General features: G+C 56.9%; 6 protein-coding genes across 19 annotated transcripts in view; 4 read left to right on the plus strand and 2 right to left on the minus strand.

Annotated features, from left to right (window-relative positions):
• Positions 1 to 469: 469 nt before the first annotated feature.
• LOC309854302 (mitochondrial import inner membrane translocase subunit TIM16) lies at positions 470 to 66,347 on the plus strand. 4 transcript variants are annotated; one of them, XM_082713202.1, is made up of 31 exons: positions 480 to 649; positions 2,898 to 2,994; positions 4,077 to 4,151; positions 7,833 to 7,903; positions 8,296 to 8,479; positions 11,235 to 11,311; positions 22,315 to 22,365; positions 27,876 to 27,962; positions 28,429 to 28,511; positions 48,641 to 48,695; positions 49,163 to 49,220; positions 49,298 to 49,443; positions 49,523 to 49,615; positions 49,727 to 49,873; positions 50,377 to 50,503; positions 50,791 to 50,966; positions 51,450 to 51,558; positions 51,665 to 51,751; positions 51,827 to 51,969; positions 52,044 to 52,148; positions 52,228 to 52,313; positions 53,088 to 53,229; positions 53,328 to 53,417; positions 53,962 to 54,078; positions 54,345 to 54,480; positions 54,880 to 54,971; positions 55,498 to 55,584; positions 63,480 to 63,564; positions 64,512 to 64,648; positions 65,053 to 65,118; positions 65,566 to 65,725. In XM_082713202.1, exons 1-31 carry the CDS (start codon positions 590 to 592, stop codon positions 65,650 to 65,652), a joined length of 3,156 nt encoding a protein of 1,051 aa, XP_082569328.1. In that variant the 5' UTR covers positions 480 to 589; the 3' UTR covers positions 65,653 to 65,725. The 4 variants fall into 4 exon arrangements, 3 of the variants coding, with proteins under 3 accessions (XP_082569326.1, XP_082569328.1, XP_082569327.1); XM_082713200.1 differs by lacking the exons at positions 63,480 to 63,564; positions 64,512 to 64,648; positions 65,053 to 65,118; positions 65,566 to 65,725 and adding an exon at positions 55,700 to 56,315 and having other exon boundaries at positions 470 to 649; XR_014306143.1 differs by lacking the exons at positions 480 to 649; positions 2,898 to 2,994; positions 4,077 to 4,151; ... (22 more) ...; positions 54,880 to 54,971; positions 55,498 to 55,584 and adding exons at positions 58,289 to 58,428; positions 66,086 to 66,347 and having other exon boundaries at positions 65,566 to 65,704.
• On the minus strand, positions 32,967 to 44,041 carry VASN (vasorin). The gene is made up of 2 exons (XM_082713211.1): positions 43,894 to 44,041; positions 32,967 to 35,628 (listed from the first exon to the last, which is right to left on the minus strand). Exon 2 carries the CDS (start codon positions 35,616 to 35,618, stop codon positions 33,594 to 33,596), a length of 2,025 nt encoding a protein of 674 aa, XP_082569337.1. The 5' UTR covers positions 35,619 to 35,628; positions 43,894 to 44,041; the 3' UTR covers positions 32,967 to 33,593.
• On the minus strand, positions 66,282 to 72,512 carry GLIS2 (GLIS family zinc finger 2). 2 transcript variants are annotated; one of them, XM_082713208.1, is made up of 6 exons: positions 72,270 to 72,512; positions 71,277 to 71,449; positions 70,320 to 70,496; positions 70,103 to 70,236; positions 69,889 to 70,007; positions 66,282 to 69,020 (listed from the first exon to the last, which is right to left on the minus strand). In XM_082713208.1, the coding sequence occupies exons 1-6, from the start codon at positions 72,439 to 72,441 to the stop codon at positions 68,221 to 68,223; spliced, it is 1,575 nt and encodes a 524-aa protein (XP_082569334.1). In that variant the 5' UTR covers positions 72,442 to 72,512; the 3' UTR covers positions 66,282 to 68,220. The 2 variants fall into 2 exon arrangements, with proteins under 2 accessions (XP_082569334.1, XP_082569333.1); XM_082713207.1 differs by having other exon boundaries at positions 69,889 to 70,010.
• A 3,130-nt stretch (positions 72,513 to 75,642) lies between these two features.
• Positions 75,643 to 91,459, plus strand: LOC309854623 (uncharacterized protein; the record flags this gene model as incomplete). Its single annotated transcript, XM_082713979.1, has 3 exons — positions 75,643 to 75,867; positions 86,404 to 87,553; positions 91,369 to 91,459. The coding sequence occupies 3 exons, from the start codon at positions 75,643 to 75,645 to the stop codon at positions 91,377 to 91,379; spliced, it is 1,386 nt and encodes a 461-aa protein (XP_082570105.1). The 3' UTR covers positions 91,380 to 91,459.
• A 3,149-nt stretch (positions 91,460 to 94,608) lies between these two features.
• Positions 94,609 to 128,915, plus strand: TFAP4 (transcription factor AP-4). Of its 10 annotated transcripts, XM_082713215.1 has the most exons (10): positions 94,609 to 94,699; positions 98,079 to 98,182; positions 100,692 to 100,887; positions 112,527 to 112,652; positions 124,020 to 124,185; positions 124,302 to 124,400; positions 124,813 to 124,983; positions 125,982 to 126,122; positions 126,917 to 127,069; positions 127,829 to 128,915. In XM_082713215.1, the coding sequence occupies exons 4-10, from the start codon at positions 112,639 to 112,641 to the stop codon at positions 128,021 to 128,023; spliced, it is 939 nt and encodes a 312-aa protein (XP_082569341.1). In that variant the 5' UTR covers positions 94,609 to 94,699; positions 98,079 to 98,182; positions 100,692 to 100,887; positions 112,527 to 112,638; the 3' UTR covers positions 128,024 to 128,915. The 10 variants fall into 10 exon arrangements, with proteins under 10 accessions (XP_082569341.1, XP_082569343.1, XP_082569345.1 ...); XM_082713217.1 differs by lacking the exon at positions 100,692 to 100,887; XM_082713216.1 differs by lacking the exons at positions 94,609 to 94,699; positions 98,079 to 98,182 and adding an exon at positions 109,415 to 109,587 and having other exon boundaries at positions 100,727 to 100,887.
• Positions 128,916 to 131,632: 2,717 nt separating this feature from the next.
• SRL (sarcalumenin) overlaps positions 131,633 to 136,435 on the plus strand; it is a 43,956-nt gene continuing 39,153 nt past the window's right edge. The window contains exon 1 of the mRNA XM_082713205.1: positions 131,633 to 131,887. The gene's annotated coding sequence lies outside the window, so the exon portion shown is untranslated. The remainder of the gene's footprint in view (positions 131,888 to 136,435) is intronic.

The raw sequence follows: 136,435 nt of genomic DNA on the forward strand, positions 1-136,435 counted from the left end.
GGAGGCGCTGGAGTAAGCCCAGCGATAGGGATGTGCGTCAGACCTGAGCTCCCCTTCCTTTCCCCGCTGCCACCAGCTATCTGTGTGACCACGGCCAGCGGCTCCTCTGTCCTGAGCGTGGTCCCCGTGTTCGAAATGGAGCTAGTCTACTTCTGCCCCTTTTCTGCCCGGCGTAGGCGAGCCCAGGACGCTGGAGAGCCGCCCTCCGGAAAAATGCCCGACTACAAAACCGGGACTGTGCCCCCAGCCCCCGCGCGCGCCCCGCGAGGTCGGGGGCGGACAGCGCGCCGCACGTGACCTCCCCGCCCGCGCGGCCAGCCCGCCGGCATTGGGGCGTGGCCCCGCCTGGCGGCCTCGCGGCGATTGGTTGCGGGGCGGGGCCGGCGGCGCTCCCGCCGGGGGAGAAATGCCCGGGGCGGACCCCGGTGGGCCGGAGCGGGCTGGGATTGGCCGGGAGCGTGCCTGGGCGTGGCCGCGAGCGGCCGCGAGCGGGTGGGGCCGGAGGCGGCGGGAGTCGCGGCTGCTGTCCGTGCACCTGAGAGCCGACGCCCGGGTCCTCGAAGCTGCACCCGCCGCCGTCCTCGTCGCCATGAGCCGCTTCAAGGTGTCCAAGTTCCGACACACGGAGGCCCGGCCGTCCCGCCGCGAGGTAAGCCCTGCCCTCGGGTCCCTGCGCCCCTCCCCCTACCCCGGACCCCACTCGGGGACCCCTGAGCCCGTCTGCCCCGGGGCGCCCCCTTCAGGCCCGGGCCCGGCTATTCCGTAGCACTCGGAGGACAGAATCAGGCGATCCCTGGCCGGGTCCCTCTCTGACCGCTCCGTGAGCGCCGCGGTCCGCGGGCTCGCCTGCCTCGCCCTGGGACCCCCGAAGCGGTGTAGCCCGCCCAGCCACGCCGAGGCCTGAGGCCTGCAAGGCTGCCTGCCTTCTCGGCTTCCGGTCGGCCTCGCCGGGGACCGCGGCTCGGGCGCTGCTGGCACCAGCTCCTCCCTGCCGCCCCGGTCGGCCCTTCCCGGTGCTTGGGTACGGGAGAGATGCCGCTCTCTCCGCTGGCCTTGACGAGTCCGGGTGTGTCAGCCGAAGAGCGGGAGCCCCTCAGTCAGAGGCGCGCCCCTCCCTCGGGTTTCCGCCGGCGCTTCCTTCTCTCAGGGCTGGCGCAAGAGCAGCTCTTCTCTTACTGGGGTGATGCTGCCAGGGTTGGGTGGGGTCTGGGGAAGCCCGAGGAGGTTGAGCCCAGAGGAAGAGCTGAGCCAGGTGTTGGGGCGCCTCGGACCCCCCGGAACGGCAGCCGGCCTCATGAGGGTTGTGCTTCAGAGGTGATGATGCCAGTCCTGCTCTGCTGCTCCCAGTATTATTTGGAAGGCTTAGGAGCTGACCTCTAGTAACCCCATCAGGAGCAAACGCACAGCAGGGTACTGGGGCAGAAGCCCAGTTTTCATCCTCTGGACAGTATTTCCTCTGTACTTCCGTGTGCTCCTGGAACCACAACTGTGAACACCACAGCACTTGACTTCCTCTCTACTGCTAACAGTCTTGTGAGGGAGACATCCAGCAAGCAGACATGCCTGCAAGGGCGCTGCAAGTTTTAGTAAGTGCCCCAAAGAACACACAGGAAGGGCTGGGATGGAGATGGAGATGAATGGCCAAGTGGAGGTTAATCTCCATACAGTAGTCAGGGAAGGCTCCAGGGAAGAAGGTGACATTTAAGCTGAGGCCAGGAGGGTGAGAAGCAGCCAGCTGTGAGAAGAGTGGGGTGGGAAGGAGCCTGGAAAGTGGGCCAGGGTGGATGGAGGGCAGTGATGGGGAAGCAGGCTGTCAGATGGTCCAGAGCAGTCCTGTAGAGTTCGAGGGCCACAGGAAGAAGTTGGGTTGTTTCTGAATGCGGTGGGGAACCATTGTACTAAAAGGTTGAAAGCAAAGCAAGGGGTGGAGAGGTGCTCAGATTTGCATTAATATACTGTCCTTCTGAGTGCAGTAAGCACTCCTTTATGGGTCTGGAGTATACTCAGTGGGCTTTGGGGCTTGTCCCAGGTAGGCCATAGTCCAGCAAAGTAAACAGATGAGCATGGGACCAGGGATTACAGAGAAAGGTTTAAATAGTTTAGGGTAGGGAGATGGGAGGGCAGGTGATCTGTTCTCCTTTTAAAGGTATTTCCTATCACTCTGCTTGTACAGTAAACATGAAATAATGCAAGATGATAACCCAGGTAAAAATTGAAATAGAAACTTGCATGGGAGAGGCGGTTTCTGGTGCACTGTGGGTGGGTAGGTTGGAAAACAAGGGTGTTCAGTTTTCGGGTGGCCGAGATGAGTGTCATGCAGTGCTTTGATACCAACAGAGAAAACATTTGGACCTTGCTGATCTTTAGTTTCAGAACGAGTGCTCCTTTGCCTTCTGTATGTGGGGGTTTTAACATTATTGCCTTCTCTTGGGGGTGCAATGTTCACCTTTCTGTGAGACCTTGTGGAGAGGCCTTGATTCTTCCCCTTTCTGAGCTTGAGTGTTTTCTCCTGGGGCTTGCAAGGAGACCCCTGTGCTTGGGGGAGGCCTTCGGCCATGCCCTGGAGGAAGTTGAGTCTGTCTTCTGTTTTAGGTGCTCACTTCTGCTTTCTCTGCTTTTCTCTCTCCCTTTTAACAGGAATAACCCCTGGCCTCTTGACTACATTTATGCAGAGCTTCCCTTCTGACAGTCTTCTCCCCCTTATCAGAGAACTGATTTAATAGACCAAATTACTCCGCTATGATTGAGGTTATCATTTCAGTAATATTTTGCATATCCTAAGGAAGTATGTGAGTGGGCACAGGGTTAGATCCAAAGAAATGCATTTCTAATTGTGCAGCCCCTGCCTTAGTTATGAGCAGAGACCTGGCTGTCACAATTCTTTTCTTTATTTTCAGGCCTGGATCAGTGACATTCGAGCAGGAACCACACCCTCATGTGGGAACCAGATCAAATCCAGCTGTCACTTGATTGCATTTAACTCTGACCGTCCAGGTAGGGAGCTGGACATGGATGTGGATGGACATTTAGACATTGTCAGCCTAATAAGGATGGGGAGGAAGGGCAGGCTCATTTCAGACTGGAGGCTTGAAGACTCCTTGTGGGGGTCAGAGGTCAACACCCTGCAGGGCCTTAGACCCCTACAAAGTGGTCAGTGTGCAGAAATGGATTGATTTTGATGCAGTTATATACGCATATTTTGTATAAACTACAATGCCTGTGGTTTTTTTTTTTTTTTTTTTAATTTCTTTGAATGAGACAGACAGTATGAGTGGGAGGGGGAGAGGGAGAAGGAGAGAGAGAATGTCAAGCAGATTCCACTCTGAGCATGGTGTCCAACATGGAGCTCGATCCCAGGACCCTGAGATCATGACCAGAGCCGAAACCAAACGTCAGATGCTTAACTGACCGTGTTACCCAGGCGTCCCTGGTTATGGTTTTTAACAGATTGGCCGGGATGACAAGGAGAGGACTATCCTCTTTGTTTTCAGCTATCCCCATATGCTAGCCATTCCTTATCTGGGGGTCTGGGATTGTTTGGAGTCAATAGGAACACCAAGATTTGAAAAGCTCCCCTATGTTAGTTGGGACTTTTTGGTCACTAGTGATGACTTGGACATCAAACTGAGTTAAACAAAATTCAGATAGTTCTTTGGCTGCTGTAAATAAGACATGCAGGGGCTTTGGGCAGAGCCGTATCCAGAGGCTCACACATGCCATCGGCCCTGACCTGTGTCCTTTTCTTGAGCTCTGCTACCCTTGGATGATGGCTTCTTTCTCAAGTAAAGCTGGGGAAATTGGCCACTGGTGGCCCTAAGCTGATCCCATATGACCTACAATGTGAAAAAGAGACAATCTCTTCAATATGTTCTGAACATCTGATGTCACATGTTCTTTCATAGGAAAAGAAAATAATCTTGGATCAATCACTATGTCCAGGGGGATATTGTCTTATGATTGGTGGAGGCTCTGGGAAGGTCTAAGGCTGAGCTTTTGGGTCTCCTGTCCTCTGGGTGCCCTGGGCAGCAGACAGTTCCCATTAGGACTGAAGTTAGAAGCCCACATGTGTTTGACAGGTGTGCTGGGCATCGTGCCTTTGGAAGGCCAAGGAGAGGACAAGAGACATGTGACCTACCTCGGCTGCCATTCAGGTGAGTGGAGACTGGATCAAAAAAGTCTAGAACTTGCTTCTCCCTCCCTGGGTGCAGGGACTCATACTCACCTGAAGCCACAGTCCCATGATTGGAGAGGTCCCTCCTACTATACCTTGCTCTGCCTTTGTACAGTGTCCATATTAGAACGCTTGGTCCTGGTTGAGAATTCCACTTGGGCAGAGAGAGGGGAACCTGAGTGCTCCAGGTCGCCCACCTGAGAGGACGGGGACGGGCCTGGCCAGCACCAGGCTCCAGGCTGATGCCGTGGAGTGCACTGTGGCAGACTCAACCCTCTGGGGTTCTTAGCCCTGCGTCTTCTACTGGAGCCCAGCAGACCACCCCTCACCACCAGGCCTCCTCCTTAGCCAGGCTGCTCAACACCCTTCTAGGAGGGGGCCGTCTGTGCTTCAGGGCTGGAGATGGGGCCTCACAAAGAGAGCTTTTGTGAGCCACAGCTGCTTCTGGGGGCAACTGGCAGCCCACCTGGCAGCCCGCCCGCTCCGAGGGAACAGCTCGCTCTCCCTGGGCTGCGGCAGCCCTGGCCCAGCTGCCTCTTCGCTCCCTGTCCAGCTGCTGCTGCGGCTGCGGGCCAGCCCCTTTGGCTTGCGTTCCTGCCCCTGCTAGGCTGCCTGGGGGGAAGGAAGAGGGCTGGCCCTAGGTCCCCAGTCTGAGTGTGCGGCTCAGTGTCGGGGTCCAGCTGATGAGGACAGTGGCCAATTAAGTAACCGTGGTGAAGCCTGGTTGAGAGCCCTCGGTGTGCTAAACACGATATCTACACCTTCTCATCTCGTTCTTTCTGAAAGCCTTTCACGACTTTATTGAGGCATCGTTTACGTACCATTGATGTGACTTGTTTTGAGTGAGGAGCTCAATGACTCTTATGGAAGTGACAGAATTGGGCATCCAAAACCCAATTTTAGAACGATTCCCCAGAGGATCTTCCTGCCCCTTTGCGGTTAATCCGTTTCCACCTCCGGCTCCGAAGCCCTGGGCTCCAGCTGATCTACTTTCTGGCTCTGCGGCCAGGGTCTCTGAGTTACTGTCACGGCCAAGTCTGGCCAGCTGCCTGTCTTTGTAAATAGCGTTTTTGGGGACACAGCCACCCTCTTCATTGGCATTCAGCCTGTGACTGCTTTCTCCCAGCAACCACAGAGTTGAGGAGGTGTGACGGAGACCATATGGCCCCCAAGCCCTCAAGTATTCACTGCCTCACCCTTTGCAGCAAACGTTTGCCAGCTTTTGCTCTACGGCCCGGCCTTTTCTGGACGTTTCTCATAAATGGAATCATACTGTGTGGAGTCTCTCAAATCTGGCTTCTTTCATTTAGCATAACCTTCTGAGATTCATCTTTGTTGTAATGCATGGCAAGAATCTGCTTTCTCATCCATTCTTACACCTTCCTGAAGAAAGTTTTTGTTATTTTTTAAAGATTTATTTATTTGACAGAGAGAGAAAGCGAGAGTACAAGCATGGGAAGTGGCAAGCAGCCGAGAAGCAGACTTCCTGGGGAGCAGGGAGCCCAATGCGGGGCTCCATCCCAGGACCCTGGGATCATGAACTGAGTCGAAGGCAGACATCTAACAACTGAGCCACTCAGGCGGCCCTGAGCCCTGTATTCTTGATGCATGTTACCCCTCAGGGAGCTGCCCCAGGTTGCTGGTGCCTGCTGGGTAACGAGCCCCATTACTGGGGGGCCTTCGAGGAGAAGCTGGACCAGGCCTCTTTTGATCGGGTGTAGCTCCCTGTGGCCTCAGCTATTCACAGCCTTGCTGGAATGCTGCATGGGGGGCACCTCTAGTTCCTCAGAACCTGCCTTCAAAGCAGCAGGCACCAGTCTGCCCTCCAAGGTGCCACCAGTAGGGGGGAGAGTGCGGTGGGCTGGCCTCTTGTTGCTCCCCTGCCTTTCGGGGGTGCCTTCTGCCTCCTGGCTCAGGGCCAGGTGCCCTTCAGCCCAGCTGCCCAGGCAGCAGGAGGCTGGGAGGTGTTTCAGAGTGTTCCTGTGGTCTGGGCTGTGGGGTGGCTGGGGACTTGCTCCAACCTGGGAAGGGTAGTGTAGTGCTGTGCTGAGGGAATAGGTTCTGAAACCAGACTGACCGCCCAGCCTTGTCCTTTCTTAGCTGTGTGGCTCTGGGCAAGTTACTTAAACCCCTTCTGTGCTCACGTCCTCATCCCCCCTGTTGGGGATCACACCACAGTGCCATCCTGAGGGGTCGCTGTGAGGATTTGATGAGATAAATGCATGCAAAGGACACAGGCCTGCCAGCCAGCTGAGTACTCAGGTTGACCATGTCCCTGGTTCTTGTTCCCTCGGGGACGCCAGCTTGCTCATGCTGGCTGCGGCACCCAGCTGGGCCCTGCTCTGCCCTGTCCCGTGCAGACCCCACAGTCAGGGTGGCAGGGCTTCCAGGAATCCAGACCAGGGCTGTCCCAAGGGGTGCCTGTCTTCATCTGCCCCTTCTCTTTTCTGTTCTGGCTAGGATGCCTGGAGTCTGGCTGTGGCCCGAGAGGAACACAGACTTGCTTGACCCCCAGTGGAGGCAGGCCGCAGAGATAGTCACTCCGCTCCTTCCTCTGGTGACGCAAGCCTGGCCAGAATGCTCATAGTTCCCTGCCACCCCCCACACTGAGCCCTGACCTCCTCACCCTCCTCCTGAGATTCAGGAAATGGGGGTTTCCCCTCAGGGCTGTGGCTCACTCTGTGTGTCCCTGTCTCCCCCTCCTGGCCTTCCAGAGGTGAGCAGCTCTGGTTCTTGGGTTGCAAAGAACTGAGACCAACTCCAGCTTGCTTTGGCCAAAAAGGGATTTAGAGGAGAGCTTCCAGAGCTGAAGGCCTGGGGAATTTCCAAAACCGAAGGAGCAGCTGGACATGCAGGCCTGCGGAGGGTCCTGGCACGGGAGCCGAAGGCTCCCTCGCGGCTGGCTGCCCTCCACGCCACCCAGGCCAGTCCCTGAGGCACCCTGTCACGAGGCCTCCCAATTCCTGGTTTAATTCCCTTAAGAGAGAAGCTGGTCGCTCATCCTTGGATCAGATACACTGTGGCCCCCCACCCCCCCGGTGCAGTCTCGAGGGGCAGAGAACTCCAAGCTTGCACGTGTCACCCAGATGCTGGCTTCCCTGATGTCCCTGATGTTCTGACCTGTTCTAGTTCTGCATGTTCTTCAGGGCTCCCTGCATCTCCTCCATGAAGCTGCCCTGAGCCCTGACCTGAGAGGCCCCGCACTCAGCCCACCTCTTGCTCTGTTTGCAGAGACGCGTGTGTGTCTCGCTGGGGCGGTGCTGAGGGTCTGTCAGGGCTGGGTGGTGTCTGTCCATCTCGTGAATCCCTCGTGGGTTGACACTCGCATTCTTTCACACGTTTGCAGGCCGGGCCCTGCACTGGGTTCTGGATCTGGGGCAAATGCAGGTGCTTGGGGTTTTGAGGAGCTTCCTGCCTGTCATCGTGCTGACCTCCTGATGCCAGGGCCTCTTTGCCTATCCTGGGGGATGTGTATCACAGGTGGGAATTTCCAGTGTGACTTTCCTATTGGACTTTCAGCCTGCCACCATGTGGGCGGAGTTGTCCCCACCTCTGAAATCCCGGGCTGTGGTTCCTCACCTTGGGGAGATATCCTATTGGGCTGGAACCAAAGTTCTGGGAAGTTCTCGCCAGGCCTGTGTCAGTCATTGCTTTCTTACAGACCTGGTCACAGACTTGGACTTCTCTCCCTTTGATGACTTCCTCCTGGCCACGGGTTCAGCTGACAGGACGGTGAGTGGACCTGCTGGATGAGCTGCTTGATGTCTCTCCCAGTACCCTCCAGGGCCCTTGGCTCCTGCACAGGCCTCCAGAGCTGGGTTAGCCCAGAGCCTCAGTTCCTCAGCCTACACTGGCTCCAGCATGCTCCCATGACTTTGGCAGGAGCTGTGGCCCTGACTTGCTGTCCCGTTGCTAGGCTGCCTGAGGAGAGCAGGGCTGGGGTGGTGTGGGACACTGGAAAGGATGGACCAGAGCCCCTGCCCCGTGTCTCTGCCCCTCCCCGCACCCGCACCCCCGATGACATGCTGCAATCTTGGGCTGGATTACCTTGTCTTCTCATGGGATACACGGTCCCTGTGCCCAAGTACCACCGCCTGGGCTCACGGACTTCCTCCTTCCCGCAGGTGAAGCTGTGGCGCCTGCCTGCCACTGGCCAGGCGCTGCCCTCGGTGCCTGGGCTGGTGCTGGGCCCGGAGCCCATGCAGGTGGATGGGCTGCAGTTCCATCCCACTGCTGACGGCGTCCTGGTGAGTGCAGCGGGCACGGCCGTGAAGCTCTGGGACGTGGCCAAGCAGCAGCCCCTCACAGGTACGGGCCGCACTGGCCGCCCTCCCCGGGCAGCCCCCGTCCGGATGGCACGCTGTCGCCCTCTGTGTTCCTTAATGTGAATTCCAGGATACGTGTTAATGGCTCGTGTGTCAGTGATAGGAAAGGTGGTGAGAGTCTAGCAGACGTATCCCAAATGCTCCGTCCCACTTCCTGTAGGCATGTGTTTTTATTTCGTGAAATTGTTTTTCCTCCGTATGCCCAAGTACCTTTCTTAGTGTTGCTTCTTGAGTGGTATGTCAGTTCAGTTTTGAAAGCAAACTTCTGGCTGCTTCTCTGTCAGACGAGGGTTCTGCTGTCTTGCAGCCCCTTCCCCGAGGCTTCTCCACTGGTTTTCACGGCTGAGCCTGTCTTGGTGCGTTCCAAGTCTGGCTGCTCTAAGCCGCCCCCGCAGCTAGGGTGCCTTACAAACAAACAACAGGAATTCATTGCTCGTGGCTCTGGAGCCTGGAGGTCCAAGGTCAGGGTGCCAGCCAACTCGGTGTTTCGTGAGAACCTGCTTCCGGGTCACTGATGGCTGTTCCAGTGCTTTGTCCTCACCTGGCAGAAGGGACGAGGGGGCTCTCAGGACCTCTTATAAGGTCACTGATGTGGCTCAGGAGGCTCCACCCTCGTGACCCGGTCACCTCTCTGAGGCCCTGCCTCCAGACCCCGTCCCAGCGGGAGTTAGGCTTCAGTGTGGGGAGGACACAAACATTCAGACCAGCACAGATGATGACAGCTTTGGGTCAGATTCCTCAGCGAATGGTTGTGACCCCGTGACCCATGCAGAGGCCTGGCGTTCTGTGGTGATGCCCCGGTGTCATTTCTGCCGAGGCCCTGATACGCACATGCCCTGTTTAGGGCATCCGAGAGCTAAAGGACAGCCTTGCCTTATAGGGCTGTCTGGGGAGCATCCAGCATGGGTCAGGCTCACCGAGGTGAGATCCCTACCTCTGGGGCTGGGACCAAGGGGGCAGCTGAGGGCTGCCAGTACTGTGAATTACCCAGCTCCTGGTACCATCCAGGAGACCGGTCTGGCCTTTGAAGCAGAGGGGACGGTCACCAGGCAGTCTGTCAGTAGGAGGTCACCCAGCTGTAACTGCTGTGTCTCGAGCCCTCTCAGCCCTGGACAGTGCTGAGGCCTTCCTGCCAACAGTGGTTCCACAGGCCACCGCTGCCATTCCCATGTCGCAGATGAGGTTAAACAACGGGGTCCAGCCCATGGAGCAGGTGGGCAGCAGGGCCTGGGTTAGTCCCAGGGGGAGGAAGCCCGGGTAGAGCGGTTATCTGCTGCTGCGGAACCGATTATCCCAGAACATAGAGGCTTAGAATATTTATGAACATTTATTATCTCACAGTTTCTGAGGGTCAGAGATTCGGGAGCTGCTCAGCTGGGTGGTCCCAGCTCAGGGTCTCTTACAAGGTTGTGACTGAGACATTGGCTTCCTCATCAGGAGACTTGACTGAGGCAGGAGGCTCCGCTTCTCAGAGGGTTTGCAGACACAGTGCTGGCTGTGAGGAGAACATCTCAGTCCCCACCACCGGGCCCCTCCCTGGGCTGCCCCCACAGCCTGAGGCTGGCTGCCTCTGGTGGACCACCACGGGGCAGGGAGCAGGGAGGAAGCGGCAGTGCCTTCCATGGCCCAGCTTTGCAAGTCACACGCCTCCATGTGCTCTTGACTGTCTTCAGTAGAAACGAGTTACTAAGCCCGGCTCCACTCAAGGGGGAGGGAATGGGGCTCCACATTTGGAAGAGAGCGTGCTTTGGAGCCCGAGGGCTGCCGTAATGAAAGCACCACAACCTGGATGACTTCAAGTCACAGAGACTTCCTGTCTCACAGTCTGGAGAGTGGAAGTCTAGAACCCAGGGGTCCGGGCACGGTGGCACCTTCTGAGGGCAATGAGGGCGAGTCTGTCCCAGGCCCCCCAGGCATCCCTCGGTTTGTATGTGGTGTCTTCTCCCTGTCTTCTTCCCTGTGCACGTTTGTGCATCCATGTTTCCTTTTCCACGAGGACCAGTCCTACTGGACTAGGACCCATCCTGAACAATATCAGCTTAAGCTGATCTTCTAAAAAGACTGTTTTCAAAGAAAGGTACGGCATGGGTGCTGAGGGTTAGGATGTCAGCATCTTTTTTTTTTTTCCTTTTAAGTTTATTTATTTATTTATTTTTAAGTAATCTCTCTACCCAGTGTGGGGCTCGAACTCCCAACCCTGAGACCAAGAAGTCACATGCTCTTCCAACATTGCCAGCCAGGCATCCCAGCATCTTTTTGTGGGGAGACTGTGCAACCTCTAATAGAACGAGCATCCCATAATTCGTGGGCGTATTTTAAAACTGTCATGCTGGGGGAGGAGCAAGGATGGCCCAAGCAGAGGCCTGGGGTGGAAATGTGTGTGTCCTGGCCACGAGCTGGTGTGACTCAGTCGGGCTGTGTTGGTGAGAGACTGGACGTTAGTCTGGGTGGGACGTGAGAGCTGGGCTGAGTGAGGGTAGGGAGGCTCAGAAGGTTTTAGAGTAGAAGTGTGGCCCGATGTGGGCAGGGCTGAAGGAAGAAGTCTAGGCGCAGTGCAGGGAGATGGTGGAGGAAGATGCTGGCCTTGCTCCTCCCACTCAAGAGAGAGCTTGCAGCTGCTGCCTCCGCCCTGGGCACCTGACCTGGGCCCTCCTGTGCCCACTTACCTGGTGACCCCATTGCCTGGGACAGCGTGGGGAGACCTTGGACCCCCTCCTGACCTTGCTGCTTCTCTGCAGAGCTGGCGGCCCATGGGGACCTGGTGCAGGGTGTTGTCTGGAGCCGGGACGGAGCCCTGGTGGGCACGACATGCAAGGTAAGTCTTGGGGAAATGCCCGTGGTATGGACTGAGGCGTGCCGGCTCTGTGCGGGGATATCACGCTGGGAACCGCATGTCCTGGGCTGTCCCTGGCGGGCTTGGCGATATTTACCGGTCAGGAAAGCGCTTAGGCCAGGAGCATTTGTGAATCTCCTCTCCCCACCTTAGCTGCTCTCACTTTCAGCTTCACATCTGCATCTGGAAACCCTCACACCTCTTTGCTACTAGGATATGGGGTCCCTATCAGATCGGGGCTCAAATTAGGTCCCGTGCTAGCCCCACCCCCAACCCTGGTGTCTGTGTTTGGCTCCCCTCCACCCTCAGCCCACCTCATCGGACTGCTGTGTGCTTTGTCCACACCACTGTCCTTCCCAGAGGGTTGTGTCGAGCAGCAGCCATGCACAGGGCGTGGTGCCGGCCCCCACATGCTGTCAGCAGGCCTCTGGGTCCTCACTGATGCCAGGCCCTGTGCCCACCGGGTCCCCTGCTGGTGAGAGTAGCCAACATGGCCTAAGGCATCATACAGATGAAAAGATCAGTGTGAACTGTGACAGGGCTCTGAGAGAGGGACACGAGGAGCTCTGAGCTGATAGAGAGACCGGGGGCTTGGTCTCAGGCAGGGGCCTGAGAAGGGAGGGTTACTGGGGTTGGATGGGGAGAGTTGGGCAGAGTAGCGATAGATGTAGGCCTAGAAGGGGCTGGGGGCAGAGAGCAGTGGGCGAGGCTGGAGGCTTGTGCACAAGGTGACACTTGTTACCGTAGAAGCAGCAGGAGAACCTGGGATGTTTAAAGCCAGAGAGGGGCCGTGGCGTGAGGTGAGCAGATTGGTATTTTGAAAGCTTCCCAGTTGCAGTGTGGACAGAACATTGTAGGGATGGGCGGTACCTAAAAGGGTTGGTAGGCCACCTCCTGGGGGAGGCAGATGGGTTGATGCAGAGAGGTTTGGGGGACATGGAGGGGACATGGGCTGGTGCTGGCTGGGGTGAAGTTTGGGGGGGTCATGAGGCTGGTTCCAGGGTTGCAGTTTGGAAGGGAGGCCTGCCGTCCAGACAGGGAGCTTCTAGGGGTAATTCTCGGCCTATAGGCTAGTGGGGGCCTGGAATGTCATAGACTGGAGCTCTGGGCATCCATGTGAGCTGAGGGTGGGAGGACAGGTGGCATCTGCATTGCAGGACACCTACCAGGGGAAAGAGGGGTGTCCCCCAAGCAGGAGAGAGGAGGGTGAGAGGAGGGTGGTAGAGTGAGCCTGGAGAAAGGGTCAGAATCTGTGCAGCAGAAGCAAGGAGCCACCCTGTGGCAGGACAGAAGCCGAGACAGGCTGACAGTCTATGCCCCTAGGCCCAGGGCAACAGGGTCCCTGAGGGAGGTGGCTGGGGACCTCTGGAAGAGTCTGCTGGGGGTGAATAACGCTGATCTGTTGGATTTGGGGAGATGGGTGATCTTCGGGACTTCTGGGGATGTGCTGTGTCTTAGAGCCACTCATGAAGGATGGGAAGATGGCAGAGTCTGCAAAGGCTCCTCTGGCGGCTAGCTGTCGGGGGGAGGCGTGGGGGGCTTCTCTTACAGAGAAAATGTAGGGTCTCCATACTTGGGGATCCTGTTTACAAACTTCTGTGCTTTCTCAGAACACCCGTTTCCCAGGTTTTTTTTTTTTTTTTTAAGACTATCGACTGATTTTAGAGAGTGAGAGTACACAAGTGGAAGGGGGCAGAAGGAGAGAGAGAATGTCAAGCAGACTCCACGCTGAGCTGGGAGCCCGATGCAAGGCTCGGAGCCCAATGCAAGGCTCGATCTTCGGACCTTGAGATAATGACCTGAGCTGAAATCAAAAGTTGGATGCTGGGGTGCCTGGGTGGCTCAGTGGGTTAAGGCCTCTCTCTGCCTTCGGCTCAGATCATGATCCTAGGTTCCTGGGGTTGAGCCCTGCATCAGGCTCTCTGCCGGTGGGGAGCCTGCTTCCCCCGCTCTCTCTGCCTGCCTCTCTGCCTACTTGTGATCTGTCTGTCGAATAAATAAATAAAATCTTAAAAAAAAAAAACAAGTTGGATGCTCAAATCGACTGAGTCACCCAGGCACCATAAACCCCCCCACCCCAGTTTTTTTAATCAGCTTTTCCCCCCATTCAGTTCATCAGACAGTAGGTTCTAGACATTGGCCTATGCTCTGCGGTCCATGGGGCTGCCAGCCCCAAAGGAGCCCCTGCTGGAAGGCAGTGTGGTTCTCTTACTCAGTCTCCATACAGGAGAGCACGGCTTCCCAGAGACAATGAGGTTGGGCCTGCCCTCATTGAGGAGGAGGGGACAGGGTTGGGACCTCCCCCTCCCCCTCCAGTGAGAAGCCCTCCCTGCCCTGCATTTCCACACCCTTCGCTGGTGTGTGAGAGAGAGGCGCACAGAAGGAGACCTGGAGGGACGGAAGAAGATGGTCTCGTGAAATTCTTGCTTTATGGTGACCAAAGTGCAGTCGTTTGTACTTGTTTCACTAACTTGAGAGAGCAGTGGAAAAGTAAAGAAAAAACTATCACCTGTGATCCTCCCCCCAGGGGCCGTACCAGTCACCATTTTGACATCTCTCTCTCTGATCCCTTCTGAGGCATGTCTCTCTGTATGTGTGGAGGTCACGCCCCCAGGTTCTCCACCCTGCCCTTTCTGTTCTGCATAAAAATGCGTTCTTTGTTTCACCAGTAATTGAACAAACATACAAAATACCTTATCGTATAAGTTTACCAATTTACTCGTTTCATAGGTTGTAACGTCTAAATATATTTGTATATAGATTTTTGTTTCTTGGGGTGCCTATGGAGCAGTTGGAGAGGCACCTTCCTTTCACAGAGCTCACAGCCCAGCGTGGTTGATTCGGTTTTTGCTGTGGCTCCATAAAGATGGATTAGGACGCAGGGATGTCTCCCGGGGTTTCTGCTGCATTAGATGGCGGCCGGGTATGGAGTGTCCACAGGAGGAGCTGCAGGCAGCTACAGTCCATGGGAGGTGGGGTGGGCTGAGGGCAAGTACAAGGCCAGGTGAGAGCAGTGGGTGTGGTGTGTGGGGGATGCAGCATGAGGGGGTGGCGTGGTCAGATGGCACCGTGGAGGTGGGACAGGATGGGACATGGGGAAATGGTAAGGAGCATTGCAGCTCCCGGGAGAGGGGGCGGTGCTGGAGTCAGGCCTTGGTGGTTAGGTGACAGCGTTCGTGGGGAGGAGATAGGCGTGATTTCCCAGGAGGGTATGGTGGAGCGGGGAGGAGGACCCAGAGTGTGGGGAAGAGGCTGTCAGGTGTGGGGATTTCATGTGCAGGGTTGACTGAGGAAGTGTTCAGGAGCTGTCCAGCCCCTCTCCCCAGGGATCGGAGCCTCATTTACCACCTAGTTCGGAGGGTGAGGTGGGATGAAGAGCTACCCAGCTGAGAAAGCCCTGTTGTGTCCTGCCCCTTCCTATTGGTGTGATGACTCAGCTTCTTGCCTGCCGGTGTCCCTGGAGGAAGAATAAGTGTGGTGAGGCCACAGCTCAATGCAGAGGAACTCCTCGTCCCCTCTAGACCCAGGGAACCTAAAGTTGTAGGGAGGAACAACGCAGATTTCCCGAGAGGGTCCCTGGAGTGGAGCCCTCCCCCAGCACCCCCACTCTCCACACTGTTCCTGGACCTAGGGGCTTTCCCTGTGGAAACACAGTAACTTACGATGCCGTTGTCACGGTGCAGCATCCTGAAGGGGATGCTGGCCCAGCAGGGTGTGACTGCCACTCTCATGACCTGCCAGCGCTGTCTTGGGGCACCAGAGTCCTGCGTTCACTGCCACCCGCTTCTGTTTTAAGGGGTATCCTCAGGGTCCTGGATGGGTGTGTCAAATGCAAAAACCTATGGGGAATGGTGCAGAAGGGGAGGCCACCCCGTGACTGCAGATCAAAAGGAGGTGCCCATGGGCTCATCCTGAGCATTGAGGGAGCCAGTGAGGGGGCCCGCCCTCAGCAGGCAGGAGCCTGCGCCCTCTTTCGCCAGTGGTTGCAAACTAGCTCTGGGTTTACACACAGCGCTGCCTGAGTCAGGTGGGGTATGGGAAACACTCTGCTTCCTCCCAGAGCCTCCCGCTCTGCACACCGTTTCCCACCTGGCTGTCTGCTTCTGCCTCCCAGGACCCGTGATTCCCTCCACGTCCCACAGAAGCCCCTTCTGCTCCCTTCCCAGCTCTTCCCACTAAGGGAAAGGCAGGCAGCCGCTAGGGGGCGCGCTGGCCTCACGGATAGTCCAACCAGCTGTGCTCTCTGCGTGCTCTGGTCGTGCCTGTGAGCCCAGGGGTATGTGCCCCTCCATAGCCCAGTGCTATACCCCCCCTGCCGTGGCCCAGTCTCTGGCGCCAAGTGTGACCCCTGGTGTGGATCCAATGTCGAGCTCCGGCATTTGCTGGCCCTGCTGCCTTTGGGGAGTACCCAGTGTGGCAAGAATTGGGACTTTGACCCGTGAGAGGTGCTGCCATCAGTGATCCTCTTAAGCCTCAGGGGTTTGCCCACATCACCGAGCCTGTAGGTGGTGGAGCTGGTGTCCAAACCCAGGCCCTTGGGCTCTCCATGGGGCTCTGTTGCTTAGCTGGGAGTGAGTGGCCTTTGCTGCCAGGAGGCATCTGCTCTTTCTTTTTTCTTTTTTTCCTTTCTATATTTTCTTTCTTTTTTATCTATTTATTTAAAAGATTTTATTTATTTATTTGACAGACATCACAAGTACGCAGAGAGTCAGGCAGAGAGGGGGGGAAGCAGACTCCCTGCCGAGCAAAGAACCTGATGCAGGGCTCGATCCCAGGACCCTGAGACCATGACCTGAGCCAAATGCAGAGGTTTTAACCCACTGAGCCACCCAGGTTCCCCAATATATTTTCTTTCTTTCTTTCTATATTTTATTTCCACGTACTGTGTTACCCAGTGTGGGGCCCAAACTCACAGCCCTGAGCTCAAGAGTCGCATAGTCCACCGACTGAGCCAGCCCGGCACCACAAAGAGGCATTCTGTCTTGCCCACCATCTCTCAAGATCCTTTGTCTCTCACAGTCTCACTGTCTCTCCCTATTCTCTGCCTCTTGCTGTCCCGTCTCTGTTCTCCATCTCTAGTGGTCCTCTCTCTCTGTCTTGCTCCGTGTTTCATTGTTCTTTCTGCTTGTTTTGGTCCTGTGTGTCTCTCTGTCCTCTTCTGTCTGTCTCGACATCGCATCCTCCTGCAGAGCTGTGGAGTGGCATGGACTGGTGCTGCTGCACAGTCAGCTGGTTCCTGGCCTGGGCCTGCTTCCCACGTGGCACAGGGCAAGTGCTCAGTGAACGGCAGCTGTGAGGACTTTACCAGGAGTGACCCAAGAGCCCTGGGATCCCACCAGGTGCATCAGGGAGACCTGGGACTGGTCTGCTAGGGGAGGCCGGGCTTTCGAGGCCTCTGGGCTGGCCGCCCCCTTCTCCAGTTGTGCTCTCACCCACCGCCCCCTCCATTCCCATCACCTTGTCTTGGCCTTGTCTTCCCCTTCACATCACATGTCAGCAACTTCCTGCTTCCACATCTTCGTTCATGCATTTCTACTTCCTGTGAATACTTTCCCCTTCCCAGTGCAAGCTCTGCTTGTCCTTGGAGGTTCGTCTCAGGTCTGAGTTTCTCTCCGCAGTTCCCCGTGACCACGTGTGGGTTGCAGAGTCCAGTACTGGGCACGGACTGTTTGCAGCCCTGCCTCCCGGGACCTGGGCTGGAACCAGGCAGAAACCAAGCAGACAGTACTCCCATATCCGTCCCATATCCGTCCTCCTCCCATCTGGTCTCATGTTGGTTGGGATGCTGTGTCTGTTATGGTTAAACCAATTTTGCCACATTAACTAAAGGCCGGAGTTTACAAGAGGCTTCACTCTTGGTGTTGCATTGTAGGGGTTTCCACAAGTGCAGGACATCAGCCGTCCACATGACAACATTGTGCAGAATCGCTGCTCTGCCCTAAAAGTGCCCTGGGCTTCACCCCTATCCCTCCCTCTGTCTCCCGAACCACTGGCAACCACCAACTCCTTTGCTATCTTTGTGAGATTTGCCTTTTCCCTAATGTCATACTGCTGGAATCACACAACATACAGCCTCTCCAGATTGGTGTCTTTAACTTAGTAATGTACATTTATGGGCATTTCCTGTCTTTTGGTGGGCTGGCGGCTGTTTCTTTATGGTGGTAAAAAACACATCATAAAATTTACCGTCTTAACCCTTTTTTTTTTTTAAAGATTTTATTTATTCATTTGACAGACAGAGATCACAAGTAGGCAGAGAGGCAGGCAGAGAGAGAGAGGAGAAAGCAGGTTCCCTGCCGAGCAGAGAGCCCGATGTGAGGCTCAATCCCAGGACCCTGGGATCATGACCTGAGCCGAAGGCAGAGGCCTCAACCCAGTGAGCCACCCAGGCGCCCCTACCGTCTTAACCCTTTTTAAGTAGACAGTTAGGTGAAGTTTACTTACATTGCTGTGCAGCAGATCTCCTGAACTGAAACCCCATACCTACACCCATTAAACAACAGCTTCCCTTTGCCGCCCCCCCAGCCCCCGCCTTCAGTAAGCACCATTCTCCACTCCATATCTGTGATGTGGACCTGCTTAGACACCTCCCATAGGTGGACCCATATACTATTCGTCTTTTTGTGACTGGCTGGTGTCATTTACCAAAATGTCCTCCAGGTTCGTCTGTGTTGTGGCATGGGATGTGAACTTTTTCCCGGCTGTATAATATTCCCCTGTACATGTGTTTGCGCACTCCTCTGTCAGAGGACACTCGAGTGGCCCCGTCTGTCAGCCGTTGTGCAGAACGCTGCCGTGAGTGCTATGAATGATAACGTGACCCTCTTTTTACTTCCCTGGGGGAGGTACTCACAGTGGAATTGCCGGGTCATAAGGGAATTCTATTTTTACTTTCTTGAGGAACTCTCACATTGTTTTCCACAGTGGCTGTACCACGAGGGTTCCCACTTTTCCAGGTCCTCGCCAATGCTTGTTTCCTGAGTTTTTGACAGGGGCCATTCTAATGGGTGATCATCGCATTGTGGTTTTACTTTGCGTTCCTCTGATGATTAGTGATGGTAAACATCTTTTTGTATATTTCTTGGCCATTGGTCTACCTTTGGAGAATTATCTGTTCTAGTCCTTTGCCCGTTTTTTAAAGTGAGCTATTTAACTTTTTTGTGGCTGTACGAATTCTTTGAATTCTTCGTTTGTTCTGGATACTAATCCCTTATCAGAGACATGATCTGCTGACCTCTTCTCCATTCCCTTTGGATGACTCTTAACTCTGCTGATTGCATCCTTTGAGGAACAAAAGTTAAGTTTGTTGTAGTCCCACTTGTCTGTTTTTGCTTTTGTTCCCCGTGCTTTTAGTGTCCTGTGCAGGAAATCATTACCAAATCTGACATTGTGAAGCTCTTTACCTAGGCCTTCTTCTAGAAGTTTTATGGTTTGGCCTCTTAGTCCTTCTTTTTATCACTGCACAGTATTCCATTGTGTGAATGCACCACAGCTGATCTTTTCTGCTGTTGAGGGACATGCTGATGGCTTCCACTTCTTTGCAACTTTAAAAGTGTCCTAAACATTTATACGGGCATAAGTTCCTTTTAAAATATTTTGTTTGAGAGAGAGAGAGCACGCGTGTGCTCATACAAGCGCGGGGAAAAGGCAGAAGGAGAGAGGCAAGCGGACTCCCCACTGAGTGTGGAGCCTGAGGTGGGGCTTGACGAGGGGCTCAATGTGGGGCTCCATGCAGGACTGGATCCCAAGACCCTGAGATCATGAGCTGAGCTGAAGGCAGACGCTTAACCGACTGAGCCACCCAGGCGGCCCAAGAGTATTTCTGGCTTTATAAGAAGCTGCCAGGCTTCTAAAGTTTCTGTTCCATTTGTATTCCAATCAGCAAATAAGAGTTTCTGTTTCTCCGTAATCTTGCCAGCATCTGATGATACCATTTTTTTTTAAAGATTTTATTTATTTACTTGAGAGAGAGACAGTGAGAGAGAGCATTAACGAGGAGAAGGTCAGAGAGAGAAGCAGACTCCTCATGGAGCTGGGAGCCTGATGCGGGACTCAATCCCGGGACTCCAGGATCATGACCTGAGCCGAAGGCAGTCGTCCAACCAACTGAGCCACCCAGGCGTCCCCCGATGATACCATTTTAAAAAATTTTAGCCATTCTAATAGGTGTGGCGTGGTAATTCACTGTTGTTTAAGTTTATAATTCCCTATGAGATGTGATATTAAACATCTTTTCATGTGTTCACTTTTCATTTTGTGTGTCTTTTTTGGTGGGGTGTTCATTCAGGTCTTTTAACCACTTTTAAAAAAAAAAGTCTTTATTTATTTATTTGACAGAGAGAGAGAGATCACAAGTAGGCAGAGAGGCAGGCAGAGAGAGAAGGGGGAAACAGGCTCACCGCTGAGCAGAGAGCCCCATGCAGGGCTCGATCCCAGGACCCTGGGATCATGTCCTGAACCAAAAGCAGAGGCTTAATCCACTGAGCCACCCAGGCACCCCATTTTGCCCACCTTTTTAATTGGGTTGTTTTCTTATTTTTGAGTTTTAAATGTTCTTTGTATATTTGGGATACAAGTCTTCTCTCAGATACGTGCCTGCAAGTATTTTCTCCCAGTCTGTGGCTTGTCTTTTCATTGTTTTAACAGTGTCTCTGTGGTCCAGAAGTGTATGATTTTAATGAAATCCAGTTTTATCTTTCACAGGTCATACTTTCAGTGTTGTATCTAAAAAGTCCTTGCCAGGCGCCTGGGTGTCTCATTTGGTTAAGAGACTGCCTTCGGCTCAGGTCATGATCCTGGAGTCCCAGGATTGAGTCCCACATCAGGCTCTCTGCTCAGCAGGGAGTCTGCTTCTCCCTCATTCTCCTTTTCGTGCTCTCTCTCATTTTCAAATAAATAAATAAAATCTTTTAAAAAATTAAAAATTAAAAATATTGGAAGTTCTTGCCAGGGACACCTGGGTGGCTCCATTGGTTAAGTGTCCATTACTTGGTTTCGGTTCAGGTCATGATCTCAGGATTGGAAGACAGAGTCCCATGTCAGGTTCTACTCTGCTCAGTGCGGAGTCTGCCTGGGATTCATTATGCCTCCATGTTGGTCCCTTTCTGCCCCTACCCAGCTTGCAAGCACTCTTTCTTTCTCTCTCTCTCAAAAAAAAAAAAAAAAAAAAAAAAAAGCTTTAAAAAAAGAGAAAGGAAAGAAAGTGAATTAAAAGTAAATAGATAACCCTTGCCAAATCCAGGGTCACCCCGAGTTTCTCCTGTATTATCTCCTAGAGCTTTTATAGGTTTGTATTTTACAGGTAGGTCTGTGATCCCTTTCGAGTTGACTTCTGTAAAAGATGTAAAGTCTCTGTGTGGATTCATCCTTTTGGATGTGGACGTGGAGTTTTTCTAGTACCATTTGTTGAAAAGACCGTCCTTTCTCAAATGTATTGCTTTCACTTCTTTGTCAAATATTGGCTGATTGTATTTGTGGAGTTCTGGCTCTGGGCTGTCTGTTCTCTTCTTTTGATCTCTTGTCCTTACGCCAGCACTATACTGTCTTGGTTAGCATAGCTTTAGAATAAAGTCGGGCCCTGTCTGTCCTTTGACTTGGTCTTCTCCTTCAGGATTGTGTTGACTGCATTTTCTGCCTGTCCGTATACACTTTAGAATCCGTTCATCCATAACCACAAAATAACTTGGTGGAGTTTTCACTGGGATTTTGTTGAATCTGTAGATCAACTTGGGAAGAAGGGACGTTTTGACGTTACTGATTACTGATTATATTCCTATCCATGGACATGGACTTTCTTGTTTGTTTAGTTCTTTGACTCTTTTCATCAGAGGTTTGTAATATCCTTCCCATAGATCTTGTACGTATTTTGTTAGATTTATAGCTAAGCGTTTCGCATTTTTTCGTGCTGGTGTAAGTGGTACTGTGTTTTTCATTTCAAATTCCGATTGTTCCTTGCTGGGTCGTTATTTTTCAAAATATGAAAATATGAGTCCACGCTGAATGCAGCAAAGTGGAACTGTGCTAAGATGAAAAGAAGAAGAGCTGATCACCTCCCACCTTCCCCGTCCCCAGCACTAACACACAACCCATGCTGTTCAAGGCCTTTCTCCTTGCTCAGCAAACTTGCAAAAGCTATAGGAATGTGGTCAAATAGAGATCCTTGTTTACTTTTGCCGCAGCAGAATCACACCATCCGCGTTATTCTCCACCGTCCCTGTAGCACTTAACGATTGGTCATGGCCAAGCCTGTAAGTAGTCAGTGGATGTAAATTCTGTCCCCCTTCTCCCCCAGTCCTTTATGCGTGTACATTTCTGTACAGGCACACCCACTACTCCAAGGGAATAGAGTCCTTCTGCGTGGTATGGGCACTTCATTTGGTGTGTGTATATATATATATATATTTGTATGTGTATGTGTATATGTATATGTCTTACCTATTCCTGTCTCCAGCTTTAGGTAATCTGAGTCAGTAGCTGTATGACGAGTGATGGTTGGGATGTGTAAACTTGCTATCCTGGTTAGTCACCATGTTCTTTAGGTGTAGAAATGACATCATCTTTTGTGCTCCTCTGGGCTGAGCTGAACGCAGGGCCAGGCATCTACCAGCTGGTAGTCTAGAGTTTGGTTCTGGGCCTCATTTTCTCCATCTGTGACGGGGTCATGGTGATAGCACCACTTCATAAGGTGGCTGGAAAGATGGGGAGAGATCATGCGTGTAGTAGGCCTGGCGCATTGTAAGTGCTCAGCAAATGTGAACTCCTGTATCTGAGTTCTCTGGTGTGGGTGACTGGGGCAGGAAAGGGGGCCTGCCCCCTGCAGTGAGAAGTAGGAGCCAGCCTGGGGAGGGGTCACCTGGTGCATGATGGCAGCCCTGTGTACTAGGAGGTGGGGCCATCAGAGCCTGTGGGTAGGGGAGAGAGGCTGGCCTCTAAGGACCCTGCCTGTCCCAAGTACACTCTCTATTTACTCCTCTCTTCTTTTCCAGGACAAGCAGCTGCGGATCTTTGACCCCAGAACAAAGCCAGGGGCCTCCCAGGTGAGTTGTGTGGGCTGGGGGTTGGGCTGAGGCTCTAGTGGCTCCAGCAGGTATAGGTGGGGGTAGGCTCTGCCTCTTAGCAGAGATTCTGCCACACCCCATACCCCTGGCCCAGGCCTGATGGGTGTGTAGGGGTCACCTGGAGTGGGCTCCTGCTACCAAAAGTTCTTTCTGGGAAACATGTTTTGGGTCCTGGGAGGACCTGGCTTGGATCACAGGGAGGGGCGCATCCTGGCTGTCCACAGGCCTTAGTGGAGGCGTCCTGTGGCTTTAGGAAGCTAATCTGAGACTCCAGCTTCCTCTTCTTCCTTGAGACCCTCATGCCTCCCTGCTTATCCTGGCACAGTTGGCAGAGGCCAGCCTTGGAGGAACCAGAAAGACATAGCCGCCCACCCCGTACCCTTCCAGCCTCACAGCCAATGGACCTTCATTCTGTACTTGGGGTCTGGGGGACTCAGGCACTGAGCATGTTTGGTTTCTGTAGGTAATAGTGCTTGGGGTGCCTGGGGCCCTTTGAGTGCTGAGTGGGTGATGGGTTCTGGGTTCATGCTACAGCGACTGAGCCACTGGGGAATCATTCATTCATTCGACATCAGCTCAGTACCAGGCATGTGGTGAAGGGCCTGTCACTGGTGCTATGGGAAGCCGTTAAGAGAGTTTTAAGCAGAAAGTAAGATAAGCGGGTTTACAGTTTTGAAAAATTCTTCTTGAAGGTGAGGAGGCTTCTTTACTGAGGAAGGTAAAGATCAGGGGAAGAGCTCCCCAGCGAAACCCAGGCCCTTCCCAGACACCCTGTCTCCATCTCTAGGATTTGTTCCCTACCTGGGGTCAAGGGCCATTCACCAGCCTAAACCTGATCAGCAGTAGCGAGGGCTGTGGGGCCTTGTCCCCATACCTTTAGCATGTGCCTTCACACACGCACACACAGGATCCCCGTCGCATAGGCCACAGCGACTTTTTGCCCACGGTAGCCTAGTTGGTTCTGTTTCTGACGGGCCAAAGACCAAAAGGAGGTCCTGTATTGACCAAGCCTGCCAGGCGTGGTTTCAACACCCCCCACCCCCATTCCAGCCCACCGTGGCCCTGCTTCCCGGGGAGCTTGGCCCGGTGGCTGGGGGTGGCGCCTGTCCATGTCCCAGGACAGTGGGGTATGAGCAGTGCGCCCCACTAGAGTTTTCCGTGTTTGACCTCCAAGCCTCTGCTCGGAAGGGGGCATCCCAGGTTGCAGGAGGGAGGTTGAGGCCCTCCACCTCCAGCTTTCTCAGAGCCCCGGGGCACCACGCATGGTACCCCATTCTTGCCCCAGCTGGGCATTGTATGGGGCCAGCTCCCCTGGCCTGAACATTTTCTTCCTTTCTTGCCGCCTCTTCCAGCAAGTGGTGGTGGGGTAGACAGTGATGGTGCCGAGGTGGAGACCGAGTGGCTGCCGTCCAAAGGGCTCCAAGTTTCTAGAAGAAGGGGGAGAGGATCTGGTTCAGGAGGGAGCCCCCCTGAATGGGGCTTCTGGGCCAAGGAGACCTGGGAAGAGCGTGGGTGGCTCCTACCCCCTCCCAGCTGCTGGGATGCTGCCTGGGCTCTGCCGCTGGTGCTGGTGCGGGGGCAGCAGGGCCTGGAATGCTGCCCTCCTCGTGGCCCTGCCCCCCACTTCCGCCCAGGGCATCTGGCCCACACCTGGCTTCTATTAGGAAAACCGCTGCTGGCGGCCAGGGTCGGTGTGAGCTGAGGGGCCCGCTCAGGGGAGAGACCTTCTGGGAGTGCCTTCTTTTGAGATCCTTCTTCCCCACTAGAGAGGGGGGTGCAGCTGAGGGGGGTCAAGGGAGGATGCACTAGGGGCTGTCACTACAGCCTGGAAGCTGGGTGGGACACCCTGGGGAGTTCTCCCCCTGCTGTTGTTTTTGGGCCCCGGGTGACCTGAGCTTGGGTTGGGAGATGCTTGAGCAACTCCCTCCTGTTCCCCATCCCCCACCTTATATCTAGATTGCATTTATGACCATTTATTATATCCTGAGCCCTTGGCACACACAATCTTTTTCCACATTCACGATTGTCCTATAAATCTGGCCCTTTGGTCATTTCTGTCTTAGGGGCACAGCAGGGCAGCCTAGGCGGGCTCATCTGTTGGACACTGCAACCCCTTCACTGTCAGGAGCCTGGGTGGGGGTGGCCAAGGCCTGAAGCTATGGGTGTGCCAGGGATGGAGCAGCCTATGGCTGAAGGGGTGTCCAGGGAGCTGTGAGACTTCAGCACTGGCCTCGGGTCAGCCATCTGACCTCTGGCATGGGCTGGTAGACCTGAGCCTGGCCGAGGAGGGGCATGAGTGGGTGGCGGGGGTCTTACACCAGAGAAGGTCCTCGGGGCCCTGCGCTGCTCCTGCAGCTGCCCTGCCCCATACAGCAAGCGTTGCCTTGGCGACAGAGGGGGGACTTGGCTGTACCACAGCTGGAATGCCGGGTATGTGCCTGTTCCTGGCGCCCCTGTGCTGGGCAGTCGGCCCCTCCTGTTCTCTCCTTGGGGCCAGGTGTTGGGGAGACAGGAGGGGACTGAGGGACTTCTCCCTGGGCAGGGTGCTCTGCTGCTTGTTGGGACAAAGGCCACCCCTGTGAAGGGGGGAAAGCCCGAGGCCTGGCCTGCAGGCCTCGGGGATTACCACCAGCAGTTTCCCCTAGAGCCTCCTGTGACAGAGCTGGGATTTCGGGGTGGCAGACTGCCCGAGTTCCAGCCAAACCTCTCCTCTGCTCCGGAGAATGAGAATTTGGGCATCTGGCGAGAGGGCTCCTCCTCCCTGAGTCCTGCTCAGGTCAGGGAAGAAGAACTTGTCAGTTTTAAAATACAAATTAGGGGTGCCTGGGTGGCTCAGTGGGTTGAGCCGCTGCCTTCGGCTCGGGTCGTGATCTCAGGGTCCTGGGATTGAGTCCCACATGGGGCTCTCTGCTCAGCGTGGGGCCTGCTTCCCTTTTTCTGTCTGCCTGCCTCTCTGCCTACTTGTGATCTCTCTCTGTCAAATAAATAAATAAAATCTTAAAAAAAAAATAAAATAAAATACAAATCATTTTAATGATCTGGGGACAGAGGAAGGAGAAGGTGGTCAGTGGCCAACCCAGCCCCAGGCCAACCCAGCCCCATTCCATAGGGCCTCCTGTGGCTCCCGGGCACACTGAGCCAAGTGTGCTGACAGTGGGCATGCTGGGCCCAGGCTGAGCTCCTGCCTCATCTCAGCTTCCTTGGTGCCTTCAGTGTCCTCAGAGACCAATGCCCTGCCCATCACCACCCTGTGGGCAGCCTGGGTCCCCTGGTGTGAGCTCATCCAGGGGTGTGTGGTAGGAGGCAGTTGGGACCTGGGGCCCCTCCTGGTCCCAGCTCTGCTGGCTTTTACCTGCTGCTCAGTCTCCTCATCTGTTGTCACCTCAGGTCCCTGTCACACAAACACAGAACAATCACCCAGCCCACAGGGGGCAGGGGGCTCAGAGAGCTGACAGCTGTCTTACTAGGTGACTTGAGGCAGGTGTCTTCTTGAGCCTCTGGTTTCTCCATGTGTAAAATAGGAAGATGGGAGACCAAGGCCAAGGTCGATTCTGTCCCTGATCTGTGCTACTGAATGAAAAATGCTTCATTGCAGCCTGCATGCCCTGCAGGCTTGGGGGCAACTCCTCTCCCTTGCCTCCTGCCCCCTGCAGTGGCCCTGGCCTCTTTGCTCACTCAGGTCCCAGGTCCCCACTCATCACAGGTGCTGGCCCCCTTGCCTGGCTCACACCTGCTGATCCTTCCTGCCTTCGCTCACATGTCACCTTAATTTCCTTCCCTCTATTATACTTTCATTGTACTCCGTTATCAGGCTTTTTAAGAAAATGTATATGGGGTATGTGCCAGACAAGCCCTGGGCGTTCACCAGTGTTAACCCTTCCCACAGCAGCTCTCCGAGGGTGGTCCCGTTACATGGCTCCTTCTCCAGCTGAGGGAACAGGCACAGAGGCGTAGAGCTGTCCTGCTGGAGGGAGGCTGTCAGTCACCAGGCAGCTTTTCACCCAGAGCCGCGGCCCCTAACCTTCACTTCCTGGCACTTACAATAACGTGCAGGGACATAGGGATTTCTCTTTGGTTCAGCTCCGTCTCCCAGCTTGTGTGTTCAGTGAGGCGGGGGACCCTCTCTACTTTCACATATTCCCAGTGCCTAGCAGAGAACGCTGCTCGAACATTTGTATTATGATTGAGCAGCCCCGTGTCACCCACTGACGTGACCATCCATCAGAGAAGCATCCGAGAACCACCTGCCCCACCGTGGCCCCTAGCATGGGGCTTGGCCTGGGGAGACCTCGCAAGGTCTGGTGCACGAATGAGTGACACATGACGCTTTGCCAGCGGTCTGGTTTGCTCTGCGCCTGGGATATTTGCACGCCAGTGAAAGGGAGGGCCTGTGTGACACCACTGCCTCTAGGGTGTCAGGGCATGGCTGACCTAGCTCTGGCCCCACAGCCCCTTGTATGTAGAGAGGGGTGTGGGGCCCTGGTTCTCAGGCTGTAGCCTTGACTTCCTGTGCCGGCTGCCGAGTGGGGAGGGGAGCAGTGAGAAAAGCCCCTTGAACAACATGGGCCATTCCAGGGTCTCCCACGCTGGGGTCCGCCTCCGCGGGCTGGGGAGGGGACGCTGGGCCAGCTCCTCCCAGGCTACCTCCCTCCCTCATTCATTCCCAAGGAGATCGTGGGAAGCTTGGAGGAAGCTGGCCACAGTTTGGGGTGAGCTATTTTTGGTAACAGGGTCTTTGGTCTCAGGCTCCAGGGGCCGAGGTGACTGGGGAGGGAGCTGTTTGCATTTCCTCTGGGCCCCCTCTGCTCCTTGGGCTCTCCTCCCCACCCCTGGCCCTGGGGACGGGGCCGCCTATCGTATGAACTCGCCTCTTCTCCCTGGGCTCAGGAAGCCTTCGTGCTGGCAGCTCCCGTACTGGGGGAAAGCGAGGAGGGGCACTTATTTGCCCTCTCCGGGGACCATTCCCTAGAGCTTGGCACCAGGCCCTCTCCCCAGGCCCTGGCAGTCAGGAGGTGGCCGTGATGCTCACACTCCCGTGATCTGCAGTCAGCCGGTCCCTCTCGGGTGTAGTGTCAGTCGGTCCTTGGATAGCCCTGTGAACGTGATCCCCACTCACAAATGAGGGTCTCTTGAAAGCATGGGGATCCCCAGAACTTGGGGATACCGACTGGCCACTGAGTGCCTCCTCTGGGATTCCTGGAAGGACAAGGGTGTGCTGCCACCCTGAGCCCTGACCCTGTGACCAGGCAGTCCCTACTGTCTCCTTTGGAAGAGGGGCACTGAGCCTAAGCCTGGTGCCAGGTCAGCCCTCTGGGTGCGGTGCTGTCCTCAACCAAGGTGAGGCTGGGGTCCATCATGTCATGACACTAGGCCTCCCCTGTCCCCCAGCCGCTGGGGCTCACCACCCTGGCCCCTTCTGCCCTCCGTGGGGCTCTCTGGCAGGTGGCCCACCCCAGGAGGCCCGCAGCGCCATCTTTTGTCTCCTCCAGAGTACGGAGGCCCACAGGAACAGCAAGGATGGTCGGCTGGCGTGGACGGGCACCCAGGAGCAACTTGTGTCCACTGGCTTCAACCAGGTAGGGCTCCTCCCAGATGGGCTGGGCACCCACACCCAGAGGGTAGGAATGAGGCCCACTGGGAGGTGAGGGGTGTCCAGCCAGCTCTAGGCCTGTCCATATACGGCCCTGTGTGCGGCCGGGTCTCGGAGCCCCAGGGGACCTCCAGCTGCTGAAAACTGGCAGATTCCATTCGCAATAGCTAAGCCTGACCCTGGGAACTGTGGCAGCCTGCCCCCACCACTCCCAGGAGTCCATGGACAGAACCGCCCCCGTGTCCCTTGTCACCTAGGGGTCCTTAAAGGGGCAGGACATGAAAACTCAAACTCTCCCTCCCTGGCATGACTCATTTCCCCCCCATCCTCCAAGGGCTGCTCTGGGCCAAGTACCCTTGTGCCAGGCTGTGTCCTGAGATGCTGGCTTCCCAGGGAGCCCAGGGGGATGAGGGATGGGCCCTTCTGAGCCCCTCTTTGCCCCCTCCATGCAGATGCGGGAGCGGGAAGTGAAGCTCTGGGACACCCGGCACTTCTCCAGCGCCCTCACCTCCCTCAGCCTGGACACCTCGCCCGGGTAGGAGCAGCTGGCACACTGGGGCTGGGCTTGAGGGAGGGTCAAGGGCATTAATGATGTCTTGAAGCCTATAGTGGACACTTGGGGTGAGGGCCTCTGCTGTGCCATGGCAAGGCCACCTGTGGAGTGGAGGGGCCCAAGCGGGTGGCACTGCCTGGCCCGGCCCAGACCTTGTCAGTGAGGGGCTCATCACCCAAGTGGTCGGGGGCTCAAGCTCGTCTGCGAGGTCTTGCAGAAGAAACCCGGTCGTGGCCCTTCAAGGCTCCTCCAGCAGGCCTGTGGGGGCGAGGCCACTCTGCCCGAGCAGAGGAACTTCCTGACCCCATCCCACCCGGTCCCCAGCCACAGCAGGGGCCCTTGCTCATGCAGGCTTTCAGAGTGTCAGGGCAGGGACTGTGACCTGGCAGACACATGGGTGGGAAGTGTGGGAACGTATTTGATTTTGCTGGGGCCATTTTGGCGGTGCCGAGGGTCAAGGAGACCAAAGCTTCAGTAGATGGCAGGGTGGACATGGGGTGACATGGGGACAGACGGGCTGGCAAGCTTGCAGGCACAAGGGACAGAGGGAGGCAGGCCTTGGACTGACAGGCTTTATGGAACCTCCTCAGCCCTGGCCACACGCCTGTCTCTGGTGGTTGTGGGTGTGGTGGGGGGGTGGGTGTGCCCAAGTGGCTTGGGACTGCAAGTGCCTCTCAGTTTTCCATCCTCCTGGAAGTGTGTGCAGGGGGGTCTGTGATGGAGCCGTGGGGACTGGCCAAGCCAGCTCTGTGCAGGGGGCCTGGGCTCCCTGTGGCTTAGGCACAGGAGGCTGTCAGAGATGACTCCCCATATCACAGCTGAGGAAACAGGCGCTGGGAGTGAGGGACCATCCTGGCTGGGGTAGGAGGAGCCGGGGGCCTGGTTCCTTTTCAGAAGCCTCTGCCCTGCTCAGTCACAAGTGTTGGAGGGGCTTTCTGGGAACCCCACCTGCTCCCCAGGCAGGGACCTATGAAAGTTAGAACCAGGAGAGGGTTTTCATTCTTGGCTGTCTGTCCAGCCCTTTTCCCTTCCATTTCATGGCTGGAGAAACTGAGTCACAGAAGGCCTAGTGATCTGTCTAAGCTCTGGGAATCGCGTGGACCATGTTTGAGGGCACAGAAGCCTGACTGCCATAAGAATTCTTGCCAGGGCATCTGCCAGAGAAGGGCTAACGGTGGTAGTGACCCTCCACTCCCATCACTTCTTACAAACCCGAGAGAGGTTGGGGGGCTGGTGAGGCCCATTTTGCTGATGAGGAAAGCGAAGCTGAGTGAGATCCAGTGCTTTCAAACCACATAGTGCAAGGCCTCTGCTTACTCTGGGCCCTGGGGATTTGGAGGGGGCAGACACAAGGGGCCCCTTTGTTGAAAGAATAAGAGCCCCTGGGCCTGATGCTGCATTCGTATCTCATCCTCCACACCTCCCCAGGCCAGGCCATCTCTTCCCTACCCGGCTCCCCCGCAAACGGAGGGAGCTGGCCCAGCCTGGAGAGGGGACCCAGGGTTGGTCATCAAGTGCTCCTCCTCCCACCACTTCCTGCCTTCCAGGCTCCACCCCTGGCCCCTGATGGGTCCCCCTCCACCGCGGAGCAGCCCCTGCTCATCCCCAGCTTGGCCCCTGGAGGAGTTAACGATGCCCAGACCCCATGGTGCCACTGGCCAAGGCTGACCCTGTAATTACAGCAGTTAAGAATAGCTTCGCAGGGCCAGCAGGGCCTGGAATTTCTCAAATCACTCCCAGATGGGTGGCCAGACCCGTGTCCCACCCCCTCCATCCCCCAGGCCTGGCCCCTGCCCTGCCAGGCCACACCCTTGGCAGGGGAGTGGGGACTCTCCAGCCCTGTGTGGTGGTGGAACCCCTCGGGCTCCCCTGGGTGTCAGCTCTGCTCAGTGATCTGGACTGTAGATGGGAAGCATGCCGGGTGTCAGATGCAGGGACAGCCACGGAGTTCCACTGTACCCCTTCAATTTCTTCTCTGTTTTACAGATTTTCCCTCTTAATTTGAGCAGAACAGGGAGTGTTCTTTTAAAAGCTAGAGGGGGCCGAGGATCAGGCACACACCTCTCCCTGTTATCTCCCAGGGAACGCCCAGGGCCGACCCTCCCAGAGGCTTCTGTCATGGCTCCCACCTGGGGCCTCCTCCCTGCTCATCCCCATGGTCCGTGGAGCAAGGCTCCCTCAGAGGAGACATGGCATGGTTGGAAGAGCAAGGCATCAGGGGCCTGTCCGCGAAGCCAAACTCTGGGCAGGGTGGAGGTGGGAGGGTAAGTGGCAGGGCAGGCCTGGCACTGAAGGAGCAGCTCCTGCTGTAGACTGGGAGGCGCGGAAACACTGTCTCGGGGCGATGCTTCTGGGTGGGTGAAAGGTCAGCTGGACCCATCACGGGCGCCAGGCAAAGGGGGACACATCTCCTCGTGATCCACAAGAGGCGTCTGAGGCCAGAGAAGTTCATTATCTGCTGAGGTCACCACAGCAGCCAGTCCGCGCAGGGCGGAGGCTGGGGTTCAGTCTCTGGGGCTTCACACCAGAGAGCTTCTGCTCTTCATGGCGGCCCCACCCGTCTCCTGGAGGCCTGCATGGCTGGCAGCGCCGGGACTGGGCCAGGGTGCCTTTGTCGGGATCCTATCCCTGCCTGCCCTGAACAAGCTGCTGGCTCACCTCTCCCAGCCGGTGCTTCTCTCTGTAGGGCATTTGCTGGGCGTTAATGGGAGTCCATGTGGCACAGGGCCTGCGGCAGCAAGGACCCAAAATCCCACTGGCATCTCCCCACATCTGTCCCTGGACCCTGCCCTGGGGCCCTGGGATTGCCTTGGCTTGGTCTCCACTCTGCCCCTGGGCCTCCCTCCACTCCCCCAGCCCCTGATCTGATGTGATACCCTTTCTGGGAGAGCTGGAGTGATCTTCAGCCCATCTTTGGGTCCCGCCTCCCCACCCCACCCCCTACCATCCCACTAGGCCAGGTTTGGCTTTGCAATGAAAACATTTATGCAACAGCCAATGCTGTGTTCAGCAGCAGTCCACAGGCCCACAATGGCCCCTTTGACAGGGCTGCCGAGGGGGAGGGCAGGCCTTGCTATAGCTGCTTCCCTAATGGGACCCAGGCTCACAGGAAATCCACCTGGCCCACCGCTGCCTCAGGAAGAAGGGGCCCCACCCAGGCTCACTGCCACCATCCTCTGCCCGCCATGACCCACCGCCTACCTCCTCCCTTCCCATGCCAGAACCCTTAGCAGCCGCTAATTGAATCCAGAGCCTCGCGTGGCTGGGCCTGACTCGACGCTGACATCAATGCCCTGAGCCACAGGGCCTGCTCCCCAGGCCTGGCTGAGCAGCCGCCTTCCATGCAGGGCGAGGCTGATGGGGCCCAGGGGCCGTGACCCACAGAGGGGACCCAGGATGGGGCCTCGGGGAGGTTTGCTTAGTGCTCGCCACGCCTCTCTGTGGCCCCAGGGCCCCCTTTTCCTCCCGTCTCAGGGTCATGGGAGAAGGTGCTGTCCTAGCGCTCTTGTTTCCCAGCTCCCAGCACCCAGGCCAGGCCAGAGCTGCAGTCTTGCATCCCTGGCCCTGCCCCCATATAGTCTATGGCCTTCCTGGAAAACACTCCCACTTCCTGGGTTTCTGGAAAGCCTGGCACATCCCAAGTGCAGAGAGTAAAGGGGCATCACAGCGCCATCAGGCCTTTGCAAGCCAGCCTCAGACCTTTGGTCCTGTCCCTGGGCCATCTGCCCCTAACAGTCCTGGCTTGGCCCTTTCTCTCCACTCTGACAGAGGGTTTCTGTCATTCAGAATCTGTGCTGACCCTCCACTAAGACCCCTCTTTGCTGCTGGAGCAAGAGGCCGGGAGCAGGGTTTCCTAGCCTGAGCCCACGCAGAAGGTTGTCAGAACTGCAGGGAGGGCTGAGCTGTGTGCTCTGCCTGGCTCACCACCATCTGTGGGGGCCTGCAGGACACAGTTCTAGGTATACCCTTCACAGATGAAGGTAGACAGTGAAATGCCTATCAGGCCCTTCCCCAAGGAGGGCTGCTTGGGGACCCTCTTGGCCTTTTTCTGCCACGAGGCTTCTCCAGTTTCCCAGGAGCACTACAGTTCCTGCTGGCAGACCACTGGGCCTGGGTGGGGTGAGGCCGCCCCTGTGTCCCTCTTCTCCGAGGTTAGAAGCTGCTCAGCTCCCAGCTCTGCTCCCACCTGCATACCAGTCTCAGCTGAGAGGCTGCACCAGGCACTCTGATTGAGGCTGGGCAGACATAGCCCAGCGCAGGGTACCTGGAAGGGCCACCCTTCCTGGCATGGTCGGGAAGCCCTCCTAAGCCCAGGGGCTGCTGATCAGGGCCTAGTGCCCACTGGGGAGAGGGCACTTCCCCCAAAGAGAGTTATCCCTTTATGCCCACCCTCCCTCCACCCAGCCCAGGTACCCTGGGCTACGCTAGAGAAACAGACTCACTTTATCTTTTATTTTTCGTACAAAAGGCCTTCATATCATTGTTTGTCTTACAAAAACCAAAGTCCTTGTCTCTGAGTTTGAAAAACATTTTCCCAGAATAAATGGGAAAGAATCTCATAAATATATTTTTAAAAATCAAAGCAAAACATGTTCCTAAAGTGTCTGTCCTTCCAGTTTCTTTTGTTCCTTTGCTCCTTGGGGCTGAGGCTGACCCTACGCCCCATCCCCAGCCCCACTCTTCCTCTGCTGTCTTTCTGGGGGCTTCCTTCACTGGCCCCCAGAGTCTCCCTGGGAGGGGGGGCCCTGGCAGCCCTGGGCCTGTGTTACCAGCACACGGCAGGGCACGCCCCACCTTTCCCCAGGGGTTGTACGTTGCAGAGGACAGGGCAGACGCCCTCCTCATAGGCACGCAGGCTGGGGGCACCTTCGAGGTGGTCACCTGGGTCCCAGGATCTCATGGATGAGGAGACGGAGGGGCCGGGTCTTGCTGTGGTCACACAGTGCCCACCCTGCTGTGTCCCCCGGTAGGGATCTGAGAACTTCCTCGGTCTGGCCGCAGGAGGGCGCCGGCGGGTCCCAGCGGGGCTGAGAGCCCGGCCTTGCAGCTTCGTTGCTCCCAGGCTTAGATGTAGGGCTTGGCGGGGAGGGGCCCCTGGGGGCTGGGCCCGGCGTAGCCCATGAGTGGCACCTCACACTCGGGCCCGCTGGGTGGGGCCTCCCCACCGACCTCAGTCGCCTTGGGGCCCGGCTCCAAGGGGGCCTTCACGCCCTCCAGCTCCAGGGGCCCAGTGCCGGGTCCCAGCTGTGCTTTGCCGTGCGCAGCCGCCGCCGCCGCCCGCCCCCGCCGCACGCAGTAGGCCGCCCCCACGGCCGCCAGCCCGGCCAGGAGCACGGCCGCCAGGGCGGGCGCGATGAGGAGCGGCAGGTTGCCCTCCCGGGACTGGGTGACAGGCGCGTGGTTGGAGCGGCTGGCGGGGGGTGTGCGGGCCTCCCCACAGGCCTCTTCGCCCTCCGGCACTCGCCCAACGCCCAGAGGCCTGACGCAGATGGAGTAGGTGGCGTTGGGTCGCAGCTGGGTGACCGTGTACTCGGCAAGGGAAGCGGGCAGGCGGAGCGTCACGGGCCGCTTGTCGGGGCCCGACAGGTTGCGGTAGGTGAGGCGGAGGCTTCTGAGCTGCAGGGCACTGCCCTGCAGGTAGCGCCGCAGCCCCACGCGCAGGGAAGTGGGGCTGGCTGGCTCGATGCCCAGGGCCTGGGGCTGCGGCGGCTGCAGCGTGGCCGGGGCCGGGCTGGCCGGAAGCCCCTGCCGCACGCGGCTCTCGCAGTACAGGCCCACAAAGAGCTCAGGGCACAGGCACTCCAGGTGCCCCTGCACCCCCAGGTGGCAGGTGCCGCCATTGAGACAAATGGAGGCCGGGCAGTCCTGGGGCCGGGATGGAGGCCGCACCGTGGGCGGGGCTGCAGGGGGCAGGCTGGGGGCTTCGGTGACCAGCTCCGTTGGGCTGAGCCAGGTGGGGGCCGGACTGGAAGGGGAGAAGGTGGGCCCCCACACGGCGGGCTTTGTGGTGGGTGCCGTGGCTGTGGTGGTGGTGGCCGGGCAGCCAAAGTCCGCATACTCGAGGTCTAGGAGCAGTCGGCCAGCATTCTTGGGCGGGAAGTGGCAGCGTGTCTCCTCTGGACTGGCCAGTGCCACGTGGCTGTCCCGTAGCCAAGGCCCAAACCAGCTTAGGGGGCAGACGCAGTTGAAGGGGTTGCGGGCGGCTGCCAGGAGCCGCAGGCGGGGGAAGAGGCCCGACAGCTCGTGCGGGAGGGCCTGCAGGCTCAGGTTGCTCAGGTCCAGCTCCTGCAAGGCCACCAGGCCGGCCAGGCCCTCGGGCCGCAGCTGGGCAATGCGGGTGTTGCCCGCCAGCCGCAGGCGCGTCAGGCCCCGAAGGCCCCGGATGGCGGGTGGCACGCGCTCCAGCTGGTTGTCAGACACGTCCAGGTCATGGAGGTTGCGCAAGCGGCTGAAGAGCCCCTCATCCAGCCGCCGCAGCCCCAGGCCAGCCAGCCGCAGTGCCTCCACGTTGGCCGTGTCCAGGGTGCCAGGCTCCAGCGCCGGGAGGCTGTTGTGACTGAGGTCAAGCAGCAGCAGGCGCGGCAGGTGCAACGGGGGCAGGGCCCGCAAGTCGTTGTCCTGCAGCTTGAGCTCCAGGAGGCCATCGAGCGTGTCAAAGGCCCCGGGCTGGATGTGGCGGATGCGGTTCTTGCCCAGGTAGAGGCGCTCCAGGCGCCGCAGACCATGGAAGGTCTCGTTGGTGATCTCGCGAAGCCTGTTGGCCGTCAGGTCCAGGTTGCTAAGGTTGGCGAGCGGCTGAAAGACCCCGCTGGGCAGGCTGGCGATTTGGTTCTGCGACAGGTCCAGGAGCTGCAGCCCCGGCAGGCTGGCAAAGCTGCCTGCATCGAGCGTGGTGATGCCATTCTCGAAAACGTACAGGCCCGCTGTGTCAGGTGGCACGTCGCGGGGCACAGTGGTTCCCTGCCGGGCGGTGCAAAAGACCGTCTGTGGCTGGTTGCACTGGCAGCCAGATGGGCAGCCCCACACCCCAGGCTCTGGGGCCAGCAGCAGCAGCGGCAGCAGCAGGCGCAGGGGGATTCTGGAGCACATCTTCTGGTTCCTGGGAGCAGAGGGGAGAGAGAGAGAGAGGCAGGAGACCATGAGTCAGGGGCCCAGGGGACAGCCACGCTGGGGAAGGACCAAGAAGGGAATTCCCAGCCCCCTTCACCATTCCCTTCCTCCAAGTCCAAGAGTGCACAGTAGTTATGAGTCAGGTCCCCAGTGCCCCGGCCCTGTTCTTGTCCCAGCCCCATCGGCCCCTCACCGAGTGACTCTGAGCCCTCACATGACTTCGTTACGCTATCAGTTGCTACTTCCTGCGCTGTCACCAGGGCTCAGTGGGCTGATGTGTGCAGAGAGAGGCCGGCCCCCAAATACTCAGTGACCACAAAAGCTGCCATCTCCTTCACTCCAGCCCTCTTGTGTCTGCAGCTCAGAGAAAACACGTGGTCTGAAAGCATCAGGCTCTGTGCCCTCCCTTCAAGTCCCATCCCCCCCGCAAATCTCCACTGAGGTGGACAGGCGAGGAGGGAGCCCCGTGGGTCTTAGAGCAGCAGCCCCTCCCCGCAGCGTCTGCGAGAGAAGGGGCTGGCAGCCAGCGCGTAAGCAGAGAAGCTGGCTGCCCCGGGCCGCCGGCCCCTGCCGCCACGCTCTGTGTCCTCCGAGTGAGGAGACCGCAGCGGGAAGACTTCACATGGAAACTATGGGATCGGTGTTTTTCCACTTGTGAAGTCAGACCTGCCCAGTATGGGAGCTGAGGGCCCCTCCAGGATGTGGCTAGGGGGAATGTTCCAAGGGAGGGGGCAGAGGAGGGCCTGAGCCATTGGCAGGTGTCCTCCTGTGGGGTGGGGAGCAGGGAGGCAGGGAGCCCTGGTTTTAAGATCCCCATCTCTGAGGTGTGATGACAGATTCAGAGGTGGGGGGCTCCTGGCCTCCCTAGGCTTACCCAGGGAGCACACTGAGGGACACTGGGTATGGGGTGACCCCAGAGACAGTGCTGAGGCTAGAAACTTTCTGCGGACTGGTTTGTCTACCATTTTTTGGGGTCCACTCTGGCCTGAGTACTGAGAGGGGCAGCAGCTCCTCTCCCACGCAAGCTCCCTGCATTTCCAGTCCTCTCGTGGGGTGCCCCGCACAGCCATGGCAGGTGGAAACTATTCTCACTGCTCCCAGGTGACAGAAGAGAAGGGGGTTCCAGGAGGTGTAGTGACTTGCTGCCTTCCCACTGCAAGGAAATCCGAGCCGGAGCCTAGGTCCTTAACCATGTCCAGGTGCAGCTGGGCCCGAAGCCTGTGATGGTCCTGCCCTGCTGATGTGGGGGCAGCTCTCTCAGCTGCTCGGGACTCCAGCTTGTAGCTGGAACTGCTTAAGACAGAATGGGGCCACAGTATGAGGCCCCCTTTCAGGCTCCTGGGGGAGCCCAGGGGCCACCCTAGCAGCAGTCCCCACTCTCCAGGCGCCTAGAGTCCCCAAGAGGCCAGCACTCCTCTCCAGGCGCCTTCTGCTCACACAAGGGCCTTTTGTGCTGGGGCCCGGCCTCCCCTTCCCCCATGCCTGCCAGCCATCAGGCCATGGCAGGTAACACGGCCCCCTCAGCCGAGCCTGTGTTCCGCCCGGCTGCCATCCCTCAGGCTCCTCCCCCAGGAACACAAGCCCCTTGAAGTGTGAGGCAGAGGACGGGCAGGTGGTCCCAGGAGAGATGCGACAAGTCAGCAGGGAGACTAGCTTGAGGTCAAGGCCTGTACCCAGGTTGGGCCTGCACAGGCCCTGCCCGCCTGCAGGGTCCCCTTTGCCAGGGAAGCAGGCCGCTCACCCTCTGCCCCTCACTTGTTCACTGAAGACGACCCTTCAGAGGCCAGCCAGGGAGGGCACCCCGACCCCCAGCTGGTGCCCCTTCCCTTGCTGTCACGCCTGTCTGCTCCCTTGTGTCCCAGAGCATGCTTAGCTCATCTTTGCTGAGTGAACGGTGGGGCAGAGCCTCTAACTGAACGTCAGAGGGAAGCTAAGACTGGGACCTGGAAGGCCTTGTGCCCCTCCAGCCCTGCCGGCACCACCCCAAGGGGGCTGCGTGCACCACACCCGGCCTTCTCCCGCAGGGGGACCCACTCCACCCTCACTGACTCAGAAGGCAGCGGGTGTGGCCTGGCCTCCAGATGTGGGCTGTGAGCGCCCCCCGCCCCCCACGTTCACATGTGGGGTGAGCCGCCTTCCCCTGAATCAGCCTCCCAGTGGGGCAGGCAGGGTCAGGAAGGGCGCAGCCAGGCTCCAAGGTGGGAGGGGACCCTACACGTGGCTATCCCTGCGGCTTCAGCTCCCCCTGGGCTACGTATAAGGTCATAGTTAAGAGTTCACACTCCTGGCAGCCTGGGCCCGGGGCATCGCAATTCTGAGGCCACAGACAGTGGCTTTCTCTCAGAGCCTTGCTTTCTTCAGTGTCTCCCCAGGCGTTTCAGAGTCACACATTCTAGGACTGGGAGTGCTTAAAACTGAACAGCCCTGCGTGGCCCTTGGGGGCCCAGGGTGCGCCCTGGGGGGCGTTCCCCACTCTACACTGAGGAGGGACTGATGTGGGAGCTCTGGGCTTCGCTCCATGACTTTAATACATTAAGTCATCTTGGGGGAGCTGTAGGTCTGTCCAGCCACAGGGTGGCCATCTGGCTGAGTCTGTGGGGAGCAGGGGCTGGGTCAGAAAAAGAGCGACTGGCATCCTGGACGGGGGAGACCCCAGCAGGCAGCAGCTAACCCGCTTCCCACCTGCTGGGATGCCAGGGTGAGCACCTGGGCCAGAGCAAGGAGTCAGCCCTGGGGCTTTAGCAAATGAGAAGCCGGATGCCGGCAGCTCCAGGGGCTCTGCCATGGGCTCTCCTGGCACCAAGAGCAGATCGCATAGCTCCCAGAAGGGGACCCAGAAGGGGAAGGCCAGCCATGGGACAGGGTGCAGCAGGGCAACAGGACATAGAGGCCTGAATTTGGGCCCAAATTTGCCCCTAAATCGCTTCCCATGTCCCTTTCTGATTCTGGGCCTCAGTTTCTCACTTGCCCTGCCTCACTCTCTCTGGAGTTGTTCTGAGCACCTGGGCTTGTAGTGTTGTGTTGTTCTGTTTGTTTTTAAGTGGGGGAGTTCTTTTAACAAGTTCTGGGGGCGATTCCGCCCGCCTGGGCCCGTTCTGCTGTGTGTGTGCACTGGGGGTGTGGTGTCTCATGGAGCTCATGGCTGGCCTGGCTACTGCAGCTCCAGCAGTCCTGAAGGACCAGGGGCCTGGCCTGGGCTTTGATACCTGATCTGCTGACCCAAGGCAGAGAGGTGGGACCTCTCCCTCTGCAAAGGATGTGGAGAGTCTCCTGGAGGCAGCCCTGGGGTTTGGGGGGCCGTGGGAGTAGGAGGGCAAAGGGTCCAGGTCATCTCTCTTTCACCTGCCCCCTGCAGCCTCCTCACCTTGGCCTGTCCCACCGTGGTGTGGTGGGAAGAGGCAGGAAACTGAGGCCCAGGCTCCTGCTGCTGATGGTGCTGCCCTCCAGGGGACAGTTACTGGGATGGGGCTTCTTAAGGTCCCACTGCCTGCGATCCCAGCCTGGTGGCATGGCAGTCATGCCTCTCCACCCTTCACCTCCCTCCTGGCTGTGAAGGGCCGGTGGGGGGTGGTTCCCGGTTATAGTGCCTGATCGCTGGGCTGTTTGGTTTGTACTCGGAGCGCATGCTAAGTGGTCAGTCAACATCAGCTACTGAAGGTGTTACCCGTAAAACCTGAGTCCTGCCTTTGCACATACAGGGGGAGGATGGCATGGTGTGGGAGGGGCTTCGTGGCACTTTCCGCCCAGATAGGAGGCCCCTGAGCCCAGGGCAAGGCCTCCTCGTGGAGGCTGGCCTTCATCCTCAGTGTGGGAGAATAGGAGCTGGAGAGAGTAGCCTGACAAGGAGTGTATTTGGTTCTGGAAGGGGGCGGGGGAGTGGGCTGTGCTTTGGCCGGCCCCCCTGAGCGTATGACCTGGGAGTAGGCGAAGGGAGCAGAGGGAGAGGCTCAATGAGTAAGAAACCCCTCCTCCGCTCACAGTGGGACCCTGGGGCCCTCACCCACATCTGAGTGTGGGGGACATCTGGAGGTGCCCAGTCACACATGGGCCCTGGGTCAGGCAGGTGCTAGTGAGTGGGTGGGACCCCCAGGCATCTGGGGGACCACATCAGAGCCAAGACTGCGCATCTCACTGCTCCTGGGGAAGGCCACACGCCTGGCTGCTGGGGACATAGGGTCGGACAGACGAGGCCAACACAAACCCTTCCTGGGCCAGAAACTGTGGCGTGGGTGCAGGGGTCTGGTGCTGCAGGACTGACCCTGAGGCTCCGGGCCTCTGGCTCCCAGTGCCCCCCACCCCCACCCCCGGGCTAAGGCCTGCCGGCCAGGCCTGGCAGCAGCCCAGCCCAGGAGTCTGCCAACCCCACCCCCCCAGGCAGGCGGGGACCATGCCGGCGGCCAGGATGGCTGGCTCCGGTTTCGCTGACGTGTCTGAGGAGACTCAGAGCCGAGGCTGGATCCACCCATCTCCCCACTCCTGGGGCACAGCAGAGCAGAGAGGTTGGGGTCTCCGTCCTAGGCTCTCAGAGGAAGGGGACAAGGTGAGGTTGGAGACGGCAGTCTGGTCCTGTCATGAAGCCGGGAGTCCCTACTGGTCTTGGTTCCTCTCCCTTACTCTACCTTCTGCTGCAGTCGGCTCTGCTCATTCTGCACGTGAAGCCCAAGGCACCACTTTGTGACCTCATCCAGTTCCCTTCCCTCGCTGTCTTTCTGTCTCCCACCTTTAACCCCAGGGGTTTCTCAACCCCAGGTACACATCAAATTCTCCCAGGAAGCTTTGGGAAGTTCCTGAGGGCCTCTCCACTCCTTGCCAATTTAATAAGAATTTCTGGGATAAGGCCCAGGCAGAGCTGCATTTTGGAGAAGCTCCTGCAGTGAGTCTCCCCTTCAGGGCTCAGACCTTGGGGCAGAAGATTGCAAAGGGGTACAGTCTGGATGTCCAAGGAGGGGTCCGGGTCGCCAGCAGGTGTGGTTAGTTGGGCGTGCCAAAAGAGCAGGAGCTGGGCCCTTTTCTCCCCTCCTATTTCCTCCCAGGCAGGAGCTGCCTGGCCCCAAATGGGTGCCTTCAGTGGCACCGTGGGTGACTTGGCAGCCACCAGACCTGTCAGCCCAGGACTGGGAGACTGGTGACTAAAGCCCTTCTGCCCAAGTGGGCCCTCAGGGCGGCGAGATATGTCATCTCAGTCGGAAGAGGTGCCACTCTGTTGGGAGAGGACACCTGCTTCCCCAGGAGCTATTTGGTGGCTGTGGCCCAACTAGAAATGGGCCAGTCCAGATGCCACCATCGGCACGCGCGGGTGTGATGCCACAGGGGCTAGGCTCAGTCAGACCTAGGGCCTCCTAGCTGTCCTGTCCCCACCCAGGGCCAAGCATCCATCAAGTAAGGCCCTAACCCTGCAATTAACCATGGATTTGCCAGAGGAAGACCTTAGTCACCAAGGGAGGCCACCAGCTCAAGCCAGCTGGGCCCAGGTTGTCTGGGACCGAGAAGGAAGTGGCCCTGAAGGGATCTTTGCCCTTCTCACTCTTGCCATGCCCGGGGTCCTCAGTTCCCTTGCGGCAAAACTGGCCCCTCCTGGGGTCTGTGAGCTGTTCAGGGGAGCCGCAACCCGGCTCCCCAACCCGGGTCTCTCAGTTCTTACCGCTGCCCATCCAGGCCCAGGGCCAGTAGGGGCCCCAGTGACCGCTTCAGCCCCAGACCCTTCTCAGTGCAAGCCAGCTCTCTCCTCCCTCTTTAATTAAATCTCTCAGGCAGCCGCAGAGGAATGTCAGCCTTATTGCATTTCCCTGGAGGAGACTGGTTGGGGGGACCGTCCCCAACCTGGAGAACTGGCCCCTTGCCTGTCTCTATCCCCCCAAACCACGGCGGCTCGAGGGAGCCTGCTTCAGCCTCTTCATACCCAGGGAGGCTGGAATGAGGAAAAGTGGGGGAGGCCTGAGGGCCTGGCCAGCCAGGCGGCCCAGCCAGCTGAAGGAAAGCAATCCGGCTGACTCTGGAATGTGGAAACCGATAAAAGGAGGAAGGCTGAGCCCCTGTCTGCCTGCGGTGCACTCAGACTCCTGCAGCACCCCAGCCCGCCCCCAAACACAGCCTTGTTCCAGTCACGCGCGCGCAAACACATGCCCACGCCAGACACACGCCCACTGGGCCGTGCTCTCACACACACACACACACACACACACATACACTCCCTCCTTCCCTCCCCCTTCTCCAAGAACTCTTGCAAATTCCACAGCAGTGAGGGGAGCTGGTTTTCTTGGCAGCACAGAGCCTTGGGCTCCCTGGCTCAGGGAGGGACTCTAAGGGGAGCTAAGGGGGCTACGGGAGGGGCCACTAACCTCGTTCAGTGGCATTGATGCCCTTCCCGAGAGCTCAGGGCCTGTAGATGGTCAGGGATGCTTCTGTGGGACAGGCTCACCTAGCCTTCTCTCTGGTCTCCAAGGGGGAATGGCTGGCTGGCTTTCTGAGGTGGGAGCTGCCTCCTGGGGGCAGCTGAGACCCCACTTTCCTTTTCCCAGGACCTGCCCAGCTCAGGGGAGGGGTCCACTTACAAGACCCCATGAGGACTCAACCCTCTTTACCTGGGACTTGCTCCAGCTCCCCCAGGGCTGTGGGGAATGAGGGTGTCAGGAATGGGAACCGGAAACTGTGGACCCTGCCCAGGGCATCTCCCTGCCTGCCACAGAGGCTTCTGAGGGAGAACACAGGTCGGGGCAGTATCTGAGGGGCTAGTCATGTTCACTTCCCTTTCCTCATTGTCAGAGTCCCAGCAGATGCCCTGCGACACCAGTCCCCCACTGACCACATCTGACCTTCCGGACCCCCAGGTCCCAGAGTAGCTGTTTCAGTATGCAGCTGGGGGAGGTGGGGACAGCCAGTGCCCGGGCCCCCTGTCTGGCACGTGTGTGCTCATCCTCCCTCCCTGGGCCAGATAATGGTCTGGAGGGAATCCAGCTGGGCTGCACATTACCAGAGCCCTCTTCCTGCCTCTGACACTCTGTTTACAGAAGCTCCGGGGGCTGATTCCCCTGGGAGAAGACAGCCAACTCAGGGGACTTCTCTCCCATCCCCCCACATGCCTGCCTTATCCCTTTTGGGCCTTGCCAACAGCTGGGCCCATATTGGACTTCAGTGCCCTCTGGGGCATCCACCCAGCTACCCTTCTTTGCCTTCAACACCCAAAGTCCAGCCTAGCAGGAAGGAACCTTTGAAATTTAGTGCAGTGTCCCAGCCCCATAAGCTCTTGCCCTGGAGAGGAGGGTTCTGGGTCCTGGTGCCTCTTCCAGAACCTCACCTGCCCTTGGTGCAAAAGGCAAGCAGGGAGACACGGGGACCCTCAGGGCCTTTCCCTCCTTCCCACCTTGGGAAGGACTCCAGCCCTGGGCCCCAGCAGGAGAGGCAGTCAGTGACCCTGGTGTGGTAATCTTTAACAAATGGGGGCAAGGCGGAATGGTTGGCACCAAACGCCTGGCCTGCCAGTGACCACAGGGGACCTCAGCAGCCCTCAGGCCCCAGAGCTGCCAGCCCAGGGACACAAAGGACTAAGCTGGCTCCTGGCCATTGGGTTCATAGCCCAAGCAAAGCCCTGTGGTTGGCAGAGGCAGAGCTGGGGCACCCTAATATCTGGAAAAGGAAGGGCCCCAGCCAGCCAAGATCTGTTCCCTGCCCCCCAGGGGGCATCGGATACCTCCTAGCCATCCCCAGTCCTCCCCAAAGCTGCATACCTGTGGGCCCCAGGTATGGTGACAAGGGCCCTCAGTACCCCCAGGTGGCCAATCTACAGATCTGCACAGGGGCTCCAGGCCCAGAACCAGACTGTCCCACTCCAGGAGGTAAAAGTAACCAAGACCATGGCTTGGCTATCCCCTCAAAGGGGTTTGATTCATAAAACTGGTCATGCCAGAGGGCCCAGCCGTGGGAGGAGGAAGCGAGGGAGGGGGTGTTTATTTTGTCTGCTCACAGCCCTGCCGGCTACCGGCCGGTGAGCCTTGTGCGCGCGCGCGCGCGGTCGTAGGGCTATCCTGGGCTGCCCGAGGAGGGGGCAAGTCGGGCGCGGGCAGGGGGTGCATGGGGCCCGTCCGCCTTGGACCCAGGTCAGTCCGGGTGATTGTGCGAGGCTGGGGGTCGCGTGTCCGTCCTGAGTGCCTGTCCGCGCGACGGGGGGTAGTTCGCGCGCGTGATCGGCGCTTTGCATAGCCCGCCCCACGGCGTCCGCCGTCTCCGCCCGCAGCGCCCCGTTCCGGTAGACACTCACCGGGCGGCGGCAGCAGCAGCAGGAGCCGGGCGGAGTGGGCCGGCCGGCCCGATGGGGTCCTGGGATCCGGGGTCCGGAGGCAGCCGCGTTCGGTTCTCCCCGCCCCGGGCTTGGGCTGCGGAGTCAGCTCGCGGGAGGCGGGTCGCGGTTTAAGGGCTGGGGGCGGGGCCGCTCCCCCTTGGGGCGGGGCGGGGCGGGGCCGATAGAGACCCGCCTCCTCTCTCCGCTAAAGGGGTCATTTCGCCCGTCGCCTGATACTCCCGACCAGGGAGGACGGAGTCCCGCGCTCCCGTCTGCTGTGCCACTAGTTTGCCATATGATTCTGGGCGGGTCCCTGTTTTTCGTAAAAGCAAAAGCAAGAGAATATTGAGACCAAGAGTTTCAAATCCGGATACCTGCGCATACCAGGCGGGCGGCATAAGGACAGTGTTTAAACCCAAACACCATAGCATGTGGAGACCTGGAGAGGTGGCGATGGGTGGGTAGGGAAAGTGAGGGTTGGTGGAAAGGCTCGACCCCTATGACCTGCCCCAGTCTGCCAGAGTTTCAGGTTTTTCAAGAGAAACTGGAAATCTGGGTTTTTTAGTTGAAATCTCTCAATGTGTTATTGTTGGTAGCTAATCCCAATTTAAAAAACTCTTGGGCAGGCCACACACAGTCCCCTGAGAACCTCCGAAGTACAATCTCTAATGCCGAATCTGAGTTCTGGGGTCCTTTTAGCCATGAAGGCTTTGGGGGTAGGTGAGTGTCCCTGGGTGACCTTCTCCACATTTTAGGTGAGGGGACTGAGACACGGGAAAGGGAAGTGAGTCTGCCCAAGGCCCCACAGTACTAGAGGAGTGGGATGGGGTGGGAGGTTGGGCCTCACCTTCCGTGGGTGGGGCCTGAGTGCTGCTGATGTTGGCCCTTGGTTGGGGGAGGGCAGTGTCAAGGGCTAGACTAGTCCAGAAAAATCCCCTGCCTTGGAATATTCCAGGAAAATGCTCTGCCCTCCTGATCCACATTTGTGAGCTTTGGGGGACCAGCTCAGCTCCCAACTTCGGAAAGCCTTGGGATACCTACCATCTCCTCCAACCCGGCCTGCACTACACACTTTTCTTGGTGTAGATGTACGTGTGGGGCATGGCGTGTGAACTTCTGCTCCTGGGCCAGTGCTGGTTCTCGGCTGCGTTTCATTTGGCCTGTCTGGGACTTTTTAAAACTTTGAAGCCATTGCCAACATTGAAAAATCTGGTGGTTTCACATTAAAATGGGACTTCCCAGCTTGTCTTGAATAGGAACTCTGGGCAAGGGCTGAGTATTAGCTGCCCCCCTCTGATGGAGGCCCAGGCTCACTGGCTGCTCCAGTCCCCACCACTCCCAAGTGTCTCCCACCAGGCTGCTTCACTCACTCACATTCCTGAGACATTTGAGTTTGCGGTCAGTACTGCATGGCTTTGGTCAGATGGCCTTGTGTCCCCTAAAGCTCTCATTTTTTTTCTTTTTTCTTTTTTTTAAAGATTTTATTTATTTATTTGACAGACAGAGATCACGAGTAGGCAGAGAGAGAGAGAAAGAGGAGGGAGTAGGTTCCCTGCTGAGCAGAGAGCCCGATGTAGGGCTCAATCCCAGGGTCATGACCTGAGCATGCCTGAGGCAGAGGCTTTAACCCACTGAGCCACCCAGGCGCCCTAAGGAACAGGACTTCTTGACAGGCCCCAAAACTTTTAGCTTCTGTGCCCAGTTCTTGCTAATAGGGAAATCCCACCCACCTAAAGGGTCTCTCCCACACCCCAATCCCGAACCTGGACTCACACATGCTATACTCCCACTCCCTCCAGAGGTGTAAGGATAGCTTCCAGCCTCTAGTTTTTCCATTCTCTCCTCATATGGGATTAAGGTACTACACCCCCTTTAGAACCTGATTCTAAAGCAGCTAGGAGTGTGGGGCAAGGCTTGGTCTGGGAGGGGGTTCCCAACTGCCCAGTCTGGGTAGCCAGGACAGATCCAAGGGACCTGGACTGCTTTTGACGAGGGACAATGCCAGGATATCTAGGTTCGTGGGTCTGAAGGGGAGAGATGGGCTGGCAAGGAGAACCAGAGAACTCTTAAAGCTGCTTTTCCTGACGTGCAGTACCTCCTGTGCTAAATGCAGGAATATTGGGAAAGCTGGTGGGATTATCAGGTGCTAACTCCTCCCTTCTGTGACCTGGTACCACTGTTGTCCTGCATCTTCTGTGCAGGTCTGGGCTCCAGACCTTCTGTGACTTTGGTTCTGGAGCAGACCCCTGGACCTGAGTCAGAGTCCTTCCAATGGCAGGCCCAAATGCCAGCCCTGCCCCATAGCATAGCAGTGGGAGAGGTGCCCGTGCCAGCTCTTACCGCCTCTGGTCCTCTGCCAGGAACCATGTTCTGTATTCCAGACCCAGACCTGGCTTGGCTCTCTTAACAAGCCTGGGGTCAGACCCGTGCCAGCTATTGGTCAGCCCTGGGGGCTGGGTGCCATGACCCCATTTCCTGGCCTGTGCCATGGATGCCTCTGCCCCGAAGCGAGGAAGACTGGCCTGACCTGTTGGAGGAGCCAGCCCTGCCCTCCATGACTTCCTGCCCCCGCGCCCCCCAGCGCCTGAGTCAGTGGGCTGGCCAGTTTGGGCTGATGGGGAGGGAGTGCAGGGAGGCCAGGTGGCGCGTCTTGAGGAAGTTGGATTAGAGCCGGGATGAGCTGTCAATGCCACCCACGGGCCCGTTCCCCAGTTCTTGTCAAGGTGACAGTGGGGCCTCAGGAGTCCCTCCACTCCTCTCAGATGCTACCCTGAGCCCCTCACCTCCCTTCTCCACACCCTCCTGTCCATCTCCACATGGCGATCTCCGCTCGGCACACGTCTGATCCTGTCCCCTTTCACTTAAGACGTGTCATTAGCTTCTTATTGCTTGTCTGATGGAGGGATGCAGAATTCCCCTTCTTATGTAGGCCCCATTCTGTCTGGCCTCTGCCCACCCCCACTGGAAGCTCAGCCCCTCCCCCTCACTGCCCAGGCCACCAGCCGCATCATCTTTCACTCTGTTCCTCAACAGACCAAGTACCTGCCTGCTGCACCTCAGAGCCTTTGCACAGGCTGCTCTAACTGCCTGGAGAGTACTCTCCACACTTGGCTGATTCCTCCTCAGCCCTTGGGGCGTAGGGAACATGCCCCTCCCATGCAGCCCGCCAAAGTCAGGTCCCCCTGCCCTCCCCACCCCCGCCATGCGTCCCCAGGGAGCTTTTCCTTCATATGTTTAGATGACTGTGTCTGGCTCTCAGGCCTAGCCGTGAGCAGCCTGAGGACAGAGGTGGGGTCCGTTGCACTCAGTTCTAGTCCCAGCTACGGGTCGAGCCAAGGGCTGGGCACAGATCAGCTTGGCAAAGGAATGAATGGTTGGCAGTGAAGGAGTGAGTGAATGAAGGTCCCGCTGAAGGGACCTGCTTCCAACCCCAGTGGAGCCAGCATCCGTGTGGGGTGCACCTCGGGTCACTCGCCAACCTTGTTCCCCTGCCCATCTGCTCCCCCACAGAAGGCACTAGTCAGACCAGGTCAAGAAGGGCAGTTCTGAGCCCAGCTTACACTGCTGACCCAAGGTAATTAGAGCCTTGTTACTCACAGGTGACGGGCCAGAGGACTCCCGGAAGCTGTGGAGACAGGGCCCCACCCAGCTCCCCAGCCCCCTCTGTGGCTCCCAGTAGGGTAGGGAGGAGAGGTGGGCAGCAGGCAGGTTTTGGGCAGCTGGCCGGAAGGGAATGGATAGGCAGGGAAGGGGGAGCTGGGCCCTCTGTTGTCTGGGTGAGGTATAGATGCAGCTGCCGCAGCTGGGCGACCTCTCACCACTGGGACGACAATGAGGAAGGGTTTCTGTTTGAGGGGCAGCGTCAGGACTGGGGTGAGAGTCTAGGCCCTTGGGTTCCTAGGGACGTGAAATCGAGACCGGAAGAAGAAACTACCAAATGAAGGCACCTGTCAGAATTCTCCTGGCAGTGAAAGGCCCTCGGTCCAGAGGTGACTGGTATAGAGTGGCAGGGGTGCTGGGGGCTTCCAGCCTGCCCTCTATGTTCCCAGCCACTGCCCCCCATCCAGGGTCGGGACGGAGAATGGGGAGGGAAGGGCGAAGGAGGCCCTTGTCCCAGCCCCTGGCTTAGTTTTAAAGTCATGCTGGGGAGGCTTCTGAGTCTCTAAGATGTCCTCAGAAGCCTGGGGTAACTGAGGAGGGGGTCCCCAAACCTTAGTGCAGACCTGGTATACCCAGGACGACTGTACTGGGCAGGGATGGAGGGAGTCCCTGGTTCCAGCAGGCCCACTTGGCTTCCTTAGTAACTCCGGCCTGATGCGTGGGCTGGCCACAATGGGAACCCAGGGACAGAGTGCATGTGGGCTCTTTCTGGAGCTGGTGAGCCTGGGATGGAGCTCAGGACTGAGGTGTAGAAGGGGGGCCCAGCTTCCCTATGCCCAGGGTCCATATGAGTCCTGGAGTGAAGCAGGTGGGCAGATGGGGAAGCCAGGGCAAGAAACGCTGGGACATGGGGATGTGCTCAGCGTCCGTGTGTTGGTACCACAGGGAGAGAGAAAGTGGAGGGTCCCAGGGGACAGGCTGGATCAGCTAGAGGGGCCACATCCCTCCCCGCCAGCGTGGCGCTTGGCCTGAGCCCCCATCTGGAGTCACGAGGCTGACCGTTCTCCAGCTGCCCCTCAGGGACAGAGGCTGGCCGCATCCTGTCCACTAGCCCTTTCTCCCTCAGGTCTCTTCTGCCCCTGCTGGACCCAGACTCCGGGCTCCTCATCCTGGCAGGAAAGGTGAGCAAGAGTGCCCGTCCTTGTCAGCGCCTCCCACCAAGGGTAGTGCCCTCACGTGCCAGGTCCGTCACAACCTTTGACCTAGCCCGTCACCTGGGAGACTGGGGACAGAAAGAAACCTAAGCCGTGTGACCCAGGCTGCACCCCTGCCAGGCTGAGGGGCATTCAGGTCGGGATGACTGTAACGCCCAAGAATGTCAGCTTTGTGGACAAGGCCAACACTCAGGGTTAGCCCCTGGCAAGGCGCTCTGTAAATCCGGACTGTGCCCTGTTCTTACTGTGTGCATGGTGAAGCCAACTGAGGGCGGGCGCTGGTGTGGGCTTGGGAGCGGGAGGGGGGCGGGGTGGGGACGGAGCGGGGCTAGGGGGCGGGAGCTGGGTTGGGGTACAGAGCTGATGCCCGCGGAGGAGGCCTGGCGCAGGCGGCCTGACCGCAAGTGGCCACACTCAGGCTGGGCTTGTTTCAGGGCGAGAGTCAGTTGTACTGCTATGAGGTAGCCCCCCAGCAACCAGCACTGAGCCCAGGTAAGCCCTGTTCTCCTCCGTCCTACCCCTCCTCTCTCCCACCCTCCCCGACTGTCTTTCCGTGGTGTCCCCCACAGTGACCCAGTGCCTCCTGGAGAACGTGCTGCGGGGGGCGGCTCTTGTGCCCCGGCGGGCGCTGGCCGTCATGGGCTGCGAGGTGCTCCGCGTCTTGCAGTTGAGCGACACGGCCGTCGTGCCTGTCAGCTACCACGTGCCTCGCAAGGTGAGGGGAACCCTGGGTGAGGGCCCAGGAGGGCCCGGGCAGCCTGGACCTTCCCGGCCACATACCTGTCTACTACTAGGCTGTGGAGTTCCACGAGGACCTGTTCCCAGACACCGCAGGCTGCGTGCCCGCCTCTGACCCCCATGCCTGGTGGGCTGGGAGCAACCAGCAGGTAGGGGCATGGTCTGGCTGGCCATTGCACTTGTCCTGTCCGGCTGTCTGCTCACCCAGCCTCAAACACCTGTCCCATCCCCCTATCTCAAACGCCAGCCTCCTCCCACAGGTGCAGAAGGTGAGCCTCCACCCAGCTCACCGGCCCTACCCCAGCTTCACCTCCTGCCTGGTGCCCCCCGCGGAGCCCACGCCCGATGCAGCCCCACCTGCTGTGGCTGTGCCTGCAGACACCCCCGGGGGTGATGCGGACCCCAGCGTGAGTACCTGGGCTGTCCACCTGTCCTCCCCATCCTGCCGCCACCGTGGGTCCCCTGAGTCAAAGCTGGCAAGAACTTTGGGCCGCCTGATGGTCTTTGAGCCTTTTTTAGCTGTTAAGCGCAAGAGAGAGAAACACGTGAAGCATAAGTAAAGAACATCGCACTGTTCTCTAAATTGAGCAAACACATGAAAAGCAAGACTTTCACAGAAAATCCAGATTTCTGGCTTCTCTTGAAATCCTGGCAGATCTTAACCGAACTGGGCCTGTTCTCCTACAAAGCTAGGAGCTGGCAGCTACCACCCTCTGTCCACGCAGTCTGAAGCTTAGCTTGCACTGTGTCACCTCCAGCCCTGGTCAGTGTGGGTGTTTATGTCTCCACCCAACACCCCACAGTGTCCCACCAGCCGGGAGGAGGGGCCCAGACTGATGACCCCAGCGCCATTCCGCTTTGGCCAACACACTGGGGGCCTGCTGGCTGACCCAGGGTGCTTCTCCCCCAGGAGGGCTTCTCCTCCCCTCTCAGCTCGCTGACCTCACCCTGCACGCCCTCCAGCCTGGGGCCCTCGCTCTCTAGCTCCAGTGGCATCGGCACCAGCCCCAGCCAGAGGTCCCTGCAGAGCCTGCTGGGTACGTGTGTCTGGGCAGGAACTAAACCTGTGTATGTTCACCTCCCCTCCCGGGGGGTCACCTGTCCCTTTGGGATGAGGCGAGTCTCAAGGAAGAGGGCAGCCTCGATGTTCCCTGGAGTTCTGGGCTTGCAAGTCCCGTTTCCAGGCATAGTTCTGGGCAGGTTGTGTTGGCAGAGGCCGGGGCACGGGCCGTGCGCCCCGCAGTGAGGGGAGCAGGCAGCCGGGACTCAGGGCAAGCAGACAGGCAGGGCGTCCTCATGTGGCTCTGTCCCTGCCGCCTGCCAGGCCCCAGTTCCAAGTTCCGCCATGCTCAGGGCACCGTCCTGCACCGAGACAGCCACATCACCAACCTCAAGGGGCTCAACCTCACCACGCCCGGCGAGAGTGACGGATTCTGTGCCAACCGTCTGCGCGTGGCTGTGCCCTTGCTCAGCAGTGGCGGGCAAGTGGCTGTGCTGGAGGTGAGGGTCCCCGCCCACCACTGTGTGCCCCAGGGCCCTGCAGGAAGCTAAGGGCATGGGGTATCCACACCAGCTCCAGTCTCAGTGATGGGCACTCACCCTGCATCCCCTTAAAACCCCTCTGCCGTCCCGCAGGGATACCACTCTTCTTCCCGTTTTACGGATGGAAGAGAGCAGTGAGGCACAGAGAGGTTTGGTGCCCTGTCAGGTCACACGGCCGTGTAAGCTGGGATTCGAACCCAGGCTGCCTGGGCCCCAAGCCTGAGCTCTTACCTCCGCTCCACACTGCCCCCCTCACTTTCTGGGACCTCATAGTTGGCACCTGGGGCTCAGCTGAAGATGGCTGAGGCAGAGAGCTTGGGGCCCCCAGCCGTGGGGCATTGGCTGCAGAGGGCGGGGGTGCGGGCACACAGCTTGCCCTGCAGCCCCTGGGGACTGAGCTCCCCGCCTGTTACTGATGGGCCAGGGCGCTGCCTCCCACAGCTGCAGAAGCCTGGCCGCCTGCCCGACACAGCACTGCCCACGCTGCAGAATGGGGCAGCTGTGACAGATCTGGCTTGGGACCCCTTTGACCCCTGCCGCCTCGCTGTGGGTAAGGAGGCTGGGTGCTAGGTTTGAGGGAGGGTTCGGGGGTCTGAAGGAGGGCCGGGGGAGCCCAGAGGTGCTGGGCACAGCAGTGATGAGCCTGCATTCTGCAGGTGGGGAGGACGCCAGGATCCGACTGTGGCGGGTGCCCCCAGAGGGCCTGCAGGAGGTACTCACAACACCTGAGGCCGTGCTCACAGGTCAGCTGGGCCCAGGGTGGGGGCTGGGAGATGGGCTCCTGAGGGGCTCAACATTCCCCCATGCCTCTCCCCAAGGCCACACAGAGAAGATCTACTCTCTGCGCTTCCACCCCCTGGCCGCCGATGTGCTGGCCTCCTCTTCCTATGACCTCACCATTCGGATCTGGGACCTTCAGGCGGGAGCCGAGCGGCTGAAGCTGCAGGGCCACCGGGACCAGGTAGGACGTGTGTGGGCAGGGACCCAGCCACATGCGCAGAGCTGCCTCTCACATCTGTCTGCACCTGCCTCCAGATCTTTAGCCTGGCTTGGAGTCCCGACGGACAACATCTGGCCACTGTCTGCAAGGACGGGTACTTGCGGGTCTATGAGCCCCGGGGTGGCCCTGAGCCCCTGCAGGTGAGCAGGGTACACTGGGGGCAGCCTCCAGACCTGCCCAAGGGATGGCTGTTGGGCTTCACATGCTGTATCCCAACAGGAAGGCCCAGGGCCCGAGGGAGCCCGTGGAGCCCGTGTAGTCTGGGTGTGTGATGGCCACTGTCTGCTGGTGTCTGGTTTTGACAGGTAAGGACTCGGGGACCACCATCCCCAGCTAATTGTGTCCTCCTTCCCCAGACGCCCATATGTGTATTAGGCATCAAAACCTGTCCCTGCTATTCACTGATTGGATGGGTGGAAAGATGGCTGGATGTATCGGTGGGTTGGTGGGTAGATTGGTGGATGCATAGGAAAGAGGGAGGTGGAGAGGAAGAATGAGTCAACTGGGAACCCAGAAGGTAAGAACCCCGTGCTGCTGCCTGGAGCCCATGCCTGGTGGGGACCAGGTAAAGAGCATGAAGAAACCAAGCCTACTAGAGAGGTCCGAGGGATTGGTATTTGGCACTTGGGAGGAGGAACCAGGGAGGGCCTCCCAAGGGAGATGTCATCTGAATTGAGCCACAAAAGAGATAGTACCCAGAAACCCAGGGGAGAGGGCATTCAAGTCTGGATGGAAAAGCCAGGAAGCTGACCAGTCAGGCCGGAGCAGAGGATGAGAAACTGAGTGTGGGGAGATAAGTCCAGACTACAGGTCTTAATGGTCAGGTAACAGTGCAGTGTTAGGACTGTGCCGAGAAGGGTCAGGGACAACAGTGAGTAGCAGTCAGGGATGAGGCTGTGGCATGACTCTAGGCCAGTAGTTCTGGGAACTGGATCAGGAAAGAGAATGGACAGAGCCCTGTCAGGCTCCGAAGCCCTCTGGGTCCCCAGCCTGACCAGGGTGCTTGCCAGAGTCCTTGCCCTGATCCAGGCCTCTGCAGCTCTAAGAGTCTGCTTCTGTTCCCTGGATCTCCCTTGCAGCCGAAGTGAGCGCCAGCTGCTTCTGTACCCCACCGAGGCCCTGGCCGGTGGCCCTTTGGCGGTCCTGGGGTTGGACGTGGCTCCCTCTACTCTGCTTCCCAGCTATGACCCAGATACCAGCCTGGTGCTACTCACCGGCAAGGTGGGCTGGGGTATGCAGGTGGGGTTGGTGGGCAGGTGAGCGGTGGGGAGGAAGGCAGCTTGACCTGGCCGCCTCCCTCTCACCACCCCGTGACCTAGGGCGACACCCGCGTGTTCCTGTATGAGCTGCTCCCGGAGGCTCCTTTCTTCCTGGAGTGCAATAGCTTCACCTCGCCGGACCCCCACAAGGTGAGGGGCGCTCCCTAGTCCTCCTTTCTTTGGAGGACACCGGGCTCCCTCGCCCTCTCCTGGCCAGATGGGGAAGTGCAGGGGCCTGTGAGGTCAGCAGGTCACTGGGCCAGGGCCGGCTGGCGGCTCTCTGGAGCTGGCTGTTAAACTCTACCGCTATTAAAAATTAATCCATAAAATCTTAAGTTATATGAACCTACAAATAAATTACATTAAAAACCAGGGCAATAAACATCCAGTGTATCACTTCTCACTCATTTTAGCTGATCTTACAGCTGATTTTGTGCTGCTGGGCTTACTTAGTACATCTGTGGGAGCTGTCAGTGGAGACACTCTCCAGGGCTACCACACGGGTCCCCCCAGCTCTGCACTGAACACATTCTGTTGGTAGCGTGAAGTCACCATCAGGGCTACCCATCGGGGCGTCTTTCCTCCAGAGAGCTCGCAGTTGAGCGCTGCCACCACGCCGCGGTTCAGGGACAGGCTGTGGTGCTGGCGCTCCGGGAGGGCCCCAGTGGCAGCTCAGACTCCCCTGTTCTCCCAGGGCTTCATCCTCCTGCCCAAGACGGAGTGTGACGTGCGGGAAGTAGAGTTTGCCCGATGCCTGCGGCTTCGCCAGACCTCCCTGGAGCCTGTCGCCTTCCGGCTACCCCGAGTCAGGGTACGGTTGGGGGCCTGGCACCCAACACCTAGTCCCCCTTCCCAACCTCCGCCAGGAGCTTTGGAGCCTGACTGGCCCTGTCACCAAACAATGCCATTTCACTGCTCTTTGGAGCACTTGTACCGCTTACTCTGCTGAGATTCTGAAACTGGCAGAAGGCCCAGCCCGGGGTCCTGGGTCTTACCTTACTGCCTTTCCAAGGGATGTTCATGTGCCCTGGGCATCTGGTTGGTGCTTCCGGGTAGCCCCTTCCTCCTTCCCTACAGAAAGAGTTCTTCCAGGATGATGTCTTCCCAGACACAGCCATGAGTTGGGAGCCGGTGCTCAGTGCCAGCGCCTGGCTGGCCGGTGCCAATGGGCAGCTCCAGCTTCTCAGCCTGCAGCCCCCTGGCATGACCCCAGGTAGGATGAGGAGCTGGGGGGTGGTGAGTGGGAAGCAGGGGAGTGGGTAGGGATGGGAGAAAGGGGCAAATGGCCAAGTCCAAGGTCCCCCTGTCCCTGATGGGACACAGAAACCCCTGGCATTCCCAAGGATGGGGTGCTTGCATTTCCAGGCTCAGACTCTGAGCCCTTTGAGGACAGAGCACAGGGTCTGTGTTTCCAACCCTGACAGAAACAAACACACGTGCACACAGGCACACAGGCACACTGCCAGGTACCCCTAATGGGCCTTGTGAACAGAGGGTGGAGTAGCTGATGTTGCCCCCTCTGGCGTCTCCTCCCCAAGATTCAAGGGCTGGGCAAAGAGTCCTCACCAGGGGGATTCTCTGATGTCTGATGCCTGTCCCTCCCCTACCCCAGTGAGCCAGGCCCCCCGTGAAGCCCCTGTCCGACGGGTCCCACCCTCAGCACTCTACCTGGAAGAGAAGTCGGACCAGCAAAAGAAGGAAGAGGTAGGCACAGGACACAGTTGGCCAGTGTGGCACGCACAGGGTCCTGGCTACACCTGGTGACTGGCTTCCCATTCTCTAGTCCAGCCCAAGCTGAGGCAGGAGCTGGTGTCATCCCTCGCTCAGTTGGGCAGCTTGATGGGGAGACCCCTGTAGCTGACCCATGGGGCAGGGGACTCAGGAAGCCAGGGAAGGGCAGAAAGAGGTCCCTATCCGGCCTGGCCCAACCCAAACAGAGCCAAGACTTTGAAACCCAAATGCGTTTGGGACCCTGGCGCACATTTGAGCGTCTGAGGCAGTGTGCGGAGATAGCCGCCCTGGGACTCCAGTGCTGTGTGTCCATCTGCCTCTGGCCCCCTGATCCCTGATGAGGTTTCTTTTTCTGTGAAAACATCCACTTTGTCAGATGTAATGGCTCTGATGAAAATGGCTCTTTTCACAATCTTGAGGGGTTCAGTGTGAGGTCCTGTGTTCTGGGCTTGGAAGTCCTGTCCTGTTGCCTTCCCAACTCTTCTCCTGTCCGGTCTAGCTGCTGAATGCCATGGTGGCCAAGCTAGGGAACCGGGAGGATCCACTCCCCCAGGACTCCTTTGAAGGTGTGGACGAGGACGAGTGGGTGAGTAGAGAAGAGGACCTTGGCATCGCCTCCCTCCTTCCGTCACCTTGCAGCCGACGCCCCCCCACCCTTCCCCAGACCTCTCACCCTCCACCCCCTTGGTTTATCTCCCCAGGACTAGCCTGCCCACCACTACCTCTAGCCTCACCGGCCGCTGCCACCTCCTAGAACCACCTGGCGTGGTGCCCTCTGCACGCCTCACATCTCACCCTCCAGCTGGGAGAGGCCTCTTGGCTCTGGCACACTTTATCCCAAAGCCCTGGCTTCCTTTGAGCCTTGGGGACTTCTCTGGCCTCTGGGCCCCACTGTAGCTCCCGTGGATTGTCTGCACCTCTGCTTTCTGTGGGACTGGCTGTTTTTCCTCAGCTGCCTGCTAGCATGGGGAGCCAGGGGTGTGGGCGTGGGGTGGGGGGGAGTGGGGGTCAGTAGCACGCCCCTGGGCTGGTCCCAGCCTGGGCTGGCTTCGCCCAGCACCTTCAGTTGTTACACGCTGTCCTCTCTCGCCTGCTGCCCCACTTCTTGTCAGGAGTCTTGGGGGCTGGCCCCCTGCCAGGCCATTTGGAGCAGCACCAGCTCAGGGGACAGGGACCAGTTGCCCTCCTCCTCAGGTGTGAAACCAGGAGAAAGGGGCATTACAGAGCTGAGGGCCCAAATCAGGGGGCTGTGAACCCCTCAGGGACTGGCCTGAGTATACCCTGGATGTTTTCAGCAATTAAACTTTTTGAAGCTGGCGACCTCTTGAGCTGCTGTGGTCTTTTGGCTGATGAAGGGAAAGGGAACAGAAGGATGGGTGAGGGAATTTGGCTCTGGGTCCCCGCTTGTCCCAGGCTTCACTTTGCTCCTGAGCTCTTTTCTGCTGCTACGAGTTAGTTCATGCATCCAGCACATAGGCAGTGCTGTGGATGGTAGACGCCGTAATGAACGAGAGAGACCAGGCCTCTTGAGGTACTTGTTCCACTTGTGCTGGGAAGCCAGACTGTGTGCAAGTAAGCAGACCATGAAGAAAGCCATAAAGAAGACAAAACAGGGACACCTGGGTGGCTCAGTTGGTTAAGCAGCTGCCTTTGGCTCAGGTCATGATCCCAGCGTCCTGGGATCAAGTCCCACATCGGGCTCCTTGCTCCGCCGGGAGCCTGCTTCTCCCTCTGACTCTGCCTTCCACTCTGTCTGCCTGTGCTCGCTCCCACTCGCTCTCTCTCTGACAAATAAATAAATAAAATCTTTAAAAAAAAAAAAAAAGAAGAAGACAAAACAGAGCCACCCGGCCAGTTCAGTTGGTAGAGCATGCAACTCTTGATCTCAGGGTAGTGAGATAAACATGCCCCATGTTGGGCATAGACATTACTTAATTAAGAAAAAAAAAGCGGGGGAAAGGGAGCAGCCAAGATGTAGGGAGAGCAGGGTATTCAGAATCTGAGGGGCAACCTTTAAGCTGAGAGCTGAGGCCTGAAGGCCACAGAGCCACAAGAGCATTTCAGACAAAAGAAAGGGTGGTCACCGCACTGAAGGAAGAAAGAATTTGGAGATTAGGAGGAAAGGGCAGTGGTCCAACACATTGTCCAAGGCAGCCTGACTTAACCTTCATTAGGGTTAGGTGTTGAGTACCTTCTCTTTGCCAGCCACCTATCTAGGAGTGGAGAAAAGATAAAAGTCCTCTCCACGAGGAATCTACATTCTAGTGGGAAGGAACAGGTTATGAACAGTGAACATAAAATAAATGAATTATGATAATATGGAAGAAGGTGATAAGAAAGAAGTTTTGGGGGAAAAGATAGAGGGGACTGAGAGCCAGACACAAAAAGTCACATACAGTATGATTCCGCTTCCATGAGCTGTTCAGAACAGACCAGTAGAGGAGCACCTGGGTGGCTCAGTCAGGTAAGCATCTGCCTTCCACTCAGGTCATGATCCTGGGGTCTTGGGGTGGAGTCCTGCATCAGGCTCCCTGCCCAGCAGGGAGCCCGCTTCCCCTTCTCCCTCTACCATTCCCCCTCACACCCCCTTATGATCTCTGGCTCTCTGTCAAGTGAAATCTTTAAAAAAAAAAAAAAAAAAAAAAAGTAACAGAAATCCAAAGGACAGGACAAAGCTTAGCGGTCACCTGGAGCTGGGGGAGGCAAGGGCGGGCAGTTTTTTTTGGGGGGGGGAGTTTAATGAAGATGTTCTGGTGTTCTAGTGGTGATGGTTGCACAACTCTGAGTACACTAAGAAGAATTGAATTGTGCGCTCTAAAATAGTGAACTTTATCTCAAAGCAGTTACTAAAAGCAGTTACTAAAACACAATGCGGGGCGAGTTGCAGCGTTGGTGGGGAACGGGGTGGGCCTCATTGAGGAGGTGACATTTGAGCAAGAACTTGAGAGAGATGTCCTTTCCAGACAGAAGGAACCTAGAAGGAAAACCGTTTTGAAGTTTTCTGTTTTCTTATATATTTGTGAGACTTCCGCACCCTACTTATGTTCGTGGGGTGTTTTATGTTTATTGCATATCCTTTAGGACGAAATATTTTGCCAAAACAAGGGAAGAAATTGCCCCGCATTTGACAGATGTGTTCATTCTGTCGCATCTAGCGCGGCGGGATAAACAGGAGGGCGACCCTGGGTCCTGGGACCGCCCATCGCCCGCCCCCGGTTGTCTTCTGAGCCGAGGCCGACTCCGCCTCGGACTCCGCCCACTGGTTATATCGGACACACGCCCCGCCCCCGGGGCGGAACAGTGCGCATGCCTAGTAAGGAGTCACGCATGCGCTCTCTCCCTTGACCTCTGACCCGCCGGCCGCCCTTGAGTTGGAACCGTGGGGCTAGGGAGCCGGAGCCCGCGACTCCGAGGCGGAGCGGCCACCATGGTGAGCCTTGGTTAGGGCCCTGCTGGGCGGGAAGGGAGGCCGTTTCGGGGCTGGGGCCAGGGCGACGAACTCTGGCCGGGCTGCGGGCGGGGCGCGCCGCCTACGTGCCCGGGGGGAATTGGGTCCGGGGGCGTCGCACCGGGAGGACTGCGGCGGGCTCTGGCGGCCCCGGGGCCACAGAAGGCAGGGCGGGCCTGGCCGGCCTGAAAATGCCCAGCGGAGGCGGTCGCCATGTGCGCACAGCCCCCGCGCGGGGACCTGGCCCGGGAGTCCCTGCGCAGGCTCGCAGCCAGTTGGTGGTATCGCCCTGTAGTACTGTCCCTGTTTGAAAGCTGACGAAACAGGCTCCGAGACTTTGCCAAGGAAGTAGCACACCCGGGGCTTCACCAGGCCCCGCGACACCGAAAGCTGAGCGTTTCTGCGGTACCATTGGCACCCGGAGCCGGTCCAGAGAGCTGGGCCGGACTGGCTGCGACAGGTCACCTGGGAACCCTTTAAAAATGCAGTGTCCTTAGTTCTGTCCACGGAGGTTCTAGAAGTCCCCCCGGGTGATTGAAGCAGTCGGTTTGGGAAGCCACTTCTTAACCAGTAGTAAGGATACCCTAAGGGCTTGCAGGTGCCAGGCCCTGAGCTGAGGCCTCATGTGGGTTCTCTCATTAATGCTTATGAAATTCGTATGGTCCTTGTCCCCTTTTCACTGAGGAGGACCCTGAATGCCAGGGAGTTTGATTCCTCCAGGGTCATTTCATCCAGCGGTGTCAGAGATGAGTGTTGACCTGGTCACTGCCTTGTTTTTGACGACCTACAATGAAGCCTCCAACCGGGTCCCTGTCATGCATTCCTGGGTGTCACTCTGAGCCACCCTTCAGAGCCAGATAAAATGTTGCTCTTGAGGAGTTTGTATCCCTAAAGGAGGAATTGGGCAAGTCTGTAAAATATGACAGCTTGGTAATAGGATAAGATCATGTTCTGAGACGGTTTCACTGGGGTGGGGAGCGGTACCATCTTGAAGGATGTTGGGTTTTGACAGTATGAGAGTAGTAGGGAGGGCATTCAAGGTTCATGGGTATGGTGTCGGGGGGGGTGACAAAAATGTACTGGAACTAGTGATACTCTACTTTTTAGTGTATTTAATTTACAGAGTTTGTGAAGACACTAACATCGCTGAGTATTTGAGAAGAGTGACTTGTGTGTGAATTGGGAGACATCGGGGTAAAAGTAGTAAGAGCCAACTTAAACGTAGATGGTATGGCAGCAGGGCAGAGAGAGGTGAGGGTAGAGAAAACCAGAGAAGTTATTTGGAGTTAGAGCTGAGAATGCCCGCCTAAGAAGTGGACTGAGTTTGTAGGCAGTGACTGTGGAGAGTTGTGTGACAGAAGCCCTCCAGCAGAGGGAGCGGTAGGAACGGGAATTTGGAAACCCTGTCTGGGGGCATAGAGTTTTTGCCAACGGTGAGCTGGTTGTCATATTCATAGAAATGCCAGTCAGGCTGCCATGCCAGCCATAGGTGGGGGCCCCAGGCATACCATGGTCCTGACTGTTCTCCTGCCTTGTTGTGATGCCAGAGGCTGTTTCCGGGGGCTCTGGGTGAACAAAGCCCCCCTCCTACCTCAGTGCATCGTTGAGAAGGAGGTTAGGTTCGGTGGCAGTCTCTGCTCACTGGCCCAAGAGCCTGGAACTGGGCTTTTTTTTTTTTTTTTTTAAGATTTTATTTATTTATTTGACAGAGATCACAAGTAGGCAGAGAGGCAGGCAGAGAGAGAGGAGGAAGCAGGTTCCCCACTGAGCAGAGAGCCCGATGCGGGACTCAATCCCAGGACCCTGAGATCATGACCTGAGCCGAAGGCAGCGGCTTAACCCACTGAGCCACCCAGGTGCCCCCTGGAACTGGGCTTTGAAGGGAATATTGCACATGGGTCTTTCTGAAAGCCAGGTTCCTTTCTTGATGCACTTAACATGAGATAAGCCACATTCCCAAAAGTCCCCCGGTGCTTGGCTATGCCCTTCTGCTCTTGTCCTGAGTTGGATGCCATGTCAGCTGGTTGTTCTTGTCCAGGGTCTTCAGGCCCAAGTGTCAGTCAGTGGACTATGGGATGTTTTGGGACTTTCTGGGAGAGGCCTCAGCTAGTGGCAGTCTTCCTCACTCCTTATCACTAGCAGAACTCTGAGCGTGGCTGATCCATAGCTGGCGCTGGGTACTGAATGAGCGGATGATCCCTAGACCAGCAGGGTCTCGTCCAGAAGCGAAGGTTAAGGTTGGGCTGCTTTGAACCTGCCACTGACAGCCTGGTTGGTTTTACGTGGATTGCCTCCTGAGGACCTTGCAGCCCTCCTGTGAGGAAGGTATTATTTTCCCCAATTTGCAGATGAGAAAACTGAGGTTCCGAGTGGTTGAGTAATTTTCCCAGGGCCACACAGCTAACTAGAAAACAAGCCAGGAGTCTAGGTTATATCTCCAAAGCAGCCTTCTCCCTCCTCTTCTACACTGCTTCTCACTGCCCTTGGCACATAGCCTGGTTTTTTGCAGCCTTCTCCCCTGAGGAATCAGCGGATATGTCAAATGAGTTGCCTCATTGGGAAAAGCTGTTACTCCATAGTGTCTGAGCTTTGTTAAGTTTTGTGAAACGAAGAAGTGTTATAGATGAAAAGCAACGTTTACTGAGCACCTATTATATCACCAGGTTCTGTGCCAGACACTTTACAAGCATTATCTAATCGAATCCCTGACAGCCCTGTTGTTGGGCACATTTCACAGGGGAGGAAATAGGCTGAGGGAACCTGAGAGTTTGTGTCGGGCACAAAGGTGATCCCAGAGGTTGCCTATATGACCACACACCATACTTCCTCCCCTGGAGAGGCCTCAGCGGGCCAGCCAGGCAGCCTGCTTAGCCAGCCGGGATGGCCTCTGAAACCGCAGGCCCCCTGAGCCACTGTGCAGCCGTGGCGCTCCAGCAGTGGGAGTGACCGGGCTGTAGTGGTCTGAAGTCTGCAGTTGTGGCTGAGGAGCTGCCCCCCTACCTTCTCAGTAGTACCTTCTCAACGTTCATTACTGAGCAGCAGCCACTCCTCCGGGCAGAGAAGTCAGTGGGCAGTACTAGCCAGAGCTGTGGGGCTGCCGTTGGGCGTGGGGCAGCAGATGAATGCATGGTCTGAGGCCTGAAGGATGTGCAGGCCGAGGGAACCCTCTGAAGTCACCTACGGGCCTGTCACCCTCTCCATGCCCCAGACAGGACCAGCAGTCCATCCAGGAACCTCCTCTCCCACTCGGGAGGGGCTTTGGGCTTGGAGGGAGAGGTTAGGCAACTTCCCAACCCGCAGTGTGCCCCGTGTTTGTCTTGCCACCCACAGCACAGCTGGCTGCGGCCCTACCCCCTCCCTTTGATCACTAAAGAGTCCTCACTGAGCTTTGCTTTCTAGTGTGAAATACAGGACTTAGGAAATTTCTACTTAGTTGTGAAATCCAAACCCACTTCCATTTATTAATTACTGCTAACGTCCCAGAACCAACATCCCACTCCGCCCATAAGGGCAGGTTCATTGGAAGCCAAACCAGGCCAGTTTGGGAGTCTGGATTCCACTGGAATCTGACAAGCCCCTCTTTGGCTGGGTTCTTGGTCCTGGTCAGGTTGCTCACTTGCCCTCCCTGTAGGATCCTGGTGTGCCGTGGGAGATGCCACGGCAAACAGCGCCAGTTTGGGGTTTCCTACCCACCTTCCCCTTGAGGACTAGCCATGTCCTCAGGCTGATCATTAAACCTCTCTGTGCCTGGTGTCTTGAATTTTGGGGTTGAATGGCACAGTAAGTAGAATACGGTGACTGGCACCCAGGCTCGGTTGATACCTGTTGAGTGACAACGTGTGATGACAGACGAGTGCAAAGAAGAGAAAGGGAAACCACGGGAGGATGCCCGTGAGCAGTGTCGACCCGCAGTGAGTGCTCTCTGGGTCCTCCGCACACCCTGCTTTGTGCCGTCGCACACACAAGGCACAGGGCCATTGCCACATGTGCTGTTTGTGTGTAATCTCTGTTCTCAGTCGGTCTGTACAGTTTCCTATCTCAGCCACCTTTTTACCCTTAACCTCTAACGACCTTACACGTCCCCTGTGCTCTAGGTTGCTCCCAGGACAACCTTTACACTTTCTCCTGTTGGGCTCGCCCTGGTCCCACTGCTGAGAAAGCCCCGATACTCCCTTCATGATTCCATCTGCCCTCAAAATCCAGCCCAAGAGAAATATCTTTTCTCTGAGTTTCCATCTCATCTTGAGGCTTTCTTCCATTGCCTTTCTGTCCTCCTGGGCATGGTTCATGAGACTCTTCTGTACTGGGTTAGAAAACTGTGCTGCGCCAATGTAGACGCTTCCCCATTGGGCGGGTCAGTGTGCAGGAGCTCTGAGGGCACAGCTGGCTTCCGCGGATCCTTGTAGGCCAGGTGCTGAGCAGAGCTTATGGGACTCTGCACGGGTTTGAACCAGTGGAGGAGCTGGTGGCCAGTCTCAGCAGCTGGCCCTCCATATCTTTGTCTCAGTAGCAGCCCCCCCCCCCCTCCCCCGCCACCGTGGGCTTTTTGCTGCTTGAAGGTGGAGAGTCTTGTTCACTTTTGTTGTGTTAATTGGAAGGGTGGTCACTAATCTTGGGAACTGAGGTGGCTCCTGGCTCCCTGAGTTTCCCAGCTGGTTGAACAGAGGTGGGAGCTGCCAGTCTCAGGAGCTCAGAAGGGACATGCAGGGCGAGTTAATGGTCTGGGTGCAGCCTCTGGGCCCTGCAGCCCCATCACCTCAGCTCCTCCCCTCCTGTGTGAAGGCCGTTGGCAGGGGGTGGGGGTGGGGGTCATGTCTGTCCCTGGGGACTCCCTTGGGTTCACCCCCAGCCGTCTGTCCGGTGAGCACCTGAACCACCCAGAGCAGAGGCTCTTTTTCAGGGTATTTGGAACAAGTCACCTGTGGCTGCTGCTCTGTGCTTCATCACCTCCGAGACCTTGTCACTCGGCCGCCTTTTCCAGGGTCCCATCTCTAGAATGCAGCCTGCTAACCAGGTACCTGCTTTGTCCACAGGCCAAGTACCTGGCCCAGATCATTGTGATGGGGGCGCAGGTGGTGGGCAGGGCCTTCGCAAGAGCGCTGCGGCAGGAGTTTGCAGGTAAGGCTCTGGGGGTGCTGGCAGCTCCGGCCCAGGTCACATTTTCCCATCTGTGGCCGCTCACTACGGGCCCACAGTGAATGCAGAGACCCTCAGCAGCCTGGGGCATTTCCTGGGGGTGGGGGACATCATTGGATTTTGGGACATTCTCATGAAAGGGAAACTTGGGGGGCGGCTGGGTAACTCAGTGGGTTAAAGCCTCTGCCTGCCTCTCTGCCTACTTGTGATCTCCATCTGTCAAATAAATAAAAATAAATAAAATCTTTAAGAAAGAAAGAAAGGGAAACTTGGTTGACATGAACATGGAGGCAGGAGGTGGCAAGCTGGCTCACCTGGCCACCTGTTTTTGTAAACCGTTTTACTGGAACACAGCCCTACCCTCTGGTTGCTTATAAGGCAAAGTCACATAATTGCAACACAGACTCTAATTGCTCTGCAAAGCCTAAAACGTTTATTCTTTGACCCTTTAAGAGAAAGTTTGGTGGCTCCTGATTCTAGGGTCACTGAAATGGAAAAGGTCACCTGAGCCACTTGCTTTGCCATCTATGAAACTGGTGGGTGGCCAGGTCTCACCTGAGCTGTTATTACCTCTTCCTACCTACAGCTTTGTCCTGCTTCCCATTGTAGCCTAAAGTTCCCCAACTTGCTGTCACTTGGGATGAGGGGTTAGGGGAGAGGAGTGGGACAGGGCCATCTCATGGTCTTGGTTGGCACCAGGTACCAGGGTTGGGGACCAGAACCTGCCCCTGTCCTCCAGTGGGCTCAGACTTCACTTCATAGACTCCCCACCCAACCCTTCCAAAAAATCCACTCCTGGAGAGGGGATGCACCCCGTTCCTGCGCGTGTCTTCTCCCATGCCAACTGGCATGCTGCGCTGCCTATGTGGAAGGCCCAAGGGATCCTTTGGGCCCCTGAGGGCTAAGCACTCACCAGTGTGTCCACATAGCCAGCCGGGCGGCAGCTGATGCGCGAGGACGTGCTGGACACCAGTCTGCAGCTGCCTCTAACCTGTCTGGCCTCAGCCTCCAGGAGGCCCAGCAGATTCTCAATGTCTCCAAGCTGAGCCCTGAAGAGATCCAGAAGGTGAGACTACGAGGCTGGCTCGGAGGTGGGTCTTACCTGGGCAGACCAGAATGGCGGCCTGAGGGGTCGGGCCACCAGGATCAGGAGGAGTGAAGGTGGCTCGGCGGAAAGAGGCGGGTGTGGAGGTTGTGGCTGCAGCCAGCTTGGACTCCCAAGTTGTGGGAGCTGCTTGTCACTCCATTTTTACACCCGAAGCAGGCAGTGGCACAGAACTCCTTCCCCCCGTGGGCACCTGTCCACTTCTCTGTCCCCTAGCAGTGACAGTGGCTTCGGGGTTACATGGGGGGGACACGTGGGGCGTCAGGGTTGAACCCTCTGGCTTTCCTTCTTTGTCATTTCCTAGCTTCCCCTGCCTCTGTAACCCAGAGACCGCACACCCTCTCACCGTCTCCCCTCCTCTGCAGAACTACGAACACCTATTCAAGGTGAACGATAAGTCCGTGGGTGGCTCCTTCTACCTGCAGTCCAAGGTGAGTGCTCTTCGATGCTGGGAGGAGGGCACGCAAGGGGGCCTCTTCTCACTGGGGCCCCTCATTTCTAGGAAGTTCAGAACTTGGCAGGCAGGAAGTTGTGCCCTTCCTTGGTGCCCCAGCCTCAGGGAATACCCCCTAAATTGCCATTCCCTCCAGCTACCTCAGCTCCATGGGGCCTAGCCGCTTGGGCTGAATTGCCTGGGCCCTGTGTCACCTGGACAGTGGCCCTCCCAGCAGCCATGGCTTTGCGGGAACAGGACCACTAGCTGATAGACAGCAGGGTGTGCCTGGGCCCTGTCCCCCCTGGGAGTGCTGGGCACTGATAAAGGAAGCACTTGTGTTTCCCAAGCTGTTAGTTTAGACATGCCCGCTGCTGTGCAGGGCCTGGGAAGGGCAGAGGCCCATCCCACTCACTGTCCTGCCTGGTTCTGATTCCCTCCCCAGGTGGTCCGAGCCTGGGAGCGCCTGCAGGAGGAGCTCAGGATCCAGGCCCAGGAGAACAGAGAGAAGGAACAGATGCCCAAAACGTGACCGCTCAGCTCACCCCACTGCACCCTGCCCACCTCCTTTAATTTATAGTTTGGTAATAAATGTCCTTTCTGCATTTCTCAGTGCACACATCCAGATTCCAGCCAGTCCTGCCCTCCTGATGCCAGGCCCCTCCTGCAGCATCAGTGTCCTTAGGTCTCCCTCACCCTTCCCACGAGGTACAGAGCCCTGCACCCCCGGCTCTGCCACAGGCCGCCTCTCCCTGAGCAGGGTTTCCCGCTAGCATCTCTGGAATCTGGGTGGAATGTTCCAGTGCCGCCAGGAAAGAGAAGCCTTCACCAGACTCCCACTGGACAAAGGCCAGGGAGTTGTGTCTCCCCCAGAACAAAGGCTTCGCCCACCAAAGTCACAGCAGGTAGTGGCAGGGTGAGGACCTGAACCCATGATACTTATCCAAAATCTTCTTTCTCTGCAGCCTCAGGACTTGCCCCTTCCCAGCTCCCAACAGCAGACCTGGCAGTAGTGGCAGCCGCAGGGTTGGAAGGAAACCCTGGAATGGGATCTTTGGGTGCTGCCTGCTGCGGGTGGGAGACCCAGGCCAGGCATAAGACGGTTGGTCAGAGTTCTCGAGCAGGGAGGCTCCACTCGTGGCACAGCCAAGACAGAAACCATCTTTGCAACTCACTTTTATTGTTTCTTTATAAACTTCCTCTCACATGGAGGAATATATTGTTATAGTCATTAGCTTATCTCTTTTTTTTTTTTAAACTCTATGCTAACAGCAATGGAGCCAAGAGGAGGAAAAACATAAGCTACAATAGAAAGGCACTTAGAACCTGTTAAAATACTGATATCCTGGAATGTGCAACAACAAACCCACAACAACAACACGTACACCAGCCCTTTCGAGCCTGGTCTATCACCAAGTCACATGCTGAGCTAACGTCACCTTCCAGTGCCCTATTCCTCTGCTCCCTGGGCTTGAGTCTCAGAGCCCTGGCCCCCAGCTGGGGACTTAAGGCCTGGGTCCTGGGTGGGGCCTGAAGAAAGGAGACCAGCTCCCTCCTGTTCTGCTCACAGCCCCTTCAAGGGGCAGAAGCAGCACTGCCAGGCCCTGTTAGGGCACCCCCTCTAGGACAGAAGGGCAGTCGGGAGAGGGTAGAGTCCGCAGGGCTGCTGAGCACCCCCTGCTGGCCCGCAGCCTCCAGTTCTATAGCAGGGGAAATGGAGTGCTTGGTCATGTGGCTGAGGGGCCAGGAGTCCTGGCTGCTGGGCCAGCGCCTCCCAGGTGGCACCAGGCCACCTCCAGAGAGGGAACAGTGAGGGCTCAGGGTGAGGGGAAGCATCTGCTGGGGCCCCGAGGCCTGGTGGGATTGGGCCGTGGGCTGTGGAGCACATGGAGCACCAGCATCCTTAGCTTATTCTGGCCCGTGCCATGGGGGAGGTGGTGGGCAGGGGTGGGGACACCTCTAAGACAGAGGCTCTGGGAAATAGCCAACGGACACAACCATGTCTTAAATCCAGGCTCCTTCCTCTAGCTTCCCCTTCCCAGGCCGAGGGCTCGGGTGCTCCTATGGCCATCCTTGTTTGCTTCTCCACCCCCAAGCCCAGGGCTTTCAGTCCATGGCCTCTGGAAAGCTCCCATGCCCAGCACTGGCCCGGAGCCCTGCCTCCCCTATGTGCTTGGCTCTGACTTGACACCCCCAGAATGGGAGCTGTGTCCCAGCCTGGGGTTGTCCCTGGCCAGCCTCCTACCTCCTGACACCCTGCAAACCTCCATAGTCCCTTGTGCAGAGTGGCACTACCCCAAGCCAAGCCCTGCCCCACCTGTTCCCTGAGCCAAGCAAGGGCCCGGTGTCCTGGCCTCTCCCCTCGCTCAGGGCTCCCTAAAAGTAGAGGGAGAAGGCCCAGCAGTGAAGGGGCAGGCGAGTGGTCAGCAGTCCCCGCACTGTGGAGAGCGTCCAGCCCGGGGAAGGGGCCGAGCCTCCGGTAGTGCTGGCTGTTTTTGGACGGGCTAGTAGTAGTGAGGGGCAGCTGGCAGAGCGGGCCTCCCTCTCTGAGTTTGGAGGCGCCTTGTCATAGGGATAAGGTGGCTTCTTCCTGTGGCTTTGCCTGCGTCTGTCTTGCTCTCCCTCTGGAGGGTGGGCCAGAGGGAAAGGGGTCCAAGAAGCCCCCAGAACAGGGGCCCAGAGAGGCTAGGCAGGATGGGGACATGGCTGGCAGGTGGGCAAGGCAGGGAGGGAGGATGACCTACCCAGGCTGGTGAATGGATGAGGGAGGCATGGGGGAGGGGGGCTGGGAGACTGAGGGCTAAGTGGAGGACAGGGCAGGGGGAGGGCTGGAGGCGAGCAAGGCCTTAGCACCCAGGAGCACGGCTCACCCTGGCTGGCAGCACCAGCCCCTGTTCCGGAGCCTGGGACACCACCAATGACCTTCTAGCACCATCCTTGCTGCCCAGCTTGTCTGGGGCTGGGTCTGCCTGGGGGACCCAGCCAACCAGGCCCTGGGGGCAGGAGGACATTATTGCTATTTCGCAGAAAAGTTTCCGTTCGTCAGGGGCAGGGTTGGGAGCTGCTAGCCAGGCTGCGGGTAGCCGTCCAGCAGGCAGGTTCAGTTCACCACGGCTGGCTTGAGCAGCACAGAGCCCGGCGGAATGACCACCCAACCAGGGGCGAGTGCCTCCGGGCTGCTGGCTGCCGAGTTGACGCCTGTGGACAGGTCCAGCACAGTGCCTGGCAGCAGGGGAAGTCCGTCAGGGCTTGGCCGGGAGCGGCTGCTCTCAGTCCTCTCCAGGGGCGTCTTGCGGCCCTCCATGCCCAGAGACCTGGCTGGGACTGCCCCACGCCCCTTCTCCCCCTCGGCTTTGCCGCCAGCGGAGCCAGCGAGGAGGGAGACCACAGGCAGGCCCAGTCCACCAGCCCCAAATGGTGAGGGCAGCAGCGGGTTCTTAGCCAGATTGAGGGGCAAGACAGGGCCCGGCAGCCCAGGGCCCATGCCGCCCGGACCCCCACCACCCCCGCCATTGCCACAGGCTAGGGCACTGAGGTCAAGGGGGCCGGGGGCCAGGGGCAGGGGCAGACCGGGCAGGCTGGGGCCTCCAAAGAGGGCAGCAGGGTTGGGGATGATGATCTGGGCTCCGCTGACATAGGGGCTGCCATCAGGGGTGGGCAGTGGTGGTTTGGGGGGCGGGCGCAGCTGCAGGAGCTCTTGCTGCTCAGGAGACACAAAGTGGCCGTGGGCCTTGATGTGCTTGCGCAGCGAGCTGGGGTCCGTGTAGCGCTTGTGGCAGCCGGGCATCTTGCAGTAGTAGGGCTTGTCCACATAGTGGGTGCGTGTGTGCTTGAAGCGGTCACTGGAGTTGGAGTAGCGCTTGTTGCAGCCCTCGTAGGGGCAGACGTAGGGCTTCTCACCTGCGGGGCGGGGCGGGGCGGGCATGAGGGGCCTCTGCGCACATGGGGTGACCCCAGGCCCCTCACCCTAGATGCGGTCCCCCTGAGAGCACTGACTGTCCGATGGGAGGGGTGGTGTCCCCAGCAAGAGATCTGATCTCTGGCAAGAGATCTGATCCCGGGTGCAGACAGCAGGGCATGGCCACGGAGAAGCTGGCCTGATCACTCCCCGCTCTGCTGTGGCCTATGTGCGTGCCTTTGGCCTCAGTCCTGTGCTCTGAATTGGGGAGGACAGTGACCACTTTGACAGGCAGGACCGCAGATCTGCTTAGATGCTGCTGAAGACCCTACTGGGGGGGGCGCCCACAGTGAGCACTGCAGAATGCCCTGTATGCTGGATGTGGTCCTGGCACAGCAGAATGCCTCCAGATTGAACCCATGTCTGGTAGTTGCTCCAGGCGGGGCACCCTTGATGTGCGGCGGGCCCGCAGCGAGATGTGCTGTGTGAATGGAAGGGCGCGCGCCAGACTGCGCTTCCAGACTTCGTACAGAATTAACTCGTGTCTCACTGCTGGCTTTTTAATACATCTGATTCAAGGAATTTCGTTACAATTCATCTCACCTATTCCTTTGTCCTTTCTTCAATGCAGCAATTAGGACTTCTTTCATTTTTTGGCAATTAGGAAGTTTAAAATTAGGTGTGTGGCTCTGTCGCCAGCGCTGACCCCACCGGGAGCTGGAGTGAGCACTGCCTAGTGGGTGGCACCCAGCGGATGGTCACACTGACAAGGGTGCCGGGGCCACACAGGAAGATGGATCCAAGGATCAAGCCCCCGGAGAGGCTTCCCCCCGCCGCCCCCCCATTACCCTCCCCGCCCCGGCTGCTCACCTGTGTGCGAGCGGTTGTGGATCTTCAGATTCTCCAGGCGCGAGAAGCTCTTGCTGCAGGTCGGGCAGCGGTGCGGCTTCTCGTTGGTGTGTGTGCGGATGTGGATGAGCATCTTGTACCTGCTCCAGGGAGGCCACAGGGAAGCTCGACGCCGCTCGCGGGACACCCAAGCCCCCCTCCCACTCCTGCCCAGCACCCCCTCGCTCCCCCTCACCTGGCATTGAAGCCTCGGCCGTGGCGGGCACAGCCCTCCCAGTGGCAGCAGTACCCTGCGTCCTTCTCGGGCTTGACGTGGTAGTCGTTGACGTGATCCACCAGGTCTTGGAGGAGCTCGAAGAGCTGGTTACACTGCGGGGCAGGGTAGGGTTCTGAGTCTGCATGGGGCCGCCCACCCCAGCCCCGGCCCCCATCTTCCTGGCCCCCCAACTCACCTTGGCCCAGCGACACACCAGCTGTTTGGGCAGGGGGAGCTCTGGTGAGAGGCACTTGTCCTTGGGGGCGGTAAGGAAGGAGGAAGCAGGCAGGTGCAGGGCCCCCCCGGAGCCCAGAGGCAGGAAGAACTGGAAGGAACTGGGGACGCCATCCAGGTAACGCAGTGGCTGGAAGTCCTGGGGGGCAGGGGGAAGGCAGAGTGGGCTAGTGCCCCCCGCTGGGCCAGCAGGCCTACGCCCGCCCCGCTCTGTCTCCTTCTGTGGCAGCTTGAGTTGTCCCAGTTCCAACCCCCTGCACCTATGGCTATGAGCCTAGTTGGAAATAGGGTGTCTGTAGATGCAATCAAGTTAAGAAGTCACACTGCGGGCGCTGGGGTGACTCAGTCCGCTAAGCATCTGACTCTTGATTTCAGCTCAGGTCATGATCTCAGGTTTGTGAGATCAAATCCAGCTTGGGCTCTGCACTGGGCATAGAGCCTGCTTATTAAGATTCCCTCTCTCCCTCTGTCCCCCACCCCCATTCTCTCTCCCTCTCTCCCTACCCCCACCCCTGCTCACTCTCTTTCTCTATCTCCCTCTCAAAAAGAAAAAAAAAAAGATCATACTGGATTGGGGAGTACTAAATCCAGTGATGGTTGTCTTCATAAGAGAAAGGGAAATTTGAACTCAAAAATACACAACAGAGGAAGAAGGCAAAGTGGCACCAGAGGCAGAGATTGGAATGACACAGCTACAAGGCAGGGGCCACCGGGGGCCACCAGAAGCTGTAAAGAAGCAAGTAAATATTCTTGCCCAGAGCCTTCAGAGGGAGCACAGCCCTGTCAATACCTTGATTTCAGACTTTAGCTTCCAGAACACTGACAGAATAATACATTTCTGTTGTTCTAAGTCACCCAGTTTGTAGTCCTTTCAGGAGACCAGTACACCTCTTTTCCAGAACCCTCACGCCCTCCTTACCGGGGCAGCAGGCACTGCAGGCAGGTCCCCGTTGCCCTGGCGCTCAGGGGACAGTGAGCTGCTGCCATTGGGAGAGTCCAGCCCGGACGGCGGTGATAAGCTGAGGTCCACCAGAGGGGCCGCCGAAAAACGTCCCTCTACCTTCTCGGGGAACTTGGGGTTCAGCAGGAAGCCTAAGGGAGAAGCACTCTTCAGGGGTACTAGATTGGGAGTCTCCGAATCCCCCACCGTGACCCTGGAAGCAGATACCAGCCACACCGCCAGACCACGCTGGGACCCCAAGCATCTGAGCAGCAGCCTGCACAGCTGAATGTGTGGCCTTTGCCACCAGGAGAGCTCACCCGCTGGGTAAGCCCGTGAGTGGGAAGTACCCACTGAACGGGAGCTTGAAGCCAGGCTCCTGGCCTGCTGTCACCCTGCCAGCTGGGGACCTTTCTGACTTCTCCCGGGCCCCTTCCTGCCTCCCTGCGCCCTTCTGTAAGAGGGGTTTGGGCCAGGTTGCTTCCAGAGCCTTCTAGCTCAGACGTGGTGGGTCTGGTTTTCAGGTCTCGGGCTTCTCGGGCTTCTTGGGCAGGCAGAGTGGAAGTCCTGAGCCCCAAGCACCCCCGAGAAGCACTTCTCTCGGCTCAGTCCCCAATCTGAACGGACCTGACTAACCAGCCACGCTGCCTCAAAGCCCAGGAGTTGGGTCACAGGGCCTTGGTATCCCCTGCTCCCCCTTACCAGCTCCTCCATGTCCTCCCCGAGGCCTAGTTTGAATCCTGACTCTGCTGTGCCAGCTTCATGAACTGGGTAGATCAGTTGCCTCCCCCAAGGGACAGTGTCACCTCCAGAGACAAACTGCTGGGAGGATAAATGGACAAGAGCTCTAGCTCTAAGCTGAAAGCTACGAGGGGCTTGCTTACATCCTGGGAGACACACCTTGGACGTTCTTCCCATTGCCATGGCTCCATCGGGGCTGGAGACTCCCCTGCCCTGCCAGGGGTTCTGTACCTGAGGGTGGGGAGCCTGGAGAGCCCGGGGTGGGGCTGTCATCCACCAAGCCGAGCTCCCTGTGCAGAGTTCGGTGCCGGACCACACTCAGCGTCCTCTCCCGCTTTTCTCTCGCCGCCCGGAGCTTGCTGATGCTCAGCTTCAGGTCGAGCGGCTCGTCCAAGGAGTGCATGGTGATGGGGTGCTGGGTTGGAGGTGGCTGTAGGCAGCGGGGCGCCCCCAAGCTGGGATTCAGGAAGGAACCTGGGGGAGGACAGGAGTACTGTGACACCGTGACCTCAGGCTTCTCGGGCTGTACCCACAGAGGCCACCAGGGGAGGGAGGCATGGCTGTGCGGCAGCATAAGCACTATCTCTCTGGGAAGGGGGACCCTGAGGGGCTCTGGCCCCGGGACACAGGAGCACCAACCACCTGCTGAGAGCTTTGATATCCACTGCCCTCAAGACTTTTAGAGGCAAAGCTCAGAGAGTCCATTTTGCCATGAAACTGAGTTTTAGAGATATTGCCTCAGGTCACAGAGCTAAGAAGCAGCAAAGCAACCCACTTCAAGGCCAGATCTTCTGGGAACTGGTCAGCCAAGTCCCAAAGGTCATTTCTGACCAAATGGGAAGTTGTGCTCAGGATCACGTGCCTGATTTGAGCCTGAGGACCCAGAACCAAACCAGAAGAGCAACAAGCATCTTCCAAGGTCACTGTTAGTGGCTCTCCACTACTGATCGCCAAGTGCTCACCGTGAGAGGCCTCCCAGGCAGCTGTGGTCACCTGCAAGGGAAGGAGGCTGAGAGCTTGTGTCAGGTGAGCTGCGCAGAGCCTGGCCCAAGGGATGGGGTTGCAGACAGGGGGCCTTGCCTCCCAGGTAAGTCGGGAAGAAAGGTACCCATAGGCACGGGGAGCCTGAGGGCTCTGGGTCGCCACCAGGGGGCAGTTGGGGACTGTGGCCCAGCCAGGCCAGCCCCAGACAGGGTTGGTTAATAAGATACATCCATCCATCATTTTTTTTTTGCGGGGGGGGGGGGGGGGGATGATATTCTTTTATTATACGTTCTCACACTGGTATTTTCATGGTTTCTTAGAAATTATCAATGGTGTGATTTTCTTCACATTCAAATGACCCAAGAACAAGGTCAACTCTATTCCAACCTCCAACTTTTTCCAGGGGCTACCTTTCCACATGTGGTCGAATTGTGTTCTTGCATTTGCTAATTGAGGTGATTACACCTTGAAAATCTATCCATTGAACAAGGCAACACTATGAGATACTCCACATCATTCACCAAATCCACGTTTTCATAATTTAATACATAACACCCCGTAACCACCACATGGCACATGACCATACGTTTCAGCTGTGTGTGTGTGTGTTTGTGTGTGCATGTGTTCACACGCACCTCTCTCTCTCTCTGGGAACCAGAGTTGCCCACGTGTGTGCTTCATGGAGCCCAAAGGAGGAGGACAGCCCTCACGTCCCCACTCATCTTTCCTCCAGGCCATCCACCTCAGCAACTTTGGACAATCTTCTCTGGTCCCAAGTCCTAGCCCATCCATCTACCTTGACAAGCTCTCCTTCTGCCAAGACCCTCCAGGCACACAGGGAACAAGGCAGTCCCCTACCTCAATTAGGACCCTCTGCTTTGAGGACATCCCAAGACCCTACCAGCACATGGCTAAATATCGGAGCCCAAGGAGAGGCAGCCACTCTGGGTTGTGGGACCCAGTCTGTGACCTGACTTATCCCAGTTAAACTGCATCAGGTGGGACCAATCAGATCTGTTTGGATCTGTAGCCAGGCCGAGAATGGGCCAGAGGCTCCCAGTGAGGCAAGTGGGGCTGGGATCAGGCTGCCACCCTGTCCTTTAGGCGCTCCAGACCCAAGGTGGGCAGGTGGGTGGATGACAGTGATGGATGGACCCCCCCCTCCACTCTCCTCTGGCTGGGCAGGGAGCTGCCCTCTGCCTGACCCCCCTCCCCCAGTTATGTCTGTCTGTCTGCCTGTCCCTCCACCTGTTTATTTTTAGACACAGGCCCAGTCCAACCTCCCTGAAGTCCTCTGCGCTGGGAGCCTGGGAGGGGAGGAAGGAAGTAAATATTTATGCTGATTAAGAATTCAGGAGCCAGGAAGGGCTGGTGGCCTGGTCCCTCAGCTGGCCTAGGGCCACAGGCCTCCCCACAGCCTCCAGCCTCCACCCACAACTGGACCTTCCAGAGAAGGGGACCATGTGTGCTGGATGGTCTGGGAACTGGGAATTCAAACTGATGCTTTGGCAACCCTGCCCAGGTAACATCCTTTGGCATCTGCCTTACTGCCCTCTGTCCCAGGCCAGAAGAGGTCCAGGGAGGAGTCCTAGACCCTGGGTCATCTTGCAGACCTGCAGGAGACATGCCTCAACATACAACTAGGGAGCTCCCCCCCACAACCCGGGCCAAGAGGAACCTGTTTGCCAGGAGGGGTAGGCACAGTACCCAGGTGGGAGTGGGGACTCCAGCACCCCCGCTTAATCAGCAGGCCCAGTCCCCAGAGAACCCCTCCCAAACACATACATACACACTTCCTGTCACTGGGTTCTGCCCAAGGAAGCAGGGATTCATTCCCACAAAGAACCCAGAACCCAGTCCAGAGACCCACTCCTTTGGGAAAGTAGGAAGAATCCAGCTCAAAAGCCTGCTGCTCTCAGCATCTCCCAACCCCAGCCTGGCCCCACCCAGAACTGTCCTCCAGAAGGGGGCCCTACACCAAAGGGAAGACCCCCTATGACCTCTCTCCTGTCCTGACCTTGGCCAACCTCAAGGTGTCTCCTTCCACTCCCCACCCCCAAGCTTGCAGAAGCCATTTCTGAACCGGCTCTGCTCTTTGTTCCGCGGCTGGGTGAAGGGGGCACGGCGACAGCCAGGGTGGCACTCTCCTGGGCCTCCGAGGCTCACAAGAGAAGGAGACAGGCCCGTCACCGGATTCGACGCTCCTGACACCCAGGCGGGCAGGAGGGAGGCCACTCGGGCGTCGCGTTTCCCAGAGCAGGCGAGGGCCGCCCAGAAGGGTGCCGCGCGTGGCTCCTAGAGAACAGGCGAGCTTCGGAAGCGGCGGCGGAGCCCGCGGCCGGGCGCGACCCCTCGCCGCAGGCGGGCGGGCGGGGAGGCGGCGCCGAGGTGGTCGCGCTGCCGGGCGCCGCGCCGCTACTCCAGCTGCGAAAGGAACTAATTAGAGCCCAGGGAGCGGGAGGAAGCGGGGCGGCGCGGGGACCACCGGGGCGGCAGGGCGGGCGCGGGACCCCGGCCGGCCTCCCCGCGGGGCGGGGGGTCACCCCGAGGGTGGGCCGCTCTGGCCCCCCGGGGCCCGGCCCCCGCCCGCCGCGCCCGCCCCGCCGGCCTGGCCCAGACAATGGCGGCTATTGTGCGCCCGCCCCGCGGCGCGCAGACGGCCCCCAGCTGCAGCGCCCGGCGAGCGCCCCCGCCCGGCCTACCTGGCGGCCGAGCCCACCCGCGGCGGGCGGGGCGAGCGCGGGGCAAGCGCGAGGGGCGGGGGAAACCGAGGCCCGGACCGCTACCGACCGCGCCCGGGCGCTGTGTAGTGGGGCGGGACGCACACCCCACGCGGCGGGGGGCGGTGAGCAGGCGTCCAACACTACCCTGTGCCAAGCACCGGCTGTCCAAGAATTCTCTGAGCCCTCTAAAACCCCTACTGGGAGGAGATGCCGTCGTTGCCCCTGTGGTACACATGGGGAAACTGAGGCTCGAAGTCACCAGGCTGGGGGGGGGGGGGGGGCTGGACTCCACGCTGGATAAAGCCTCTCCTTCCCTGCCTGGAGGGAGTTAGCCGGCTGGCCCGGGGATTGGAGGGCAGCCTGTGTAGGTGGAGGGGGCAGCTAGGCATATCCACTCTGAGAAACACTCAGGGGCTCCTTGCCAGAAGCAGAGAGGACAGGACTCTCTGTAAGATGGGAGCTCTCCCTGCCCACCCCACAGCAGCATGGGGCCATATAAGGGACACCCCCGCCCCCTTACTGCCCCTGTGGTCCTGATACTGCCCCTTGGTCAGCCATGGCCCATCTGGCTGAGGATTTGGGGACAGGGGTCTAAGACGCACCTTGCAAAAGCCCAGTGGCTTTCTTGATATGGCATGGAAAGGGGAAGTAAGTTCCCAGCCTCCCCTGTGCTCTGTGGGTGCTGGGGTGTTTGGTGCCTGGGAAGATTGCTACCGACATGCAGTTCTTGAAGATGGGGAAGCTGAGGGCTGGAGTGGGGAGCAAGCCCCCTGGAAGGCTTGGGTGAAGGTTACATGACAACAGGACCAACAGCCAGTCTGACAGACAGTCAGACGAAGAGCCAGCACCGGTTAAGGCAGGTTCTGGCCACCCCCAATTTTACAGATGTAAAAACTGAGGCCCAGGGAGATTAAGCGACCCATCCAAGATCACACAGCTTGTCTGTGGCAGAACTGGATTTCAAGCCCAGGTGAGTCCTGAAGCCATGTTCACTATCAGCCCTTCCTTTGCCCATGGATGTTGGGAGGGCAGGCAAAAGGGGTCCAGCTTGGCACCCCCGCCCTGCCCAGGGGTTTGTGGGAGCTATGTACAGAACCTAGGAGGGGCAGCAGGCAGTGGGTGGGCATTGGAGGGGCCAGCTGGGGGCGGGGGGCGCCCACAGGGAGGCTTGGAGAGTTGAGGGCAGATCGGCTGCCAAAGCAAACGGCCCCACATTCCTGGGAACTGCTCCTGCTCCCTCCCTGCTCTGGCCAAGAGCTCCACCCTCCTGGCGGCAGGGGCTGGGGGCAGGGGTAGAGGCAGACCTCTTCCTCTCAGCGCCCCCCTTCCTGAGCAGGCAGCAGAGCATGGGTCCAAATCCCACCTGGGTCTCCCCCTTGGTCTGCTACTTCCTGCCCATATGACCATGTGATTTTCGGCAGGTCACCTCCCTGTCTTATTGTCCCGGCCTCTAAAAGGGGATGATGGTAACCGTAATAACTTCTCATTGGGTTTTGGGTGGTGATACACACATCCAGTGATTTCTTAATGTTTCCCATTATTATGTAATATTCAGCAACTAAAATAATGCTGGGCCCATAGTAGGTACTCGATCAAACTTATTGAATTAACTGTCACCATCACTGACACGCCCAGCCTTTGGCTAGTCTAGAACTATGAGGACCGCTGGGTGGGGGACGGACCCTCCCCATGGTATCCACAGACAACACTGTCTCAGCCTCACCTGAGCGCACCTGGCCTTCACCATAAGGTGCAACTAAACAAGCTCATGCCCCTCAAAGGGCCTCCGGCACCAGCTGTCCTGGGCAGTGGCCACAGCAGACCCTAGCCACCTTCTGGAGCCCAATTGCTCAAAGAAAAGGAGGGAGGTCCCAGAGGCCCTGAGGAGCCCTGGAAGGAGCAGACCTCCTCCCAGGACCCAGGGGGAGGGGCTTATCCTGAGGCCTCTCCTGCCTGGCAGGTCCCAGGAGAGGGGCCGGGGGCTGGCCGCACTTTCTGTAAGACCAAGGGTTTGCCTTCCTGGGAACCTCTCCTTTGGCAGGCCGGCCCCTCTCCCATCCCAAGATGGGGCCTCCCCAGAATCCCTGGGGGCCAGGGGTGGGGGAGCAAGTGCCCCCGGTGGACCAGCGAGGGTTGAGCTCTCTGCCCTTAGTCATGGGGGCCTCAGGAAAGCCCTCAGCTGGGCAGCACCTGAATAGGGTGTGTGCCAGGAACTTCTCCCACGGGCACGTTTAGATGGCGCTACCCGGAGTCAGGTGAGCTGGTGCTGGTCCTCTGTGCTCTCACCCCTGGCTGTGGGGCCTCAGATGGGTCCCTGTTGCCCCCTATGAGCCTTGGTCAGAAACACAGGTACCACAGAAAGGGGCCAGCTCACGGGGCAAGGTGGGGGTTGGGGACATCCTGCAGGAGGAGCTTGGCCCCATGCCAGGCACGCAGGAGATGTGGCCCCGAGGGTTCTTGTTCCTGGCCCTGGGCTGGGGGTGCCCCATGCAATAACTCAGCCTGCCAAGGTCATCCAGATACTTGAGCAGTGCCTGAAGCTGGAAGGCTCACAGCTGGCTCCCCAGGCCTACCCCCACGCCAACCGCTCCCCCAGTCCTGGCTTCCCCAATGCTGCCAGGCTGGGGGCGGTAGCAACTCAACACATGGACCCCACCCATATATGCACAAGCACACTCACACAGATGTGCATGCCTGTCCAGCTGCAGGGGCCAGCCTGGCACAGAGGCCTCCCTTAGGCCCCCATCTCAGTGGCCTCCACCCCCTACTGCCTGCCTGCCTGCAGCCACCTTTGTACAACTATGTCTGGTATTTTCCTGTCTGCCCAGCTTGCTGGGGGCGGGGGGGGGGGTGGGGAGGTGGTGCGTGGGGCTTTGAGCACTGCCTGCACCTGGGCCTCTGCCAGAGGCAAGCCCGCCAAGCACCCCCCACGCCTGCCCTCAGAGTGGGAAGGGAAGAGCTGGCCCCAGGCTGCCCAAATCCCCAGGAGGAGCTGGCATGGGGGTGGGGGGAGCCCGATAGGGACACACACTCACTGAGGCCTCGGCAGTAGCAATCCAGGCCCCACTAGGCAGCACTGCCACTCAGGATGGACAGGTAGAGCTGGGCACTCTGCCAGAATTCCCTGGGGCCAGCAAAGGCCATGGCCAGTGTCCCACAGGACATGGACGGGCACTCACCGCACCCCAACATAGAGGCAATCCATATGTGTCACACCTGTGCTCAAACACCAAACAGAGGACACGCATGTGACCGGTCTGGGACTCAGGAGTTATGAGGACGAGCCACAGGGATGAGGCCCAGGCCCCAAAGGGAAGGCAACACTGCAGTTTCCCAACCAAGTCAGACTGTAAGACAACCCGATAAGCACCTCCTGAGTCCTGGGGGCTTGCCCACGGCTCACCCCTCCCACTACCCTGGGACAAGCACCAGGCCCACGGAATGGCACCTGCCAACTGAGAGCAGAGGCTGGCAAGACGGGCTCTGGACTTTGGCCCTCCCCTCCCTCCGCCTCATTTACCCCACCGCTCAGTTATGCATTCCAACACCAGGCCCTCCAACCCACTCAGTCCTGGGGGCCTCCAGATGAATGAGGATGAAAGGCCCCTGGACCTCGGTGGGGGAGCTTGAGCAGTGGGGTGGGGGAGGGCTGCTCCCAAGCAGTGGGGACACAGGGTGAAGTGTTGGGACATCGGGTCCTAACTTGTTCTGCAGCCCAGACAGGCCAGTCTGCCTCCCGCTCAGCATCACCATTCATCCTCCGGGTCCCCCACAAATTAGGTGCTAGTCTCCGTTTTCCAGAGGGGGGAGAGTGAGGCTTAGAGAGGTTCAATCACCTGCCAAGGTCACAGAGCTTGTAAGTAGCACATCTGGGGTTTACTGCCAGGTTCCAAAGCCCACACTCTTTCTGGGCCCAGTGCTGTAGAGGCCGGGGGTGTGGCCCCAGCTGACCTTCAGCAAAACTGCTTGTCACTTAGAAGAGAAGGAAGCCCAAGAGCAGGTCTGGGCCAGGACCTGGAGGGCACCGGGAGCCATGGAGTGCTCTACACAGAAAGTACCCTCCTCTTTTCCAGGCCAGAGGCTCCTGCCCTCAAGCTCTCCCCAGCAGCACCTCCTTTCTCAGGATTCCCTTTCTTTCTCCCACAAGCCCGATGCTCACCTCTTCAATGCCAGGCCCCCATACACCCTTCCACATTCCCATATTCTCCCCAGCTGCCACTTGCCTCCTTCCCCTTCCTGCAGTAAGTCTTCCCTGATTTACTCTCTCTGGCCTCAGACTCTTGGCAGCAGGTGCCTGACAGCTGAGCAGAGGACCTGCTCCTGTCCCTGCGTTGCTGAGGGAAGCATTCCCAGCCCCCTGGCAGCCTGTGCTGCCTGCCACGGTGATCCAGGGTCCAAGTCCTTGCTCCTGCTGTAATGCCACCAGCTCATGAACACACCTTGGATGCCTGACTCTGCACAAGGGGTATTACATGCACTGCCCCTACCTCTGGCCCCAGCACTTAACCCCTGCTGCTGGCATTCGGCGCCTCATTCTAAGAAGGGAGTCCTAGAGCCAGGGAAGCCCTCCTGGAGGGGAGCACTGCACTGTTTCCCACAGCCCCCATGCTGAGTTGACCCCCTCCACCATTGGGAACTGGGCAGTGATGCCAAGTGCTGTGGGCTCAATGCCAGAAAACTGGCCTGCCCCAGTCTGATGTGGGCAAAGCTCTGGGCCTCAGTTTCCCCATCCAGGAAAGGAAGGGGCTGGCCTCAAGTCTCCTGGAGCTTGAGCTCCCTAACCACTCCCTGAGCAGCACCATCACACCCGCCCTCCGCTCTTCCTGGCACTCAGCAATGTCCGTTGAAGGAATGAATCCAACTGTGGGGCCCACCAGCCGTGGGAGGTGGGGAAGGATGGAAGGGCTGAGCCCCAAGAAGGAAGTAGCTTGCCCAAGGTCAAGGTGAGAGCCAGGGCCTGGGCCTTGGCACAGAGGCCTCCTCCTCCCTGTCCAGGGCAAAGGACCTGTGGGCAGACCTGGATGAGGATGGGGTGGCCAGCATCTCCCTGATTCACTTGGGATGACTGGTAGGGCCCAGTTCCCCCAGCTTCTCTCCTGCCACTCCCACCCAGGGCTGGGATGGGGCCCACCCCCAGAGCAGCCAGTGACCAGGCCCAACAGGGGCCCTGCCATGACTTCTGGACTCCACCCCCACACCCCTACCCTCCCCACCCCTGCCCACAGCCCCTCTTTCCTGCCTCCCCCACCTGTCCCCCGCTTGCCCCATTTGGCAGCAAAGCAAGTCTAGAAGCTGGGGGCAGTCTTCAAACCCAAAAGGAAACACCCACTGGGTAGTGCCCTGTCAGGCCTGGCCTGCTGCAGGCCCTTGGGGGCCCAGGGTCCACAGCACCCAGTAGGGTGAGCCCTAGGTGTCCTGAGGTGGTGGTGTGGGCCTGGCCTAAAAGAGGGTGGGGCTGGCAGGCAGCCAGCCAGCAGTACTGGGTGGGGGCGAGCTTTAGAACAGGCAGGACAATGGAGGGCCCCATAGCCCATGGGGGAGGGGACATGGCAGCTCAGGGGCAGTCAGCCTGAAAGTGTGGGGATGGGGGGCTCTGGATGTAGGAGGGAGTGGCCCAGGGGAGAAATGGCTCAGGCACGCTGGGACTTGCCAGCCAGACCCAGATGGACGATGGGGAGAAGGGAGGGCGACAGGCTTCCTCTGGACGCAGCTGCCCCCACATCACACCCTCATGCCCACACAGGGGATGGGGGGATAGAGCAGGGGACAGTAGAGCCGAGGGGATTCCCACGCTGAACTGACATTTCAGGGGCCAGAGCCAGACAGCCTTGGGCTCTGGTCCCCCTTTGTCCCTCCCAACCCCAAGTGATCCCAGGCCAAGCCCTCAAATCTCTGAGTGTCAGTTCCCCCCCCCCCCAGCAGCCTCCACCCCCAGCCTTCAGACTCCCAGGGTCCCCGTGGGGCACTAGCCTGTGAGTGCATTTGTGCAAAGGAGACAAGACCCTCTGTCAGCTGGGCAGGATTGTTTTCCCAGGACTGAGTCAGGCAGCTCCGCGGTCTCCTGGGGCCTCCGGAGCCTCCCACCAGTCCTTGGCCATGACTGGAGGAGGGGGCCAGGGGCTGGGTCAGTCCCCTCCCTGGGCAGCCATCTGCCAAGGCAGGAGGATGTGTGCGCACACATGTCGCACGCAGCATCGCGGGGCTGTCCCTGTACTACCTGGCTTCGCAGGCATTGAAGACAAAGGGCCCGAGGAAGGCCCAGCCTCTCCCCAGACCCCCAGTCATGGCACTGGAAGATTCTCAGGCCCTCTACCCATCCCCCATCAGGGGCATCTGGAGCAGATGGAAAGTCCCCCCAACGCACACCCCAATGCTGGAATCACTTCACATCCCCGTGCCCCCAGGCTCCTCCCAGCCTGACCACCAGTTAACCAGAACACTCCATCCCATCTGGGAGGGGGAGGAGGAGAAGGCCAGAGCTCCGGCCCTTCAAGATGCCCAGAGCTGAGACCTCTTCCCTGCCCAGCCTGAAGGAGCTTGGAAGAGAAGCATCCTAGGGTGCTAGGATGGCAGGTCCGGCTCCGGGGCTCCCTGGGGGCCAGCTGGGTAGAGGCCCCCTCAGAGCTCCCCTGGGAGGGTCCTATACCACTAGTGCTGGAATGGGAAGAAGGGCCAGGGGCCCCTGCAGACCTGGGCCAGGCCTCACCTCCCCCACAGAGCAGTCTGGAGTTAAGGCCAGGGAAAGGGTGAAGTTTGGGGGCTGAGTGTGCACAGCTGCTGGGGCAGCTTGGGTTCCCCTCCAGAACAGGATCCCTTCTCATCCCGGGCTGGGAAACAGACCACCAGGTACCACCCCCACCAGCCAGAGCAGATCCAGGAACTTGGGCCCAGAAGCCCACTGGCCCTATTCCAGCCAAAGCTTTAGTTCCCTTGTTTGTCAGTGATCAATGGATCTTCCTCACCGGGCTGATGTGGCAATTCTAGGTGACAGATGTCAAGCCCTGCCAAGTTCCCGGGGCTGCTGTAAGGTGGGGATTTTCTCTGGGAGTTCCTCTCCCCATGGCACTCCTTCCCCAGACACCCTGCCTCCCTAGGGACCTCAGCAGGCACTGTCCTGAGCTGGAGAACAGCAGAGGTTTGCAGAGCTGGGCTGGAGCCCCAGAGAGAATGGGGGTCTCTCTACTCCAGGCCATGCCCCTACACAGGACCCCCCAGCAGCCCATCCTTTCCTGTCCCAGCAGTGAAGCCTCAACTCTGGCGGGTCAGCAGAGCACCAGAAGTGCTACTGGAGGTGGGAAATACTGAGTCCCCGGCCCCAGCAGCACCTGACTCAGTATTCACCAGGCTGGCACGGAGGCGGGGTTGGGGGGATGTGTCCCAAGGGGCTTTGCAAAAGCTGTGCTCCTCCACACCCCGCTTTGGTGGCAGGCTGGGAAGAGGCCGGGCATCCCATCTCAGAGAGGGGACGCCCCATACCTATTGGGGCCATAGCAAGGGAACCAACTCAGGCAAGGGAGAGCTGCCTCTTTCTGGCTGGCCCTGAGCTGCCCCCTCACCAACCATGGACATTCTCCACCTCCAGGTGAAGGGGGGATGGCCGGGCACCTTCCACCAGTCACCCTCTGGCCTCTGTCATCTGTGTGAGATATAAAATCACATTAAGAACCCTGACTAGAGGGGCGCCTGGGTGGCTCAGTGGGTTAAGCCGCTGCCTTTGGCTCAGGTCATGATCTCATGGTCCTGGGATCGAGTCCCGCATCGGGCTCTCTGCTCCGCAGGGAGCCTGCTTCCCTCTCTCTCTCTGCCTGCCTCTCCATCTACTTGTGATTTCTCTCTGTCAAATAAATAAATAAAATCTTTAAAAAAAAAAAAAAAAAAGAACCCTGACTAGAGGGGCGCCTGGGTGGCTCAGTGGGTTAAGCCTCTGCCTTCGGCTCAGGTCATGATCCCAGGGTCCTGGGATCGAGCCCCTGAGGGCTCTCTGCTCAGCAGGGAGCCTGCTTCCCCTTCCCTCTCTCTCTGCCTGCCTCTCTGCCCACTTGTGATCTCTGTCTGACAAATAAATAAGTAAAATCTTTAAAAGAAGAGAAAAAAAAAAGAACCCTGAGTAGAGGGAAGCACCCCCTGCAGCCTCAGAAAAGCTTCTTCCCCCCATTCCACCCAGCTCAGGGCCTCTTGGCTGCAGGCTGAATGCCCTGCTTGCATGAGGGGCCTCCACGGCCTCCCCTCCAACCCGGCCCCATATGCAACCTGGGGAGACATCCGGGGCCAGAGGGGAGAGCCAGGAGCAGCCATCTCCCCCACCAAACCCCAGTGTGCCTCCCAGCACCAGGGCCCCACCCCAAATGCCTCCCAACCAGCTCCTCGGCAGGCCCCAGCCCCAACATCTGGTCCCCCAGCCGCAGCTGTCGCCACCCTCCCTCATCCTGGGATTGCCCCAAACTCTGCCCAGCGCCCATCCCCACCCCACCCCCCTCGGATTCCAGGCCAGTCCGGGTAGATGAAAACGCACATGGGAAAATGTCGTCAGGAAAACACATTCTTCCTTCTATACCACAGTTCAGACCCCAGGAGGATTAGGTGGCAGAAGACACTCCCACCGCCTGGGGCCAAGGCCAGGCTGGGGAAGGAGGAGAGAGGGGAGTGTGGGAGCCACAAGGTGGGGCCGAGAGGGGTCCAGGGCCTCTGACAGGCCCCAAGGAGGGTCCCTGGCAGAGCTCTGTCCTCCTGCAGGCGGGTTCGCCCTCCACGGGCACTCCCAGTGAAGGGAGCCCAGGCAGAAGACATGGCTGTGGCTACCCCATCTGCAGCTGGCTTTTGAGAAACAACAAAAGCTTTGGGGGGACACGGTTCCCATGATTGTTTGAAATGAGGTTTCTGGATGTCTGCGGCATCCAGTTGTTCGTATTGGCTCCACCCACGGATAATTGAGAGTTGGCTTTTGTTGGCCTGACCCCACTTCTCAGTACCCCCCCCACCCAACAAATTTTCTGAGGGACTCTAGCTCCGGAAGTTCACCTTGTCTGACTTCTTGGTTTTACGGATGAGGAAACTGAGACCCAGAAAGGGGGTGAGAGGGAGCTGCCCCACAGGCCCCCGGGAGTTAGTGGCCTGGCCCAAACTCCAATCCAGGAGATCAGATTCCCAGGCCAGGGGCTTTTCTCACTCACCCTCAATGCTGTGGCCTGGCTCAACCGAATCCCCCAAAAGCCACCAACTCTAAAAGCAGTGGTGCCTGGAAGTGGGGTGACTCACCGTCTGGCTTCCTGGGGCACCCCCTCCCCATCAGTGAGGGAGGGACTGGCAGGTGTCCTTGTGTAGAGAGCCAGGAGCAGGGAGAGGCCCCCCAGGGGACCTGGGCCAGGGTCACTCAGGGGCCAAAGAGCCCCAGCTGGAGGGATTTAACACCAAAGGTCAAAGGTCACAGACAGGGAAGGGTGGGCAGGCTCTGGGGGTCAGAGGGTCAGCGCTAATGGCAGCTCCGGAAAGGAGGGGGAGGGTAAGGAGCTAAGGAAAACAGGGACGCTTCCAAGGGGTCCTCAACCCCCATAAACTGTGCCCCAACCCCCTGGCACTGCCTCCTGGCTGACTGGCTGTGGACAGGGCCAAGTAGAGCTGGGGGTGGGTTGTAAAATGGGCTGGGCTGCAGCTTGGAAAGGGGTGTCCTGGGAAGGGCTCCCCAGGTGCAGCCCTTCCCCCAGAGTGGGCGAGGGCCAGCTGGGAGGCCCAGCCCAGGCCCAGAGGGGAGAAGGAGGAGCAGAGGGGGAAGGCTCCGAGGTCACGGGGAGGGATGTGTGGGGAGGGATGTGTGGGACGGGCTAGAACAGCTGTGGTACTGTGGCACCAGGAGCGGGGCTTGCAGGGGACTGGGTGGGTGGGCAGACGGAAGGGGTCAGTTTCCCGTTCCCTGAGCTTGGGAGCTGCGGAAGGCCCTGGGGGACCGGAGAGTCTCCTGCTGACCCTCAGCTTCAGCTAAGCCCCGCCTTCCCTCCAGGACGTAAGACCCTCAAGAAGGCCACCTCTGAAGACCACAGCTCAGGCCCTGTCCCTGGCCTAGACCAAGAGCCACGAGAGCCCAGGCCTTGGCCAGGTCTGCGGCCGGCCTGGCTGCCCCCTCAGTGTCAAGCGTTCCCTTCAGAGCCAAGATCCTGGGCTGTGATGGCTGGGGGCCCAGGGCTCCTCCCAGGATCCCTTCCCGCTTCCCAGGCTCCAGGGCAGGGCCAGGATCCCTGCAACCATCACTGCCCTGGGAGGACAGGCCAGGCGGTCCTTCCTGGACAGGCGGACAAGCAGCATGCTGCCCTGCTGTGGCCTGAGTACCCGACAGGCCAGGGCAGTGTGCCAAGGCCTCCAGGTGCCAGCCTGGCTTCCAGCCCCACTCCCGGGGGGCCTGCGGGGAAGCAGGGTGCCGGTATCTCCCTCCCTCGGGATGCACCTGCCTGCCTCGCCCCCTCCCCCACTCCCTCCAGACCCTCCTTCAGGCCCTTTGGATACCCCTGCCCTCTTCACTTTGCCAGCTTCTTCTGCTTCCACCCAGACAGCAGTGGAGGAGGAGCAAGTGCCAGACAGGACTCCGGCTCCCAGGCCCGACGCAACAGCACCCCGTCCTGACCCCCAGAGACGCCTCCCTCCCCCGGCCGGGGAAGGGCCCAGGCTAGCCAGGCGCAGCAGTGGGGAGACTTTCCGGGACAAGGGAGGAGACACCTTTCAAACCCCGTCCTAGAAACAGCCCCGGCGCAGCCCTGGTAAGGGGCGACTGCCCCGCTGCCCCAGACAACTTTGTGCCCAGGCTCCGGGGGCCCCCCTCACCCTGCAGCGCGCCCCCACCGCGGCCGCCCAACTTCCCCGCCGAAGTTTGCTCCCGCCCTGGGCCCGGTCTTGGGTCGGCCGGGCCTCCGGACGGAGGGAGGGAAGGAAGCACGAGAGAGACGGAGAGACTGAGGGACGGGGCCGGGGAGCCGGCGAGGGAGGGAGCGCGCGAGCCAAGCGAGCGAGGGAGCGAGCGCAGGGGCCCCGGCGAGGGCTCACAATGGCCCGGGGCGCGGCGGAGACGCGGGAGGAGGAGGCGACCCTGGGGTCCCGCAGCCCCCTGCAGGCCTCCGCGCGACAGCCCGGCCCCCCCGCCGCCCTCCCAGTCCCGTCCCCACGGCGCGACGCCCCGAGGCTTCCTACCTCGGCGGCGGGGGCGGTCGGGCTCCCGGCTGCGGGCTCCGGCGGTCGGGGGGCGGCGGGGGAGCGAGCGGGGGAGGGGCCGGGGCGGGCGGGGGCCCGGGCGCGAGGCTCACGGGGCGCGGGCTCCCCTGGCACGGCCGCCCGGCGCCCGGCCGCTCCGCCACATCTGCAGCTCCGGCAGGGAAGGTGGCCGCGGCGGCCGGGCCGTGCGGGGATGTCTTAGAGAGGGAGGGAGGAGGGAGGAGGGAGGCGGCGGGAGGAGGGCCCGGCAAGCCTCGGAGGAGGGGGAGGAGGAGGGGCGCGGGGGGCGGCCTTGCTCCCTCCTCCCTCCCCCGCTGGTTCCCTCGCGCCCGCCCTCCCAGCAAACCCCTCTCGCCGCGGCGGCCCCAGGCCCGGGGCGCCAGCTGCCAGGCGGGGCGTGCGCGTCGGGGGGAGGGGGCGGCTGGGAGTCGGCGCTGGGCCGGGGGAGGGGTGGGAGCGAGGGCGGCGGGGCCGCGAGGAGAGGGTACCGGGAGGGAGGGGACGCCGGGCCGCGGCCGAGCGGCGCGCGTCCACCTCGACCCCATCCTCCGGTACACCCCCTCCCGCCGTGGCCCCGCCCCCGGCCCGAGGGCAGCGCTGGGACGCGGCCCGGAGGTGGCCTGGGGGTGGCGGGGGCGGGTGGGGGGAGGGATGTCCCGCCCTTGGGGAAGCCGGGGGAGGGGGCAGGCGCGCCGGGGGGAGGGAGGGCGAGCGGGCCCAGAGGAAAAGCCCCGAAGACCGGGAAGATGGAGGAGGTCGCTGTGGCCGGGGGGGGGGAGGGGGGGCGGGGGCCCCTCGCCTCCCTCCCGCGGGGTCACCTTGGCTAGGCCCCCCGCGGCCCCGGGCTCCGGGGAGGGCGGCAGGAATGCCTCTCCGCAGGCCCTGATTTCTCCGCCCAACCCAGTTCCAGGAACGCGCGGGCAGCGCCGGGCGGGCAGAGGCCCCAGCTTCGGATTCGGGGAGGCGCAAGCCAGGGTTCGAGGCTGGGATCAGACCCTCCCTCCATGTCCCGGGTTGGTCCCCGCCCGTGGAATTAGGACGAGGTCCGGCCGGGAGCAGTCCGGCCTTCCGATCGGCCCCAGGCTTGGTCCCAGGAACTGGGACAACCTGCGTGCGTCCCCAGCCTGAGCTCCGCCGGGGTCCTTGGTCTCACCCGGACCCTCCGCTCCCGGCGCGGCGCCCAAGGTTAGAGAAGTGGATGCCGGCGCGAGCTAAAGCCCAGCACCCGCATAAACTGTCTTTTCCTGAAGCTTATCCCGGACTCGCGTTCTTGAGTGTGTCTTGTTTGGGCCAGTCTGGAGCCCCTGCCCAGTTATCTTCTCGCTGCTCTGCTGTCGGGTCGCAATCTTGGTTCAAAAACAGTCCTCCTGCTATTGGCCAGCCCTGCCGCCTCACGGTTGGCCTTGAGTCCAGGAGAGGAAAAGCATCTTCTTGTAGGTGAGGCATCTGACTCCCCCTGTAACTTTGTCGTCTTGTGTGCATTTGATGCCGCTGTCCCTGGCAGAGCAGAGGCCGGTGGGTCTCCTGGCACAGTTCTTGGCACATAGTAGGTGCTCAAGGCATTGCACGATGGACACAGGACAGGTGCTCATTACATGTTAAGCCAATGTACATGTTGCATAAATGGACACAGAATTCCTGCTCTTAAATTGTTGCATGGACGCACAGTAGATGCTTATTATATTTTGGGCAAATGGATACATGGTTGGTGCTTATCATGGTGGAATGAATAGCCACATACTAGGTACTCATGACTTCCATGAATACACCAGAGTAGGTGCTCATGAACTTGTTGGGCGATACACGAAAGACATGTAGGTCTGCAAAGGAGCGATTTGGAGGTGACCTCTCCTGCCCCCATCCCGCCCCGACTTCCCTCCTATGGATAATGTGGAGTGAGACCAGGTTAAACATTAGCCGGCAGATGGGCCTGTGGGCAGGCCAGCTTTGGGACCTAGCACCTTCTAGGAGGGGGCTGCTAAGGGCCGACTCTCCGGTCCGGGCGGTGTGTGGGGCGGGGCGGGGGCTGAGGGCCGCAGAGCGCCACCTCCCGGCTTCTGGAATCTCGACGATTCAGCCTGTAAGCGCGGCCCTGCGGCTGGAGGCAAAGCGTTGTTAAACCTCCGTAGGTCCGCCTCCAGCCCTGGGGGAATCTAGGTATACTGAAAAAAGGTGTGCAATGGGCTACTTTTATCTGTTAATAGTGCTTATGGCGTGCCTGCAGGGTGCCAGGCAGTGCGCGACAGTGGAGACGAGAGTGAACAACCCCAGCTGCCCTCGGCTGGTGGGTCTTACAATCAGTCCAGTGGGACCTGAAATCAGTAACCAGATAAGTCCAACAACCTCCGTGCCATGAGGGACACTGGACCATAAGAAACCTTTACAGGGCTGCCTCGGTGGCTCAGTGGTTAAGCTTCTGCCCTCGGATCATGATCTCAGGTCCTGTGATAGAGCCCCAAATCGGGCTCTCTGCTCAGCAGGGAGCTTGCTTCTTGCCCTCTCTCTGCCTGCTTCTTTGCCTACTTGTGATCTCTCTGTCAAATGAATAAATAAAATCTTTTAGAAAAAGGGGGGGGGGGAGAAACCTTTACAGTTGGAGGGCCTTTCTCATTGTTTTTCTTCACACACTTGTTTTCAAGGACCAGCAGGTTGCTCCCAGGTGAGAACTCTGTGTTGGGATTCCCAGCTTGGGATGATGACTAGTATCTCCTTTCTAAGGTTGTTGTAAAGATGAAATGAGATACATTCTTTTTAAAAAAGCAGGAGGAGCAGAGGGCAAGGCACAGGGAGAGGGAAAAGCAGACTCCCCACTGAGCAGGGTAAGAGGGGAGGGTATGTGCTGCTGAGCAGGAAACCCTACCTGAGCGGGAGGAGGGGGCTTGATCCCAGGATCTGGAGATCCAGACCTGAGTTGAAGTCAGATGCTTAAGGGACTGAGATACCCAGGTACCCCAAATGAAGTACATTCTTTTTTTTTTTTTTTTTTTTAAAGATTTTATTAATTTATTTGACAGAGAGAAAGATCACAAGTAGGCGGAGAGTCAGGCAGAGAGAGAGGAGGAAGCAGGCTCCCGCTGAGCTAAGAGCCCGATGCGGGGCTCGATCCCAGGACACTGAGATCATGACCTGAGCCGAAGGCAGCGGCTTAATCCACTGAGCCACCCAGGCGCCCCAAATGAAGTACATTCTTAACACCTACTAGCCATCACTACCTGGTGTCCACAATTCCAGGACCCAGATGGACTCCCTTAGCTGCAGATAAACCTCTAAATTTAGCTTTTGTAAATCTAGCAAGAGTGAGGAACTAGATAATCTTGCTGGAGTTGACCCAACCAGAAACCCACAGTTCTCAGCCAGACCAGTTCTTTATACCAGAATTTGTTTTCTTTCTTTCTTTTTTTTTTTTTTTAAGATTTTATTTATTTATCAGAGAGAGGGGGGTGGAGAGAGCAAGCACAGGCAGACAGAATGGCAGGCAGAGGCAGAGGGAGAAGCAGGCTCCCTGCTGAGCAAGGAGCCCGATGTGGGCTGGGATCATGACCTGAGCCGAAGGCAGCTGCTTAACCAACTGAGCCACCCAGGTGTCCCTCTTTTCTTTTAAAGTAGGCTCCATGCCCACGATGGGGCTTGAACTCACCACTTGGAGATCAAGAGTCACATATTCCACCAAGTGAGCCAGCCAGGCACCCCCGATGCTGTACTTTTATTATATTCACAATAATAACCCTGAGGGTGAGTCCTATTATTATTCCTCTTTTACAGAGAAGGAAACTGAGGCACAGAGAAGTAAGTTGGCCAAGGTCTTAGAAGCTAGTGAGATGCATAAGCTAGATTGCAGTCTCAGTTGATCTGATTCCAAAGTTTGTGTTATAACCCACTGGGGTGGGGGTTCAGGACATCTGAGAGCGCCAGGCTCCAAAGGGTTTTTTGTTTGTTTGTTTGTTTGTTTGTTTGTTTGCATTGTGCTTTTCTGGGAGGCAGCATACCAGGCAGGCCAGGCTTGGCTCCTTCTTAGCAAAAGGTGGGTAAGGAGGGATGTCTTCCTTCCTACCATTACCCTGGGTTTCCTCCCTCTAAGAGTCCTTACTCTCAGCTCCCACACTTTGGTACCTGCTCCCCTCTCTTGTGTTATGGAAGGTCTTACCTACAAGACTGTAAGTTCCCCAAGTTCCCCAAAGAGTAGAACACAAGACAGTTTGTCACACCCCCCTCCAGGGTCCTGCCCAGTCCTGCCCAGTGCCTGTCACGTAGTAAATATTTCATAAATATTACTGCATAAATATATCTGTTATGAATGTTTTTCCCCCCATAGTCATATGTTGAAGCCCTAACCACCCCTTCCCAATATTATACTATTTGTATATGGGCCCTTTGGTAGCTAATTGGGCTTAAATGAGGTCATGACAGTGGGGTCTCCATGATAGCATCAGTGCCCTTATAAGAAGAGAAAGAGCTCAGAACTTCCCTGACTCCAGCCATGTGAGGACATGGCAAGAATGCAGCCATCTGCAAGCAAGGAAGAGAGTCCTCATGAGGAACAGAATCAGCCAGCACTTTGAACTTGGACTTCAGCCTCCAGAACTGTAAGAATTAATGTGTGTTGTTTAAGCTACCCAGTCTGTGGTATTTTGTTAATAGCAGCCCAAGCTAAGATAATTGCTGACAGATACATTTGGGGGGCTCAATCTGGTTCTCCTAAACCTTCAACAATAGACATTTATTTATTTATTTATATAGATTTTACATCTTTATTTTTTAAGATTTTATTTATTTATTTGACAGAGAGAGAGCACAAGCAGGGGCAGCTACAGAGGGAGAGAAAGAAGCAGACTCCCCGCTGAGCAGGGAGCCTGATGTGGGGCTCGATCCCAGGACCCTGGGATCATGACCAGAGCCGAAAGCAGAGGCTTTAACCCACTGAGCCACCCAGGCGCCCCAGTACCCTGCGATCTTGACATGAGCTGAAGGCAGTTGCTTAACTGACAGAGCCACCCAGGCGCCCCAGCAATAAACACTTATTAAACATCTCCTAGGTTCCCATTCATTCAGTAGATATTTATTAAGCTTCTATTGTGTGTTTATTCATCAACATTCACTGAGGGCCTACTGTGTACACTGGGCTAGGCACTGCCATCCGTGTCTTGAAGGAAATCTCTCGGTCTGGTGGGGACCCCTCCTCTGTTATCACTCAGAGGGGGCACAAGTCCCTCATTCACACACATGCACACTGCAAGGAGGGTGTCCTGCACAATATAGATGCTTAGTAAATGACTTGTCAATGCACAAGGCTGGGTCCAGAGAAACTCAGTGGTATAAGCACAGTTACTGTCTTTCCAGAGCCTTAATCTATTCAAGGCACTGAGAGTAAATAATACAAGACAGCATAAAGTGAGCCCAATGATCTACAATGCAGATGTAGGAGAGACAACGGAACCGGAACCGGGATGGAGGAATGGCAGTAATCCCCACACTCCAGCCCTTGACCTTAGCCAAGCAATGGGATCTCTACATGCCTTAGTGTCCCTATCTGTGAAATGGTGATCATCATGTTTATTATGGGTTTGTGTGAGCCTCAGTGCAGAGAGCACAGGAGGGCTTCGAAAGAATGCAACAAATAGTAGCTATTGTTATTAAGGAAACCTGCAACCCACTGTGAGTGGGGGCCCAGGAACAAGGATGGAGTGACAGAGGGAGTGAGATCAGGGTGACTTATTAACCTTGAGCTGGGGCCTGGTGAGCTCTCTCCCGTTGGCTCTGGCTTGCTGTGCCTGTAGGGCTGGGGCTGACTCTGGGTGGGGTGTTTATTCTGGGAAGCAGCCCTGGCTGCTCCCTCACTCCCTGCTACAGCGGGGAAGGAGGGCATCAAGTCAGAACTGAGTCCTGCGCTGGGCCTGGCAAGTGAGAGCCAGCCTACCTGTCCACGTGGCCGGCGCTGAGAATATCCAAGGGCCAGCTGAGTCATTCAGGTTCAGGACATGCTCTCCCCATAGGACTCACCCGACCCCCCAGGAATCCAGTGCTAGAGAACCTGAAATGCTCAGCTTTTGTAACTCTGGAGCTGAGCCCTGGATGTCAGCATGGAGGTGAGGCTCCCAGGGTGGGGCGGGTTGGGGCGTGAGGTGACATTGAAGGTGGGGATGTCCCTGTTGGTTTCTCAGGTCCTAGAAGAGCCCCTGAGCCCCTTCATCAGGTGGCTTCATGCACGTTCACCTGTACAGTCACACAAGCCTGGTACTTAAGCAGGGCCTAGGCTTGACTGAATGTTGTCATCACCTTCTTAAAAAAAATTTTTTTTTAAAATATATTTTATTTATTTATTTGACAGAGAGAGAGAGAGCACAAGCAGGCAGAGAGGCAGGCGGTGGGGTGGGGGAGCAGGCTCCCTGCAGAGCAGAGAGCCTGATGCCTGCCGATGCGGGGGTGGGGGGGGTAGGTGTTGGGGGAGGGGGGGTGCTCGATCCCAGGACCCTGAGACCATGACATGAGCCAAAGGCAGAGGCTTTAACCCACAGAGCCACCCAGGCGCCCCACCTTCTTGAAATTCTTAATCATTTTGGAACACAGGGCCTCACATTTTCTTTTTGCACTGGGTCGGGCAAATATGTAGCCTGTCCTGCCTTCATGCTTTGCTTTCCCCCAGTGGTAGCTTTCCCTCAAATGGAATATTCTGATACATCCCTCAGCCACTCCCAGCCAGCTAGGAGGGCCTTAGGTAAGCCTGTTTCCTAAAAGACAGTGGGGGAGGTGGGGAGCGGGGGCACAGCTCCTGACCCCTCCTCCAACCCATTGGTACCAACCTTTCTGGAAAAGCTCAAGGCCAGCAGTGTGATAATGGGTACCTCCGTCACTCAACTTTTCTGAGCTTCTGGGCCTGGTAAATGTTGTACTTAACTTCAGTGGGACCGTAGAGAGGATTGAAAGAGGTAGTTGGTATAAAAGGCACAGTGCCTGGCACAGAATAAGCGGTCAATAAAATAGAACCATTATTTTGTTTTAAAAAGGAGTATTATTGGGGTGCCTGGCTGGCTAAGCCGTTAAGCGTCTGCCTTGGGCTCAGGTCATGATCCCGGGGTCTTGGGATCGAAATCGAGACCCGCATCGGGCTCCCTGCTGGTGCGGGGGGAGCCTGCTTTTCCCTCTCTCACTCCCCTTGCCTGTGTTCCCTCTCTCCCCGTCTCTCTCTGTCAAATAAATAAGTTAAATTAAATTAAAATGACTGTTATTACTCCCGCTAAATTGGAGGAAGGGAGAAAGGGAAGGGTCTGCTGCATCCCAATGGACCTGTCACAGGAAGGAGGAGCCGCCCCTCTCCTGGCCCCGCCCCTTTGCCTTCCGAGGGAGGAGACCCCCCGCCCAGAGCAGAAACGAGGGGGCGGAAGAGCGGGAGCGACACATTTTTGAGTTGTGACCAAGTGGAAACTCCCTCCCGGAGGCGGAAGCCGGGGGCGCCCCACTGGGGCCGGAGCCTCCGCCGGGGAGGGATCCGCGGCCCGGGGGCGGGGCGTCGCGGGGATCCAGGCCCCGCCCCTCACCCGCCTTATGAATATGAATAACCGACCCCGGAGAGCGGAAGTGCGAGGCGGCCCCAGCCCAGTGGCCCCGCCCCCCAGCCGCTGCCCCTCGCCCTGGGGGCGTACCCTACCCGATGACGCCCCGCCCCCCGCCCGCGCGGGGCCTCCTTCCGGCTGGCGCGCCCGGGACGTGACCTCGCGGGCGCGCGCCGGAGCCACCTTGGGGGAGGTGCCCGCGCCCCCCGCACAGGTAGGGCCACCCTTTGTCCCCGGCGCCGCCCCCTGGAGCCCGCGTCCCGTCGCCAGCCACGACCGGCGGTCCCCCACACCCGCGCGCTCCTTCACCAGCCCCGGGTCGGGCTGGCTGCCCCCCGGACAGGGTCGGCCCCGGGGCCAGTCTCCCTAGATGGGACTCCTTCACGCGCTCCAGCGCTCGCGCAGGGGGTGAGGGGCTGGAGGGCGTACAGTGCCGCATAAGCCCTGCCCTCAGGGGGCTTACGTTCCAGTGCGAGAGAGGCCCGCGGGGTGAACCAGTAGACAGCCCGGAGTGTCAGAGAGTGTGAAGGCGAGGACAAAAGCCGGGAAAGAGAAGAGCGTCTATTCGGCGGCTAGGGAGGGTCCCTCAGGAGAAGCCTGGGAACAAGCCGGTGCCTGGGGTTTGACGGGCTCCTGAAGCGGGGAGGGTGGGGGGTGGCTGGTATGGAGGGAGGGGAGAATGAAAAGGATGGAGTAATGATAGTAATGGGTCAGGTATTGATCAGGTACAGGGCAAAGTACAAGGTGCTTGATGCATATAATTTCCATCCAGCCACTGGACAGTACCATTGGCTGAGAGGTTAAATAGCTTGACCAAGGTCATGCAGCATTGGACCCCAAGAAGATTGATGTCATTGCCTGAAACACACCCAGAAGACCCAGGGTGGGGTGACCTTGCCCCAGACAGGTCCTCTACCCTGGGCCTCAGTTTCCTCCCACAGTACTAAAGGGAAAGTGTGTATGGGGGGTGGGGGGTGACTGACCTCCTGGAATGAAGGATGGGCAGACAGGGCCCTTTTTACCAATAATCATCCCCAAAGGCAGCCTGCTGGAGTGCATACCCAGCAGTAGGAGCCCTGAACCCCAGCCTGAATTCAGTGCACAAAACAAGGGTGCAGCAGGAGCCTTTGAGTATGTCTGTTCTCCCTGGAGCCTCTCATTGTCTGGGAAGCACTTGTCACCCCTCCAGGCTCTGGAGCAGGTACAAGTGGCTTCAGGGAGGGAGGGCGGAAGGCCCAGAGCCTGCTGCTTCTGGGAGTAGGGGGAGGGGGGAGCCCAGAGTGGCTGAGTCCTCCCAAGCAGTAACAAAGGCGGTGCCAGGCAGGCAGGCTGTGTGCAACTGCAGGACTAGCAGAATCACTCAGCAGCCCCGTGAGCCCGGAGCAATTAAAACATACACATAAAATCCTCCCAAGTCTGCCCCGGCAAGGGGATCTCTGACTGCTGCTGCCCAGACGGGTTGGAAGGGGCCTCAGGGTTGCCAATCTGGGTTCTGCTGGCTGTGCTGACTCCTTCTGTGCTGTGGGAACGGGGGAAATGTATTTGTGCTCCTCTGAAGATCTGCCTGTGCCTCTAATCCTAAGAAGGCCTGTGGGTTTCCAGTGGGGGCAGGGATGGTGAATCTTATGCAATCCGTCCCTTCTGCCTGACACAACTCCCCGTCTTGCCCTTTGGGCTGTGGCAGGAAATGTGGCTCTGAGGTTAGGAGTGGAACCCAGCTTTCTGTGTTTGAGCCTCAGGTCAGCAGTCAATCAGAGGTCCTGGTGGCACTGGACCACAGGGGGCACTAACTGTGAGGTGCATTTCATAGAAGAGAAAAAGGCTCAGAGAGGTTAAGTGGTTTGCTTAAGAGTGCACAGCTGTAAAGTAGCAGGAGATGGGATCCAAGTGCAAACTGTTCCAGCTCACAAGCCCTTTGGCTCAGGGAGTTGATTCATCCCAGCAGAGGGGATATACTTTTATTTGGCTTGGAGACACCCCCCCCCCAATACAGATACTCTGTGGAGATGATGACCAAAGGAGACAGAGACACTTTCTGCTATTTCTGTAAACCTTTTTCCCTATTACACCGTCCTTGGGCCTTTTCCCCAGGCCTTTGGGTCTAGGCCAAATCAGTCAGTTCTTCCTCAGGGCGGGACTGGTATAGGTGAGTCCAGAGGCATTTTAGGACCCCTGGAAGGGTCATCCAGCCAGGGACTTCCTCCTTGTGAAGACTGGGGCTTTGGTCTTGGAGCTGGGCCCACAGGATAAATGAGTCCCCCTGGGCACCTCGGGCCCATTTGCACGGCCTGGCCTTGAACTAAGGGGACGGCTGGAGCTATGGCCACTGGCCAGGTGGGCTATGAGTATGGGGGTGCGCAGGTAGAGGGAGACGGGTCGTGAGACTTATGTGGATAGCATGCCAGAAGGAGAGGAGATTCGGTCCCCTCAAGTAAGCCCTGTGGGCCAGGGCTGGTGAACAGTCACTCTCTGAGCATTGTTTCATACTGAGTTGGTCCCTCCCTCCCTGCACTCATTGCCTCTCTGGCAATATTCTAAGTCTTAGAGCCCCAGCAGGCTCTCACACTGGGCTTGCTGGCCCAGCAAGTCTGGGGCAGAGCCCAGGGGTCTGCATGTTTAACAGGTGGTCCTCTAACTCAACCTGGAAAACTGCTGTGCTGGACCTCCCAGCCAGGCAGCCAGGAGAAATCCCTTCTGGAGCTTTCTAGCAGAACGGAGCCTGGTGTGTGTAATTGTTTTCCATGACTGGATTTAAACGCATTCCAGTCTCCTTTGGAGCCCTGTCATCAGCTGAGCTTCTCCCCTGTTTAAAATAAATGATGGAGTCTCCATCGATAGCCCTGTCTCCAGCCCTCCGCTGCCAAGTTTCCCAGAAGAGCAGTCCGCCCTACATCCCCCACTTACTTCTGAGCTCCTTGTTCTGTCCTGAGCTGCCCCTCAACCAGTTCTTGGCACAGAGACCTCTCAGCTGCTTCTCCAGCAGCCGGTGGTTCTGCGCACCTCCTCAGCCCTCTACGGTCTATACCGTCTTCCTGTCTGCCTGTGGCCCCTGAAAACAGGTGTTCCTTAAGTTTCCCTCCTTAGGCCATCTATTCCCTTTGAAGAGACAGAAGTGAGGGGGCGCCCATCTCTGTTTGGGAGAATCCCTGGTATTTTTGCTCAGCCTCTGGGCTGTGCCAGGCTAATTTTTCTAGGGCCTAACTTGATGTCCCCCCTAGGCCAACCCATTGCAGCTCTTCTTGATAGACACTTTGATTTGAGGGGAATCCCTTCACACCTGTCACCCTAAGGTGGTCCTGCAGGTGTGGGTTCTGCGCGGCTCTGTCCCGAGGCCGCACACCCTCATGGAGGAACAGAGCGCCTGCCATTAAGGGAGTCAGGTCAGGAGCCAGGCTTCCCCACCAGGAACCTCTGACTTCTTTATGCTCTCCTGATAAAAGGATAGGTATCCTCCCGTCTGTCTGCTCACTGACCCAAGTTGCCAGTTGGTGTTGGTTCGGGTGTCCCGGGCATGTAGCCTCAGGGTCTCCCTACCTCTTTCTTGCATGTTAAACTTCTTTTTTTTTTTTTTTTTAACTATTTTTTTCTTAAAGGAGGTTCCACGCCCAGTGTGGGCTTTGAACTCAAGACCCTGAGATCAAGAGTTGCATGCTCTACCGACTGAGCCAGATGGGCGCCCCTCTCCTGCATGTCTAAGGTCAGCTTTCGCAGCATCTCATGCCTATCCTGCATTAAGGGTCACTGGACTCCGCAGTAGCTTGCATCCTTTGCTGAGAGCCCAACACTGTACCCAGGAGCCTCCACTGAAGGGGAAAGTCCCCCTCTGGGCCAGGTCATCTGTCACCTGCTCAGGGATGGCCCGGTATTCTTGTTAGGGGCCATTCAGCATTGGGTCAGTGTCCCTGACCAGAGTTGGGTTGTTGGTTCAGATCCCTGCTTTTGGCCTCACCAGCCTTATGACCCAACAGACTCTTTGAGCCTGAAGCTGGCAATCATCCTGCCTCTTAAGGCTCTTGTGAATATGGGTGTTACATGACCTTGTCTGTAAGAATCCTTGGCACATAATAGAGCCTGGTCTATATTATCACATTTAATCCTCAAAACCAGGTATATGGGGCGCCTGGGTGGCTCAGTGGGTTAAGCCGCTGCCTTCGGCTCAGGTCATGATCTCAGGGTCCTGGGATCGAGTCCCACATCGGGCTCTCTGCTCAGCGGGGAGCCTGCTTCCTCCTCTCTCTCTCTGCCTGCCTCTCTGCCTACTTGTGATCTCTCTCTGTCAAATAAATAAATAAAATCTTAAAAAAAAAAATTAAAAAACAAAACAAAACAAAAAAAAACCAGGTGTATGGTCAGGTATATGGTCCCTGTTAGGCCCATTTTGTAATGGGGAAAGCCAAGTGATTCACCCAAGGGCACACAGCTATAAAAGAGCAGAAGTAGGATTCTGGTGTGAACCATTTCATTTCAGAACTGGAGCTTCTAACCCCTGAGCCCCCACGTCAGTTCTCTTTCTCCATCTTCTGTCCATTCATTCATTCATTCATTCACTCACCACATATTTGTGGCATGCCCAGAGCTTATATTTCAGTGGGGGCACAGATAGAAAGAGATGTATAGGAACTCCTGTGGGAACTTCCGTGTGGCCTCTTTTCTTCCCTGTCTTCCCTGGGGTCGTAAACCAGGACCCTCCTCCCACCTCCCCGCTTTTCCTTGTACCTGAAACCCTCAAGTGGTAGACATTTGGCTGAATTAGACTGGATGTAGGTTTGACTCTTGTGACATGGATCATAGCAGGACCTGATGGAGGGTTTGAAGGGACTGGGGACCTGGGGTTACCTTGAGCCACATGGCAGGCTTGGTTCCTGAACTGCAAGCCAAACCCTGGGTGAGATAGCACTTTTCAGCCATAAGGATGGCTGTAACAAAAAAAAAAAAAAAGAAAGAAAGAAAGAGAGAAAAAGAAAAAGAGGGGCAGTAATAAGTATTGGGGAGGCTAGGGAGGAATCGGAGCCCTCACACTGTGCTGGTGGCAATGTCAGATGGCAGAGCTGCTTTGAAACGGTCTGGCAGCATCTCAACCTAGAGACACCATCTGACCCAGCACTTACACTCCTAAGTATCTGCCCAAGAGACGTGAAAACACAGGTCCATGCAAAAACCCGTACAGGGATGCTCTCGGCAGCATCACAGCAGCCAAAAGGGGGAGACAACCCAGATGTCCATCAGCTGAAGATGAAGTAAATAAAAACCTGGTCCATCCGTACAGTGGAGTGTTCCCGGACACAAAAAGGAACGAAGTACTGATGCCTGTTACCACAGGGACGAACCTTGGAAACGTGCTGAGTGCAAGAAGCCTGAACAAAAGGCCACGTGCTGTATGGTACCATTGATTCGAAGCATCCCACATTGGCAGATCCATAGAGGCAGAAGGCACCCGAGTAGTAGGACTGGGGATGGGGGATGGGGGGGGCTCGGGAGGAACAGGAAATGCTAATGGGGACTGGGTGTCTTGGGGTGTTGAAAATGTTCTGAATTGATTAGACACAATATGGTGAAGATCCTGGAAACTATTGGATTGTATGCTTTAAGATGGTAGCCTGCTACGTGGTTGGGGTTCTCTGGGCACTGCCCTGGTTCTAGGGAAATGATGGTGGAGACGTGCTCTGTAGAGATTTCAGGCTCAGCTTATGAGTCATCCCTGAGAGAGGCCCCCACCCCGGTAACCGCCCCCCCCACCCGCCCCCTGTCACTGGTTGTCTGTCTCAGCCCTTCTGTCTTTCCTTTATGGCTCTTCCCACCCTTGGGACTGTTTGCTCTCGCTGGACTGAGCGCCCTGATACCAGGTGCTGGTTGGTTGGCATCGTGTTCAGTTGTCCCACGGTAGGTGCTCAGGCACCTGCTGAGTGGAGGGACCCCACTATGCTGCTCACAGTGCGGGGAGGTCCCGGCTGGGGTCTGTGCTCCCTGCAGGAGAGAGAGTCCGAAGAGCAGATCAGGGTGTCTCCCGGCCCCAGTGGCTTTCTTTGTCTCTCTGTTGCAGTTCCAGGAGAATGTCTCTGGAAAGGAAGCCCAACGCCCCGGTCTGGCTGGGAAGAGGCAAAAAGGGGGAGGGGAGTGGGAGTGGGGGCCGGGCGGGCCTGGGGAGGAAGTCTGCAGCCTCAGGCTGCCGAGGGTGTGGCGTCTGTGTTTGCACCTTTGGAATGCAGCTGATTCACTCTGGGGGGAGCCCTGTGCAGCCGCTGCTGCCGCCTTGGATCTGACATCTGGAGGCTGAATTCCAGAAGGAGAGAGCCAGATTCCTGCAAGCAGATGCCAACTTTGAAGGTCAAACTAAGCGGTGGAGCTGCTTTAGGAGGAGGCCCAGAGCGTCCAACACTGCCCCACCCCAGGATTCTGGGAGAGGTGAGACCCAGCCCCGAAAGGACCAGATCCTCTGTGTGAACAGCCTGGGGCAGGGAGGTGAGAGATCTGCACTTAGACGTGGTTTCAGAGACCAGTCAGTGAACAGTTCCTGTAACTGCGTGGGCCAAGGGCCTAGCTAGTCCGACACTCTGCTATGGCACCAGGACCCTGGCCTCCCTCTCCTGGCCCAGTGTCCTCTGTGTTGCTCTGCTTTCCCGTCAGTGCTTCCGGAAGCCTGAGAACTCCCAGCTTGCCTCTCCTCAGGGCTCCAGCAAGCCCCTTGGCTTCTCAGGTCCCAGCTCATCTTATGCTGAGGGACAAGCCTAGCTCAGGAGATTGCCCCAGTACAGGGCCAGCACCCCTAGAACCACATGGAGAAAGTGGGAGTGACGGAGTCCCCCAAAGGAGCCAATGCCAGCTGGTGGGCAGAAACGGACCACACCCCCAATCTGCTAAGCCTCCTCTGCAGGACCAGCTTCTGGGACACTGTTCAGCCTTTTTTTTTTTTAAGATTTTATTTATTTCTCAGAGTGAGCACAGGCAGACAAAGCGGCAGGTAGAGGGAGAAATAGGCTTCCCACTGAACAAGGAGTCTGATGCGGGACTTGATCCCAGGATGCTGGGATCATGACCTGAGCCCAAGGCAGCCGCTTAACAAACTGAGCCACCCAGACGTCCCTGTGCTCAGCTTTATGGCCTTAACCTACTGGGTGTCCTGCTGGCTAATTTCCTTAAGCTCTCAGAAGCTCATTTTCTTCATCTTTGAAATCTCTCAGGATTCTTTTAAGGATTGAATGAGACAGTGTGTGCAAATCCCTTGGGACCTTCCTGGCCCAGAGGAGACACAATGCTTACTAGTTCCCTTTCTCTTCCCTTTACATAGGTTCTAGGTTATTCTGTCTGGATATGTGTGGTCTGAAAGGGCCATGCATCGTGTGTGTGTGTGTGTGTGTGTGTGTGTATGTGTGTATACTCACAGCAGGCATGGCCCTTTCCCTTCTGCAAGGCATTTGTACTATCTGGCTTCTCCCCAGACAGGGTTGGGGACTACACAGGGGAGAGGCAGGAGGGACAGGAGATGGGTGGGAAGAAAAGCCTATGTGGTGCCTCACCTGTGGGTCTACAGGCTCAGGCCAGCCTCCGGAGTCCCTCTGTGGGCCTTCAGCTCCTCCTGGGGCTGGAGGAAGGCCTGGGTTCTGAGGAGTAGCTGCTTCTGTCCCTCAGTGCCACATTAGCTGTGTGTCTGGCCCAGACTTGCTGATCTTGTATATTCTCTCGCCTGTGGAACCTGGAAGTCTGGACCTTCTGGGAGGGCACAGAGCAGGCCTACTGCAAGCTTTTTGTTCCTATTTGTGAACTGAAGCAAAGCACCTCCCATAACCTGCTTGGGGCACACAGAGAGCTAGGGTGGCCATGCCCCCCCTCCCCCCGGGCTCTGTACCCTCTACACCTCGCAGAAGCCTTTCCTGCCAGCCTTGTGCCTCTGGGTTATTCTCCCCACGGCCTTGCGTTCAGTAGCTCTGTGCAGAGCTGACATGGCAGTCAGGGGCTCCCACCATTGGTCACTTTCGTGTGTCCTGTGCCGTTAGCCTGACTCTGTCACTTATCCCAGGTTGCCAGGACTGCTCTGCCCAGTTCTCTTCTGGGTGTCGAGCTTGTGAAAATATGTTCATCTCTTTCATCACAGGACAGACTCTCTGAAGTTGAAGGATGTAGTAACGAGAGCTGCATTTTCTGAGCTCTTTCCAAGTGCTTTTTAAAAATTGAGATATAGGGGCACCTGGGTGGCTCTGTTGGTTAAGCGTCTGACTCTTGATCTCAGCTCGGGTCTTGATCCCAGGATGGTGAGTTCAGGCCCTGCGTTGGCCTCCATGTCTGGGTATTATTATTATTATTATTATTATTAAAGATTTTATTTATTAATTTGACAGAGAGAAATCACAAGTAGATGGAGAGGCAGCCAGAGAGAGAGAGAGAGGGAAGCAGGCTCTCCGCTGAGCAGAGCGCCCGATGCGGGACTCGATCCCAGGACTCTGAGATCATGACCTGAGCCGAAGGCAGCGGCTTAACCCACTGAGCCACCCAGGCGCCCAATGTCTGGGTATTAAAACAAATAATTAATAAAAATTGAGTTATTGGGGTGCCTGGGTGGCTTAGTGAGTTAAAGCCTCTGCCTTCGGCTCAGGTCATGATCTCAGGATCCTGGGATCGAGCCCCACCTGGGGCTCTCTGCTTGGCGGGGAGCCTGCTTCCTCCTCTCTCTCTGCCTGCCTCTCTGCCTACTTGTGATCTCCGTCTGTCAAATGGAGAAATAAAATATTTAAAAAAAAATAAAAATTGAGATATCATTCACATGCCATAAAATTCACCCTTTTAAAGTGTACAACCCGGTGGGTTTTAGTACCTTCAGAGTGCTGCATCCGTTGCCATCTTCTAATTCCAGAACATTTTCATCATCCCAGAAAGAAACCCCTGCAGGGTCACCAGTTGCAACGAATGCACGGCTCACTTGGAGGGTGGGGACAGTGGGACAGGCTGGGCGTGTGTGTGGGGGGGGGCAGAAATCTTTGTACCTTCTGCTCCATACGGCTATGAACTTTGAACGCCTCTAGAAAAATACAATTGATTAAAAACAAAAACAAAACAAAGACAAAAAGAAACCCTCACTCCATTAGCAGTCCCTGCCCCTTCCTCTCTTCCCCAGCAACCATCAGCCTGCTTTCTGTCCCTGTGGACTTGCCTGTTCTGGACATTTCATATTCCGTGGCCTTGCGTGTCTGGCTTCTCTCACTGAGCGTCGTGTCTTCATGGTTCCCCCGTGCTGTGGCAGGTGTCAGCGCTTTGTTCCTTTCTGTGGCTGGATATTTGTTTATTGTTGCTTTGGCTAGATTGGAATTTGTTCATTCCTTCATCCGTCCATGGACATTTGGGCTGTTTCTACCCTTTGTGAATAACGTGGCTATGAACGTGCATGTGCAGTTTTTTTGAAGAAGGATTTTTGTTTTGTTTGAAAGATTATATTTATTTGGCACAGAGATCACAAGTAGGCAGAGAGGCTGGCAGAGAGAGAGGGGGTAGCAAGCTCCCTGCTGAGAGCCTGTTGTGGGGCTTGATCCCAGGACCCTGAGATCATGACCTGAGCCGAAGGCAGAGGCTCAACCCACTGAGCCACCCAGGCATCCCTAGAAGGAGGTTTTCAGGGGCGCCTGGGTGGCTCTGTTGGTCAAGCGTCTGCTTCTTGGTTTCCATGCAGGTTGTGATCTCAGGGTTGTGAGGTCAAGTCCTGTCTCAGGTTCCATGCTCAACAGTGCCTGCTTGGGATTCTCCCTCCCTCTGCCCCTCCCCGAGTGTGCTGGCTCTCTCTAAATAAATAAATAAATTACTAAAAAAGAAAAAAAGAAGGTTTTCAATCTAAGTGCTTTTTTTTTTTTTAAAGATTTTATTTTCATTTATTTGACAGAGATCACAAGTAGACAGAGAGGCTGGCAGAGAGAGAGGGGGAAACAGGCTCCCTGCAGAGCAGAGTCCCATGTGCAGCCCATCCCAGGACCCTGAGATCATGACCCAAGCCGAAGGCGGAGGCTTCACTAACTGAGCCACCCAGGCACCCCCAGTCCAAGTGCTTTTGGACAAACACCTCCTGTAATCCTCACTGAAACCCTGAACGTTGATGCTGGTGTGCTCTAACTTGGGCCGATCAGGAAATAAGCTCAGAGAGGAGAGTCAAGGTCATGCTGCTGGAAGCGGAGGGATTCTCCGGCTCCTGGTCACCAGGCAGGCTCCCGTGATGCCTTCTGGAGGTGTTTCCATCCAGTTTTAGCAGAGCCTTGCTGAGCACTGCCTCATAGTAAATGCTGCAGCGGCACTCCGTCATGTGGCCAGCAGCGGTGCCCTTGCTCTGGGGACGCACCTGGAGTTATAGGAGGTCCCTCCTGCCACAGATTCATCCCCAGATCTGGGACAGACATTTCCCGTGTCCTCTGGATGCTGCTGTCAGCCTATATCACCTTGCTTTCCTGGGGATCCCAGGGCTGCCCTTCTTGGATTTGGTCCATAGACCCAGGTTCACCTGCTGGTGAACTTCGCTTTTTCACCTTCCTACGCAGCATGGTGGCTAAGGGTGCCAGTCAAACAAGCCCAGGTTCAAGTCTGCTCTGGCTGCGTGGCTTCGAGTGAGTTTCTTAACCTCTCTGAGCCTTTGCTCTTTGGCAGCGGTGGTCATAATTCTACCTGTGAATCCAGTGGTTAGGTGGATGAGAGGGCAAGAGAAGGGAGACGAGGAGCTCACTCGGTGCCCAGCACGCATGCATGCATCTCTCACACAGTGACCTGTCTGGTTGGTCCTCACTTTGAAGGCAGCCTGGCAGCCAGCCCAGGGACAGGGCAGGGAGCTTTGTGTGTCTCCCTGCCCTGGAGCTGTGGGAGGCTCCTATGACTCAGTTCTGCTCAAGGAGGGGGACGTCAAGGCCAGGCCTCTGAGGTCGGGACCCCAAAGAACCTTCCATTCTCCCTAGTCTGCCCTCTGTCCGGCTCCCCACCTGGTGCTCGGGGAAGCTGGGCGGGGCCCAGTGCATTCTCTGCTGGTTGCTTGGGTACAGCCCTTGGGCCCCTTCCCCTGATTTGCAGCACAGACTGACAGACTGGCTGCCGCCTGGCCCATGGGCCTGGATACTGGCTGTGACCCTTGGAGTGCCCAGCGAGGGTGCCATAGCCCTGGGCACAAGGCAGGAAGGCACCCATCCTGAGGCAGGAGTGGAGCCTTAGGGTCCTGCCAGGGAAACAGTCTCTTCTTGAGACTCTGCCTGTCCCAGCCCTGCCCCTCTCCTCCCTTCTCACATTGCAGCTTCTGCTGCTGCTGCTGAGAGGCCACTGCACCAGACAGAAGTTAACCCCCGGTGTGCTGGTGCTGGCGAAATGAATGGCAGGGGCTCAAGGTCCAGAGGTGCTGAGGAAGGAGAAAGCCCACCTGACACCAGCCCCTTTGCTCCAGCCTGGATCCCCCCTGGGGTGCTTCTCTCTTCTCCTTCCTCCCTGTCTACCCAAACTTGAATCCACAGCCTTTTCTGATCCCCAGGAGTTGTTTCTTCCTTTGGCTGTCTGGGCACAGCCAAAGTCTGTCTGACCACAGAATGTGGGTTCTATCTCACCACGTACTTGACCTTGTCATTTCACGTAGACTGTGGTTTCCCCCACCCCCCCATCCTTCCCCACACCCAGGCTGGCTCCTTTCTTGCACTTGGCCTTGCCTTTGCTGTCCAGGACCCTGCCACCAGTAGCAGGTGCCAGCATGGGAGCCACTCTGGGGGCAGGAGCATGGGCAACTGGGAGGAGCCTGACCCTGACTAGAGGGGATGATCTTGGGCAAGTCCCTAGGGTATCCCAGAACTTTGGGTGCCAGAGTGAGGGCCTAACAGAATGGGAGTAAAGCTGCCAGGGCAGCAGCTGGCCCGTGGAGACGCAGGCCATGGATGCACGCAGACACACGTGCCTCTGGGTATGCTGGGGCTCCAAGCCCACCCCTCCCCAGGGAGACCCACTCCTGCAGCCTCTCCAATCAGAGAAGACCTCTGTCCCTTCCCAGCTTGGCCAGTCCCCACCCATCCTTTTCTATCCTCAAATGGGACTTGAAGTCCAGCTTTCCCTCCCCCATCTCTGTCACTCCTTCAGAGGAGAGCTGACGTTGTAGACAAACAGTGGACACCCTCCCCGAGTCCAATAGTGTCCCTAGTTGTCCTCTTCCAGTCGCCCTATGCTTTGTACCTTCCCCCTGAACCCCAAATACTCCCTCCTGGATTTTTTTTTTTTTAAGATTTTATTTATTTTATTTGACAGAGAGAGAGATCACAAGTAGGCAGAGAGGCAGGCAGAGACAGAGGGGGAAGCAGGCTCCCTGCTGAGCAGAGAGCCAGATGCGGGGCTCAATCCCAGGACACTGAGATCATGACCTGAGCTGAAGGCAGCGGCTTAATCCACTGAGCTACCCAGATGCCCTCCCTCCTGGATTTTTGTGTGCCTTTGCTCAAACTTTGCCCACTCCCTTAGTTTTTGGGCTGACTTGCTCTCATTTCTTTTCTTTCCTTTTTTTTTTTTTTTTTTTTAGGTTCATTTATTTAAGGGTGGGGGGGCGTGATGGTAGAGGGAGAGCAACAAAGAAAATCCCAAGCAGATTCCCTACTGAGTGCAGAGCCCAGCCAATTGGGACTTGATGTGGGTCTCAACATAGGCTCTACCCAAAAATCGATCCCACAACCCGAGATCATGACATGAGCTGAAATCAGGAGTCAGACACTTAACTGTGCCACCCAGGTGCCTCCTGACTTGCTCTCATTTTAATGTTGACTAGATGCCCTGAGACTCTGTCCCCACTTCCCCTTGAATTCCCTTGTGGAAAGGGCCTGGGCCAGGTGTCAGGTCCCACATTTCCCCAGGGGAAAATCTCCTAACAAGGAGGTGAAGGTTTCCCATGGAGTATGAGGTTAGGAGCTGGGTGCTGACCAAGTCCAGGACAGGGCACAATGATGGAGTGTGAGCAGGGGTGAGGGCAGGGGGCCGCCGCAGTGGGCTGAAGTGTCAGGCCTGGAGACACTGGGAAAAGGACCAGAGATGGGGATGAGGTGCATACCAGAAGTGGACGTCCACTGCCCTTTTCAAGGGCTTGCTTCTGAGCAAAGTGAAACAGATTAAGCAGGAAGAAGGAAGCAGGACCTTAGGGCATGTAGACAAGCCAGATGCCCCCCAGATCTGTAGAACCTTGAGGGTGTGGGAGGCAGGTGGTCAGCCCCTCCACCCCAGTACCTACATTGGGTTCCCCAAATGTGTTCACACCAGCCTTAAACACAAAGCATCGTGTGTGCCAGGCGCCCCCTAGTGGTTGGGGGACCCTAGCCTCTTTGGCCCAGAGATCTCTCCCTGTCTGGGCAAGTAAAGGGGACCTGGGCACTGGGAATATTGGCCTTTGTTCCAGACCCCAGAAGGGCCATCTGACTCTTATTCTGCCTTCCTGGGAGTGTTCAAGGTCCTCTCCCTTGCAGGAGCATTTGTTTCTATGGGACCTCATTCCAGCTCCAACAGCTGGAACCCCTGCCACCTCCTCAACCAGCAGGCTGGGGTCCCCATATACACTAGAGCACGCTGGGGCTCAAAAGGCCATTTGGGGGGCACCTGGGTGGCTCAGTGGGTTAAAGCCTCTGCCTTCAGCTCAGGTCATGATCCCAGGGTCCTGGGATCAAGCTCCGCATTGGGCTCTCTGCTCCGCAGGGAGCCTGCTTCCTCCCCCCTCCCCTCTGTCTGCCTCTCTGCCTACTTGTGATCTCTGTCTGTCGAATAAATAAATAAAATCTTAAAAAAAAAAAGGCCATTTGGTACATCTCCCAGGTCCTGGCCTACTTGTGTGGAGGAAGAAGCCTTAAATTACAGCCATTCAGGCCCCATCTCTGGTTCTCTGTATGTCCTTAGGGAAATCCCTTAACTTTCTTGGCACCTCCCGCATGTTTCCCGTCTATGGCAGCTGGGTTCTCATAAGACCCCTAGTGATGTTTGTCCTCCTGTCTTCCGCTCCTGTTGAGCGTGGGTGGGACCTGTGCATGCGGTGTAACTCCTGTGATTAGCTTATGTGAGATGGCACACTTGACCCTAAAGTAGACAGATTAATCAGTGAGCCCTTAAAAGCAGGGAGTTGGGGCACCTGGGTGGCTCAGTTGGGTCAGGATCCCAGGGTTCTGGGATCGAGCCCCATATCGGGCTCCCTGCTTAGTGGGAAGCCTGCTTCTCCCTCCCCCTCTCACTCACCCTGCTTGTGTTCCCTCTGTCGCTCTGTCTCTCTGTAAAATAAATAAACAAAATCTTTAAAAAAAAAAATTTAGGGGCGCCTGGGTGGCTCAGTGGGTTAAGCCTCTGCCTTCAGCTCGGGTCATGATCTCAGGGTCCTGGGATCAAGCCCTGCATCGGCGGTCTCTGCTCAGCAGGGAGCCTGCATCCCTTCCTCTCTGCCTGCCTCTCTGCCTACTTGTGATCTCAGTCTGTCAAATAAATAAATAAAATCTTAAAAAATAATAATTTAAAAAAAATTAAAAAATAATAATTTAAAAAAAGGGAGTTTTCTCTGGTTGCCCATAGAAGAGGAAGTTAGAAACTCAAAGCGAGAAAAGGGATGGCATGAGGGACAGTCTCTGTTGCTCAGATGAGGGGGCCAGAGGGCAAGGGCCTGAGGATGGCTTCTAGGAGCTGAGCCTTGTCCCTGGCCAATAGCTAGTAAGACAATAGGAACCTCAATCCTAGAGCTGAGAGGAACTGAATTCTGCCCACAACCCGTGAGCTTGGAAGAGGATCAGAGCCCCAAATGAGATCATAGCCCTGGCCCACACCTGGATTTCAGCTGGTGACACCTGAGAACCCAGTCATGCCTTACCTGGCCTTCTGACCTCTGGAACTGAGTGATGATAAATGGGTGCCTTTTTTTTTTTTTAAGATTTTTATTTTTTAATTTATTATTATTATTTTTTAAAGATTTTACTTATTTATTTGACAGAGAAATCACAAGTATGCGAAGAGGCAGGCAGAGAAAGAGAGGGGGAAGCAGGCTCCCTTCTGAGCAGAGAGCCCCACTTGTGACTTGATCCCAGGACCCTGGCATCATGACCTGAGCTGAAGGAAGATGCTTAACCAACTGAACCACCCAAGTGCCGCTTTCTCTGCTCGGTGGCGAGCCTGCTTCTCCTCTGCCTCTGCTGCTCCCCCTGCTTGTGCACATTCTCTCTCTCTCTCTCTCTCTCTCTGACAAATGAATAGATAAATCTTAAAAAAAAATGTGTACGATTGGGTGGTTTTTAGTATATTCACAGAGTTGTGGAATCATTGCCTCAATCAATTTTAGGATATTTTCATCAGCCCAAGATCTCTCCCCTACCCATTAGCCAGCAGTCCCCATTCCTTCCTGCTCCCAGCCCCTGGCAACCACTCGTTTGCCACCTGTTTCTGGATTTGACTATATTAGATATTTAACTTAATGGAATTGTATACCCTGAGTCCTTCTGTGACCACCTTCTCTCACTAAACACCAGGTTCCAGGCTCCATCCAGGTGGTGGCACATATTGGTACTTTGCTCCCCCCCCCTTTTTTTTTAAGGTTTTATTTATTTATTTGACAGAGAGAGAGATCATAAGTAGGCAGAGAGGCAGGCAGAGAGAGGAGGTAGCAGGCTCCCTACTGAGCAGAGAGCCCAATGCGGGGCTCCATCCCAGGACCCTGGGATCAGGACCTGAGCCGAAGGCAGAGGTTTAACCCACTGAGCCACCCAGGTGCCCCTCCTTTTTTTTTTTTTTTAAATATATATTTTTAATTTTTCATTTTATTTTATTTATTTAAGGAGAGGGAGAGAGAGGGGCGCCTGGGTGGTTGATTAAGTGTCTGCTTTTGGCTCAGGTCATGATCCCAGGGGTCCTGGGATTGAGTCTCGCATCAGACTCCCTGCTCAGTAGGGGGTCTGCTTCTTCCTCACCCTCTGCCCCTCCTCCCTTCTTGTGTCCTCTCTATCCAATAAATAAATAAAACCTTTTAAAAAATGTGGGGGAGGGGCGCCTGGGTGCCTCAGTAGGTTAAACCTCTGCCCTGGGTTGGGTCATGGTCTCAGGGTCCTGGGATTGAGCCCTGCATTGGGCTCTCTGCTCAGCAGGGAGCCTGCTTCCCCCCCCCAACCTTCTCTGCCTACTTGTGATCTCTCTCTGTTGGTCAAATAAATAAATAAAATGTTTTAAAAAATTTAAAAAAGGGTAGACAGAATTTATTTATTTATTTATTTATTTATTATTTTTTAAAGATTTTATTTATTTATTTGACAGAGAGAGAGATCACAAATAGGCAGAGAGACAGACAGAGAGAGAGATGAGGAGAAGCAGGCTCCCTGCTGAGCAGAGAGCCCAATTCGGGACTCGATCCCAGGCCCCTGGGATCATGACCTGAGCCGAAGGCAGAGGCTTAACCCACTGAGCCACTCAGGTGCCCCGGTAGACAGAATTTAAAAAAAAGATTTTATTTATTTATTTGGCAGAGAGAATGATCACTAGTAGGCAGAGAGGCAGGCAGAGAGGGAGGAAGCAGGCTCCCTGCTGATCAGAGAACCCAATGTGATGCTCTATCCCAGGACCCTGAAATCATGACATGAGCCGAAGGCAGAGGCTTTAACCCACCAAGCCACCCAGGCACCCCTGGCAGAGAGAATCTTAAGCAGGCTCACCCCCAGTGTAGAGCCGACACAGGGCTTGATCCCATCACCCTGAGATGATGACTTGAAATGAAAACAAGAGTTAGAGGCTGAAATGACTGAGCCACCCAGGGGCCCCAGTACTTTGTTCCTTTTTATTGGGTAAGTAATACCTATTGGATGCATACCACATTTTTTTGATTCATTTATCCTTAAAGCCTGTCGATGACTCTCTTTCACTCTTCCTACCTTGAATTTGGGGATAGGGTTGGGGGAAGGGCAGCAGTGGGGAAGAAGGGAGCTGGATGGACTCCTATTTGACAGTATAGAGGAAGGAGGGCCCATATTCTGAGGCCATACTGTGGTCCCAGCTCTTTTTCCCAGGTCAAGCTAGTCCCCTCCCCATGTCTACTTTCCAGAGCAGTGTCTGCCTGGGGTCTGCAGCCAGAATCCAGCTGCAGGGGGCCAGCTGTGTGTCAGCTACATAGGTGACAGTCGGCATTTCTAAAAACAGATTGACTAACACAGGGCAGTTAGCTGCTCTCAGTCTTTATAGAGGACCTCCCCTCCCATGCCATACACTTCAGAGGGCAAATGGTCTGCAGGCTGAGTGTCAAACCCCCTGGCCCTACGTGCAGGCATCTACCATAAAGCCCAGCAAAGAACTTTACAATACACCTGTTCTTTTCACCTGTGGCAGGTTTTAGCAGGAAGGGAGAAGAGCTAGGCCCCTCCTTTGTCCCTCCCTTGCACACCACCACCAAACCCTGTCATTCTTCTCTGGCCTGCTCTGCTCATGGCAGCCTGGCATCAGCGGTAATAATTACTGCTTACTAATGCTCCGACATGCCAGGTGAATCACAGACTTCTTGCAACAGCCTGTAAGCCGGGTGCGGTAGGGCATCTGTTCCCGGTGAGGAAGCTGGGTCAGGCTAAGGAACTTTCCCGTGGTCACCCTAATACCTGAAGCTGGGGTTCAGGCAGAACCTGGATTCTGAACCATACCATATAGCTTCTGGTCCTTTTTGGAACTCTGATGTCCAGAAAGCAGGGAGTATGTGTGTGTAGACAGAGATAAGGTCTAAGGACTTTGGCTGTTGAGGTGTCCCAGATGCCAAGCAAAAAAGAACAAAAAGGTCACATACAGTGAAGACAGAAAACAGAGCTCCTTGGAGGTCACCAGTGATGCAAGAGTAGTTTTCTTTCTTTTCTTTTCTTTCTTTCTTTATTTTTTTAAATTTATTTTTGCAAGGGTAGTTTTCATGGAGTTGGGGGGTGGGCAGGAGAGAAGGGGAGATTGAACAAAACACCCACTTACGGAGTTCTGCTGTAAAGAACAGCAGGGAGAGTGGTAGCTGGAAGGGGTGGAGGGTTGTGGGTGTTTTGTTTTGTTTTGTTTTTTAAATGGGAATAACACAGCTTGTTCTTCCTGATGGAAAGGATCCAAGAGAGGGCGCGCAGTGAGGATGCGGGAGCAACATCTCTGAATGAGACTCACGGAAGGGTTGTCCCTGCAAGGACAGAGCGTGGACGTTCACCCAGACATGGACGGATGGTGGATGACAGGTACAGAGAGGAAGGCAGAAGCAGCAAGAGGCGCTTGTGGGGTTTTTCCTCAAGGTTGGTCCCATTTTCTCAGAGAAACAGGACCTGAAGTCTTGCACCTGAGTGAGAAGGTGGGGGAGATGATGAAGGTCTTGAAGAGAGAGGAAAAGATGGGAGGAAAAACAGACCAGGGCAATAGGAGTTTCCACTGTGGGATGTGAAAATAAGATCAGTCAGCTAGATTGTGGGATTTCCTTTACTCCGGCTGTTCCTCTAGTGGGGAGGGTCAGGGTAAGGCAGGCAGGGGGGTTAGATATGCAAGGGAAGGATTATATTGATGGGTGTGAATTCTAAGCTGGGTAATGAGGGAAGTGAGACAATAAAGGGTCAAGCCTTTGGCAGTATCAGTGGGGTCAAGGGAACTAGAGCCCACAGGTCAAATCCAGCTCCCTGGCAATTTTTTCTTTTATTGTGGTAAAATGTACATAGCATAAAGTTTGCTGTTGTCACCATTTTGAAGTGTACAATTCCAGGGGCACCTGGCTGGCTCAGTTGGTGGAATATGTGACTTTTGATCTTGGGGTCATGAGTTCAAGCCCCACATTGGGTGTCAAGCCTACTTAAAATAAATGAAAATGAAATACGTTTAAAAGTGTACAACTCAGTGGTATTAATTACATTTGCGATGTTGTGCAACCATCACTGTTTCCAAAATTTTCCATCACCCCAAACAGAAACAGAATATTGATTAAGCAATAACCCCCCCCCCCCTCCCGGCACATGCACCCCGTCAGTAACCTCTGCTCTACTTTCTGTCTTGGCTGAATTTGCCTATCTTAGGTATTTCATGCCAGTGGAATCATACAATATGTGATCTTTTGTATTCTGGCTTCTTTTACTTACCATGTTTTCAAGGTTCATCTGTACTGTAGTATATATTAACACTTCATTCCTTTTTAAGGTTAAATAATATTCCATTGTATGGATAGATCACATTCTGTTCACCCACTCATCACTTGAGGGACAGTGGGTGCTTTGCATTTTTGGGCTGCTGTGAGTGCTGCTGCTGTGAACACTGGTGTACAATTACCTGTTGGAGTCCCTGTTTTCATTCTTTTGGGTATATACTTAAGAGTGGAACTGCTGGGGCTTATGACAGCCTCTGTCAGGTTTTGTATGGCCTCTGAGCTAAGAATGGTATGGTCCCCTCAAGGTGTTGACATCCTAATTGGTAGAATCTGTAAGTTACCTTATGTGGCAAAAGGGGCTTTGAAGATACAACTAAGGCAAGGATCTTGAGATGGGAAAATTATTCTGGATTATCTGGGTGGGCCAAAGGTCATCATAAAAGAGGCAGAGTAGGCAGAATCGGAGGAGGAGATACGGTAATAGAAGAAGAGGTTGGAGTGAGCCACTAGAGTGGGGTCACAGTCAAGAAACATGGGAAGGGGCCCCTAGGTGGCTCAGTCACTGGGCATCTGCGTTTGGCTCGGGTCATGATTCAGAGTCCTGGGATCAAGCCCTGCATTGGGCTCCCTTCTTGCGGCCTCTTCCACTCCCCGTTTGTGTTCCTTCTCTCGCTATGTCTCTCTCTGTCAAATAAATACACAAAATCTTAAAAAAAAAAAAAAAAGGCAGTCTCTAGAAGCTGGAAAAGGTAAGGAAAGGAGTCTCCCCTAGAGCTTTCAGAAGGAATGCAGCACTGCTGACAACAGGATTTTATTTTATTTATTTATTTTGACAGAGATCACAGGTAGGCAGAGAGGCAGGCAGAGAGAGAGGAAGGGAGGCAGGCTCCCTGCTGAGCAGAGAGCCTGATGCAGGCCTTGATCCCAGGATCCTGGGACCATGACCTGAGCCGAAGGCAGAGGCCTAACCCACTGAGCCACCCAGGTGTCCCCAGGATTTTGTTTTTAAAATTTATTTATTTTTAAAGATTTTATTCACTTATTTGCCAGAGAGAGAGAGAGCACAAGCAGGGGGAGTAGCAGGCAGAGAGAGGAGGAGCTGACCACAGAGCGAGGAGCCCCAAGTGGGGCTCGATCCCAGGACCCTGGGATCATGACCAGAGCTCAGGGCGGCCACTTAACCTGACTAAGCCACCCAGGCACCCCAGGATTTAATTTTTTTATAAATGTTAAACTATATTAAAAAAATATTTTATTATTTGTCAGAGAGAGAGAGAGACAGCACGTGCTTGCACAAGCAGGGGGAGCGGCAGGCAGAGGGAGAAGCAGGCTCCCTTGGAGCAGGACCCTGGGATCATGACCTGAGCAGAAGTCAGACGCTTAACCGACTGAGCCACCCAGGCATCCCCAACAGCAGGGTTTTAGTCAAATATAACCCTTTTGGACTTCTGACCTCCAGAGAATACATTTGTATTGGTTTAAGCCAGGAACTTGGTGTTAATTTGTTACAGTAGCAATGGGAAAGTATTACAAGCCCTTTACAGAAAAAGTTTGCTGACCCTAATTTAGAGCAGGAAGGTGACCGAGAGAATCAGGGGTGGGGGCTCTACGGGGTTTTGCAGGGGGCACAGTGTACCGATTTTGGGAGTCCTGGGAATGGGGACAGCCTGGAGTTTGAGGAAGTCTTGTGTCACTTGGGCAAAGAGGGCTGAGTCTTGGGAGGGAGCTGGAGTGGGGTGGTAGGTGGAGGCTGCTATGGTATTTCGGGCCTTGGGGGAGGGGCAGCTGAGACGGGGGCGGGGCCAGGGGGGAAGGGGGCTATCATTTCGGCAGCTTTTGCATAAATGGGGAGACCAGTCTGAGTGACAGGGCCCTCAGGGGGAACGAGTTCCCTAAGAGAAGCGTAACTTCTCCCGGTTCTCATTCATTCATTCCTTCATTCCTCCATTAAGGCATTATAGACCTGACTCAGTGTATAAAGTCATGTGGCCCTGTATCCTATTTGCCCCTCCAGAAGTCATCATTTCCTGAGCACATTTCCTGCCCCATACTGAGACTTCCCAGGGACTGGGATCTGTACTTAGAGAAATTGCCCAACATGTTGCTTTAAGGATCGGAGAACATGTATGCAAAAATCTGCAAGGTTGTCGCAATATCTAGTAACAATGATAGTTCCTAAAGTAACAGTAACTTCTTGCGATTAGTAGGAATATTTTAATTAGGAGGCGCGATTTGGGCGGAACCTTGAAGGCGGATGGGATTGGGAAAGGCGGTGGGCAGGAGGGAGGACATTCCAAGGCAGGCGTGGTCTTCCTGAGCCAGGGGCCAATCCTCCAGGAGTCAGGGGAGGGGACGTGAGAGGGAGGACGGAAGCTAGCCGCCACAGCGTCCCTTCCTCCTCGCCCCGGGCGGCCACCCGTAGTAGAGAGCGCACCCTGGTGGAGGAGCAGTCCCTCCCTCACTGGCTTAGCCATGAATGAGAAGCTTCGGCCCTCCGCCTCCTGCTGTCCAGCCTCCCCGCGAAGGGGGAAAGTGGGAGGCTGGGTAATAGGGGGTACTAGGCAGCAGCCATCAGACCTCCGGGCCGCGCTGGCAGCCTGCCCCCGGGGCCGCTGTCGTCCTAGCCAGTCTCCACCCTTCACTCCCCCAACGGGGCCCCCGTTTCCTAAGGCAGCCCCAGGATCTGAGGCGCCCGGCGCGCCCCCATTTGCTTCCTCCTCCCCGGCTCCGGGATTCCCAGGCTCCGGAGTCTGGGCTGGGCGGCCAACTGGGCAGGCAGGGAGGGAGGGGGCTGGCTGGCTTCCGAAGTCGGCCCCAAGTTACATGTGGGAAGAGGTGGCTGTGACGCAAGTTTCCAGGGGGCCCTAGGCTCGGAGGGAGCGCGCCAGAGCGGCTCCTCTCCATGCAGCTGCAACCGTGAAAAAGAAAAAGCCCCGAGCAGCACCCCAGGCTGCCTAAGCCGTCTTCGTCGGGCCCAGCTGCGCGCCCTCTGTCCCCGAGAGCCGCCGAGTACGGAGACCCTGCATCGGGCAGTCTCTGCCGGACCCCGGACGCACCGGCTAGGCTCCCTCGCGGTGGCTGGCCTTTTTTTTTTTTTTTTTTTTTTTGCAACGCTTGCCAACCTGTCAGCTGATGGACCTCATCACCCATAGTGGCGCATGTAGCTCGGCCGCAGCTCGCTCCATTCACGCCGCGCCCCCACAGCGGGCCCACGGCCCCCGGCTCCTGGTGCCGGGGGGGTAGGCCCGCAGACCCTGGTCGCAACCAGCCCCCGGGGCCGGCGCCCCTCTTGCCCGGGCCTCGCGGCGCCCGGGGAGCGCTGCAAATAGTCCTTTGTTTACATGCAATTCCTTACTCCGCGGAAGGAGGCCGGGGGAGTGCTGAGTTTTCACCAGCTGTTTCCCGCCTTGAAACAGACATCTGATCAGCTGCAAACACACACACACATACACACGCCCGGGGAGGCAGGCCGGAGAGACCTCCCTCCCGCCCCTCCCGCCCGCCTCCCTCCCCTCGCCGCCGCCGCCGCCAGCATCTGGGACCGGCCGTTTCTGCACCTCCGTCCGGCGCTGCTCTTTGATTCGGATTTCCATCTTGCATTCTCCGGCGGACCGCGGGACCCGGCTCGTGCAGAGGAGGGGGGCCGATCGCTATGGAGTATTTCATGGTGCCCACTCAGAAGGTGCCCTCTTTGCAACATTTCAGGAAAACAGAGAAAGAAGTGATAGGAGGGCTCTGTAGGTGTGTACTCCTCCTCTCCCCCACCCCCTTCCCATGATTGCAGCCCCCGGCCAGCCCGCCTGGGCTGGCGCGCGTGTGCGCACGCATGGCCCGCGCTGCCGACCCCGCTCGCCTTTCTTAGCCGCCCTGGGCAGCTACAGCCCCGCGCGCCGGGCTTGCGCTGCCGGGGGACCCTCCTCCCCCGGAACATGGGGGCCCCAAGCGGCCCCGGTCACTTTTGTCCACTGCAGGCGGGCGAGTCGCGACGTTTGTAAATTGCAAACAGACCCACGTGGTTCTGCAGCAGTCCCGGCCATGCTTGGTGCTGGTGGCTTTCCCCCCCGCGTTTCCTCCTCCCCCTCCTGCGGCGGCTTCCTTCCTCTCCCTCCTTCTTCGCTGTCTCCGGGTGCTCCCCTCCAAGGGGACTTGGGGGGCCCGGGCCACGCGTGGGGCCGCGGCGCGGGCGGCTACAATGCAGCCACGCCGCGGCTCTGGGCGCGGCGGGGGGGATCGGGGAGCCGGGTGATGTGTTTGCAGCAAGCGATGCTCTGGCGGGGTTGGGGGGGCGTGCTCGAGTGGGGGCGCGAGGATGGGTGGGACCCGAGAGGCCGGCACTACCAGCCGGGGGGCGCCGCGGACTCCGGCACGTTGGCGGCAGCTCGCTAGCTTGCCGCCCGCGCCCGGGCGCTGTTTACTAGCGAGGCCTGGACGTGACTCTGCAGCCCTCTTGGAGTAGGCGGACCTCGGCGCGCAGCCTCTCGGGAGCTGTAGTTCCCGGCTCCCCGCCGGAGTGGCATTGTGGGAGTTGTAGGCGCCTCCCGACCACGCTTTCCTCGCACAAAGCTCGGCTCCCGAGGGCTGGACCCGCCAGGCAGGCCCGGTGGGAGTGCTTTCTGGCGAGGGGGCACCGGACGCCGCCCCTGGCCTCACGAGGCCGCTGCCTGCCGCACGCAGGTCTGGGCTGCAAACTTTCCCATCTCACGCCCCTCCCCCCCAGCCGTAAACCGAAAGCGTTCCGTCTCGCAGCCGGGTGGGTGCGTGGGTGGGTGATCCTAGGTCGGAGGCCCTCCCCAGGAGCCACTTCCCAGCTCTGGCCCGGGTTGCTCCAGATCCACCCTTCACCAAGGGTGATGGGTGTGTGCACCACTCGCATCCCGTTGCCCTGGACACTTGTTAAAAGGCACATGCCGCAACTTCAATGGCCAGAAGGGCCTGGGCATCTGCACTGGACATGGCCCACGGGACATGGCAGTGCTGCATCTGGGACTCTCCTGTATGCCCAAGTTTGGAACCCACAGGCCCCTTAGAACCATGCTTCTGGAGCGAAATGGCTCCCTAGGGCTGGGGCCACGTGCTCCGACGCCCGGGGCAGGCTGGGCGGGGATTGAGGGAGGAGGAGCCCGGAGCGGTGTGGCCCAGACTGGTGGACACTGACACCAAGGGCTGCAGAAATCGGGTTTGGGGAAGGTTGCTGCGCATGGATATACACACACCCCAGCTTGCCCTAGGGCTCCTCCTACCTTAACAGTTTTCAAGTTCGCTGTCTCCGGGTGCTCCCCTCCAAGGGGACTTGGGGGGCCCGGGCCACGCGTGGGGCCGCGGCGCGGGCGGCTACAATGCAGCCACGCCGCGGCTCTGGGCGCGGGTGGGGGGGGGGGGATCGGGGAGCCGGATCAGTGTGGTGGGCAGCCAGGGTGGTAGCCACTTTGCGGACTGCCCCTTCCAGAAGGTCTGCCGGGAGGACCTACCTGTAATAGGTAAATAAAAAAAATTGTGGAGCTCTTAGTATGTTTTAGGAACTCGTTCTGCTAGATTTTTCTCACTGAATTTTCATACTGTTCTCAGTTAAACGGCCTTAAGATTCTCATATGGGATGAGGACACAGGCCTGAGAAGGGCAAGTGGAAGGGCTGGGACTTAAATCCTGATCCCAGAGCCCTGCTCCTACTCCTAGTGGCTGGTTGCTCAGAGAACGGCTGGATGGGGCTATTTGGGCCTGATCCTGGGTAGGCTTGGGGACCTCTGGCCGCCAGGCCTAGGAATTTGTTGAATCCTCTCTTGGCCTCTGAGGACTCTGGCTTCATTGTCCCTGTCCCAAGCCCTGCTTCATAGGAGTCCAGCAGTCTCTGGGGTCAGGTGCCCCAGGCTCGGGCATGGGGACCTGCTCAGCCTGCCTATCTGTGAGACAGTTGTAAGCCCGTGCAGTGGGTGTGGAGTTGGGCCCTCTGGGTTTGTTCATTTTCAGAAGCAGCTGTGGGGTGAGGTGGTGTGTAGACTGGGTGGGACATTTGGGCTGTGTGGACTGGCTCCTGAGGCTGGCGGGCTTTGGCTTCGTTCCATTCCTCAGGGACTAGAAGGGCTCCCTCCCTCTCTCATCGCTCTCCCAGGCCCACTGGATGGGGCTGTACTGCAGAGCAGGCACCGGTGTGGGTCCTGCACCCTGCATTACCCTCCTAGCCCTGCTCATGCCCAAGCTGGGTAGTTTTGGACCTGTGTAATTGCACTGCTCTCCCCTTCTGTAAAATGGAGCACCTGTGAAGATTGGCTGTGTGTCTGGAAAGCGCCTGGTGTCTTTTACAGTAGCCCTCAAAACTCGTAAAGGCAGGAGGATTGTGGTCTTTACCTGCTGCGCTTGGTGGAGGGAAAGAGACCAGTTCCTGGGAGGGAGAGACAGGGCCTTTGGAGTGTGTGCTGAGTCCCTAATCCAGAATGTATATGGCACCTACTCTGTGCAGGAAACTGTGCAGAAGCTGTCCTAACAGCTCAGAGTCTGGTGCTGAAGAGTCTTGTCAGCCACGTAAGTGAGATCGTGGGATCTCCTGGAGTCCTGGGTACAACCTGGAAAAACAAGGCATCCTGTTTTTCTCAATTTCTTTTTTTCTTCTTCCATCTCTCTCTCCCTCCCTTCTCCTATCTTTTTTAGAACCTAAGGATCATTTTTCTTTCCTTCCTTATTTATTTATTTTAAAAGTTATTCTCTGTGTCCAATGTGAGGCTTGAACTCATAACCTCCAAGATCAAAACTCTCATGCTCTACTAACTGCCAACCAGGTGCCCCTCCCCCCATGTCTTGTAAATTTCACCATGACCCTATGAAGTGAGGTAGTAGTCCCCCATTTTACAGGTGGGTAAACAGGCTTTGGGAGATGAAGTGCCTTAGCATGGGGTTCCATGGCTAGCAAATGGCCAGGCTGGTTTGTACTTGGACACAGTGCAGGGAGCTCCCTCTGATCTGAGGGGCCAAGGAAGCCATAGGGAGGCGAGAGGTGTTCCTGATGGGAACAGCCTGGCCATGCTCTGTTCAGAGCTGAGGGCAAGGGTGGCAGGCTGGGCAGAGTGAAGTGTATGGATAAAAGCATTGCGACTGGGTGAAGGCCCTGAGCTGCTTCAGGACTTGGCCTTGGGGATCCTTGCCAAGGGTCGCTTCTTCCCTCCTGTCCTCCTCTTGGGGTGTGGAAGAAATCCCATGTGGGCTTTCCCACTTCTCACTGTCACTGTTGAGTGGCAGGTGTGTGAGTGACTTTGGGCCATGGAAAATGAGAGTTCTCCGTGGCTAATCTGAGGCTGGAACCAAGTCTGGGGGTATAGGTGGATGGGGACTACTTGCCTTTGGGCAGGTCAGGATTCTGCCTTGAGTGTGGTCACTACTATAGAGCCTCTGATTGGTATGCTGATGCTATTCCCAGGGGGCCGTCTGGGGCTACTCTGTATTGGGGTGGCAGTCTCGGCACCCATGGGTGGTACCCAAACTGTTCTTGGCCATTGGCTGCCCTTCTGGAGACTGGCTGTCGGAGGGCAGTTCGGGAAGGAGAGAAGCAACAGACGCTGGGTGTCAGTGGACCAGGTTCCCTTCTCTGCTCACCTGCCAGTCTGAAGTTGGTGTGGAGGGGTCGGAGGCCCTTACCATTCCTGTAAATCACCTTTATGTGCGCGAAACTCAGAAGTGTAAGAAACTTTGAGGTATTTGCAGAAAAATCCCCTTTATCCCTATCTAGTAGAGTAGCTAGAACAGTCCTCTGTTGCAGGAAATCTGGTTGGCCAGCACGCCCACCAATCAGGACCCCTGGTTAGCCATGATTCCACCGGTCAACAGCTGGTTCGCCATGCTCTCGCCAGTCAGAACCCCTGATGAGTCAACATTCCGCCAATCAGAACCCCTCATTAGTTGACATTGTATTAGAGAAACTCAGCTGAGTTTTTGAGTATTAGAGAAACTCGGAAACCTGTAACTTACAGGACTATTTAGGTGAGTTATCCATTAGGGCCTTGGTAGCAGTCCGTCACGAGGAACTGCAGCTTTGGGGTGAAGTCTGTTTTCTGCATTAGGTTCCCTTGTAGTTGGTTCCTGAACTAGGAGGCTGGGCGGATGTACTTGGTGGCGAAGGGAGCAGAATGGCTGGAATGTTCCGAAGAGCCAGGATGAGCGGGCTCCTGCCCCCTGCCTGGGTCCTTTACTCTCCGTTGGTGTCCCTAGTTCCTGGGCATCCTGGGGAGAAGGATGGAGCTGAGGGTCTCCCGAGGCAGAGATTTTCATGGGTGGCCGAGCTGGCTTGTTGGGGGAGGTGGGACTGAACTCTGGTTTCTCTGTGGGTCCGGGGGAGTTGGTAGGACTTGGATAGGGGCGGGGCGGGGGGGCAGTGGGGGCTGGAATGTGCAGGAGCCTCGCTGCCCGCACCCTGCTCCTCCTGTCTTTCATGGTGGACTTGGACAGGTCACTTTAGCTCTGTGCGGTCCCACTCTTCTTCGGGAGGGGCAGGGACACTATCTACTGAGACCATACATGGGGCTCTGGTAAGCGGCAGCCGCTTCGTGAGCCATCAGTGGAGGATATCATCAGCAGTTGTAGGAAAGCTGGGCCTTGGCATCTGCAGGTGCCTGTTGAACCCTGGTCTGGCTGTCTGACCTTGGTGGCTTGGCCTCCTCTGGACATCTCACCCCACCTCTTTTTTTTTTAAGTAAGCTCTATACCTGATATGGGCCTTGAACTCATGACTCCAAGATCAAGAGTCATAGGCTCTTCTGACTGAGCCAGCCAGGCTTCTGACCCCCCTCTTCATCTTCTTCTCCCCCTCCACCTCTTCTGTAATCCACCCTCCCACCACAGAGGGTCTGGAGGGTACATCCAGACCAGGAAGCGGGGACTAGGTTCTATTCCTCACCTCCCCCCTCCCAGTTCCTTTGCCCCCCCCACCCCGCCCCGCCCCCCGCCAAGGGCAGGCAAGCCACTGTGTATCAGATCTCAGGGTGGCATCCTCCCTGCCACCCCATTGCCTCCACTGTAGGGGCAGGGAAACTGGGATGAGTGAGGTGCCTCTGGCCCAGAATTGGAGCCATATGACTGGTAGTCTGATTCTAAGACTCTGGCCCTCATTCTGAGCCCCAAGTCTCATCTGTGAAGAAAGGGTTGTGGCCCCCTTTCGAGCATTGACACTCCAGGGCACCAGGAGGAAACTGCATCCTGATGGAGGGGGTCCAGGGAGGACTTGGGGGTGCTGGCGGAGGAGAGGGCTTGTCTGTGGACCCCCAGCTAAGGCTGATGTGGACTGCCTCTCTGTCAGGAGAGAAGGCCAAGGCCCAGGAAGGGGCAAGGGCAAGTGCAGGATCCTGCAGGCCTGGAATGGGACAGATGGGGTGGGCAGGGTGGGGGGGGGGGATGGCCAGGAAAGGTCTTGGTTGTCTCCAGCTCTCACAGATGTGTTCTCCGGGTTTCTGAGCAAACTCCTTTCCACCTGGGGATGGGCATGGGTGCTTGGGCACCTCTTTGAGCCCCGGGTCCCCATCGATGGAATAAGGCTGCCCATAGTCCTTTTCCCCACTTCTCTAGAACAAGGGGTGTGAGCTCTCTTGGCCCAGGCCTGGACCAGGTCACCCCAGGAGGGCCCCTCAGGAAGAAGCCAGGGCTGTGGCTTTGGGTGGGGCCGGTGGCCTCTTCTGGGAGCCCAGCATCTGGAAGCCATCAGGCCAGGGGCGGGGGAGTTGCAGGAGAGGGCCAGGAAAGGGGGAATGCCTCCTCTAGGCCACACACAGGCCCACCCCTCGGGAGCGGTGGCATTGGGCCCACAGGCCCCACTGCTGTCTTTGCCTCCTGCCAATGCCTCTGGGCCCACAGCCTCTCCCCCTTCCACTGGCCGCCTTCTCTCTCACCCTGCTGGCTGCTGCCCCTGTAGGATGCAGTCACTTAATTTTGCAGTAACATTGCCGACTGCATGCTGGGAGCTTTGCTTCGCTGGCACTGGGTGGGTCTGCCTCGGGGTTCGTGGGCTTGGGGGGGGAAGTGTCTCCAAGAGCGCTTGGTCTGATGCCCCTTCTTGGAGTGAGGGGTACCTGTCTCATTTTTGAAGTCTCAGCCCTGTCTGGGGCCAAGCTGCAGGAGGGATGTGCTCCCCAGTCCTCAAGAGGGCAGCGCTGAGGGAGGGTGGTCCAGGTGTGTAATAAGGAGCTCAGAAGTGTCCCAGGGACAGGTGTCTGCACTTGGTCTTAGGGCCGTTGGTATCAGAATCACAGAGATTCTTGGTAGCCATTCAGGCTTCAGGGCCCCACCCACACAGGCCGGCCAGACACTGGGGCTGGGGCCTGGGGGCTTCTCAGAGTATACTACTCCATCACCCTCCTGGTCTGCGGTAAGTGTAGACAAATTCTGCCCCGGGAGGGAATGATAGCTCTACTAGGGGCCCTCTGCAGAGGGATTGGAAAGACAGGGTCCCGCCAGGGCAGGGCACAGAGGGTACCTAGCCTGAGTCTGTCTCTGTCCTCCTCCGCAGCCTTGCCAACATTCCATTGACCCCTGAGACTCAGCGGGACCAGGAGCGGCGGATTCGGCGGGAGATCGCAAACAGCAACGAGCGGAGACGCATGCAGAGCATCAACGCGGGCTTCCAGTCCCTCAAGACCCTCATCCCCCACACAGATGGAGAGAAGCTCAGCAAGGTGGGCTAGGGCCCGGAAGCTTCCTGGAGGAAATGGTGGGCTCCGGTGGGGAGAAGAAAGTGAGCCTTGGCAGAGGCTGCCTGCTAGGGTCCCTAACGCGTCCCTCCCACCCCCAGGCAGCCATTCTCCAGCAGACGGCAGAGTACATCTTCTCCCTGGAGCAGGAGAAGACCAGGCTCCTGCAGCAAAACACACAGCTCAAGCGCTTTATCCAGGTAGTGCCCCTCCCCCCACCCCTGTGGAGGCCCCACTGCTGTCTCAGTGCCCTGCTGTCCTCCTGGCTCCATTTCCCTTGTTTGGCCTGTCCTGGCTCCACCGTGGCCTTGGACTTCGATAGGGTTAAGGGCTGTATCTTTCCCACCAACTTGCCTACTGCAGGCGTTTGCCTTCTTGGGCCTCAGTTTACTCATCGGTCAAGTGCAGTGGGGTGGGCTCTGGAAAGCAAGTCCATTCTGCCTCCCTGCCTGGCCTTTGGCCATTTTTTGGCTTTGTAGAATGGGGCTCCATAGTGCCGGTGCACCTGGGCCAGGCAGGCTTGGGGGTTATGAGGGGTCCTCTGACTTCGCTGCTGTTGGTGGTGCTGTTGGTAGTATGGGGGCACACTCACTAGCCCCTTGGGGTCCCCAGGAGCTGAGCGGCTCATCCCCCAAGCGGCGGCGGGCCGAGGACAAGGACGAGGGCATCGGGTCGCCGGACATCTGGGAAGACGAGAAGGCGGAGGACTTGCGCCGGGAGATGATCGAGCTGAGGCAGCAGCTGGACAAGGAGCGCTCGGTGCGCATGATGCTGGAGGAGCAGGTGAGGCTCCTGGGTTGAACAGATATTTGCAGGAGCACCTGCCTTGTTCCGGACCTACGAGTGAGGGACCCAGTGGGGACCAAAACAGATAGCTTACTTTCCTCAGGGTCACTGTCTGTATGGGTGGAGGAACCTTAGTCAGAGGATCTCACACTGTAAAAACACAGCTGTGGTCCGTCTGGGGCGCTCAGGTCACGATGTCGTGGTCTTGGGATCCAGCCCCATGTGGTGCTCCCTGCTCAGTGGGGAGTCTGCTTGTCCCTCTCCTGTAACCCCCTGCCCCCCACTTGTCTGGGCAGGCATTCGCTCTTGCTCGCTCTCAAGTAAATGACTTCTTTTTTTTTTAAGATTTTATTTATTTATTTGGCAGACAGAGATCACAAGTAGGCAGAGAGGCAGGCAGAGAGGGGGGAAGCAGGCTTCCTGCTGAGCAGAGAGCCCAACTCGGGGCTCGATCCCAGGACCCTGAGACCATGACCCGAGCCAAAGGCAGAGGCTTAATCCACTGAGCCACCCAGGTGCCCCTCAAGTAAATGACTTCTTAACAAAAGACAGTAAGATAAAAACACAGCTGTAATAAAAACCACATGCCAGCGGTGGGCACCAGAGAGGCGGACTTGGGCTGGTTGCAGAGCGGCTGCTCCATGGCCTCTCTGTGGAAGTGACTTTTGCTGAGGTTGGGAGGTCAAGTCTGGAAGTCAACCATGCAGAGAGGGGAGAAGGGTGCTCCGCCCGGAACAGCCTGGGCAGGGACCTGGCGGTAGGAGGAGAGTGCGGGCGAGAGGGCGGCCGGAGAGGAGATGAGTCATGGTGAGCCCAGCAGGCTGAGCTGAGGACTTTGGTCTCTACCTTGAGGGTGGCCGAGCGCCATACTAGGGCTTAGCGGAGGACAGAGCTTAGGGTGGCCTACCTCAGCGGTCCCAGGGCTGGTCTGGCGGTGGGGGGAGGGTCAGGGTGTGGTCCAAGCCCTGCCCTTGAACCTATTGCCCTGCCCCCAGGTGCGCTCGCTGGAGGCACACATGTATCCGGAAAAGCTCAAGGTGATCGCCCAGCAGGTGCAGCTGCAGCAGCAACAGGAGCAGGTGCGGCTGCTGCACCAGGAGAAACTAGAGCGGGAGCAGCAGCACCTGCGGACCCAGGTGAGCAGGAGGCGTCTGGGAGGGGCTCTCACCTGAGTATCCGTGCCCCTGGGCTTCGGTGGGGTGACTCAGGGCCTAAGGTGACTGGTTCCCAGGTGCCCTGCAAGATTAGGGCACTGAAGCCTTGTAGTGGCCCTTGGAGGCCTGAGTTCTTACTCTTCCGATTTTACTGATGGCAGAGTTGAGGCACAGAAAGGTTACATTGTATGCCCACTCGTGATCCTTAGGGACTTGGCCGTCTAAACCCAGCGTCTACACTCCTGACAACCAGTGTGTTTTTCTTTAAGATTTATTTACTTTTAAAAAATTTTTTATTTACTGATTTTAGAGAGAGTGAGTGAAAGGGAGCACAAGTGTGGGGAGGGGCAGAGGGAGAGAGACTCCGAAGCCGACTCCCTGCTGAGCGTGGAGCCTGACATTGGATTTCATGACCCTGAGATCGTGACCTAACCTAAAATTAAAGAGTTGGATGCTTAACCGACTGAGCCACCCAGGTGCCCCTCAGCCACGGGATTTATTAGATGTTGAAGTGCTTCCTTTGTGCTGGAGAGCGGGGTGAGGGGGGCACGGGATCTCGGATGGCTAGAAGTGTCTCTCTGAACCTCTTTCCTTCCTCTCTTAAAATAAGAGAGGTGAAGCACAAACTGGCTGGCCCTCTGAGTGAAGGAGTTCAAGGGCTGGGGTGGCTGGCAGAGGCTCTCTCAGAGCAGATGGTTTTGAGGGCTGTCCTTCTGTGAGCGACAGAAGGGAAGGGGCAGCTCCTGGAAAAGAGACTGAGGGCCTCTGTCTTGCAGCTCCTGCCCCCTCCGGCCCCCACCCACCACCCCACAGTGATCGTGCCCGCGCCACCCCCTCCCTCCCACCACATCAACGTCGTCACCATGGGCCCCTCCTCGGTCATCAACTCTGTTTCCACTTCCCGGCAAAATCTGGACACCATTGTGCAGGTACCTGGGCTTGAGGACGGGTTCTCTTGTGGGAACAGGCCCTTTGTGTCCATCCCCGCGTCTCCCTTTCTGTGTCTGTGGTGGGAGGCGGCTCCAGAGAAGGTTTTGGGCAGAAAGGAGGGGGTGGGCAGCATGCCCTGGAAGACCCCGTTCCTTCCCTCTGTGGGGTTTGCTGAGAGGGCTCTTTGCTCCCTGAGAGCCCTGGTGTCAGGCTTCTCTGCATCCAGCTCTTGGGTTGGTCTAGAGCTTCCCCTTAGCTCCATCTCCCAGGACCCGGGGCGGGGTGCAGGTGGCAGCGGCTGGGTGGGAGACAGGGAAGCCTCCAGCGCAGGAGAAAGAAAGGAGATGATTGGCTCTGTGGGTCAGGCCCAAGGTTTCTGCTGTGCCCACCTTCGCGTGGTGCCCCTTGGGCAACCCAACAGAGTCACAAAGAAAGAAAGAACCAAACCAGAAAACCCCATCAACCCCTGCAACTGTAGTTGCACATAAACCCAGTAAATTGAATAATAAAGTTAATGACAGAGACCTTGCATAAGTGAATGGGCACTTTGAAATATATCCATGGGGGACGCTTGTGATTCTCCCGAGGAGTTTTTCAGCTTAGCAGAGGAGTTCCAAAGGTTGGGCGGGCCAGCCGCTGTCTTGCCAGGCTCACTTGTGGGCCTTTCTGGGGTGTGTGTGGGGGGCTGGGAGGGGATGGTGGCTGTCCGAGTGTCCCCAGCAGCCCTCATCACAGCCTGCCCCACCCCCCCGCCCCAGGCGATCCAGCACATCGAGGGCACCCAGGAAAGGCAGGAGCAGGAGGAGGAACAGCGGCGAGCGGTCATCGTGAAGCCAGCCCGCAGCTGCCCGGAGGCCCACGCCTCTGACACCGCCTCCGATTCGGAGGCCTCGGACAGCGACGCCATGGACCAGAGCCGGGAGGAGCCAGCAGGGAACGGGGGGCTTCCCTGACCACCCCCCAGCCCTCCTCTCCCTTCCTGGGGCTGGAGGGGGCCGGGGGGGGGCAGCAACAGGGAGCGTCGCAGGTGAACGAGTGAGGAATTTTTACAAAATTACGACGTCATTTGGGTCTCTTTTATGACCTCTTTTTCAATACTGTAAATCCACCTTTGAGTGAAGCCACCTGGCCTGAGGTCCCGGGGACTGGGGTGGCAGGAGCTCGTGGGAGCACCGGGACACCTGGGGCTGGGCCTCGCCCCGGAGGCTAGGGGAAGCTGACACAGCCTGGCCTCTCTCCGCCAAAAAGCATTTTTTCATTTCAACGTGTTTTTAAGAACAGGGAAAATCAAACAAAGCCCCAAGGTATTCTGGCCTCCCCAGAGCCAGCCTGAGACCGTCAGTTTTTGACTCTTTCCCTCCTCTTTGTTTTTTTTCCTTTCTTCTGTAAGCACTTACATGGGTTGGGGGTCTGGCTGGGTCGGGGCTCTCTGGGGGCCCGGGAGTCTACAGTGCTTCTCGGTTGGGGTTTGCTGCTGCCCTTCTCCCCTCCCCTCCCGGCCTCGGCTCAGCACGAGGATTTGCCACTCCCCATCACCACCCAGCCCCACCTCTCCCTCCGGATTTCCCATCTTCTACCCCAAAAATGTCTTTGTCTCTCTCTTTTTGTTTTGTTTGTTGTTGGTTCTTTTTGGTTTTGGTTTCGTTTATCTTTTTTGTTTCTTGTTTCTTGGTTTTGTTTTTTTTTTGTTTTGCTTTTTTGTTTTGAAAATTTTTTTTCTTACAATTTTGAGGTCTTTGTGTTCAAGGAGAAACTATTATATTTTGTTAAGAAAGTGGGGGGAAAAACCAAGAGGCCACCGTGCCTTTATAAAGAAACAAAATAAAGTTTGTACTTTGTTTTTTAGGTCCTGTGTCTTCTGGGTGTGTGTTGTCCTGAGGAGCTGGGGAAGGCTCCTGGAGTAGAGTATGGGGTGCTCTTGGGGCCCCCCGGAGGGGACTGGGTGTGCCTGAGTGTGATGACTTCCCTCAGCTTGTGTTGCAATGAGCAGTCAGGGTTCCAGACTCCAGGGTTCCCAGGATTACTCCCTCAATCGTGCAGAGACAGGAGATGGTGTTGGGAGTGGGAGGAGTGTCTCCCAACTCCTTGATGGGAGGCAAGGAGAGAATGAACCACCAAGAAACAGGTTCCTAGGTCTTAGAGAAAGGACACAGGATGTTCAGGGGTCCTGGTTGTCCCTGGGCTTTGCCACTTCCTCATCTTGTGTAACCTCCCTGAACCTCAGTCTCCCCAGCTATAAAGGGAAGGGAGTGTTACCTCCTGGTGTGGTGTTAAAGAGAGCAGGTCCTGGAGTCTGTCTGCCGGCAGCCAGTTCCTTCTTGGGGGAGCCCGTTGATCTCTGAGCCTCAGTTTCATCATCATCTGAAGCTGGAAGTCAGCGGGCAAGGGAAGTTTGCCTTATTGGGTAGGGTGGTGGACCTTAAAGTCTCTTAATCCTCTGTGCCCAGAGAGAGCTTTACAGACTGCTCCCCTTGGGGTGCCTGGGTGGTACAGTCGGTTGAGCAGTTGAGTGTCTGACTCTGTGTTTTGCCTCAGTTAGTAATCTCAGGGTCATGAGATCGAGCCATGCATTGGGCTCTACGCACAGTGTGGCATCTGCTTAGGACTCTTTCTCCCTCTACCTGCCCCCCCCCCCCATGTGCTCTCTTCTCTTTCTCAAATAGGTAAATAAATTAAAAACAAAAAAACCCAGGGACGCCTGGGTGGCTCAGTTGGTTAAGCAGCTGCCTTCGGCTCAGGTCATGATCCCAGCGTCCTGGGATCGAGTCCCACATTGGGCTCCTTGCTTGGCAGGGAGCCTGCTTCTCCCTCTGCCTCTGCCTGCCACTCTGTCTGCCTGTGCTTGCTCTCGCTTCTCTCTCTATGACAAATAAATAAAATAAAAAATCTTAAAAAAAAAAATAAATAAAAACAAAAAAACCCAGATCACAAAAAAACACCAAAAAACCCCTCAAGTGTTCCCCTTTTTCTGCTTTTTGTCATGTGTGCATTGTGACAGGTACATGGGCACTGAGGCCAGAGAGGAATAACCACTTCACATCTCACCCCACAGTGAATGCCTCTAGACACCAGCTTGTTGAATAGAAAGGGAGGCAGGAGCCTGAACTTTTTTTTAAAGAACTTTTAATGTTTCTTTTTTTTTTTTTTTAAAGATTTTATTTATGTATTTGAGAGAGAGAGAGAGAGAATGAGAGAGAGAAATAGAGAGAGCATGAGAAGGGTAAGGGTCAGAGGGAGAAACAGACTCCCCGCCGAGTAGGGAGCCCGATGCAGGACTCCATCGTAGGACTCCAGGATCATGACCTGAGCTGAAGGCAGTCGCCCAACCAACTGAGCCACTCAGGTGCCCCAAACTTTTAATGTTTTTAGGTGAAATTCACATAACTTAAAATTAAGTATTTTATTTTAAATATTTTATCTATTTGACAGAGATTACAAGTAGGCAGAGAGGCAGGCAGAGAGAGGGGGAAGCAGGCTCCCCACCGAGCAGAGAGCCTGATGTGGAGCTCCATCCCAGGACCCTGAGATCATGACCTGAGCTGAAGGCAGAGGCTTTAACCCACTGAGCCACCTAGGCGCCCCAAATTAAGTAATTTAAAGTGAACAATTCACTTTATAGTGAATGAATATAGTATATTCATTGTTGGGTAACCGACACCTCTATCCATTTCCAAAACCTTTCGATCACTTCTAAATGAACTCCTTACCTCCTTCAGTCTCTCCCCACTCCTCTCTCCTCCCAGCCCTTGGCAACCACCAATCTGCTTTCTGTTGGAGTTTTTAAAGATGAATGTGTTCTAGAATTTTAAAAATGAAAGTGTGTAGCTTACTTTTGCTAAAAGTCACACTTTTTAGTTTTTGGTTCTATGAGTTTTAACAAATGTGTAGAGTTGTGTTAACTATCACTACAGTCCTCAGTCCTCATCCTCATTGTTCCCACTGTCCCTTTGTAGTCCAGATCCTGGCAACCACACTGATCTGTTCTATAGTTTTGCCTTTTCCAAAATGTCGTATAAATGGAATCATGCAATGTCTAGCCTCTTTACTCTAGCTAGCTTCTTTCACTTAGCGTTATAGCAAATGTTCCTTTTTTGGGTCTATACCGATGAATTTACTTAGTTACATTAAAAGGCGTGTCTGAGGGGAGGGGCTTACCTAGGATCTGGGTGGGGACGCCCCTTCCCAAGGACCAAGGAGCTACCCTTTCAAAAGAGCCAGGTGCAAAGCGCTTGGGACAGGTTCCATGCAGCTCCTCAATGCAGAGCTCCTTCCATGCAGAGCCTCAATAGAGGGCGCTGTGGGCCCAGTGCGCCAGGCCCGGCGAGGGCGGAGGCTCCGCCTCTTTCCGGTGCTCGCGGGACTGTTCAGTTCCTATAGGCCAGAAGAGGAACTTGGGGGCGGGGCCGGAAAGTCCCCCTCCTCGGATCCTCTAGCGCGCCTGGCGACAGTAGGCGGTCTCCGCAGCAGGCAGCGGAAGTCAAGGGCGCGGAGGCGGCCCCGCCCTTTCCCGGACACAGCCCCCCCGATCCCGCCCCCTCGGTGCGCATGCTCCTTGGCGCCTCAGGCGGCCTTGAGCGCGCTCCCGCCAGCCTGCACTCTTGGCCCCGCCCCTGTCCCCGCCTCCCGCGGTCTCTCACGCACGCCTCGCACGCAAACGCCGCAAACGTGCGGCTTCCGCGTGTTCCCCGCGCGGAGGCGCTCGCCTACTTCCTCACGCGCCTGAGGGGGCAAAGGACGCGCCCAGGTGTCAGTGCCGTAGCCGGCACGATCCGGCGAGAGTCTTAGTGGAAGGAACAGAGCCGCAGTGAAAGGAACAGGTGACGTTAATTTTAATGACATGTTTGATTTTTAAGCCACAGCATCCACAGTGTCATCTCAGAACAGGTGACGAATGTAAGAAACTATGAAGGAAATACTTCATTCTTTTCTTCCTGCCGCGTTTGGGAAGCTTGTCTGCCTTGGCCATGCCTATGTGGGGTCAGCAGCCACGCACGGGGCAGCGACAGGGTCCAGGGTCAGCAGGAACAAGGCTGACAGTGACAGGGTCCAGGGTCAGGAGTCACGAGAGGGACAGTGACAGGGGTCTAGGGTCAGCAGCCATGACAGGGACAGTGACAGGGGTCCAGGGTCAGCAGCCATGAGGGGGACAGTGAGAGGGGTCTAGGGTTAGCAGCTACCTGTACAGTGGCCCCAGTCCAGATGACCACGCCACCTTCCAGTGGCCTGGAAGGCTATGGTGTCCTGCAGGCTTTGCGTAGGCTGGCCTGGGAGGAGGAATAAGTGGAGAAGATGTGGGAGTGGGATGGCATAGGACATCCAAGGTTGCTGAGAAGCTTGGACTTTATTTTTCCTGAAGGGTTGGGGGCCTAGGAGGGACAGGATCAAGGCAGTGTTCCCACAAAACCTCTTTACTGAGGTATCACATCATACACGCTCAGAAGAGGAGCATAGCTTAAGTGTTTAGCTCCATGAGTTTTCACAAACTCAATATACACCCGTGTACCCAGCACCCCACCAGGGCTTCAAGTGTGTGTGTGTGTTTTTTAAGATTTTATTTATTTATTTGATAGAGATCACAAGTAGGCAGAGCAGCAGGCAGAGAGAGGGGGAAGCAGACGCCCTGCTGAGCAAAGAGCCCAAGGCGGGGCTCGATCCCAGGACCCTAGGATCATGACCTGAGCCTAAAGGCAGAGGCTTTAACCCACTGAGCCACCCAGGCGCCCCAAGTGGTTTATTTTTTTTAAAGCTTTACAAATTTTTGTGGAAACAACTAGGCGTCTAGGGAGGTACTGTGCACCCTTTACCCAGCCTCCCCAGTGTTACGGTCTTGCATACCTCAGGTCCAGACGAGAACCAGATCATTGTGCCCGGTGCAGCACACCAGCCTTACTCAGTGTTACCAGTTTTATCTGCTTGCGTTTGGTATGGTTGTTGCTGGATCGTTTTACACCAGCCGAGTCGGAGTTGCTTTGCATCTTCACCGGCAGTCAGCATCATCAGACTATGCCTGCATCTCTTCAGCCTTTCTGGTGGGGGTGGAGTGAAATCTCACCACCATTTTCATTTCTGTCACCATGGACTAGTTTTGCCTATTTTAGATCATCCTACAAATTGTATAGTATTTATACTCTTACTGTCTGCCTTTCTGACCAACACAATGTCTCTGAGTTGCATTTACAGTTTTCTGTGTATCAGCAGTTTATTCATTTTTTATGGCCAAGTATATTCCATTGCATGAATACATACCACAGTGGATTTAGCCTTTCACCTAGCCATGGACGTTTGGGTTGCTTGTGACTTAAACAGCTATCATGAATATATTTTATTTTATTATTATTGTGTTTTTAAGTAGTCACCACATCCAGCATGGAGCCCAACATGGGGCTTAAACTCATGATCTGAGTTTAAGATCAAGAATAGGACACTTGGGGTGCCTGGGTGGCTCATTCGGTTAAGTGTCTGCCTCCGGCTTGGGTTGGATCCTGTCCTGGGAGGGTCTGGTCAGCGGGGAGCCTGCTTCTCCCTCTGCTGCTCCCCCTGCTTGTGGTCTCTCACCCTCTCTCTCTCTCTCTCTCTCAAATAAAGGAATAATTAAAAATATTTTTTAAAATGTAGGATGCTTAACTAAGCCACCCAGGTGCCCCTATCATGAATATATTTTAATAGATATTGTCACCCCAAATAAATTGTGCCAATTTCCCCTTCTACTGTCATGTGTGTGAAGTGGTAAAGTGGCAGCGGAGGAGAAAATACATCCTGAACACGTATCATTGACCCTCTTTGGGTTCTTGGGGAGGGGACTGGGCATTATTGGTTCCTGGTGGCCTCTGTTGGGCTATTTTAAGGGTGTCTGTTGGGGATAAACCTCATGGAAATGTATGTCTGCTGATGTTCTCAAGGATCATTAAGTTACACTGTGTCCTTCTTATGAAGAAGATCCTTGGAAGAAATTCCTGTGGAGTCTCAGTATCAGAAGTCATTTCATTTCTCCCAAGCAGTTGGTTTGTTCTTATTTTAAGGACACTGTGAATTGGCGAGTGATCAAGTTACACACATGTGAGGGCCTTACGTATGCAGTGCCATTCGTGTTTGTGTCAGCCTTACAAATGGCTCCTTTTTGTGTGCCGGCCTTGGTGTGGTTTTCTTGTACTCTAACTTTCAGTTCTTGCTTGCTTGTTAAACTTTATGAGTACTCGTGAGCCGTCTTCATGCTTTTCTGGCACAGGGTGTGTTCTCATAAATAAATGCCACATATGCCACTATTTGGGGCATCTTTGGCAGGGGAGGAGTCGGCCCCGCTCTGCGACATTTGAAGGGTTGTCTGGTGGAGGTGGGAGCCTTCCTGTGGCCTCAGCCTCCTTAGCAGTTGATGAGCTGGCTTTAGAATGGCTTCGGACAAGTATGTAAAGCACAGGGAAATCCTCTAGCTGTCTTTGGAGCTGGCTGGCCTGGCCATCCTTCACCTCAGACCTTGTCGGCTCTGGCTTCATCCTGTCCCACCCGAGCCCTTCCGATTGTCCCTTCTTTATCTAGTTGCCTCTGTGCTTTTCTGGATGGCACTGTACTGTGGCATTTGCCTTTATCATTCTCTCTGAAGTTCTGCTTGCCCTCTCTTGGCCCTGCAGGTCCTGGGCTAGGCGTAGAGCCAGTACCACCCCGTGTCCTGGTCCCCTCTCTTCTGTGGCCCCGCTGAGTTGCAAGTTTCTGGTGTTGATGGACAGGAGCGCATGCTGACCAAGAGGAGGGTAGGACTGCGGGGTGCAGGGCCTCCATGCGGCAGCTGTAGAAAGGAATGTCCTCCCTAAACCCACTGTCCCCCCCACCACACCCCTGGTGTTGAAAAGGAGCGAGGAGTGACAGCTGCAGAGTTTCCTGAATTAGGGGGCCTAAGTCACAGACTCCCCACCCCACCCCCAGGGTGCAGCCTGTTCTGGTGGACAGCCTCTGGATCCAGTTAAAGAGGAAGCAGGAACATGACTAGAGAAGGCTCCACGTGCTGCATGGGTATCAGAAATGAGCTCGTCTGTCTCCCATTGCCTTCCTCCCTGTGGTAGATAAAGAGGATGGTCAGAAAACTTGAAGAGAGAATTGATGAAAATCCATTTTTTTGCTACCCTATGGGGAGGAGGAGGTGTTGGTGGGGTTGGGCAGGCACTGGGGGTTGGTGGGGGGCTGCTGCTTTGTGATCAGGGGAGAGGCCTTCTCATTATCTGGGGGATCCGGGAGGGATCCTGAGGCAAGATGAGGCGGCAGGTGGGCATGTGACCCTGGAGCACGTTGGCCTCATGTGGGAGGCCCTCCAGGTGCCCCAGAATTTCATTTTTTATAGCTAAATAATATCCCATTGTATGGATAGGCCACACTTGGTTCCTCCGCTCATCTTCTCTTGGGCACGTGGATTGTTTCCATTTTCTGGCTCTTGTTAATTGTGCTGCTATGGATATGTCTGTGCAGGGACCTGTTTGAGCCCTGATGGGGCATTTTTTTTTTTTTTCTTTTAGAGATTTACTTATTGGGGCCCCTGAGTAGCTCAGTTGGTTAAGCATCTACCTTTAACTCGGGTCATGATCCCAGGGTCATGGGATTGAGCCCTGTGTCAGGCTCCCTGCTCAGCGAGGAGCCTGCTTCTCTCTCACCCTCTGCCGCTCCCCCTGCTTCTGTTCCCTCGATATCTCTCAAATAAATAAATAACATCTTTCCAAAAAAATTTATTTGTTTATTTTAGAGAGAATATGGGGGGAGGGACAGAGGGAAAGAGAGAGGGAGAATCCTATGCAGACTCTCCACTGAGCGCAGAGTCCCATGCAGGGCTCCATCCCACAACCCTGAGATCATGACCTGAGTGGAAACTAAGAGTCAGACGCTCAACTGATTGAGCCACCCAGGAATCCACCCCAAAATAACTTTTTTTTTTAAAGATTTTATTTATTTATTTGACAGACAGAGATCACAAGTAGGCAGAGAGGCAGGCAGAGAAAGAGGAAGAAGCAGGCTCCCCACAGAGCAGAGTGCCTGATGCGGGCCTTGATCCCAGGACCCTGGGATCATGACCTGAGCTGAAGGCAGAGGCTTTAACCCACTGAGCCACCCAGGTGCCCCCACCCCAAAACAACTTTTAAAAAGAAGATCGAAGTTGGGGGATTCACATACATGATTTCAAGACTGATTAGGAAATCACAGTGGAAGGACACAGACCAATAGAAAGAATACAGTTCAGAAGTAGCTTTACACACATACGGTCAATTGATTTTTAATAAAAGTTGCAAAGGCAGTTTGAGTGGAAGGACAGTGTCTTCAACAAATGCTGCTGGTACAACTGCATATCCACATGTAGAAATCTAAACTTTGATTTATACCTTGCAACA

This window comes from Mustela nivalis, assembly GCF_964662115.1.
Source record: "Mustela nivalis genome assembly, chromosome: 19".
NCBI lineage: Eukaryota > Metazoa > Chordata > Mammalia > Carnivora > Mustelidae > Mustela > Mustela nivalis.

Bases quoted from the DNA above. Each gene is read 5' to 3' on its own strand.
- GLIS2 (XM_082713207.1), bottom strand. From the start codon at position 72,441: ATGCACTCCTTGGACGAGCCGCTCGACCTGAAGCTGAGCATCAGCAAG. The intron at 70,497-71,276 runs GTAAGGAGGGCG...CCTGCCCCCCAG, and splicing joins CTGCAGTGCCTGCTGCCCCG to GACTTCCAGCCACTGCGTTA. The intron at 69,021-69,888 runs GTGAGCAGCCGG...CCCGCCCCGCAG, and splicing joins CCACAACCGCTCGCACACAG to GTGAGAAGCCCTACGTCTGC.
- VASN (XM_082713211.1), bottom strand. From the start codon at position 35,618: ATGTGCTCCAGAATCCCCCTGCGCCTGCTGCTGCCGCTGCTGCTGCTG.
- TFAP4 (XM_082713212.1), top strand. From the start codon at position 116,881: ATGCAATTCCTTACTCCGCGGAAGGAGGCCGGGGGAGTGCTGAGTTTT. The intron at 117,222-124,019 runs GTGCCCTCTTTG...CCTCCTCCGCAG, and splicing joins TCATGGTGCCCACTCAGAAG to CCTTGCCAACATTCCATTGA. The intron at 124,401-124,812 runs GTAGTGCCCCTC...TGGGGTCCCCAG, and splicing joins AGCTCAAGCGCTTTATCCAG to GAGCTGAGCGGCTCATCCCC.
- LOC309854302 (XM_082713202.1), top strand. From the start codon at position 590: ATGAGCCGCTTCAAGGTGTCCAAGTTCCGACACACGGAGGCCCGGCCG. The intron at 28,512-48,640 runs GTAGGAGCAGCT...TTTCTCCCTCAG, and splicing joins AGCCTGGACACCTCGCCCGG to GTCTCTTCTGCCCCTGCTGG. The intron at 50,504-50,790 runs GTACGTGTGTCT...GCCGCCTGCCAG, and splicing joins GTCCCTGCAGAGCCTGCTGG to GCCCCAGTTCCAAGTTCCGC.